The following is a 121,896-nucleotide window of genomic DNA, read 5'->3' as shown; positions in this document are numbered from 1 at the left end:
AGGTGTTTTTGAGAAATACGTTTCCAAAAATTTCCCCAAAATGTGTTCCACTAAATATTACCAAAAAAGGATTTGGTGGTGAAATCAGTGTTGGGAACAGGCTTCCTCCCCCAGGCCTTCTTTGAGACCTTAACAATGAATTTCCAGTGAGGATATGGGATGCAGGATGTGCCGAATTTATTTAACAACAGAACCCCTTTTCCACAGAGCATCTATCAAAGGGTTTCATGAAACATACTTTGGGAATTAAACCCTCCAGCTGGGCATAATGTTATATGGGGACATAAATCATAAAAAGGGAAACAAGAGTGTTTTGTTAACATTTGATCAATGGTAGGCAGCTGTTGGACATTTTGGAAAAAGGAGAAATCCATTTTTTAACCATGGCACTGAAACAGTATCACATTTTCCCTGAACCACCCTAATTCTAGCCCCTCAAGATCTACCAGCTATGCAACCTCACATTCCACAGTCACATACATTAAATCTACTTTTATTTTGTTTTCTAAAATGTGCTTTTTCTCTCTTTAATATCAGTCCAGAACCTCCACCTCCCCTTAAAAAAAAACACCACCACACACACACATACACACACCCCACCCTCCAACCAGGTGAAACTCCCCGGCGATTAGTCTATAACAAATATTGACACGAGGGGGGAAAAAAGCATGTTGAAATGTATTAGAATCAGAACCTGTACAAAAAAAAAAAAAAAAAATTAAAATATAACCTGAAACTGTTCAAGTTCAGAAAGGCTAGTCAAGTCCTTTTCTCTTGCCAGGAGAATGCCATCATCAGAGGGCTCTGGGTCACCAGCCAGGGAGGGTGGGAAGAAAGAAACAGAAGCAGCAACAGATCCTTCACCAGATAGAGGGGCCTCAACACCACCATCCCCACCACGGATGCAGCCGGGAAGAATTAAACATCTCGGGAGAACAAGTGTTGGCAGACAGCCCCAGTGGGCGGCCGGGGCCTTCACACCAAAAACCAGTCTGAGTAGTCAGAGGCAGCAGGGAGCGAGGCCAGCGGAGAACACCAAGCCGGAAGAAACTTCCGTCACCCAGCAGACCCGCAGCGACCCCTACGGGTGCTCAGATTCCAGAGGTTAACAGCCCGGTGCTCCCAACTAATGAGAGACTGGAGCTGGGCGTAAGAGGCTGAAAACCCGCAGGTTTAGTAAACATAGCCCAGCATCACATCCCTCCATGGCCTGATCTGAGCTGCCAACAAGGGATAAGGCAGGAGAGGGAAAACAAAGCATTCTGATACCTGGCTAGAGCGCCTGCACCATGGTGGGCACTGTGGCACATGGGGCTGGAGAAGGAGTGCCTCCCGTCACTCAGAGAGGGGCCTCCTTCGCAGTCATCCCTGTGGGCCAGTTAAAGCTGCTTCCAGCTTATGACCAGCCTGACAAAATGACACGAAGCAAAAGAAAAACTAGGAGGGATACAAGCCCTTAGACAGAGACAAGAACCTCCTGGAGGGAAGCTGGGCAGTGTCTGGCCCTGTTGGGATGGCATCCGTGGAGCCCCTGAGTCTGAAGGGAGCGACTGGGGAAGAGGGAGTGGGAGAGGGAAGGGAGTTAATGGTTCTTCTGGAACAGTACCAATGTGGGGGGAGGCGCTGGTGAGGGGATGGGCAGGTCTGGAACTCATGGAAGGTAGAGAGGGGAGGAAATAGGCCCTTGGTGTCCCCTCCCCACCTGACCCAGGCCTGGTGAGTGCCAGCTGCCCCAGCCGGCCCTAGTGGCGGCTGGAGACCAGACCTTTCACTTTGGACATCTTCTTAGTGGGCTGCCTCTGCTCAGCATGGGGGGGACACTCTCGTTCAGCCAACTGTTGCTCCATCTCCTGAGCTGAGGAGGACGCGGTAGCTTTGAGTGTCTTCTTGATGTTGGTAACCTGGAAGGAGACACAGAATTGGTGTGGTCAGCTTGTAAGCGCCAGAAACTCACTGCAACTTGTTCTCGCTATAAGGGGGGCCACTCAAGGGAAGAAGCCAGAATCCTCTGCAAGAAAATCTGAGATTATCTTCAGAAACTCAGATGAGGAGAAACAAGCAGGGGCTGCTCATGGAAGATACATGGAAATGAGTCAAGCAAAAAAGTGGAACTAATGCTTTCTTGGTTGAAAATGGGGAATAAGCCAAGTGGTAGTGGACCATTTGGCAAAAAGGTACAACACAGCAAGTGAAAGAAAGCACTGGTAAAAATGGCCATAGAAAAAGAAAGGGTGACACAAGATGCTATACTCAGCTCATTACTGTTCACACATGAAACCACAGATATTTTCACCAGAATTTTGGGAATACAATTCCCGAATTCCCACGAGCCCTTCTTGAATAAGCAACTAGAGGATAAACTTCAGCCAACTAAGTGACAAATGACGAAAAATGTAGTAAAAGAAAAATGTGACCACAGTACTGTTTTCAGCGTTCCTTTCTTCAATTAACAGGGGACACAGGTTTGAGCCCTGGTCTGGGAAGATCCCACATGGCGCGGAGCAACTAAGCCCGTGCGCCACAACTACTGAGCCTCCACTCTAGAGCCCGCGAGCCACAACTACTGAAGCCCACGTACCTAGAGCCCATGCTCCGCATCAAGAAGCCACTGCAATGAGAAGCCCGCGCACCGCAACGAAGAGTAGACCCAATGCAGCCAAAAATAAACAAATAAAATTTTTAAATAAATAAATAAAAGAGATTTTTGTTTCACTTCAGTGTATTTTGAAGGCCTTGGGGGAGAGATTAAGAAATGTGATTTCTTCGTTATCACTGCTTTATAAAATAACAAGGTTTGTCCAGTTTGATATGTTTTCTAAGCATTCATTCAAATGCCTATTTACCTCCTCAAGCAGCTTTTTCGTACAGAAACTATCAAGCTATTATTTCAGGTGCTCAGTGACCCTGGAAAGCCAGAAAAAGAAATGAGCTTACCCCAAGGAAAAACCTGGTTTGTTCTGCACTTCTGACCCGCCCCTCAAGACCCTGTACCTTCCTTCCCTTCCACAACATGTGCCCTCCACTAGAGCCACACTAGTCCCCGGCCTCACACCCAGAAGCAGTCATTTCTTCTGCCTTGCTGCCTTTCCTGCACCCTGTTATTCCAGCCTGGGCAAGCCTCCTCCTTCGCTAGCCACCTCTGACCCTACCTCTTCCACAAACCTGTCCTGACCACTAGCCTCCCCTCAACCTATACTGCCTGGCAGTGCCCTCTCACCCTCAGATGGTGGCCTCCTGTGTGCTGTGTCTCCTCTGTGTTTCAGGAGTTCACATCTAGCTTCCAGTAAGACTACGTACTGACGAAGTTGAATCCTCCACAGTCAGGTAAACACGCCACAGGGAAAATGAGGGCTTCTTGGGCAAGTGTCTCTTAGCCTAAGAAATGAGGCCCTTTAACTTAAACAAGGCCTCAGCCTGGATGCGGGGGATGACGTGGCTCACAGTGGGCCCTATTATGGATATGTCATGCTCCATCAGTTTGATTGTTAGCATTTTAAACACAGGGAACTCACAAAGTAGACTGCCGAGCCAATAACAGACTCTCATAGTTAAAGGGGAGTTAAGAGTCAACTAGCTTTTTGTAATAGCTGTGCAGGTCTACCTGCAGATAGCTCCTTCCGGGACCCAAGAGTGGCCACTCATGTAGGTCCACCAGTTAAGCCCATCTCAGCTTCAAGAAACAATCCTGAGAAGTCTAACTCCTCTTTCACAGAGCCGCCCTTTAAACGACGACTAATATCCCGCAGACTTGTCTTCTTTGGCCTAAATGCCCCTGATCCTTATTTTCTTCCTTGAGTAGTCTGGCTTGCAGGCCATCCCCATCCCATTACCCCAGATGACCTAGAGTTTGTCAAGCCCCTCAAATCATGGGCCTCAGGAATTTTCAGGTGGGACTGTGCCTGCTAACAAAATCACAGCCTAGTTCTACTAGAGACTTTAAATATTCAGGCAAAAGGAGAAAGAAGAGAGTCTTAGGGTAGGAAAACCTCTTTGAGCTATGGGGCAGAGCAAAGGGAGACAACAGAAGTAGAGTGCACAGTGGGGAAAGGGTTACATAGAAGCGAAGAACGGGGAGATGGAGAGAAGCACTCCCGGAAGCACCGAGAAGCACACTCTTGGCGCACCACACAGCCAACAGGCTCAAGATCTGTCACTAACTTAACTCCTGGGGCATTTTCTACATAAAGAAAAACAGAGCTTACTTTGTCCAGTTATGCTCTATTACCTACCTGACTGGAACACAGCCTATTTTGTGAATGCAGCAAGAACTACAGATTGACATTCCAGAGAATATCAGACTTATAAGCACACTGAAATATAAAGAAAAATACACTCCAAAATCAAATGTAAATGAGGAGGTGCTTTGTGGAGGTGATCATTACCTCCCCTCCAGAGTATCTGCTCAGAGGTAATGACACAGCTCATAATGTTATTGTTCTATCTCCTCCAGGTATGCTGGAATTGTAACTAATTATGCACTATTTCTGTGAAAAACTAAAAAGAGAGAATATTCTTAGGCACTTTGTGATAGGGCTGACTTCGTTAAGAGGGAAGACTCTTAAAGCTAATACTCAACAGAAGATAGCTGCTGTTATAAGATTTTGGGAGAAAAACGTCAAGTTTTCCCCTCTGGGAACAAGCAATCCAACTTAAGGACAAATAAAGAAAAGATCAACTCAGTTGAGAAAATGACTATAAAAGTTAAGTCAAGGGCTTCCCTGGTGGCACAGTGGTTGAGAGTCCGCCTGCCGATGCAGGGGACATGGGTTCGTGCCCCAGTCCGGGAAGATCCCACATGCCGCGGAGCAGCTGGGCCCGTGAGCCATGGCCGCTGAGCCTGCGCGTCTGGAGCCTGTGCTCCGCAACGGGAGAGGCCACAACAGTGAGAGGCCCGCATACCACAAAAAAAAAAAAAAAAAGTTAAGTCAAGAGTAACGGAAGCATAAATACAAGCAGAATAGGACAGAATTACAGCTGTGTTTGTAGTAGATCTGTTTTATTTTCAAGTCAACAAATATTTAGTGACCACCTTCCACGTGCCTTCAGCCGGGGGACGGTCAGCATCCTACACATCGTAGCCAGATCATGCATTTGTGAATGGAAAAACTGTCAAGGCTCTGGGCTTTGACCACGCTCCCACTCTTCTCATACTTGTCTGTTCTAGATTTCCTAGAAGATTATTAAATTAGTAAACTGTTTTAATTGGTAGTGGAGGTGACCTTGGAGGTTTCCTCAAATTTCTTTCTCTCAAACTTAATCAAATCCTTACTGCCACCTGGTGGCAGCATCAGGCTCTGCCAGCTGTGTTTTCCAGCAGTGGGCCACTGAGAGCTAATCCATGTGTGCTGGCTCTCATTTAATAACCATAATCTAGGGAGCTCACACCGCTGTCTACATATTGGTCGTGCCTCAACATTAGGCAGTGTCTTCTTTCATCAGATGCTATTTTTTCTGGAAATAAACTTGAGCCATTCAAAATTCTAAAACTAGTATCATTCAGTTTTGCAAACGACCACAGTCAAGCCCACCACCTGCCACACAATTAGCAACAGTCCAAGCACAATGGGGCAGCCAGTAGCGATCAGACTCCTCCTCCTGGGCCACCAACCAGGTTTAAGAGTGTTTCAGGCTATCCCAGGTCAGGTGGGCGTTTCACCTGCAAATCTACTGTTTCCAGGGTTTGATGTACAGGGAAGAATCAGTGAATACTGTCCTACTTTGCTCAGACATCAATCCCAGGTCAGAGAAGAGACCAAAATATTCAAGAAGGGGATCACAGAGCTTGTTAGAGAAGCTGCAGGCTTACTTTCCTAATTGCATCTGTCTTTGACTAATGCTAAATTAAATATAGTTCACACTTCTTTGGCTAGAAGTAGAGTTAAAAATTTACAGTGGATGGAACATTCACAGAGTAGGTATGCATATATATACAGGGATGTGTGTATCTGAAATAAATGCACTCTAGTTCATGAAAGCAGTGTTCAGCACTCCACTGACACTTATCGGGTGTGCCTGAAATAGAAACACTCATTTGAGCGCCTATTATGTGCTCATTAGGCATGGGACAAGGAGCTGGGCTTACAAAGACCACGTTTTATTTTCAAGGAGTACATACAACAGAGCAGGGGAAATCTTCAAATTTTACAAATCCCCCTTAGAAAGGCACAACTACTTATTTCTTATGTTCCTTAGCTGTAACTCTGGGTCCCATTCTGCTACACTCTAGGATACCTGACTTCTAAAATTCATTAAATACCATTAATGCTTCAAGCTCCATCACGCTAGAAAAGGACTTTCAGTGCTAAAATTCTGATCTTCAGGGCTCCAAACAAATTGGGAGATGGCTCCACAGGTGTCCAGGCTATAGGCAGACAAACGCCCACTAACTCAAGGGCTGGAGCCTGCGTCTCTCCCAGAGGCTAAAAATGTCCTGAACAACCAGGCGTCTAACACCACAATCACACACTTTTATCTTCACCTGCATTTCATCCACCAAATCTTTTCCCTTTTTTCCTTTTTCAAGATGAAACATATCATGCATTTTAAAAGGTTACAACATACACATACAGATTAGAGAAGAATACAAGGAACACTGTGCACCCACCACACGACTTAAGAGGCAGAGCAGCACCGGGGCCTTGAAGCCCCATGTGCCCCAGCCCAGCCGCACCCCGCCCTCTGCCCCGCCTGGTAACCACCATCCCTCCATCCATCTTTAAGACCCATCCCCAAACTCGTTTCTTTTGCTCTACAGCTGCAAAGTGCGTGTAAACTGAGGAATTACAACATTCCGCTCTCCGAGCCCGCTCACGCTCTGGTGACCAGGAATCAGAAACGAGACGGACAGCACCAAGAGGAGTGCCTGGGTCACACTCACCTCTACCCCAGCACCTCACCCAGTGCCCACAAGCGAGTGAGTGCTGTTTCATCTATGCCAAGATCACAAGACAAGGGACAAACAGGGATACCCTGGAGTGGGGACAGGCGTTCTCTTCCTCACCTCAGCCTCTACCTGCTGCTGAGTTCGGCTGTGGTTCTCCTTGTACTGGTTGGCTCTCAGAACTTGCTGCTCGATGCCCAGCAGGACTGCCTCGCAGCCATCGCACCTATATAAGAGATAACCAGCCCTGAGCCCCAGAAAAGCCTGGTAGTTGTCCTGCAGCCTCCCAAATCTCCCTCCCTGATTCCTTAGAGACTTCCTGTAACACTCCGTCTGCCAGGGCTCTTGCCCCTTCACTCCTTCCAAAAGACAGGTGTTTCTGAATACATAACATAGGGCATATGGAAACAAACATGGACGATGTGGGGTGGTTTCTTAGCATACAGCTTTAATTTCCAACCTTTGTATCCCATGGGAAGGCTTCGCGGACTGTGCAATTAAAGGAATTAGGAGGGACTTCACAGATGGCACTGATCAATCAGCTTTCTCAACAGAAAAATTTACTTTCTAAAAGCATCCTATTTTGAAGATTGCCCTTTTTCTCAGAAGTGTGTTACTTCCCAACTGCCACCCCCTCCTCATTATATCATTTTCTGCACTTTTTATTTTGAAAATTTTAATACGTTAAAAAAAAAGTTGAAGGTATAGTACAATAAATAGCCACATACCCTCCACTTTAGAGTCAACAGTTGGGAACATTCTGCGTATTTGTGGTGCCACTCTACATACCAATTTTGTTTCAAATCTAACTCCAATGCATAAAAACAAGTTGTAGGAATTCGTACTAGTAAACCTCCTGGAATGGGGGCTAGAATAGGCCCTCTGGATGCAAACACGTTGAAGCCAGACTGTGGAGGTGAAAGACGGTGTCAGTCATCTCAAAAACGGGAAAAGACAGCCAACTTTAGTGGGACTGGAAACCTAGATTTTGTATGCCAGACCATTTTCATGTTAGGGGTGTTTTCTAAGTTTATTTCCCATTTAGTCTGACTTCACCGTCTTAAAATCTTTTGAAAGTTCCTGCTTGTGTCAGATGTTGTAAAGGGAAGGGGTCTGGAGTCACACTTGGGACAGAACCTGGGGTAAACGGTGGGCAAGTACATGCCTGGGGATCCAACAGTAGCTGAAGTGAGGGAAACTTAGGGGGCTGTGGACCCCCAGAGGGTCAAAGCTGGGCTGTACATCCCTGGATACACACCCCTAGAGGCTAAGCCAGAGAGTCAGTCTGTACATCCCTGGATACACACCCCTAGAGGCTAAGCCAGAGAGTCAGTCTGTTTAAAGACAAAATGAACCCCAGCCCTCTGCACAGTCTGCCTACTCTGATTCATGGCCTCCGACGTGCCATGTGCCGCCTGGGAACACACTCTCCTCACCTCCAATTATACTCTCACCCTGGTCCTCCTTCACAACTCAGTCTTGAATCACACCATGACAAATCCGTGTAGAACGTGCAACAGCTCTTGCGAACATCAAATTCCATTAAAATGGAGTACATGCAAATGTTCCACTTCCTTTCATATACCAGAATATGGTTATCAAATATTCTGTATATGAGTCTGTGTTCCAACTTAGAATAACCCATTCCTTGTCTTTAATATCCTTCACAATGTTTTACAAACACTAGCCCAATGTTACTGATGCCGAACTTGGTTCTCTTATCCAAAGAATCTTACCAACACTAATTCCCAAGCTTGGTCAAACACTGAGGGTGAGTCTGCAAAGCACAGGATCAGTGTCACACAGCGAGGCTTCAGAGGCTCCACCTGCCAACTCTGGGCATTTTACAGCCTGCTACTAAATAGCCCCCAACTGCATAGGACAAGAACTATTTTACAACCATGGCACTAGGAAGCCTGAAGTGATTCCTACTGCCACACAGCTGTAGTCACAAATGCAGCCCCACTCCCTAGCTTGCTGTCCCAAGGCCCCAGCTCCCAGGCAGCCCCAGCTGATACCTGGAGACCACATTTCCCCAAACAGAGGCATAGAGGGCATGCTAGGTATCCCCTCCCTAAAGAGGGGGGCACCTCCTTCTTTGAGCCTCACCATTCATGCAAGGTCTTGACAATATTATTGATATCTTTCTTTCGGATGTCACGGCCAATGCAGAAATCCACTTCTAGCAGCTGGTTTCGCTGATCCAGCTTGCCCTGGATGATATCAGTGTAGACAGCCTCGATGATGAGGTCTTCCAGTTCCCGGAGATTCCGCATCTCCAGGTCCTTCAGCAGCACGGAGTAGGGGATACACTATAGATAAGGTACATGCGATGTTTACAAAAACCATTGGTAAACATTAAAGAAAATTCAAGTTATTACTCAGATAGCCAACATATGCCTCAGGGCTTTGGGAAATGCAGTCTAGTGGTAATTATTAACATCTATGGCAACAAGAGATGGATAAATGAGCTGAGACCTGTGGGATCCAAACAAGACCCACAGCATCTAGGAATGTGTTCTCCTCCAACCCCTGCCTCCTGGACTTTGCTCAGCTTCCAGCTTTCATGCTCTGAAGCACACTCTTAGAGATCCCAAAGACTCTTTCTAGAGGAAAAAGGGATATCCTCAGTATCTGGCACTCTGCTGCCTTTTGGAAGCTGGCAGAATTTGTATAAGACGCCAGATCATCAAAAAAAACTCCAAAGAATCTCAGACACTGGACACACAAACTGGCTGCTTGCCCAGCAGAGCACAATTAAAAATCTTACAGTCTAATGCATCCACCTACAGGTGGCCAGTGGATACTGCAAGCTCAAAGGTCATCCTGAAGTTTACATGTTTTCTTGGTCTCTGACAACCAATGTCAATTCCCCAACAGTAGTCCTGTAATGGACTGTACCAACATTTGGCACGACTCCAAGACAACTGGATATCTAAATACCAGTTTTCTGTAAATCCTATGACACATCACTATTAGTTTGAAAATTAACACAGCAATCAAATCTGCAGAAACAGGAGGAAGATGTATGAGGAGAAGAGGGCAAACATACCTGGGGGGTTTTCTATGACTAAAGGTCTGAAATCCAGGGTTGGTACAGGGGCTTAGAATGACAGGTTGGACAAACGATTAATCTCCAAAATATACAAGCAGCTCATGCAGCTCAATAGCAAAAAAACAAACAACCCAATCCAAAATGGGCAGAAGACCTAAATAGACATTTCTCCAAAGAAGATATACAGACTGCCAACAAACACATGAAAGGATGCTCAACATCAGTAATCATTAGAGAAATGCAAATCAAAACTACAATGAGGTATCACCTCACACCAGTCAGAATGGCCATCATCAAAAAATCTACAAACAATAAATGCTGGAGAGGGTTTGGAGAAAAGGGTACCCTCTTGCACTGCTGGTGGGAATGTAAATTGATACAGCCACTATGGAGAACAGTATGGAGGTTCCTTAAAAAAACTAAAAATAGAACTACCACACAACCCAGCAATCCCACTACTGGGCATATACCCTGAGAAAACCATAATTCAAAGAGTCATGTACCACAATGTTCACTGCAGCTCTATTTACAATAGCCAGGACGTGGAAGCAACTTAAGTGTCCAGCGACAGATGAGTGGATAAAGAAAACGTGGCACATATATACAATGGAATATTATTCAGCCATAAAAAAGAAACGAAATTGAGTTATTTGTAGTGAGGTGGATGGACCTAGAGACTGTCATACAGAGTGAAGTAAGTAAGAAAGAGAAAAACAAATACCATATGCTAACACATATGTATGGAATCTAAAAAAAAAAAAAATGGTTCTGAAGAACCTAAGGGCAGGACAGGAATAAAGATGCAGAGCTAGAGAATGGACTTGAGGACACGGGGAGGGGTAAGGGTAAGCTGGGACAAAGTGAGAAGGTGGCATGGAAATATACACACTACCAAATGTAAAACAGATAGCTAGTGGGAAGCAGCCGCATAGCAAGATCAGCTCGGTGCTTTGTGACCACCTAGAGGCATGGGATACGGAGGGTGGGAGGGAGACGCAAGAGGGAGGAGATATGGGGATATAAGTATATGTATAGCTGATTCACTTTGCTGTACAGCAGAAACTAACACAACATTGTAAAGCAATTATACTCCAATAAAGATGTTAAAAAAAAAAAAGAAAGACAGGTTGCAGAAACGAGGGAAAAAGTCGCTCCTACTCTTTGCTACACTTGAGAAGTTCATGATCAGGACAAAAAAAAAATTCAGGTCCTCATTTCCTAACAAAATAGGCCTCCCACCTGAAGTGCCCAGCTGAGAATCAGAAATTTGTGATTAGGCCAGATAAAATAATTTTATCACGTGAAACAGCAATCCAAGAACAAATATACATCTCTCCAGCTCAATCACAGGGGGGAAATGCAAAAAGCAAACTTTTTCAAAGGCACAGCCCCACAAAAACTTATAGACATTTAGGCTGGGATTGGGCAGAGAGCCACAAATCAACTATAAATTAATCAAACCTGGATCTTCTTTGTTAATGGCTATGAGCAGTTGGTTGCATGTCTTCTTCTAAAAAGAAGAACTCAGAGATATAGTGGACTGGTATCTTACAGAAGGTTAGGGTGAGAAGTTAGCATAGAAGGCAAAAATTCCAATAAGTATAATTAACCTTGAAAATCCCCAGAGGAAGGCAGCATATTAAAAAATCTATCTCTGAGTAAGTTCAACATAGCAAGTTTTTCCTCCAGCATGGGAACAGTTCACTGTGCACTGAGCAACAGCTGAAGCAGTTAACTTGCCTTGAGATGCCTTGCTGTTTGAAAAATCTGTCTCTTGAAACAGCAGTCTCCTTTAAGCATGGCAAAATGCTCACAGCACGTGGGGTACCACGGCATGCCAGAACTGAGACCTGCTGATTCACAATCACTCCTGGGCATACTTTTCCTAAATGGAATGGTGAGTAATTATCTACACTATTTTAACTGTTATGTTTTTCTCTTTTGTCCTTTGCCAGGCAAATTTTATGCATTTATGATGCAACTCTACTGTGTGTAGCTGGGAGTTCCCACCCTGATGCCAATGCGACACCTGCCTCGAGGTAAGGAGGAAGACAGGAAAGGGTTTGGACCGTACCTTCATCCTTGACGCCAAGCTCACGATGGTAAGGTGTTTCAGCTTGTTCTGCTGAGCTGTGCTCAGTTCTGGCAGGCTCTCCTTGTTGGCTGCTCAGTCCCACCCACCACAAAAATCAAGACACAAAATAAAATTAGGATTTCTTCATGGAATAAGCACACCAACTCCCCACATCAAACCTGCTATTGAATCACTGTCATGACTCTGCACTTATTCACTAGGCAAATGTTCCATAAGCACCTCCCATCTTCTCTGAAATACCATGTGCTACCAAAGAAGACAAAACTGAATCTCTACACACAAGAACCTTAGTCTCCTAAGAAGCCAGGCATGAGTGCACGAAACGACATGACAATTCTCTTACTGGAGTACTATTTTCAACATGTCTTCACTGAGCCTCTGTTATGTGCAATGCACTGTCTTAAGTGATTCAAGGGGAAGAGACGGGGCTTGTCAGGGCTACTACACTCCGCAACTCCAGGAGCACCAACTACCACCCAGAGTTGTGCAACTCGATGGCCCTGGACTTGTCCTCAGTCTTACCATCCAATGTTTCAACAGCTACAAATGCAAGAGAACTACCAGAAGAAAGATACAAACTACCAGAAGAGAACAAGAGGGTGAGGAGGTGGGGGAGAGGCAGAAAGGGAAACAGAGAGAGGGGGAGAGAAAAAAGAGAGAGTGCAAGTGAGTGCAGTCACACTGGGGAACTGGGGAGGTACAGGAGACAAAAAGAAAGAAAGGTGGACTATGAGATGATCCTTGAAGGACAGGCAAAACTTTAGCAATAACAATAATAGCAACAGCAATGGCACCAGCCAAGGCAACGTACATGGCAAGCTTTACTTAGTGTAAGTGCACACACAGATCCATTCATATACACACACATCCAGTTAGTCCTCACAACAGCCCCACAAGACAGATTCCAAATGTCTTCAATTCCTTATCCATAATGCTGGATTCCAAAAAGGTGAATCCACACTGCTTTTTCTCCCTTGAGCACGGTGCTGAAATTCATTTGGTGGCAAATCATGACCTAAATTGAGTTAGGCTTTTTATCCCACTTGTTGTGAATATTCATTTATTTTGCTGCAAAACTGTGAATGTGATTGACTACCAGTGCCACCCACATCTCTCGAGGGTGTTACATAAAAAAGTATATGCATCATATTACCTTTTTAAAGTCCCCAAAATTCTAAATTATGAAACATCTAGCCCAAGAAGTGCAGATAAGGGATTGTGGACCTTTTTATTACTCCCATTTTACAGATAAGGAGACTGAGGTACAGAAGACCATTTAATTTACCAAAGAACACACAACTATTGAAGTGGACACAGAATATAATGCAAGAATCCTAGTTCTAAAAAAAAAAAAAAGAATCCTGGTTCTAGAGTCTATAAAATGCTGCTCTTTAGTGAGGATGGAAACAAAGGATACACACACTGGAACAAAGTGAAGGTCAGAAAAAGCTGGCAAGTGGCTAACTGTCCAGTCTGGCAGCAGCACCGAGTAAGTAGAAGTGACCATGGAGAAAGAAAATGAGAAAAAAGGGGAAGTCGAGGACATAGCAGAGAAGACCCTGAGTCATACCACTAAAAAAAACTGCCAGGCCTCTGTCATTATCACTAAAATAAACTAGGGAAACCAGACAAAAATGGCTTGGGTGGAAGGTAGGTTAGTGTTTGGACATTCATGCTCCTCGCTCCTGACATTTAAGATTCTAATTTATCAATACAATGACTCAAATGATCCACAAAAGAGAATGGGGTGAGTAGATTATTCGATTATGGAACATTAAAAATGACTACAAAGACTTAAAACATGGATAAATGCCTATGAGATAAGTGAATAAAGCAAGATATAAAATGGTATACATAATCTACTTACACCTACATATCAGAAAGCACAAGCCCAAGGAAGAAAAGCCCAGCACCATAATGCTAACAGTAGTTTAATGGGAGTACACGTGACTTTCTTCCCTGTTTTCCAAACTTTCTTCAATATGCTGATAGTATTTAGATAATATTTACAACGCTTAAATACTTTACAAAGTATTCTGACATTTCACAACACTCCAAGTGTTCTACAAACACCAGTCCTCAAGAATCTCATCTGGAAAATAAACAAGCGCTATGTTTATGGATGAGCATAAACATAGTCCCCATTTACCCACTGGGAAATAAAAGGTGGGAACGAAAGTCCTCATGGGAGGTCACTTACAGAGCACAGTAAAATGAGAAACAGCCAGGTTAGGAAGATACCACCCCATGTTTTATATCCCAGACCTCAGTGACCCTCATGAAGGCAACATATCCAGACAGAGCAACAAAAATTAAGAAAAGTCTTTGGAGGATCTTAACCAACTCACCTATGTAATCTGGGTATGTTCCATAGGCAAACAGATTCAGCAACTGCAAATAAGCAGCATTACCTCCTTCTGCAAGCTGAGGAGGAAAAGAAAAAGCAGTTCACAGACCGAGCTACCAATCACTGCAGTGTTCAAGAAGAGGGCAGGTGATCACATGCCACAGTTCTGGTTTTATTGCTTGGTCCCTGAGGTCCCTCCCAACTCTTCGAGTCTTCGGGAAAAAATAAATAAGGCCCCAAGTTTAATTTTTCTCTCTCAGGAATACATGCTTTATACTGCACAGAGCATGCCCAGGAGCTACTTTTGTCACACAGACGCACACACACACAAAGCAGTAAGCACTGGGAGCAGTTCAGGATTGCTCAGGATTCCCCTGCCATCAAAACAGACTGGAGGGGGGCTTCCCTGGTGGCGCAGTGGTTGAGAGTCCGCCTGCCGATGCAGGGGACATGGGTTCGTGCCCCGGTCCGGGAAGATCCCACATGCCGCAGAGCGGCTGGTCCCGTGAGCCATGGCCGCTGAGCCTGCGCGTCCGGAGCCTGTGCTCCGCAACCGGAGAGGCCACAACAGTGAGAGGCCCGCGTACCGCAAAAAAAAAAAAAAAAAAAAAAAAAAACAGACTGGAGGGACTTCCCTGGTGGCACAGTGGTTAAGAATCCGCCTGCCAATGCAGGGGACACGGGTTCAACTCCTGGGCCGGGAAGATCCCACATACCACGGAGCACTAAGCCCGTGCGCCACAACTACTGAGCCTGCACTCTAGAACCCATGCACAACAACTACTGAGCCCGCGCGCCTAGAGCCTGTGCTCCACATCAAGAGAAGCCACTGCAATGAGAACCCCGCGCACTGCAACGAACAGTAGCCCTCGCTCTCCACAACTAGGGAAAGACCCGTGCACAGCAACAAAGACCCAACACAGCCAAAAATAAATCAAATAAATAAGTTTAAAAAAAAACAGACTGGAGCAGCCTTGTCAATATACCAGCTTGGCGGGTACAGCACAAGCCACTATCAATCCAAACTGAAAAAAGTGTAGGGTTGACTCCAAGCTTCAGGACTACATGTGGACTGTGAATGCTGGAGATTAGCACAGCATAAGGCATGACAGAACAGCCCAGCTGCGACAGGAAACCAGGATACCAGCCCCAAATAAAAGTTTTCATTAGAATTACTTATTCCTCGCTAATGCTAATGGCAAAGCGTCATCTGGAGAAGAAAAACGAAAGAGATACTGTTCTGCCAGGAACTGCTCTACTCTGCTCTGCTGCCACTTACTGTAACTGGGTGTCTCCCTTACTCACAAATATCTACCTGTTACTCTTCCAATTTACCAAACTCAATAAAGTCTAAACAGGAACCACGTGGTATTCTGTGGACACTAACAATACCACTTGATTTTAACCATCTTTTAAAAAAAGCTTCCAAAAACTACGTCTGTAATTTCTGACCACTGAAAGGCAGCTAGCTTATTCCCAGCTCACATATGGAAAAAAACAAACTATGGGAAGATAAGGGTGATTTGCTAAGCACTCCAACGAGAACTCTAGCCTCTGAATACCCCAGCCAACTGTCCCAGGTTCCCGAGAATCTCCTGAGGCCCTGAATCGTAAGTGGAAGAGACCATCAAATCTAGCCCCCACTTTTCAGACAGACGATTACAAAACTAGCCATAAAAGACTATTTTCTCTAAAGCAGACACTCCAAAATTTCTCCCACTGGCCTAAGTCAACAAGGTCTTTCTGGCTTTAATTTTCATCCTTCTCCTCTTACCCAAACTTCCATATGAAACCACCACCTGGCATATTCATTCAGGCTTTTCACAAACTTGAAGAAACACACTACCCTTTGGTCATCTCTTCTTTTGAAAAATGATGAGCTACCAAGCCATGAAAGAGCAGGGAGGAAATTGAAATGCAATATTACTAAGTGAAAGAAGCCAATCTGAAAAGGCTCCATATGTATGATTCCAACTACACAACATTCTGAAAGAAGTAAAAAGATCAGTGGCCAGGGATTAGAGGGGAGGAAGGGATGAAGAGGCAGAACAGAGGACTTTTAGGGCAGTCAAATACTCTGTATGATACTGTAATGGGACATGTCATTATACATTTGTCTAAACCCACAGACTATAAAACACCAAGTGTGATCCCTAATGTAAACTATGGTCTTTGGGTGATAATGACGTTCCAGTGTAGCTCCACACTGGTGGCGGGTATTGGTAATGGGGCAGGCTATTCATGTATAAGAGCACAAGGTATATTAGAACTCTCTGTACCTTCCTCTCAACTTTGCTGTGAATCTAAAACTGCTCTAAAGAAATAAAGCCTATTAAAAAAAACAACTCAGTTTTCTTAAATTTCCCTCACAGGATTCCTTTTCTATCTCTGGTAATTAAATTTTTACTGAAAGCCTACTGTGTGTCAGGCTACATAATAAGCTCTAAGGAAAACAATGGTGAGCACAATTGACCTTACCCTCACAGAGCTTACAGTCTAGCAAGCCAGGCTGACATTAAATAAAAATTTACAATTAAAAAATAAAACCAGGGGCTTCCCTGGTGGCGCAGTGGTTGAGAGTCCACCTGCCGATGCAGGGCACGCGGGTTCGTGCCCCGGTCCAAGAGGATCCCACATGCTGCGGAGCGGCTGGGCCCGTGAGCCATGGCCGCTGAGCATGCGCGTCCGGAGCCTGTGCTCCGCAACGGGAGAGGCCACAACAGTGAGAGGCCCGCGTACCGCAAAAAAATAAATAAATAAATAAAACTAGGTCTTCCTGTTTCCAGCTGTTGCAGGGAGAGGAAATGATGCTACATCCACACATCTGCAATGGATGATCATGGGGAACTGCTCAAGTTTACTAACCAAGAGGAATAAGCAGATGTACAGCAGCAAGTCCAGTAACGTGAAGACCCATACTCCTTCTGCTACAGCAGGCTGATTCACAGCAGGGCTACAGGCATGGAGCCGGCAGCCAATGGCAAAGGTGTCCTAGTGTCATGAAGAAAAGAACTGGCCAGCAAAAGTCAGCCACCCCATATGTGCGGACCACCGTCAACAAGAATGCCTGGGCGACGCTCAGTAGCATCGTGCACATGATCCTCAAGAACAAGTACTGCCCAGATCTGCACATGGTGGCCGTCAGCAGAGCAGGCACCACCCTGGGCAGCCAGGAAGAAGCTGTGATGGTGAAGAGGAAGCCAACGCACCCTACCAAGAGCTCCTGAGCACATCCTCCAAAGTAAAAAGATGTCACCAGATTTTTCGATCAATCAATATAAAAGTATCAATCAATAAATATAAAAATATCCAAAATGGGAAGTAGAGGTTGAAAAAGTATAGGTTGCTTTACATGTCTGTTCCACCTGGTTACTCTTCCACCAGATCTTCTCATTTTTAAGGCACAACAACCAAAGTGATACCCAAGGTTTTAATAACAACATCAAACAAGCAAACAAAGCAAAAAGGACCACTTCCCAGCTTTTCATGTCATATCTTTTTTTTTTTTTTTTTGCCAACGTTGGGGGAAGATGTGGAATCTTTTTTAATTTTTTTTATTTTTGGCTGTGTTGGGTCTTCATTTCTGTGCGAGGGCTTTCTCTAGTTGCGGCGAGCGGGGGCCACTCTTCATCGCGGTGCGTGGGCCTCTATCGCTGCCTCTCTTGCTGCAGAGCACAGGCTCCAGACGTGCAGGCTCAGTAGTTGCGGCTCACGGGCCTAGTTGCACCGCGGCATGTGGGATCTTCCCAGACCAGGGCTCGAACCCATGTTCCCTGCATTGGCAGGCAGATTCTCAACCACTGCGCCACCAGGGAAGCCCTGTCATATCTTTTTTACACACCTTCTTCAGCACAACACTGCCCTTTTCACAGGAACAATATATTCTTTTTTTTTTAATAAATTTATTTATTTTTGGCTGCTTTGGGTCTTCGTTGCTGCGCACAGGCTTTCTCTAGTTGTGGCAAGCAGGGGCTACTCTTCATTGCAGCACACAGGCTTCTTGGTGAGGTGGCTTCTCTTGTTGTGGAGCACGGACTCTAGGCATGCCAGCTTCAGTAACTGTGGCACGCGGGCTCAGTAGTTGTGGCTCGTGGGCTCTAGAGCGCAGGCTCATTAGTTGTGGCATACAGGCTTAGTTGCTGTGACATGTGGGATCTTCCTGGACCAGGGCTCGAACCCATGTCCCCTGCACTGGCAGACGGATTCTTAACCACTGCGCCTCCAGGGAAGCCCAACAATATATTCTTTATTCATGCCCATCTCATGTTCAATAACAAACGTTTTCTGCTATGTATGTACCTGACCAATTTTCAATGTCTATATTTGCACTGGAGGTTTTTTGTCCCTAAGAATGACTGTTAAACATCAGTCCATGCTTATACTCTACTTTTCTAATTCATCAGGTTCAGTTGGATTTTTTCCCCTATCTTTCAAATTACTAGCAACCCAATCAAGATTTGCCCCAAATTCAGATGAAAATATTGACCAGAAGGAGCCCAGGACATTATCCTTGCTCTCTTCCCCTGCCTCACCAATTCCTCAAAAGGATATCTCATGGGTCCACAATGCTTCAGCACAGAAATTCCTTGGAAACCTGGAGAATCACAGGAAGGCTGAGAACAAAGAAGATAGAAAAATTGTTTAGAAACTGTTCTTACCTCCTGCACATTGGCCAGCTCCAGCAGTTCTCCGAAGACATATACTCCAGGAGCCTCCAAAACTTGGCTTATGAGAGCAGTGAGGGCTGAGCCACTGGTACCTTTGGCTAGTAAGATAAACTGTTCCAGGAGGTTACTTGAGGGTTTCTGTTCACCTGCCATTCTCTGGTCTTGAGATCTGTCCAAAGAAAAGTATTTCATTCTTCCTTCTCCTTTGCAAAGTCTATGCCTATTTAATGCTGGATCAGACATCAGAATACTTTAATTTTACAGTATTCAAAAAGGAAAAAACAGCTCCTCAGTCCAGATCTCACTTTGTGAGATGGGTAGCGTTTAACTGGGAGTTAAACGGATTTTGTCCTTATTCTGAGGTTTGAAATACATTTAGTAAAAGCCACTTCATTCCATCTGGCCCTTTGCCAAAGGCAGCACCTTCTAAGCCCTTAAACCTAACCAGGACCTAAAGAAACACACAGGAGTATCTCAGTAGGTGTCTAAAAATGAGGTAGATATATCTACCTCATTTTTAGACTCTGGTTAAGAAGCAGAGAATCTTGCCAAAACACAGAGGCGGCAGATGTAAGCAAAAGCAATCAGTTACAGCTTGGGTGTGTCATTAGAATCCCACCTATAGCCAGATACAGATAAGGAAAGACAAAAAGCAGACAAGAAAGATGGCCCATTTATCAAATAAGTCATTGATCAGATAGAAAAAGAGGAAATCATCTTGAAAGATAAGCAGCAACATATTCAAACTAAGAAAATACACACATACATGCTGTGTAAGTCCATGAGGAAAATCCCTTTATTTGGCCTCCTACTGATATTTGACATTTTACCAAACACGACTTCAGAATTTGTACAAAATCTCAAGAAAACAATAAAAAGATTTGAGAAAACAATGAAGATATACTATTGCCACTCTGAAGGCATTAGGACAGGAGGGTCCCTCAACTGTATAATCTGAAGGCATTAGGACAGGAGGGTCCCTCAACTGTATAATCTACTTACTACAAGCTGGGTGTGTGAACACACACACTGCGTATCTATTCTACAGGAGTTCTCCATGAGAAAAGATTACTCCTCAAAAAATGATAATATACTGGGCAGTGTGACAAAATGAATAAGTATAGTACAGTGAAAAAGACAATAAATCAGAAAAGGTTAGCTTCGGGCAAGAGAAACTAAGTTGTCCTTTGGAGGCAGGCATCAAGAGTGCCAGCCCTTTCACAGTACTACAAAATCAAGTATGTCGCTTCATCCAGGGTTACCTAAGAAGGTCTTGTCGGAAACAGCAAAAATGAAGTGCTAGGGAATAAAGGTTGCTGAGGGAAGGGGAAACTGGGGGGAGAGGGTAGGAAGGAGATGTCGGGGGAAGGTGATGGTTAGGAGAGGAAAAACAACCTCCTTCCAAGTGGACACGTGCGAACACATTGAATGACAGGGCGTGGAGATGGAGAAGGGGTAGAAAAACGGACAGAACTTCGGTCCCTCAAAAAATCCTCGGCCTAAGGAGCAAAGCCCGCGGGGGCAAAGAGATGAGGAAGCGCCGATAATCGCTTTCTTCTGGAGTGGGAGAGCCCGAGGAGGCGGCTAGGAACTCAGGGGAAATGAATTCCCGTCCTAGGGGGAGGCGCTATTTTGATGGACGGCAGAGGGGCAAAGGAGCAGCCTTTACGGGTGGGGAAGCGAGAGCAACCGCGATGCGGATGCTGAGAGTCGCGGACTGGGGTGGACTTCAGGGTGGGTGGCGTGTTCCAAGCAGAGCCGCGGGTGCAGGGTGATGAGCCACGGGTCGCGCTCCCCGGAGCGGGGGCGGGGCGGTGTGGCCGAGGGCTTTTCCCACGGCTGGCGCTAAGCCTGACGGCCCAGACGAACCTGGCACGCCGAGCCCCACCCTCTCGCCGGCCCCTACCTGTCCTCGCCGCCTCTCCGTCCTCTCGGTCGCTGGCTTGGCCTCCCGGCGCCTGCCCGCAGGTTGTCAAGCGTCCATGATCGGCCCGGCGTCCGACGCTTTTCTGCCTCCGCCGACCCGTTGCCCTTGCGGCTCCCCCGGAAGCCTCCCGCCGCTGCATTCGAGTTCCGCCCACACTAGGTTCCCCCGCCGCGTTTGCAGCCTCAGACCTCCAGGGCGGCCCCGGCCGGGGAAAGTGGGTCCCGAGCTGGGCTGTAGCCCAGGACAGGGTGGGGGCCCTGAGGAGAGGAATATAGCCTAGGCAGTACTTGGTCCCCCAACCATCGCCATCACCATCCTGGGCCCTAAATCCATCCTCTTTGTCCGAGCTTTACCCTCAGAAGTTCCGTAGGGCGACTGTGGCTACCCTCGGGGTACAGAGACATACTAAGCCTAATAACTACCGTTTACTGAGCGTTTTTCCATGTGCCAGGTGCTGTACATTGTCTCACTGAATTCTCATAATAACTCTAGGCCTGTCATACTATTCCCATTTTTCAGGTGACATAACTAAGCCTAAAAATCCAAAAGCCAGGGACTTCCCTGGTGGCGCAGTGGTTAAGAATCTACCTGCCCATGCAGAGGACACAGGTTCAAATCCTGGTCCGGAAAGGTCCCACAGATCATGGAGTAACTAAGCCCGTGAGCCACAACTACTGAGACTGCATGCCACAACTACTGAAGGCTGTGCACCTACAGCCCGTGCTCCACAACAAGAAAAGGCACCACAATGAGAAGCCCGTGCTCCACAACAAGAAAAGGCACCACAATGAGAAGCCCGCGCACCGCAAAGAATAGCCCCTGCTCGCCACAACTAGAGAAAGCCCTCGCGCAGCAACATAGCCCCAACACAGCCATTAATTAATTAATTATTTAAAAAATCCAAAAGCTGGTAAGTATGAAAGTCTGCTTTGAGGGCTTCCCTGGTGGCGCGGTGGTTAAGAATCCACCTGCCAATTCAGGGCACACGGGTTCGAGCCCCGGTCCGGAAAGAGCCCACATGCCACAGAGCAACTAAGCCCATGTGCCACAACTACTGAGCCTGCGCTCTAGAGCCTGCCAGCCACCACGGCTGAGCCCACGTGCCACAACTACTGAAGCCCGCACACCTAGAGCCGGTGCTCCGCAACAAAAGAAGCCACCGCAATGAGAAGCCCGCGCACCACAACGAAGAACAGCCCCTGCTCGCCGCAGCTAGAGAAAATCCACGCGCAGCAACGAAGACCCAACTCAGCCAAAAATAATTAAAAAAAAAAAGTCTGCTTTGAAATCCAGGCTATCTGAAGCCAAAGACCATGCTCTTCATCTTTATTCAGAAAATATTTTAAAATAAGCAGAAGATGGGTTGAGCCAACAATGGTTCTGTGACCAAAATGACATTCGTGGCGTTGCATCTGGTACTTACCAACTCCCCTGGAAGATGGATAAGAATGCCATGTAACTGAACACTTAGGCTGGTTCCTTTAAAGTATACACCACAGACTTTCAGGTCTTGAAGATGAGGAAAAAAACCCTATTTACCTTTCGTGCATTCGAGTGCAGAAATTAGACAGATACAAAGGAGCCGAGCACCAACGCATTCATTTATTTTAAAATTTTCTTTAGCACGTATTATGTTCTAGAAGTTTATATGAAGATAAGACAAGGTTCTTGCCCTCAAAAAGCTTCAATGTGTTAAGTGCTATGAGAGAGAGATGACAATACTTCGGAAGCACAGAAGGGAATGTGTTGGGGAAGAGAAAGTGGGCATCTTATGGGCAAAAAGGGGAAGAAAAGAGGGCAGTGACCATAGTCACAGAGGCCTGCACTGTGCAGCATACACTAATGCAGAGAAGAAACCCACAGTGACTGGAACCCAGGGTTCAAGGGTAAGAAATGAGGGCTACAGAGCTGGAGTCAGGTCATCAAGGTTCTTGGAAACCACATGCACAGCCCTATACTCAGTAAAAATCTAAATACAGCAAAGTTCCTACCTGGGAGAGCTCAAGGTTCCTGGGAGATACAGGTCCATCTGGCTAGGACAGATGATGCCACAAGGAGCCTCAGGGGTACAGATAAGGCTCTCCTGGCTGTGTCCTGGAGAGAGGTGATTTAAGGAAGGCTTCTGGAGGAAATGAGGCTTGAGTTGAGCCTGGAAGAAAGAGCAAACTCTTTCAGAGTTTGTTTGTTTGTTTTACCTTAAGGGCACTGGGGAGCTATTTAGGGTTTTTAAGCTGTGGAGGGGTCTGAATAATTGCCATTTTGGACACTAGCTGCTATAGGAATGTATTGGATGTGGAGAGAACTGGAGGCTGGGAAATGCTTGAGGTGACTGATGTATTCCAGTTAAGAGATTGTGAGATCTTGAACAAAGGTAGCTGCAGCTGGGCATGAAATAGAAGGGACATTGTTGGAGACAATTAGATACCTCAGAACCTATCAGACCTGGTGACCAGTTGAATGCAGGGATAGAAAAAGAAGATACCCCCCAGGATTCTGGCTGGGGAGGCCAGAGCTGTCTGGGGGTGGTGTTAGAGGACAGGGCTGCAGAGGAGAAGGAGCAAAGTCGGTGGTGGAAGGAGAACAACTAAGTTCTGTTTAAGCTCATAAATATTCCAGCTGTGCCTCCCCAGCCTCCAGAATAATGTCCAGACTCCAAGGCTGCAGTTAAGGCCCTTCTCAGTATGCCTCCCTCCTACCTATCCAGCTTTGTCTCGCCCCACCTCATTAGAGCCCAAACTCCATGCCTTCCCGGCCTAACAGGACTCACATCTTCCCTCTCTGACACCAGGGCCTATGCTCAAACTTGCTCTCTCTTCCTTTTCGCAGTGCTCTTCCCTCATATTTGTCTGTTCAGATTCCACCAACCATGTAGGCAAAGATTTAAACAATGCAAAAAGCACTAATCATAAAAAGGAAGCATTGAACTATGGCACTTGACTAAAATTAAGAACTTCTCTTCTCAGAAGACACGAGTACAAGACTAAAGAGGCAAGCCACCGACTTGGAAAAGATATATACAAAGCATGTATCGGACAAGGAACTCCATATCCAGACTATATAAAGGACAACAAATCAGTAAGAATTAGCCCAATTAAGAAAGTGGGCAAAAGACCTGAACAGGCACTTCACAAAAGAGGACATCAAGTAGCCAACAAGCATATGACAAGGGCTCAACACCAAAGACAATGTAAATGAAAATTATAATGAGATACCACATTTAGCCAAAATGGCTAATATTTTAAAAACTGACACCACCCTCTATTGCCAAGGGTTAAGAGTCAACTAGAACTCTCTTATGTTGCTGGTGAAGGTGAAGATTGGTACAAACATTTTGGAAAACTGGCAATATCTACTATTGCTGATCGTATGCTGTCCACACAAGCCAGCAACTCCTCTCCTAGAAATAAATGCATGAGTCCACAAAAAGAAACATTGAAGAATGTTCATTGCAGCTTCGTTAATAAAAGCCAGAAACTGGTAAATGAAAACCAAAATGCCCATGAACACTAGAGAAGGTAAATGGTGCTACATACATACAATGGAACACTACTTAGCAATTAAAAAAAAAAAGATACTGCTACATACAACATGGATGAATCTCACAAAAATATTGATGAACAAAAAAGGCCAGACTCATATTGTACTTACTGTATGATTACATTTAAATGAAATTCAAGAACAGCAAAAGTGATCTATGGTAATAGAAGTCAGAAGAGTGGTTATCAGGATGGAAGGATGCAGCACTAACTGGGAAGGGGCACCCTGGGAGGGGTGCTGGAAATGTTCAATATCTGGATTCGGGGGTTGGTGACAGGTGTATACATATGCCAAAACTGTGCTCTTGCTGTATGTGTTACACTTCATTAACAAAAAAGATTTACAGATAAAACTTTTTAACAGAAAAAAGTCCTACCCATGCCACTTCCTCCATCAAGTTTTGCCAGCTGAAATATATCTTTCCATGGGGGCCTCTGTAGCCTTCTAATGTCCTTGCTTTTGTGCCATTCATCACAGTTCATCTTGAATTTCAGTGGAGTCTCTTTTTTTCCCTAACTAGATGGTTATCTTGCTTGTGGCAGTGACCATGCCTTTCACCTTCTACCAACAGAGAGTCTGGCAAATAACAAAAGCTGAAAAAGGTGTTTGTTGAATTACATGGAAGGAAAACTTGGGTGGGTGCCCAGAAAGGTGAAAGGGGTACAGGAAGAGGAAGGAAGGCCTAGGAAAAGAGATAGCAGATCTCCAAGGAAACCTTAAGCTACAATTTTACCTAGTTTCTGAAATCATATTAAATGTCGCCTTGAGTAAAAAAGAACAAATCAAAATACCAAGTCTTACCTAGACTGAGGATAAACAAACATTGCACTCCTTCACTTGCAGGAAAGCCACCAAATAAATGTTTACCTAATGTCGACTGAAGAAAAACGCACAACCTAAAAGTTGTGAGTTATGTTTTATTTGGGGACCTTACTGAGGACTATAGCCCAGGAGACAGCCTCTCAGATAGCTCTGAGGAACTGCTCCGAAGAGGTAACAGAGGAACCAGGATACAAAGGAGTTTTTGCTGAAAAGAAAATATGTAACTGAACATCAAAAGATTACTGCTAATCAACAAAAAACAGACATCTCAAATAAATGATTTTAGTGCTTTTCTATGTATGGGAAGATGCAAGTGTCTGAGCTCATTGAAATTATTCCTTAGATATGCGTCTTAATTATCTGGGGCAAGTATCCTGTTTTTCTCCATCCTGAATTCCCCTCTGGGCCCATCTTCAAGGGTGGCTTCAGTGGCTGATGGCTTGATGGTGGCCAAAATTTGTTGTTTACTGGAATGGCAGGCAACATTGTTTACTGAAAATGGCAGACAACACCTCTGGGTGTTTCAACCGTGATGGGAAGACTTCACCAAGGAGAGTAAGATCGCATAGCCATGCTGCTAAAAATATCATCACCCTAGTGTAGTGGAAAAAGCCCAGACTGCAGGAGACTTAGAACCGAATTCTAACTCTGCCCCAACTTGCTGTGATCCCTCAACAATCTCTTTGCCTCTCTGGGCCTCAGTTTCTTCATATATAAAAATAACAGGGGTTGGATTAGCAAATTCTCTTAAGTCTAACTGTACTGATATTCTGAGTATACAATCGATATCTCTCTCAGTCCAACGCAGGAGCACACCAGAAACCCCTGCAAAACACCTAAACGGCGCCCCAGGCCAACGAACAAGTACGACTTGAAGGAGTCGTTTGTTATATTATCTTTCATAATTTAATCAGTGTTTGTGTTTGTTGTTTCGTCCTTACCATGATTTGCAGGAGATTTCTGAGTTCCATGCAAATAGAAGTTACCTCTCTGTGGGCTGTCATCTTTTGAGGCTGAAGAGGATCTTCCCGCCTGGTTTCAAGTCTAGGGATTCAGAAACCACGAAACCTACAAGCAGGTTTATGAACTTGCGCGCACTGCGCGGCACACTGGAATCTAAGTTACAGAGGAATTGAGTGCAGGGAATGCTGGGATTTGTAGTCCCTGGGCTTTCTGTTGCGTGTTGGGATCTGTGGTCCCCCGGGCTCTCCCCTGGAATGCTGGGAAGTGTAGTCTCCGCCACATCTCACAGGGCAACCTGCCGTTATCTCAGAGCCCTACTGTGCCCAGCGGCAGGAGCGGCCTCGAAGCGAGCCTCTGCAGATCTGAAGCCAACCCTCCGCAGGGTCAAACTCTAGGCAACAACACCAAATGAAAATTTTGTCCTACGGGACTTCCCGGGGAGGGCCCTTCCCATTGACGCTCTCCGTCCCCCTGCGAAGCCGCTGAATGTTTCTATTGGTTGATCAAGATGCCAATCGCCGAGGTGGGCTTTCCATTGGCTTCAGAGCGGGCGCTCCGAGGCTAGAGGGAAGGAGAAGGGATCAGGAGCGGGAGCTGAGGGAAAAGAGGTCGGTCCGGGTGTGGACGCTGTCGCTGCTCGCCCGAGGTCTGCAGGCCGGGCTGCGGCTCAGTCCTCGGCTCCTGGGCACAGTCTACGAGGCTCCGCCGGGCCAGCGTGGGAGAGTCGCAGGCGGCGGCCGCCGCATCATGTCAACCAAGGACGAGCGGGCCAGGGAGATCCTGAGGGGCTTCAAACTGTATCCTCCCAGGAGCGGGGCTGGGCCGGGAGGACTTGGGAGGCGGCCGCTCACTGAGGAGACCGGCTGGGGGCCGGCCGCGCCAGGTGGGCACCCGAGGAGAGGGCGGCGGGAAGGGAAAAAAGGAACGCCGTCCCAGGCCGCCGGCGGGACCGGGCGCGGGAGGCGGGGAAAGGGGCGTCCGGAGGGAGGGAGGGGAGTTTGATGGGGGCCCCGTGGGTAGAGGCGGAGGAGCCGCGGAATTGGGCTGAGAGAGGGGCCGGGCGTCGGAGACAGGTGTCGGGAGGCGCGCTTGGGTCCGAGAAGAGAGGCCGGGAAGGGTCTGCGGCCCGCAGGGGAGGGCCGAGGGGGCGCGGTGGGCTGGCCTCGAAGCCTAGCTGCCTCTTTGGCGGGAAGCCCACCAGGGCAGCAGGGAAAAGTGACTTGGAGCGAGTGACCTTGTGTGGGACAAATGCAGGCGCTGGTGTTGAACTCTCTCGGGTTCTCCCCTCCTATTCCCGCCCCCCAACCCCGGTCTTGTTTCCACAACTTCTCTTGCTCACTTGTGGCTCTTTCCAGGGTTGGAGTGGAGGAAGGTGGGGAGTGAGAAGTCCGAGGTGGACCTCATCGTAACTCTGTCTTGGCCCTTGGAGGCACTGGACGGTCGCTGCTTCTCCCTCAGCTCCTCAGTTTTCTTTCCAGCGAAATGAGAGCCCTAAATTTGTGCGTGCGAAGCCTTGAGGAGTTATTATGGTTTTGCACTGGGACTCCTGGCAAAGGTGTCTGCTCCCTCGATTTTGTGTGGTTGACGCGTAGACATGGTGGAGCTGTCCAGCAATTATTTGATGACGTTGGGGACACGGTAGCATTTAGCAGGATATCGAAATCATTGCCTCAGGCCTGTGGTGGTGCCGCGGGTGCAACCTTCTCCCCTTCCGTAGTGAAGCTTTGTGTTTTAATGGAATGTTAATCTGTGACCATATGATGCAGATGAAAAAACGCAATCTCGTTCGTTCCAGTCTTACATTTTCCTGCTGACCTTAATCTCTTCTTACATCCTATGGCTACAATATGGAACACTCTTAAATTTGTCTCTCAGTGACGATGTAGGGTTCCTCTCCTGGAGGTTTCGTCAGGCACTCAGTTCTCTGAGCTGCCAGTGTGTTTCCACAGTGTCCATTTCACCCCTGCAAATTTTAATTGCTTTGTCATAATCAGAAACCAAGTTGGTAGTAAGTTTTAGAACACAACAGCAAAAAAGTTACAGGAAGTTTTGGATGTACAAATGAAACTTTTCAAATGGAAGCTGACCTGCTGTGTTTTTTTTTTAAGGGAAGGCCTTTACATACTGCCATTCATGATGGACTTTCAGTACTTTTATGCAGTGATGTTTAGTAACAGCCTCTTTTATAGCTCCATGTACCTTCCCGTGTTTCTCTTCATAATAGTGCCTATAAGTAGATAGGCATGGCTGAAGTAGTAGAAAAGCTATGACATGGATTTTATTTTTCCCTTAAGTAATTTATATTATTACTTAACGTTTATGCTGTAAACAGTAAACTGGAGACTATGGAGAATTGAGAGATTTCACAAGCCATGTTTTTGTCTGGAGTTAACATTGTTGCTGAAAGTAAGAGTCTTTTTAATGGCTTTTGAACACCCCAAAAAGGTAAAGTTTGAGCTTCTCACCTTCAGTCTTGTCTCTTGAACCTTGTTCAAGAGAAACTTTGGCTCTTGAGAAAGAGGCTAAGGGACAAATATGGAAAAGAATAGAAAGCAGAATCTGTGTCGTTTAGCGCATCAAGAAACAGGTTTTCAGGGAAAATTTGACCTGGGCTGATTAAATCACAAGGGAAGCAGCCACCAAAAAACAGTTAGCATGGGAGCAAAGGAATGCTCATCCTCTGGTGGCCTTTATTGACATCTGAGAATTAAGAGAGAAAAGGAAAGGAGTTCTAGGATTTGTTACTACCTTCAGGAGAAAATAAAATTAACATTTTAGTAAGAAACTACCTGACTACTGTCCACCTTTTATTGCATAAATTGTTTTTCTGAACTTTCACAGCATCTGTTTCTGAAGAGTTTTTTTTTTTTTTTTTTTTTTAAATTAATTTATTTATTTATTTTTGGCTGTGTTGGGTCTTCGTTTCTGTGTGTGGGCTTTCTCTAGTTGTGGCAAGCGGGGGCCACTCTTCACCGCGATGCACGGGCCTCTCACTGTCGCGGCCTCTCTTGTTGTGGAGCACAAGCTCCAGACGTGCAGGCTCAGTAGTTGTGGCTTACGGGCCTAGTTGCTCCGGGGCATGTGGGATCTTCCCAGACCAGGGCTTGAACCCATGTCCCCTGCATTGGCAGGCAGATTCTCAGCCACTGCGCCACCAGGGAAGCCCATTCTGAAGAGTTTTTACTACAAAAAGAAATCACCATTTTATTCTTCTACCAACAATGTTGATAATACTCATTTGCCACATTGACTATGTTGGTCTTTTTTATTTTTGTCAGTTTGAACAACAGATGACATCTTGTTTTAATTTGTATTTCCCTGATGCCTGGATCCCTGGAGAGGTCATATAGGATAGTGGTTCGGTGCTATACTGGCCTGTAGAGCTATACTCTCAGCATTGGAATTCTAGCCCTGCACTCCTGGTTGTGTGTCCCTGAGCAGCTTCTTTAACTGCTGCCACAATTTTTTCCACTGTAAAAAGGGATAAAAATAATACCTTATCTCCTAGGGTTGTTGGGAGGATTAAATGAGTTGATATTGAAAGCACGTAGCCAAGCTCCTGATGCCTAGTAAGCATTATGTATTAGCTATTATGGTTGTCGTTGTTGTTAGTAGAGAAGTCACAGAGTCTTCTGTTTGGCCATTTCTTTTTCTTCGTGAATTGCTTATTGATATTGAATTGTTTATTTTTCTTACTGTTTTGTAGGTGTTCTTTCTTGTAGTATCAATCCTTTGCCTGTATTGTACGTTGCACATCTTTTCTCTCAATGTATTGCTTGTCTGTTTTTTGTTGAACAGAAATTTTAAATTATCACTTCAAATTCATCAGTATTATTCATGTGGCTTCTGAATTTTGTGTCTCGTTTAAGAAGACCTTCCTTATCTTCAGGTTAATTAAATAGCCTCTTTTTTTCTCTTTGTAATGTTTAGCTCTTTAATCCATCTGAAATGTATTTACACAGATGGTATGTGGTAGAAATCTAACTTCCTTTGCTATTTGGATAGCCAGTTGTCCACTCTGTGTACTAAGTAGTTAGGCCATCCTTTCCCCTCTGTTTTGAAAGCTATCTTTGTCAAATACTAAGTCTCCATAAGACATGGGTTTATTTTTGGAATATTTCTGTTTCATCGGTCTGTTTATCTCTTCCCATTCCTTTCCTGTACGCATTAGTTCAATTATTATAGTTTTATAGTATGATTTAGTACAGTTTACAATAGGATTGATATGTCATGAACAGAGTTATGTGTTTGAAGTCATATTATAAGTACCTTGTAAATATTCATGCCCTTTTTATACAAATAGAAGCTTGCCCATATGCCCATAATAGATACTCAGTAAGTATGAATAACATACTTCATAAATCAGGGATAGTCTTTGTGTCTGAGAGAATTCAACATAAACTTTTATATTTGTCATAAGTCTTTTCAAAAATAAAATATTTAAATTTTTTTTTTTTTTTTTTTGGCCACACGGGCTTGTGGGATCTCAGTTCCCTGACCAGGGATCAAACCTGTGCCCCCTGCAGTGGAAGCTCGGAGCCCTAACCACTGGACCACCAGGGAATTCCCAAGATTTCTTTTTCACATCATCTCCACCCCACTGCTTTTAGCTCATACACATTAAGAATCTTACATTTCTTTCTTGTTTGTTAAAAACATAACATTTTGTAGTTATAAACTAAAGTTTATAAAGTGAATGAAATATTACTTGGGGAACAAATATGATTCTCCTGCAAAGTTTTGAATTTGAGTGTTTTAAGTAGCTGTTATGGAGATTTTGTTTGTAAATCCTGCGTTCCCCATTTCATTCATTCAACAAAGGTCTTTCGGGAGACTTCTGAACAGGCACTGTGCGCTTAAAGGACATAAAAATGAATGAGTCACAAACCCTTCTTTCCAGAAGTCTAACCATCTTTGTGTCTGTTTAGAAGGGATATCTTCAAGAGCTATGCATTTTTTAAAATAGTATTGAATTTTTCTTTTACAAATTCAAGCTACCTAGAAATGACCTTTGTTAATATTTCAATATAGCCTTCTGATGTACCTAATGTTTTTCCTTTTATTAAAATGGAATCATAAGTATTATTTTAAAGCTTTTAAACTTAATAAATTTACCACGTTCATAATTTTCAAAGATAGTTGCTTTCAGTGACGTAGATTTGTCACTAAAAGTCTTCTTATACTAGTTTTCTAGTATAGGCTGTAATGCCGTGTTCGGCCTGTTCAAATTACTTTTTCCTCAACATAAGTCCATAACTTTACTAAATTATACCAAGAAACTGACACATTGCCATAAGAAAGGATTATGCTTTTATGATTTCATTATTTTTGATCCATCTGGAATTTGCTTGGGTATAAGGTATGAAGCAGATTTAATTTTTTTAAAGATTAGCTAATTGTCTCCATTTCTTTCTTTACTTATACTCCAGATATTAATATAATATCCAGAATATAAATGACTGCCTGCAAATCAATAAGATAAATATTTAACTCAAAATGGGCAAAGGATATGAACAAATAGTTCACAGAAGAAAGATGCAAATGACCAATGAATAAATTCAGAGATGTTCAACCCTATTAAAATAACAGACTATCCCTTTTTTCCCAATTAACTGACAAAAATTTAAAAGACTGATAATATTCAGTGTTGACAACTATTGTGGAAAAGGGATGCTTCATTTGCTCTGTGTGTGTGTGTCTGTGTGTTTGTGTGTGTGTGTGTATGTGTGTGTGTGAGAGAGAGAGAGACCTTTATGGACAGTGATTGATATCTATCAGAAGTTTTCGTGTAAGCTCAGTAAAGCAGAGCTGTCACCAGTGGACTCTAGGTTCAGACTTTATTACCCGCACCACTGTGACCCGAGGCAGAGCACTCAAACTCTGAACCTCACTATCCATTTCATTTCTTTAGAGGGTTGACTGCTGTATTATTTTTTTATTAATACTTAATATTATTAACGATAATAATAGCGTTAATATTTCTGTAAAACCACTTATTTTTCTGAGGTATAACCAATGACTTCATGCTATCATTCTCTTTCTAACTGAGCAACTGTAATATCTGTTTTGCCTCTGAAGAAATTAATCAGTTGAGAAGCATTGTTGTGTACCTAGTGTTTAGCTTGTTTTCTAGCAGCTAATCACATTCCAATTTATGGCAGGTGAGCAAAAAAAGAACCAGTTTGGCTCAGAAGGTTTCTGAAAGCACCTTTCACTTGTGTTCTTGCATTTCCTCTCCATAGTTTGCTCCTGGATCTCCCACATTCTCTTTCTCACAGCACCTTGATCTTTAACTTTACCTCCAGTCAAAAATAGTTGGCTTTACATCTTCTATTCACTTAGATTTCCTTGTTAAGAATAGTAGACTGTTGAACTTTTCTTGAATGTCAGTATTGCCTAAGAGGTGCCTTGGCCAAGTGTTAAAAATGAGTCTGGGGTTTATAATTCCTAAAATACAGTTTTTATCTTATCAACTCAAATTTTGGGAAAGCAACCAAAACATACCACCCATACAGCCAATAAATACACAGAGTGTGTTGATCACAGATTGTCTAGTAATAGACTTCATGTAGATTGTGATCGATAGTTTGTTCTCCAGAATCCTCCTGCATGGGCTCCGAGAAGTTGTTATCGTTATCCTGAATGGATTAAATGACTATAACGTCCTATTGATTTTGTTATTTAGGATTTTTAAACAGGAATTGCTGCTTTTGCATTTGGGGGAGGAATTTGGAATATAATTAGATACTTATAGTCTTCTTCAGACCTTCTAAATTTCTTCCCAGGATTGTGTTTCTAGTGAAATATTATATTAACCTCTGGAAAAATGAAACAGAATATGGTAAGACTCTCATGGAAAGTTCTGGTTGTATCATCACTGTATTTGGTAAAGGACTGTCAATAGGGCTGAGGTTTGCCAGCTCTAGGTTCTTATTAGGCTTGACCTCACTTTTGCCTCACAGGCTTCACTTGTTAGCACTCTGCATCCACAAATCCCCATGTTAGAGGAGGCCTTGACTTCTTAAAGTATGGACCTGTCCCTATTCCTGAGCTTTAGCATCATAGGAAGATATTGTAAAGGGAAGGCCATCTTTCTGGTAATCTGACTGTTCCAGCCATTGCTTGAATGCTTAAAACTCAAATTATCAAGATTTTAGGAGCAACATTCTTCTTTTGCTTTTGATCTGCTGATAATTTTGAAGCTGAGAGGAAAAGCAAATATATTTTCTTATAGTCCAATATCCATAAAGATCTCAGTGGATTGGACTAAATAAGCACGCTGTTTATAGAGGAATTTGCTTAGGCTGCTGTGGGGGGGAGGGGTACAGCAAAGTGGAACTGGTCCAGAGGAGAGGCACTTGAAACATGTCGGTACAATAACTGGAGAACTGAGGAGGATTAACCTGAAGATGAGTTGGGCAAAGGATATGAGTATTCTAAAGTTTAAAAAACTGTTCTAGGGGCTTCCCTGGTGGCACAGCGGTCAAGAATCCGCTTGCCAATGCAGGGGACACGGGTTAGAGCCCTGGTCCAGGAAGATCCCACGTCGCGGAGCAACTAAGCCCGTGCACCACAACTACTGAAGCCTGTGCTCTGCAACAAGAGAAGACACCACAATGAGAAGCCTGCTCACCGCAACAAAGAGTAGCCCCCACTCGCCTCAACTAGAGAAAGCCCACGCGCAGCAATGAAGACCCAGTGCAGCCAAAAAAAAAAAATATCTGTCTAAAGAAGAAAAAGTAAATGTGTTCTGTGTGGCTCTCAGAGGATACAAGGTTAGAAGTTACAGGGGACAGAGTTTAGCCCAGTTTTAATAATTAGAGTTACCTGAAGAAAAAAATTGTTTCAGAAAATATTTTAAGCACCAGATGGATGCCTGTCCATCAGGAGTATTGCAGAAGGAAATTATGTATGCATCAGATAAGGCATTAGAGTAGATGAACTCCAGAAGGACTCAAATCCTTTCAACACTGCAATCCTTTGATTTGGTGACAACCTTTCTTAGTTAACAAGGACTCTTTTCAGCAATATTTCTATTAAGGTATGTACTACACCTAAAATAGGCAAAACATTTTTTGTGTGACTTGAAATAATTAAAACATGATATTGTTTCCTTTTTGTTTTTCAGACAACTCTTTTTAGATTAATACTACTCAGTATTAATGATGTATTTTGTTTAGTGCATTGCGGATCCACTGATTTCAAAGTTAGGGAGAGCAATTTTTGCCTCTGAATTTGGATAAAGTCTAGAGAACTAAACATAAATAGCTCTAATATAAATAACACTTTAAATATAGCCACAAGAAGAAAGGGGATAGCCTAATAATATTTGACATTCTTGTAGTCTTTTTCAGTTTTTCAAAGCACTTTCACATATTATTACAATATTACAACTCTACACATTATTATCCATACTTTATAAATGGGGGAAATAAGGATTGACAAGGTTGTCACTCAGATGAAGTCAGAACCTTAATTTAAACCTTGGTTTGTCTTTCTACAAACTACTGTTTTGTGTAGTACACCCTGATTCCTCTCTGGAGAATTTATTTTTGTTACCGTATTATCGATTTTGAGTTTAAAATTTTTCCTCAGTGTTTAAGTCACAGATTTATTTTTCACTTGAACATTATTCTCTTCCATAGCGATCACATCCCCTATATTCTTCTTTGTTTTTCCTCACCTCTCAGATACAGAGGGCAGAATTTAGCTTGGGATAAGGAAGAATTTTCTAACAATTAGCGTTAGCTGAAAAAAAGACATTTTCCAGAAACTATTGAAGCAGCATGTATTTTTCTGCTAGGACTGCCACAACAAAATACCAAAATACAGCAGACATTTATTTCTCAACAGTTCTGGAGGCTAGGAAGTCCAAAATCAAGGTACTGACTGATTTGATTCCTGGCTTACAGATGTCCGCCTTCTCCCTGTGTCCTCACATGGTAGAGAGTGGATGGGCAAATTGTAGGAGTCATAACTATTATACCATGTGTGGCACCGCTACCTGTCTGACTGTTCTACTTGGAAAGGGTGGTTCATAGATCACTGCAAGGAAAAGAAAAAAAAATTTTTAAGGGACTAAATGTGAGAATCAAGCCTGATCACTTACTTTCATGGAATAAGAAGTAAGAGATTTAAAAGCCTTTGCTTTGGGGCTTCCCTTGTGGCACAGTGGTTGGGAGTCTGCCTCCCGATGCAGGGGACGCGGGTTCGTGCCCTGGTCCGGGAGGATCCCACATGCCGCGGAGCGGCTGGGCCCGTGAGCTGTGGCCGCTGAGCCTGTGCGTCCGGAGCCTGTGCTCTGCAACGGGAGAGGCCACAGCAGTGAGAGGCCCGCGTACTGCAAAAAAAAAAAAAAAAAAAAAAAAGCCTTTGCTTTTGAGCCACCTTCTGTGAGAAGGATAAAGGCAGAGGCCTTACTGCTGCCACTTATCTGGTGGTTCATTCAGACATGTGTTTACAGGGTCTATAAGTGCCAGGTAATTTGCTAAACCCAAGAGATACGAAATGATAAGCCAGTTTCTATATCCAAAGAACTTTTATGAGGGAGGGAGGGAGAGACAGAGACAGAGATGTTAACAATCAAAATATAGTGTGATTAGTGCCTAGTAGTATGAAGTACTGTGGAACCTCAGAAGTAATGTGGGACCTGCTGCTGGAGGTGTTCTGGAAGACTTCAGAATTGTCATTTGAATCGCATCTTGGATGATGAGTAGCTGTCGAGCAGTTTAGTTTTAAGGATACTGGGGAGGACTTCCCTGGTGGCGCAGTGGTTAAGAATCCACCTGCCAACACAGGGGACATGAGTTCTGATCCCTGGCCCAGGAAGATCCCGCATGCTGCGGAGCAACTAAGCCTGTGCACCACAACTACTGAGCCTGCGCTCTAGAGCCCGCGAACCACAACTGCTGAGCCCGTGTGCCACAACTATTGAAGCCTGCACGCCTAGAGCCCATGCTCCACAACAAGAGAAGCTACCGCAATGAGAAGCCCGCGCACCGCAACGAAGAGTAGCCCCAGCTCGCCACAACTAGAGAAAGCCAGTGTGCAGGAACGAAGACCCAACACAGCCAAACATACATACATACATACATAAGTAAAAATAAAGATACTGGGGAGTAAGAGAGGAAGGAAGGTGATGGCATGAAAAATGAGGAAGGGGAGGGTTTCAGAGGGGAGTTGGAGTCAAGAATGAGGAAGAATGAGGATCAAAAACAAGTCCTTGAAATTGCTGGAAATTTCATTCACTCATTGAATATTTGAGACTACTGGAAGTCCCATAACACCTTGTAGGTCACTGGTGATCTTTTTGAGAATAGCAGATTTTGAGAATAGTAGGTGTTTGGGGAAGCAAATTAACTATCATTTGCCAAGATTAAAAAATGGATACTAGATGAGGAAATAAATTCAGCAAGAATAGATTACTCTTCCAAGAAACCTGGTGATTTGAGAAAGCAGAGATTAGAGGAGTAGGTAGATTTTACTAAAGGACGGAAGTCACTTATTTAAGCTTATCCAGCTTTGTGCAAGTTGCTTAACACCCGTAAAACAAAGATGCTTGCTCTGTCTGCCTTACAGAGGTGTTATGAAATTTGAGTGGAATAATATATGCCAACTAACTTTGAAAACTATAGCTCCATAGCTGTATTATGCTTACTATAACATTGTTAAAGTTACTTATTTATCTTTGTTTTGAAGTGCAGTGTTGCTTTCTATTTTGCAAATTTGTAGGTTTCAGGTTTCGGGGTGTTGATAAAGCCAGAGTCATAGTGATCCTTTTTTTTTTACTCCAGATTAGACATCTGAAGCCTTTTTCACAATTCTGGGAAGTAATTATGGCTGTTGGAGTGATAGCAAAATAAGCCCCCTAGGGCTTCCCTGATGGCGCAGTGGTTGAGAATCTGCCTGCCAACGCAGGGGACACGGGTTCGTGCCCCAGTCCGGGAAGATCCCACATGCCACGGAGCGGCTAGGCCTGTGAGCCATGGCTGCTGAGCCTGCGCGTCTGTAGCCTGTGCTCCACAATGGGAGAGGCCACAACAGTGAGAGGCCAGTGTACCGCAAAAAAAAAAAAAAAAAAAAAAAGCCCCCTACATGACACGTATGTCCCATTTGAAAGCCAAAATCATCTTTGGCTTTGCTTTTTTTTTTTTTTAAAGATGGCTGTAATTTGAGGAAGTTGATTTCTCAGTACTGTAGCATTTTTAAAGCTAGGTAAAATTCAGGATCTCCGAATGTGGATTTCGATAGGATTTAAGGTAATATCCCCATTCCTCTGAATAATGTATAAGAAACAGTTGCTGATCCTTTTGGGAATGCACCTCAGGAAAGTGCCTTCTGTTATCTCTTCTTCGATCAGGTGGTTCTGGGAAGCAAATAAAAATGCAAAGGGAGTCTCTATGAATCTCTTTGGTTATGTCTATTCTAGTTCGTTTCTGAGCAGTTTCAGGCACATAACTGCACATATATCAGTAGAATAATAGACCTACTAGAAAAAGAAAGGTTTGTTTCACTGTTTCACTTTGCTAGTGAGAGGACTGTGTTACGTTTCAAATAGCGATCTTTTTCTCATTACTAAATTTCTTGCCTCCACTGGTTCCCAGACCAGTTTGAATTTTGATTGTATGCTTTCCAAGCATAGTACCTCTGCCAGGGCCAGAGTATCATTTCACAGGCATATCACCACTGACTGCAGTGCTGCATATTATGTGTCAAGGATACTGAAACCAGGTTTCTCAGGGATCCGTTTATATTTTCTCACCTTGTCCCCATAAATAGGAAAAGTACCACAGGGAAAAATCACTGGGAACTTATTGGTCAAAGAAAGATGTTTAACTGCCCATCAATTAGAACCGGTTCTTAAAATATACTAAAAAATAGGCTGCTCTGTATAACCAATGCTAGTGCAGGAGGAGCCTAAGAGGAGGGCTTTGATATTTAAGAATTAATGAAAGCGGGAGTAGGAGAAGGAAGTGAGTTCAGAGAGTGAACAAGGAAGAGAGAGTTTGAGAGGGGAGAGATCATAAAGGCAGAGTGTTAAAGGACAGAGAACAAGAGCAAAAAGAAAAAAACACAACCAAAAACTAGGTAAGCGGAGCCAAGGAAGGCATTCCTATGATGAAAATGTTCGGGATACCACTAAACAGAAACTCCCTTTGTTTCCTGCTGGTCATTGCAGCTGCTTCCACCCCAGAGGAATGAGAGGGGGAAGTTTTTCTTCATGCCTGTGACCTTGGTATTGGAGCTTTGCCTCCTATTACTCAGGTCTGCCATAGTAGACATTAGCATATGTCATTTGTGCTTAGTCAGCCATTCTGCCTGAAAATCCTAGCCACCTTGAAACTCCTCAGACTACAGGTAATGAGCCACATGCCCATGTATAATTTACAGGTACTCTGCCAAGTCGTGAATCCAACTTCAGAATGGGCTTTTAAACTCGAATGTGTTTTTACCTGCAATTTAGCTTCCTGACTTAACTGTTCTCCTTAAGGAGAATGGGGGTTTTTTGGTTTGTTGCTTTTTGGTTTTCGCTGAGCTCCATCTCTAATCTGGCCTTTCCATAGTCTGCTGAACCCTGAATGAGCAGCTCTCCTTGTTTGGCTTCTAGACACTCTTCAGTGAGCCTTGATTTCTGGTTGCTCAGCCTGAATGAGAATTCTAATCAGCCCCTCTGACTCGCTCTCTGATGCTCAGTGTGGTTCAACACATATTTGAGAGGCAATTATGTGCTGAGCACTGAGAAGAGAAGGATAAATAATATAGTACCAATGGAATTTGACTTGCAGACTTATATGCATGGTACGTTCTGATGAGTACTGTGACGCAAGTATAAACAAGTGTACAGGTGCACTGAGGAGGAATCAAAACTTTGCCTCAGGGTGTACCAGGGAACGTAATCAGAGAGGTTGACATAGCACTGGGTCCTTAAGGAGAGTACTGGAGGGTGGGATGCCCATTCTGGTGGGAGCGGAGCAGCGGTCTGCTAAATACTCAAGCAAAAGAAGATATTGTCTTTGGGAAGTAGAGCAATTAGGGATGGCTGGAGGATAGGCTGTGCCTAGGAGCTAGGGTAGGAGGTGACTGGAGAATGCAAAGGATGGCAGAGACTAGACTTGGTGTCTTCCTCCCTCCAGTAAGCCTTGAGTTACCCTCTTAACTTCTTCACTCCAGACTTAGAGCAGTTCATTATACCTGCTACCCTCCTGGTTGCCTGTTGATTTCCTGTTCTTTATTAAATTGTCCTTTCTATTTGACCTACCTTCCTATCTCACCCTTCTCCATTCTTCTTTTAACATATTATTAACTTACAACCTTTTTTAAAAATCAGTATTCCCAAACCTATTTACAAAGCCTGAACTTATATGTTCCTCAGAAATGTGTGTGTCTGAGGATGGAAGGATTTTTTTTTTTTTTTTGGACAGTCACATAGGATTAACCGTGCCCATGTCAAGCAAGAGTAGAGGTCTTTCTGTCCTCTAGAACAATGCTTCTTAAACTATTACTGGTAGCAAACCAGGTTTTTACTTCTAATCCTTTACAGACTGATATTTTATTTTTACAGACTGATTATTTTTATAAAATAACTACAATGAATTATTAGAAAAATGACATAGAAAATAAAAGTCAAAAATTTTATTTATTTATTATTAGAATCAACATTCAAATTACTCTGCTAAATTGCTATTAAAATTTTTAAATACTTGTCACATATATGCACTACCAAATGTAAAATAGATAGCTAGTGGGAAGCAGCCTCATAGCACAGGGAGATCAGCTCAGTGCTTTGTGACCACCTAGAGGGGTGGGAGGGAAACGCAAGAAGGAGGGGTTATGGGGATATATGTATACGTATAGCTGACTCACTTTGTTATACAGCAGAAACTAACACACCATTGTAAAGCAATTATACTCCAATAAAGATGTTAAAAAATGAAATTTAATTTAAAATAAATAAATAAATAGTTGTTGCAAACTGGTAACCAATGCCTTCACAAACCAGCACCAGTCTGTGGACCATATTTTGAGTAACACATCTGTAGAATCCCCAGTACAACGTGTGCCTGATACACAGTAGAATTCAGTGCATGTTTGGGGAATAAATATGTGGATGAGATGGTTAGCGTGATTATAGTATAGGAGGGGAAAAATGATAGTGGCAGCTCTCTTTGGAGAGTTGAAGGGAAATGATTTAGTGAGAAAGTAAAGAGTACTCTAGAAATGTTATCCTCCATGTAAAATAAACTTTTTGTCATCACTCTCAGAGCATTGTTCCTTTGGCTCTCTAGTGAGGCAAATATGTACTAGTAAATCACCTGTGTGAATTTATGAGAAATATTAGTTTTGATCTTGCCAAAAAATATAAAAGTTACTCTGAATGTTTGCAGAAAAAATGTCAACCTGCTTATCTGAACTAGGTTTTAGGAGCAATTCTACAGTTGGCAAGGATTGATTTCAAATACTAACCCCTGCTCTTTAAATGAAAGTATTTCTCTGTGTTATAATGTGAACCATACTGCCAGATGCTTTCCCTGCCTGAGATTTTCTCATTTCCTTTTGCATGTTCTCAGAAGATTAGCTGAATAGGATAAGAAGTCTTTATATCAAAAACTTTGTAATAAACAAGACTTCTATGTCAATTAAGGTAATTTCAGATTGCCTATAACACTGCAAATTTTCAGTACTTAAAAGCAAATTGTAAGGTCTTGAATCCCTTTCAAATAAGGAATTCATGGCATCATTCAGGGAATAGAAAAGCAAGAGGTGTACTTTTTAGTATTTGAACACATGGCTGCATTTCAAGGAGATCATTAATTTGAAATATTTAATTAATTAAATGCAACTTATAACAGGGAAGTTTTATTATCATAAACAGAGTTTTGTTTCCATTGTGGATCAGTAAAGTCAGCCCTCCGTATTCGTGGGTTCCACATCCTGGGGTTCAACTGCATATCAAAAATATTCAGGAAAAAAAATTCCAGAAAGTTCCAAAAAGCAAAACTTGAATTTGCCATGCCAGTAACTATTTACATAGCGTTTACATTGTATTAGGTATTATAAATATTCTAGAGATGATTTAAAGTATGCGGGAGGATGTGCATAGGTTGTATGCAAATACTATGCCATTTTATAAATAAGGGTCTTGAGCATCCACAGATTATAGTATGACAGGGGTCCTAGAACCAACCCCCCGCAGATACTGAGGGACAACTGTACAGCATCAGTAACTCAATACATAGTCCTTATTCTCTACTAACCATATCCCAAGAGAACATTGTTAGGAGGGGCAAAAGGACAATTTCTGTGGAATATTTGGGGATCTGCCTGCCTTTCTCATCCTCTCATCAGTTTCCTCAGCTCTTCTAGCACTGGAGGCCTGTCCTCACAAAGGTACCCAGCACCTTGCAGCTGCCTGAAGCCACTTCTTTCCAAGAGTATGTAGTGTGGACAGGCCTCTGCCTGAATGCGAGCTATGTTTACTAGCTGTGAGTTCCTGAGAAAGGTGTTTAACTTCTGAGAGCAGTAGTGTTTCATGTGAGTGTCATTATTAAGTGAGAGAAGATTGAAAAATAGAAAAGAGAGGGGCTCTAAGGGCAGTGCTTAGCATGTGCATTGAATGTGGGTACTCAGATATTAATTCTTTTACCCTGCCTCCTCTTTCTTTGAAAGACCAGCTTTAAGCAATTAATGTAGCCAGATGCCAGATAAGGCTGGAAATACTATTCACCTTTTCCCTGGCCTTGTGTCTGCAGTTATCAAGTTGAACAAGACTGCTAGGAAGCTAGCTCTGAGAAAGGCAAGAGTTAGGACTTTCTTTATCTGTCTGCACTGGTAATGAATCATAGATTAAGAATTATTTGACCTTTACAGCATTGTTAGGCTACTATAATCAGTGGGGTTTCCCTTAGCCTTTGGAGATTTTATAGAAACTCAGAAGAGAGACAAGAACCTCAATCTGAAACTGATTTCCCCCAATCCTGACTGGACTGGATTGTCCAGCAATACCCCTTATCATTTGAATGTAGAAGGGACCAACCCCTCAACTAGTACTAGATCTGTTATCTGGACATTCTTGTGCCTTTATTGATTTTATATAGTTAGAGTGGTTCAGTAATTTCTGGAAAGCTTGCCTAAGCTAAAAAAAAACTGTGTCTCTAGGCACAGAGCCTATCCTCTGTAAATATGTCATCTATCCATCAAGGATATGTAAAAGATCGAGAATCAGGGACCCCCAAAAGTAAATGAGTTCTGACCTGTGGAATACACTAACAGCATTATCTGAGCTGGCGTTCCACACCAGAAGGCATCCTGTATTCTGCAGTGTTTGAAGTGCCTTTCTAGCCTTGGGTCCTGGAAGAACTGCTTGTCCTGTACCACAAGCTTAGGGATCATGACTTACTCTTCTTCTGTCCCCCAGTCTTGAGTGTAGTTTCTCCCTGGTACAGACTGGGCATGCAGGAGGCCTGTTTATGTCATATAAATGTTAAGAGAATGGTGGTTGAAATCAGGTACTCAAAAACCAACTTTATGACTTATTGGCTTTGTGACCTTTAAGCATGGTACTTGCCATCCCTAAACCACAGATACCTCATCCATACAAGGGCTATAATAATAATACCTATTTCATAGGGTTGTGAGGATTAATTTAGATGTGGATAAAGCAGTTAGCCGGTATCTGGCACTCAACACATGTTAACTATCACCATTATACAGTAAATAAGTGCTGAATATAAGGATCAGTGGGACTATTATGGTTGTGCGTGATTCTGCCAAAGATTCTTACATCCAAGAGATGTGTAACGTGAATCATCTGGCATCAGAATTCTTGCATTTCTTGGTAAAGTCTTCCCCTTTAGTTTCTTCTGTTTATTTAAATAGAGGTTTTCTCAGATACGGCCCATTTGATAATGTCTGATAAAGTGTACCAGCTGATTCATATAATGCCCCAGATAATTTTATATGAAAGTTTTCCTATTTTATTGGTTTTAGAAATTATTTTGAAGGAATAACAGTCTGATGGTGACTTATGAATACTTTTATATTAAATACTTTGTCATTCTAAAAAATATGCTAAACATTTCTAATTTCCATGGGAAAGCCCTCAGGGAAAAAAAAAATCCCTCCGCCGCCTTTTTGTTACATCTCTAGTGAAGTTTAGAAATTCGAAGAAGAGTATTGCCAAGAAGCTGCAAAGAGACCGCATGTTTGAGCTTCCCATGTTCTTTCTGCACACAAAGAGCAGCATTTGGGCAAATAGTCCACTGTTTGTTGTTGGTTCCTAAAGCACTGCCAGGGGAGACTTATGCTCCTGGGGTCTCTTATGTCCCAGGAGGGAGATGATGGAGGATGATTATTAATCTACACCAACTTCAGTTTATTAGCTGTACTGGTTCCCAAACATGTTTTTGACAATGAAATATTCTGCAAGTCCTCTTGTGGTGTTTCTCTATCCATTTCCAGCACGGCAGCCAAAGATTTTATTTTTTCCATAACAATTTTTTACACATTTGATTTTTTTTTCTCATACTGCCCACCTCTCTTGTCTTCTAAGCTTGCTTGCCCTCCTTTGTGCACACAAACTATATAAGCTCCAACGACTGTTTTCCCCTGAAAAATGTAGTTATTCCAAACTTTCTTTCAGTCCCCTAAAATCTTATTTCCTAGAAACATCTTTTTCTCCTCATATCAATTCTTTGTTCATCCGCTGTAGATTACTCCTCCCTGTCTGGTGGCATAGAATATGGGCTTCAGTGGCTATAATTTTTTCTTTCCATTCTTTAAAAGCGTTTTCTTTCCCAGAACCCTACAGCTACTCAGAGTATGGTCCCTGAGCCAGTGCAGAATCTCAGGTCCTATCCTGAACCAGAATCTATATTTTGACAAGATCCCCACATGATTTGTATGCACATGAAAGTTTAAGAAAGCACTGCTGTAAATCATATTTTACTCAGAAGGGGGAAAGCTGGCAAGTAGTGGTTCTCAACCCTGACTGTTCAGTGGAATCACCTGGGGAACTTTGAAAAATACTGATGCCTAGGTACCATCTTCAAAGATGCTAGTTTAATTGGTCTGGGGGGTGGTCCAGAAATTGGGAATTTTAAACATTCCCCAGGCAATTCTAATACACAGCCATGGTTAAGAACCACTCTAGTGCATGAATCTTAAAATTTGCCCTAGTTTCCTAGAATAGCATTATATGTAAATCAGTGCAAAACTAATGACTAAGTAAAAGACTATGTTTTTTACATTTATTGGGAGGACATATATATACACATAGAAAAAAATGGAAATATAAACACTAAAATACTAAATGGTAACCTCTGGTTTATAGGATCACAGCTATTGTTTTTTTGTCCTCTATTTTCCAGACTTTCTATAATAGCCATGAATTCTTTTGGTAAAAAATCCTCATATGTGTATATATACTTTTTAACAAATGTGATCACATTATATGTATTTTGTAAACCTCATTTTAAAAAAATGTTTATCCTTTTTCACACATCAGTATATTACAAATATTTTCTCATAGCATTAAATATCATTTACATAGGCTTTTATATTGTTTAAAGTGAATCTTGACCCAGGATGACTGGATTTTTACTTAAAAGATACGTTTATATACTGACTAGAGTCTTTTGAGAGACTGACTGTTTAACTCTTGGAAACCTTTAGTGCTTGGAAGCTTTCCTTGTCCACAGAAGGGAAGATGTTTAAATGGAGATGTCAGAACTGCGGTGAGGTCAGATCAGACCTTCCCAGAGGCTTTTGCAACTGTCATCAATTGAGTACCAGCATTTTTCTGAGCACTTAAACCTAACACATAGAACTTGACTTTACCATCCCAGAAGATGCTGTACCCTAGGGAATCCTTAATGATGTTTGTCTCGCAACCTATGTGTCCTATTGGAGGGCATTATATTTCTGAACTTCCTCTTCAAATCGTTTTTGGTTTAGTTGGAATTGTGCTTCAAGACAATTAATATCTATTACAGTTTGAGTTTCCTCTGCATTAATGTGTACATTTTGCTATGAAGAGCTGGAATATCCTTTGAGCAACATCTTGAAAACATCAGTGGTGTATAGTTGGCCAGGCTATGTTGTAATTAAAGAAAGTCAAGTACCTCTTTTTTCCTGAACTTGGGAATAAATACCAGTCCTCCAGCTTCAAAAAAAAATGATCTGCCTTTTCCTCTTGGCTGTTCTATTCCTGACCCAGTCCAGTTGCATTGTATGGGAAAGGAATAATTTTGCTAGTGGTCTCTTTACAATCAGAAGAAAGGAGATACATTCTACAGTTGGGGAACCTTTTAAAAGATGCACAGTAGCTGACTCTGCAGGGGAAGAGTTCTGCTTGTCATCTTTTTTACTTCATTTAACCTTTTCTCTACCAGAATCTATACATAAAAGGTTCAGAAATGTACAGTTTTTAATTTCAGAGAAATAGGCTTAATGTTTTATTCACAGGTTTGTAGTTCTGACTAACAGGCTTTTAAACTTAGCAGTTCTTCTGAGGAGAAAGATTCCACAACACTTCACAACCTAAAGATTTCAGGAGCTGTACCTACTGACTAAGGTCATGAGGGGATGTGTGTTCCTTTGAGCAGTGTTTGATCTGAGTTTGTGCCTAACCTGAGACAGGAGTGCTATCGACCTTGGCTATCTTGCCTGGTTATGCAAATCAGGAAGAGAGGCGACACCTGGGTATGGCACAGTATTGAAAGATGATACAAGTTAGTGAGTGGATATTCAGCTTTGGAGGCATGTTTTAGACACTGATACTTATCTTATCTCACAAGACCTGATCACAAGCAAGCCATAGACGATACTTTGTACAAGCCTCCATTATAGATAGTACTTCTCACATTGCATTGTAATTATTCTTTTACCTGGTGGTTTTCCCTACCTGGAGGAGAACTCCAGAGAGCATGTACAGAGTCATGTCTTATTAATCATAGTATATCCTAGCCCTGAGCCTAACACTCATAAATGTTCAGTAAATGTTAGGCAAATGAAATGTCCAGTCAGCCATGTTATAATCCAAAACCCTTTGGTCATTCAAATGTGGATTAACATTTTTTTTTTTTTTTTTACCAATTGTAAGTTGATCATTACTTCACACCAGTAACTGTTTAACAACTGTATAGTAGATGACTATTCTGGACATTCTGGAGGGAAAATAAAGAGGAAATAATTAGGAAAACTTCTATCTAAAATTACATCAAAATTTGGGGATTCGATTTTTAGACCACATTTATTTATGTTCAGAATGGCATTGTGTTTTGGAGGATGTGCATATACTGCACTATGTGTCATTATAGTACCTTAACTCTTAAATAAGATATGAAAACACAAATTAAGAAAAGAATATTTCCCTGGCCACTGATGTTAGTATATAAGATAAATTAAATAGATGAGACACATGTTTGATGTTTGGATGCCTAGCAAAATTATTGCACAAAAGCATTATTTTGACTTCTTAGCTATTAGTCAGAAACACTGTAGTAGTCAGCTTAGAATTTGTTCATCCTGAGTAATTGTTCTTTTTGGGTTTTTTGGTCATGCCATGAGGCTTATAGGATCTTAGTTCCCCAACCAGGGTTGAACCTGGGGCCAAGGCAGTGAAAGCACTGAGTCCTAACCACTGGACCGCCAGGGAACTTCCCGAGTAATTGTTTTTTTATTTTTTAAAAACGAAATATATGATTGAGATTAGTGTAGAATAAATATATGTTATACTACATATTAAACTATGTTTCAATATGTACCAAATTGCTATTTCAAATTAGTTCCTAACACTATAAGAGAAAATTCAACAAGAAAAAAAGTGTATTTACTAAAGGAATATTACTAAAGGAATATTCTATACAAAAGAGCAATTTTTAAAAAATTTTTTTTTAATTTTTGCGGTACGCTGGCCTTTCACTGTTGTGGCCTCTCCCGTTGCAGAGCACAGGCTCTGGACGCGCAGGCTCAGCGGCCATGGCTCACGGGCCCAGCCGCTCCACGGCATGTGGGATCTTCCCGGACCGGGGCACGAACCCGTGTCCCCTGCATCGGCAGGTGGACTCTCAACCACTGCACCACCAGGGAAGCCCAGAGCAATTTCTTTATAAACTTAGAAGGTGGCTTAGTAGAGCAAGACCTGGGTTCTAATCTGTCTATACTTCTCACTAGCTGTAAGGCTTTAAGTGCCTGTTAATGTCTCTGAGGCTGTTTCTTCATCTTTAAAATGGGTGTGATACTTGCTTCAAGAGGGTCAGCTGAGATAATAGGTATAAAACTGATTTATGAACTTTAAGGTACTATGCAAATGAATGATGGATTTCATTGATGGCCTTAGTAGATTTGATAGCCTAATTCTGTATTTTTTTATTATTATTAAAGTAATGGTTCAGAAAACATTAGGGTGGAAGGTGGATTTGGCATGAGAAATTACTACTAAGCTTTTCCTATATCTAAAGAGTTCATGTGCAAACCAACCCCTTTTTGTCATTTATAAAATAAAACTTCAAAAAAAAGGTAGAACAGGTTGTGTTAGACTCTCCCGCTCGTGTTTTTTAAATTTTTTTCTAAGTTTATTGAGATAGAATTGATATATAATATGTTTTGGTGTTTTTATTGAAGTATAGTTGATTTACAAAGTTGTGTTAGTTTCAGGTGTACAGCAAAGTTATATATATATATATATATATATATATATATTCTTTTTCAGATTCTTTTCTATTATAGGTTATTACAAGATGTTGAATATAGTTCCCTGTGCTATACAATAGGTCCTTGTTGTTTATCTCTTTTATATATAGTAGTGTGTATATGTTAATCCCAAACTCCCAATTTATCCCTCCCGCCATGTGTTTTTTTGTTTTTCAGAATAGATCCAGACCAAGAATATTTTAACTTTCTGCTAGATCCTTTCTAGTCCTACAGATTCCTTTTCCACATACTTACCAAGTGTCTGATTCTTTTCTGGATTTTTGCTTTTTGAAACATTTTATGACCCTTTCATTAATTTTGAAGGCTTTTTCTGATATCTCTATAGTTCTTTTTAAAGTACGTATTTAATAGCTTTATTAAGATACAATTCATGCATTTAAAATGTACAATTCAGTGGTTTTTAGTGTATTCACAGTGTTGTGCAACCATCAACACAATCACTTTTGGAGCATTTCATCACCCTGAAAGAAACCCCTGTACCCATTAGCAGGCATCCCCCGTTTCCTCTACCCTCCCACCCCAGCTCTAGGAAACCATTAGTCTACCTTCTGTCTCTATAGATTTGACTATTCTGGATATTTCATGTAAATGGGACCAAAGAATATTTAGTCTTTTGTGACTAGCTTCTTTCACTTAAGGTATTGTTTTCAAGGTTCATCCATGTTGTAGCATGTATCAGTACTTAATTCCATTTTAATTCCAAATAGTAGTCCGTTGTGTGGATATACCACATTTTGTTTATCCATTCATCAGTTGATGAACATTTGGGTTGTCTTCACTTTTTTTGGTTATTATGAGTAATGCTGCTATGAACATTCATGTACAAGTTGTTGTGTGAACATATGTTTTCATTTCTCTTAGGCATATACCTAGGAGTGGAATAGCTGGGCCGTATGGTAACTCTGTTTACTTCTGAGAAACTGCCAGACTCTTCCAAAGTGGCTGCACCATTTTACATTTCCAACAGCAGTATATGAGGGTTCCAACTTCTCTACATCATCATCCACGCTATGTCTTCCTGAGAATACTTTCCTAGAGGGTATAAAGTAGTATCTCGTTGTGGTTTTAATATGCATTTCCCTGATGACTAATGATGTTGAACATCTTTTCATGTGCTTTTGGCTATTTGTATATTTTCTTTTTTTTTTTTGAATTTCTTTTTTTAATAAATTTTTTTTGTTGTTATTTATTTTTGGCTGCGTTGGGTCTTCGTTGCTGCGCGCGGGCTTTCTCTGCTTGCGGCGCATGGGGGCTACCCTTCATTGCGGTGTGCGGGCTTCTCGTTGCGGTGGCTTCTCTTGTTGTGGAGCACAGGCTCTAGGCGTGCAGGCTTCAGTAGTTGTGGCTCGCAGGCTCTAGAGCACAGGCTCAGTAGTTGTGGCACACGGGCTTAGTTGCTCCATGGCATGTGGAATCTTCCCGGACCAGGGATCGGACCCGTGTCCCCTGCATTGTCAGGCGGATTCTCAACCACTGCACCACCAGGGAAGCCCCTTTTTTTAAAATTTTATTTTGTTTATTTTTTCATACAGCAGGTTCATATTATCTATTTTATACATATTAGTGTATATATGTCAATTGCAACCTCCCAATTCATCCCACCACCCCCACCCCGCCACTTTCCCCCCGTGGTGTCTATACGTTTGTTCTCTACATCTGTATCTCTATTTCTGCCCTGCAAACCAGTTCATCTGCACCATTTTTCTAGGTTCCACATATATGTGTTAATATACGATATTTGTTTTTCTCCTTCTGACTTACTTTACTCTGTACGACAGTCTCTAGATTCATCCACGTCTCTACAAATGACCCAATTTCGTTCCCTTTTATGGCTGAGTAATATTCCATTGTACATATGTACCACATCTTCTTTATCCATTTGTCTGTCGATGGGCATTTAGGTTGCTTCTATGACCTGGCTATTGTAAATAGTGCTGCAGTGAACATTTGGGGTTCATGTGTCTTTTTGAATTATGGTTTTCTCTGGGTATATACCCAGTAGTGGGATTGCTGGGTCATATGGTAGTTCTATTTTTAGTTTTTTTAAGGAACCTCCATACTGTTCTCCATAGTGGCTGTATCAATTTACATTCCCACCAACAGTGCAAGAGGGTTCCCTTTTCTCCATATTTGTATATTTTCTTTGGAGAAATGTCTGTTCCGATTCTTGTCCATTTTTTAATTGGGTTATTTGTCTTATTATTGAGTTGTAAGAGTTCTTTATAAATTCTGGATACAATTCCCTTATGAGATTTATGATTTGCAAATATTTTCTCCCATTCTTTGGGTTGTTTTTCCATTTTCTTTTTTTAAAAATATTTATTAATTATTTATTTGTTTTTAGTTTTGGCTGCGACGGATCTTAGTTGCAGCACACGGGATCTTTGTTGAGGCATGCAGGATCTTTCCTTGTGGCATGTGGGCTCTTCGTTGGGGCCCGTGGGCTTCTCTCTAATTGTGGCCCATGGGTTCCAGAGCGCATGGGCTCTGTAGTTTGCAGCATGCAGGCTCTCTAGTTGAGAGGCACGAGCTCAGTAGTTGTGGCACACGGGCTTAGTTGCCCTGCAGCACGTGGGATCTTAGTTCCCTGACAGGGGATCAAACCCATGTCCCCTGCATTGGAAGGTGGATTCTTTGCCACTGGACCACCAGGGAAGTCCTTTGTTTTTGCATTTTCTTAATGGTTTCCTTTGAAGCATAAGAGTTTTTAACTTTGTTGAAGTTCAGTTTATTTTTTCTTTTGTCACTTGTGTTTTTCTAGTCTGTCATATCTAAGAAGGCTTTAACTAGCCCAAGGTCACAAAGAGTTACTCCTATATTTTTTCTAAGAGTTTTATAATTTTAACTCTTACATTTGGACCTATGATCCACTTTGAGTTAATTTTTATGTATGGTGTGAGAGTTGGGGGTCCAACTTTATTTGTTTTTTTGCATGTAGATAGCCCATTATCCCAGCACCATCTGTTGAAAAGACTATTCTTTCTCCCATTGAATTGTCTTGGCACCCTTGTTGAGAATCATTTGACCATAAATGTGAGGTTTATTTATGGACTCTCAGTTCTAGTCCATTGATATATATGTCTATCCTTATGCCAGTACCACACCATCTTGATTACTGTAGCTTTGTAGCAAGTTTTGAAATCAGGAGGTGTGATTTGTCCAACTATGTTTTCTTTCTCAAGATTGTTTGGCTACTCTGAGTCCCTTGATGTCCATATGAACTTTAGAATCAGTCTTTCGATTTCTGCAAAAAAAGCCAGCTGGGATTTTGATAGTGATCAAGTTGAATTTGGGAAATATTGCCATCTTAATGATATTTGAACAGTCCTCATAATTCTCTTTTGACCTACAGGAGAGAATAACAAAAAGCATTGTAGAGAAAGAAGTTCTTTGCCCTCCTTCCACAAGCAAAGAGCCTCTGAGCAGAATTTGGCAAGTGGATGAATGAAGGGCGAAACCTCAGAACCCCTGTTGGTCGTCCATCAATCCCAGTCTCCCAACTCAGGGAGTTAACATACACTGAGCCTTAGCTCAGTGTGTTAACTCTCCGAGACATGAGAAGTCTGCTTTTTGTTGTTGTTGTTTTGTTGTATGGCTGTTGGTTTCTTTTGTCTGGTTGTTTTAGAGGAGTTCTTTAACCTTTATCAGCCAAAACAGTTTTATCTTTAGTTAGGGAGATAAAATTTGCAGGTTTCATTCAGAGGAAATGCTTTTTCACAGTCTGGAAACTATAGGCTCCTAAAGAGGCCTAATGTGTAATGATTCCACTGGAAATCAGTTTGTAAACATAATTATAGTATCAGTTAATATAATGGTTCATTTTTGTCTTTCTTCAATTCTTACCAAAAAAGAAAAAAGAAATTCTAATTGCATGTACTGGCACTGTCATCGGAGTGAAGAATAAATTAATAGTGAGGTCTGTCCTTCCCTTGCCCTTTAGGGTTTTGTCTTTCTGACTCTTAAGACTCACACTCTTTTAAACGTTACCTTTGGGAAAAGTTGGCCTCTTCTGTACTCAGAAGGCAGAAGGCTTGGCTCTTTCTATTAAGAGCCTCTCTTCTTTTCTCCTCAGAAAGGATGCTTTTTGCTGATGGAAACCTGGTTTTTGTTCTTGATGCCTTATGGCATGATTTCTGACTCTGGAAATGATCTTCCTTTCTTCTTGTAACAAAACATGGGGCTTCAAGTATGCTTTCTTTCTGAAAGTCAAAGGGTCATGGTGGTCCCTGGAGGAAAGCCCAGGCTCTGGCTGTTTGGAGAGTGATGCTGAAGCCGGATCTAGTGACAGTGCTCAGTTCTCCCTGGGAGAAATCTCTAGGTGAGGGAAGACCAGACCTGACTCATTAGGACTGCCCAGCCATCATTCATGAAAATCCTAGGCAATTTTCAATCTTAAAAATAGACCAATCAAAGAATCACCTGCATCTTCCTTCTACTCTTTACTAGCTGTTTAATATTAGGTAAGGGTTTTTTGTGGTTTTTTTTGCGGTACGCGGGCCTCTCACTGTTGCGGCCTGTCCCGTTGCAGAGCACAGGCTCCGGACGCGCAGGCTCAGCGGCCATGGCTCACGGGCCTAGCCGCTCCGCGGCATGTGGGATCTTCCCGGACCAGGGCACCAACCCGTGTCCCCTGCATTGGCAGGCAGATTCTTAACCACTGCGCCACCAGGGAAGCCCTAGGTAAGGTTTTTAATATCTCCAAACTTAGTTTTCCCATCCAGAAAGTGAAGTGATAGAGCGGTACCTAACTCATGTGGTTTTGTGTTTGTAAAGCACCTAACACAGGGCTTGGCACATTGAGCATTAAGAAGTATAAAAAGTTTAAATATAAGAGAGAAAACAGCAGTGCTCACAAGCTATTACCAGCTAGTAAGAAAAACTTTACACTCAGAGAAAAGAGGGTGTTTGGACAATAATAATGAATACTAATCTAGTGAGTTTCCAGGCACTACTACTAATCTACTCTGTTCCAGGCACTGTATTAGATTTACGTACGTCAGTTCTTACTGAATCTTCACAAAAGTCGTAAAAGTATGTATTACATTTTGGAGTTGAGGCGAACTAAGCCTTAAGAAACTAAGCCCAAGGTCACAAAACCATTAAATGACAGAGCCATGATTATAATCAGAGCTGTGAGTTTCCACGCCTGTGCTTTAACCACATTGTATACTGATGAGGGAATGAAACTGAACGTGAAAGGTTGCTAGACTATGGAGAAGTAAAAAGGAAAGGGTGTTTGAGTGTGAAGTCAGCTTAGGAAAAGCACAAAAAAGGTTTTGGGGGTGGTGTCACATATAGGGACAGGTCTGTGATTGAACCACTTTGGCTGGAGCAGGTGTTTTTGAAGTGAACCGGAGACACCTCAGGGTGGCGGGTGAGTGTGTGTGTCTATACTTGATCCAGTGACAGTAGAAAGCACTGAAAGGTTTTTGAGCAGGGAGGAGACATGATCCAAGTGATACTTTAGAAACAACAGTCTGGCAGTAGTATGCAGATTGGATAGGGGGGAAAAAATATGAAACTGCATTTTAATGGAAGAAAATAGCAGGACTTGGTGACTGACTGGAAAGGAAGGTCAAAAAGGTCAATGCCCAAAGAAACAAAGCCCTTGGGCAACTTTGGCACCAAAATAATTTTGTAAAGTCGGAAACCTTGAGAATAGGCTATAAATGACTCAGTGACTCCATAAACTTCCTGTACCCTCCCAAAATGCAGGCTCCTCCAGGCACCAGTCCTTTCTGGTAGTCTCATCCCCTTGCCTTACACTCCACCCAGTCCTCCCCAACACCACCCTGTCAGAAAACCCTTTTCCATCCTAAAAACAGTCTCTTCCCTCCAGGAGCTCTTCCTGGAGCCCCCGCTCCCGCCTGCTTGCCTCTCTGAAACCTGATCCTCCCCTAGGGAGGCACCTCCCTTGGAAACCCCGGGGAGACAGCTCCTTCTCCCTCACCTTCTCTGAGGGCCAGGCTCAGGGGGCCCGTTTGACAGGTGAAAACTTGCATTTCCCCCATGTTTTGCCTAGTGTTCTTTTGAGCCATTTTGTCTTTTTCTTACATAAGTGCTCCTTGTATAGTAAAGACCTTGTCCCTTTGCTTGTCATATTATAATTTTCTAGTTTTCCATTTGACTTAACTTTGTTTATGATGATTTTGAGGTAGCAGGTGTTCTATGGTTTTACTTTCTGAGATACTTTTTAAATTAAATTAACTCAAGTAATAAACAAATATATTCTTCTTGTAAAAACTTAAAACAGTTTGAATAAACTAGTCTGCTTTAATCTCTGTCCCCAACCCTAGTACTCTCCCTCTCTGGCTGAAACCACTCGGGTCTTGAACTATTTTTTTTCAAATTGTACACTCTTTACTCCTTTTATGATTTTTTTTCTTTTGCATGTCTGTTTAGAGGGCTTTTTCATCCTTAGGTCACATAAATATTCACCTATATTTTCTTTATATCTAATTCTTGAGGCCAGTTGTAGTGTGTTATAGTAAAGAATGTGAGATAATTAGTCATTTTTCTTCAGTGATTTGGAATATAGCGTATAGTATAGAAGTTTTAATATACGCTGGGGTCACAGCTATGTTTTCTAGTATATCGGTCTGCCTATTTTTATGCTAGTTCCATAACTAATTATTGTAGCTTGAAGTATTCGTTAGTGTACTTCCCACTGCTACCACCACCTACATGTTCTACATGCTTTTTCATCCTTGAGGTTTTTGAGGGGCCTCCGTGTTGCAGCCTCCTTTGCCATACCGTTACCAACTCTTTCCCCTCCTCTCGAAAATAAAATTCTTTTTTCTCTTAAATTTTTTTATAAGGTACCATTACTTTTCTAGTTACCTGGGTCCAACCACCACCAGCTGTTTAACTCAGCAGCTGGTTAACTGGTTAACTCTTCTGCATCTTTCCCCCACCCCGAAACCTATAATTCTCAGCATGAGAGAGAAACCACAAAGGAGGACAAGAAATCTCCTCCTTGTGACCCTTTCTGCAGTTTCTCTCTAACTTCATTTGGAAATAAGGCCTCTGTTTGCCTTATTTCCCTATTGAAATCTTTGTTATATTACTGAATATCATTTACTTTGTTATCACTAAGGAAGAAAACTAAGTGATAAAGTTTAAACATAAGTAAAGTAAAACAACAATGGGATATTGAAGGCCATAAAGAAAAGCACAGCCTTAGAGTCTTAAATGCTGTCTTAGAAACTAGTAGTGTGGATGTACACATGGGTGTCTGTTTTTTTATCTTTAAACTTCGTTTTGAAATAATTTGAGCTCACAAGAAGTTGTGAAAATAGATCAGTGAGTTTCCTTGTACCCTTCACCCAGTGACCCTCAATGATAACAGCTTACATAGCCACAGTATATTATCAAAACCAGGAAATGGACGTTGGTACAGTACCATGAACTGTTGTTTTCCCTGGGTAACATACGTTCTGGGATTACCCTGAGAGTCCATTTGCTGAATAGCCATGCAAGACAGTTGTGGAACCAGCTGCTTTTCAGCTCTCGTGTTTACAGTCAGACTCAGCAATGTGTATTAAAAGAAGTGAGAAGTGGAGCAGAGAAACATAGAGGGTAACAAGGAAGCTAGTGGACCTTCTTGTCAAAGCCAGCTCTACAGAATTTCCTTATTTTCCTTCCTCTGACAGACATTTCCATGTTCCCCAAGTGGCCAACCAAAAGTTTCATGGAATAGCAGATTGCTCGTCCTGTTTGGTATGTTCTGTCCCCAGTTTTACCCTGTTTCCAGGAGAGGAGCCAGTAGTCAAGTTAGGCAGGGGAGGGAATCCATAATCTCTGCTGTTGTTTCAAGTGAAAAGCAAACCCTGTAGCCTCCCCTGTGGCTTCTGTCTGAGACAAAGGAAAATAATGTGACAGGAGCAAAGTGACAGCAGCCTCCTCTGCCAGCGAATGCTAATATAGCAGAGAATTTCAGGTTCTCTTGGTTGTATAAAGTTAGTGCTGCCCTGGAAGTTGTTTCCCATATAGATAATTTGGTCTTGGCCCTTGCTTGAGGCCATAATGAAAGTGTATGCTAATTATAAGGTGTCATTGATGTGACAGTGATGCACTCCAGGTTCTTTGGCTTAAAAACACGAAAAAAATGTAACTTTATGAAGACATCAAAGGAATTCTTTTTTTAAGAGAGAGGTCTTGTGTGGTAGGGAAAGATATATTACAGTGGTGTGACAAATTAAGTTCTAGCTTTTAGGTGGTTCAGATCTGAAATATGATTGTATCTAAGTGGGGTATAATCTTCAGAAGTTGTTAGCCAATATGACTGACATTCTTTCCTATCACAGTGAAGACTTACCATAGATGTGCCCTGCCTGAAGAAATCACAGTAAACAGAAATTCACTTATAACTCTCAAATTAGGGCTTTAAACATTAATATTACAGAAAATTTACAAGGTAACTTATTTGGTACCTTTAAAACAGTAAATTCCTGCAGAGCGTTTTAAACCACTTAATTTTTTTTAATTAAAAAAAAACCCTTTGTTTTCACACAACTGTTTTAAATTGCTAACATTAAATTCAGCTGTATGAAAAAGCAGGCTCACTCTCTGTTTTTCTCTTTTTCTCTCCGCCTCTCCCCCTCCCCCTTCTCTCTCTCTCTCTCTCCCCCCCTTCTCTCTCTTTCTCTCTCTCTTCTTTCTCTCTTCTCTCTCTCTCCCTCTCTCCCTCTCTCCCCATCCCTCTCCACCTCTCCTCTCTCTCTCTCCCTCTCTTCTCTCTCTCCTCTCTCCCTTTCAATCTCTCTCTCCTCTTATATTAAGGAATCTCACAGGATCTTAGATGTGGTACCTTTTTCTAGTTAAATGTGTGCATTCAAATGACCAGCAAACAGATATTTATCTTTACAAACTATCCAATCTCTAAAAATAGTATGAAAATATAAAGAAGACTGTGCTATTTATTTATAATAAAAATTGCCCATTTAAAAATGATTCCTGGGCTTCCCTGGTGGCGCAGTGGTTGAGAGTCTGCCTGCCGATGCAGGGAACACGGGTTCGTGCCCCGGTCCGGGAGGATCCCACATGCCGCGGAGTGGCTGGGCCTGTGAGCCATGGCCGCTGAGCCTGCGCGTCCAGAGCCTGTGCGCCACAACGGGAGAGGCCACAGCAGTGAGAGGCCCGTGTACCTCAAAAAAAAAAAAAAAAGAAAAATGATTCCTTATTGTAAAGCAATTATACTCCAATAAAGATGTAAAAAAAAAGTTATTCCTTTGTACTCGATCACATTTCAAGCTAATAGAGCTAATGGTCTTTGTTGTTTTCTCTGGCATAGTTTAGGAATGTGCCCCTGTTTTGACTTTGGTAGCATCTTTAAGAGATTACATTTTCCAAAGTTTATAATTCTAAATTGTTACTACAATGGCAGGAAAAGATTATTTCTAGAATTTGATTATTTTTTAAGGAAGACTGAAAACGATAACCAAGTTCTAAGTGAATAAGAACAGTACAGTAGGGACCCTCCTGGCCGTCCAGTGGTTAAAACTCCGCACTTCCACTGCAGGGAGTGGTAACTAAGATCCCGCATGCCACAAGGCACGGCAAAAACAAACAAATAAAAAAACCCCAACTGTACAGTAACTCTAAGATACCTGTCAATAAGTGCCATGAAAAAGAGATAAATTGTACTTTACAAAGTAGAATAAAAATAAAATGCTAATTAAGAAATTAATCCCTTTTTTGCCTTAATTCAAGCATAATCCTAAAATAAAAATTCTTCCTAAGAAACTGTACCCTATAAAAAACGAATATTGACTACCATTATGTAGAGTACCCTAGACCTAATAATTTGTAAGCGATTTCTTCATTGTTCATCCTTCTTAGCCCTATTACCCCCCCCTCCAAAATAAAATTTTTGCTAATTACTTTTGGCACACTGGAAAGGTACTGATTGATGTGACACAAAAGCCAGGAACTCACAGCCAAAGATTTCCCTGTTTTTGCTATAAACTCAATGAGTGGGGACACTTCTGCCCTCAAGAAACCCATAATCAAATTAGGGAAACAGTAACTAGTACACAAAACACCTGCTAAAAGCCTATGAGAGTTCAGAATAAAGGGAAGTGTAATGGGGAGCAAGTACTAGAAAATCAGACAGAGGAAGACAAAAATAGGCATTGAGGAGGGCCGTTTGGCAAGTAGAAGCTCATTTTTAAATCTTGATTCGTTCGGAGATGTCTGGTTATAGTGTCTGTTGTAGCCAGGAGGTACAAACATGTGGCCTGGTAATTCTGCCCCTCTGTTTAAAGAAGCCGCACACAGTGCCTTTAGTGAAGTGAAACTAGTGACACCAGCGTTGACATGGCAGAAGCTGCTGCAAAGATTAATCTGATCAAATTCAACAGGTCCTACTGGAATTCTCTCCTTCTGCAGAAGTTACTATATATTAGAGTAGTGAGGAACCCAGGTCCAAATCATCACTAAAGAGAAAAGCTTCCAAAGAAAGAAAGAAATTCAAATGACCTAGGGCATGAAAAATTAGGCCTGTCCTTTGGTTAATAATTAGGAAGTGATTTTTACCAAAGTTATTTGTGCTTTTATTTTTAAGTAATATACAGATTAAAATTTTTTCAAACAGTATAAAAGGTTATATAGTGAAAACTAAAACTTTCTTGCAGTTTAAAAGCTGGACTGTTTTTTTTTTTAAATCAAGTGGAGGAATAAATTATATATGAAATAGGGAGCCTCTACAGGCTTTAAGTGGGAGGAATAAAGCAATGACAGAGGAAGTGAAGATTTCTGGCAGTTTGCAGGTTTGGTCAGAGAAGGAAGAGAATTCCTATAAAGCCTTCTGGATTTTTCATCATATTAGACCTTTCCCACTCCTAGATTATAAAAAAGATTCCCACATTTCCCTCTGTATTTTTCCCCTTCCTTCCTTCCTTTTTTAACTCTGATCTATCTGAAATACATTTTAATGGAAGGAGTGAGTTAGAGATTTAATTTTTCTGTATGGCCACCCTTTTGTCCTAACACTATTTATTCACTAGTCCATCTTTTTTGCCGCTGATTTTAAATGTCTCTATTAATATATACTAAATTCCGTATGGTTTTTTCTATTCTCTTCCATTGGTCAATTTTCTGTTCTCTTACATTGACCTGCCTAGTCACGTTCAGCTCTACACACTATTTTAATTACTATAGCTTTATAAGTTTTAATATCTGGAAGGATGTATTTCTTGTTACCCTTTTCTTGTTACTTTTCAGGATTTTCCTGATGATTCTCATACTGTCCATATGAATTTTAAAATCAGTTTACCTGGTTTTTTAAAAATCCTATAGTTACACTTGTTTGGATTGCATTAAATTTACAGATTAATCTTTATGACATTAATTTTGCCATCCAAAATTAGGGCCTTTCCATTTATTTAATATTTCTTTTGTGCCTCTCAGTTGCATTTAGAGGTTTTTTTTTCTTGCAGAGCTTACAACTTTCTTGATATGTTTCTTCCTAAGTATTTAACTTTTTTGTTCCTTTTGCTTGTGAGATTTTTCATTCCATTATATTTTCTGCTATTTGTTAATATAGTATTAATTTGGGGCCAAGCATCCTTATTTGTTTATTATTTACAGTAGGTTTTCTTTTGATTCTTTTGGGTTTTCCAGATATATAATCATATCACTTGCAAATAATGATAATTTTATTTTCTCTTTTCCAATTTTTATATTTCATATTCTTTTCTCTTATAATTGTATTGTCTAGTACCTCCAGAATAAAGTAAATAATAGTGGTGCTAGAAGGTATCTCTGTCCTACTTCTGACTTCAAAGGGAATGCTTCTGGTGTTTCCCCATGGCTTACTTTATACTAGCATTTTTATTTCTCCTTACTCAACACTTCTTGACCCATTCTCTTCCTTGAAAACAAAATATTTCTTTTCATCCATTGTTAAAAATGTATATTCCGGGCTTCCCTGGTGGCGCAGTGGTTGAGAGTCCGCCTGCCGAGGCAGGGGACACGGGTTCATGCCCCAGTCCGGGAAGATCCCACATGCCGCAGAGCGGCTGGGCCCGTGAGCCATGGCCGCTGAGCCTGCGCGTCCGGAGCCTGTGCTCCGCTAATGGGAGAGGCCACAACAGTGAGGGGCCCGCATACCGAAAAAAAAAAAAAAAAAAAAAAAAAAAATGTATATTCCTCTTCCATAGCCTAATAGTCACCCTCAACTCTGCATCATCCAAAGACTGCAAACTCAGGATACAGGAGAATGAGCAAACTAAGGGAGACCTGAACTACTAATGGTTGAAAGAATTAAAAGCTGTATTTTACCTGTGAATCACTTCATGAGCAGTCAGCTTCACCTAGAATAGGAGCCAGTGACTGAAACCAGAATTGCCATTGGCTTGAGCAGTTTGGTGTTTCTAGAAGTGCTGAAGACTTAAGAGTTTTTCTGAGTCTTTTTACAAATATGTTGTTTTTCATTTCATTAAGAAAAAAACATGGTAATTTTTAAAGTTGTAATAGAAACAAGGGTGAATTTTAATCTTTGGAGGAAAGGGTAAGAAGGAGCACGAAGACTAAGACAGTTGTTTTATTGTTGCTTTGTTCCCTTTCATGGGGAGGCAGCGGGAACAGTGGAAGAAGAAGCTTCAGCTTCAGAGTCTGACCATCTTTCCAAATCCTGGGCTGCTGCCTCTCCACTGTGTAATGTTGGTTACGGTACTGAACAGCTCTGCTTTGTTGCCTTTCTCTTAGTCCCATCACACGATGAGAAGCTGCCATTTTTGGGAACAAGTTTTGCTCTACAACATTTACGGCATTATATGAAAAGGACAAAGGGTGTTTCCTTCTCTCGATGGAAGTAAAGACTGGTCACACTTGATGTATTTTAGAGAGATTTTCTTGAGGTGATATGGGTGCCTTTGCTCTGCAATTGGTACATCTGGGGCAATTATAGCCAGCTTCTGCCAATGATAATTATTGTGTCTTTGTTACTCCCATTTTCCTCCGTCATGGTTACCTCCACAGGGGTCCTCTAAGCTAAAGAAAGGTTTCTTCCCACCTCCTTTTATCAGCTTGTCTGATGTGGCCTTGTGGTGATCATAACACTTGATTAGGTCCCCAAAAGGCCACTCAACTCTCTTGATCTCTCTGGTTCTTCTCCTGAGAGACTTCAAACAAGTGCCCAAGCTGACCAGAGAGCATAGAGTTGCATGGGGCATAGTATATTCACTGTGCCTAGATGAGAATGGGGTACAGGAAGGGATAGGAAGGGCTGTGAAGCAGAAAGGGAGACTAGAGAGATGTTTGTGCCACAATGTAAAGAATTTTAAATGCCAAGCTAAGAAGTTAGGAAGTTTTCTCTGAAGTGAGTCTTTTGAAGGTTTATGAAGAGGAAGTAATGATATGATCCAGCTTGTACTTTAGGAATGTAACTCTAGTCACAGTGTATTAGATTGTAAAGGCTAGACAAGTGGAACTTCAACTTCATTGCACATAGAATTGCTTTTTTTTTTTTTTTATTTATTTTTGGCTGCATTGAGTCTTCCTTGCTGCGCGCAGGCTTTCTCTAGTTGCGGTGAACAGGGGCTACTCTTAGTTGCGGTGCACAGGCTTCTCATTGAAGTGGCTTGTCTTTGTTGGGGAACACAGTCTCTAGGCACCCAGGCTTCAGTAGTTGTAGCACGTGGGCTCAGTAGTTGTGGCTCGCGGGCTCTAGAGCGCAGGCTCAGCAGTTGTGGTGAACAGGCTTAGTTGCTCTGCGGCATGTGGGATCTTCCTGGACCAGGGCTCGAACCTGTGTCCCCTGTATTGGCAGGCAAATTCTTAACCAGTGTGCCACCAGGGAAGTCCAGAATTGCTTTTTAAAATGAGCATCCCCTGGGACTTCCCTGAAGAACAAAAAAACCCCAAAGTTAGCAGAAGGAAAGAAATCATAAAAATCAGATCAGAAATAAATGAAAAAGAAATGAAGGAAACAATAGCAAAGATCAATAAAACTAAAAGCTCGTTCTTTGAGAAGATAAAATTGATAAACCATTAGCCAGACTCATCAAGAAAAATAGGGAGAAGATTCAAATCAATAGAATTAGAAATGAAAAAGGAGAAGTAACAACTGACACTGCAGAAATACAAAAGATCATGAGAGATTACTACAAGCAACTCTATGCCAATAAAATGGACAACCTGGAAGAAATGGACAAATTCTTAGAAAGGCACAACCTGCCAAGACTGAATCAGGAAGAAATAGAAAATATGAACAGACCCATCACAAGCACTAAAATTGAAACTGTGATTAAAAATCTTCCAACAAACAAAAGCCCAGGACCAGATGGCTTCACAGGCGAATTCTATCAAACATTTAGAGAAGAGCTAACACCTATCCTTCTCAAACTCTTCCAAAATATAGCAGAGGGAGGAACACTCCCAAACTCGTTCTACGAGGCCACCATCACCCTGATACCAAAACCAGACAAGGATGTCACGAAGAAAGAAAACTACAGGCCAATATCACTGATGAATATAGATGCAAAAATCCTCAACAAAATACTAGCAAACAGAATCCAACAGCACATTAAACGGATCATACACCATGATCAAGTGGGGTTTATTCCGGGAATGCAAGGATTCTTCAATATACGCAAATCAATCATCATGATACACCATATTAACAAACTGAAGGAGAAAAACCATATGATCATCTCAATAGATGCAGAGAAAGCTTTCGACAAAATTCAACACCCATTTATGATAGAAACCCTGCAGAAAGTAGGCATAGAGGGAACTTTCCTCAACATAATAAAGGCCATATATGACAAACCCACAGCCAACATCGTCCTCAATGGTGAAAAACTGAAAGCATTTCCACTAAGATCAGGAACAAGACAAGACTGCCCACTCTCACCACTCTTATTCAACATAGTTTTGGAAGTTTTAGCCACAGCAATCAGAAGAAAAGGAAATAGAAGGAATCCAAATCGGAAAAGAAGAAGTAAAGCTGCCACTGTTTGCAGATGACATGATACTATACATAGAGAATCCTAAAGATGCTATCAGAAAACTACTAGAGCTAATCAATGAATTTGGTAAAGTAGCAGGATACAAAATTAATGCACAGAAATCTCTGGCATTCCTATACACTAATGATGAAAAATCTGAAAGTGAAATCAAGAAAATACTCCCATTTACCATTGCAACAAAAAGAATAAAATATCTAGGAATAAACCTACCTAAGGAGACAAAAGACCTGTATGCAGAAAATTATAAGACACTGATGAAAGTAATTAAAGATGATACAGGTAGATGGAGAGATATACCATGTTCTTGGATTGGAAGAATCAACATTGTGAAAATGACTCTACTACCCAAAGCAATCTACAGATTCAATGCAATCCCTATCAAACTACCACTGGCATTTTTCATAGAACTAGAACAAAAAATTTTACAATTTGTATGGTAACACAAAAGACCCCAAATAGCCAAAGCAATCTTGAGAACAAAAAACGGAGCTCTAGGAATCAGGCTCCCTGACTTCAGACTATACTACAAAGCTACAGTAATCAAGACAGTATGATACTGGCACAAAAACAGAAAGATAGATCAATGGAACAGGATAGAAAGCCCAGAGATAAACCCACGCACATATGGTCACCTTATCTTTGATAAAGGAGGCAGGAATGTACAGTGGAGAAAGGACAGCCTCTTCAATAAGTGGTGCTGGGAAAACTGGACAGGTACATGTAAAAGTATGAGATTAGATCACTCCCTAACACCATACACAAAAATAAGCTCAAAATGGATTAAAGACCTAAGTGTAAGGCCAGAAACTATCAAACTCTTAGAGGAAAACATAGGCAGAACACTCTATGACATAAATCACAGCAAGATCCTTTTTGACCCACCTCCTAGAGAAATGGAAATAAAAACAAAAATAAACAAATGGGACCTAATGAAACTTCAGAGCTTTTGCACAGCAAAGGAAACCATAAACAAGACCAAAGGACAACCCTCAGAATGGGAGAAAATATTTGCACATGAAGCAACTGACAAAGGATTAATCTCCAAACTTTATAAGCAGCTCATGCAGCTCAATAACAAAAAAACAAACAACCCAATACAAAAATGAGCAGAAGACCTAAATAGACATTTCTCCAAAGAAGATATACAGATTGCCAACAAATACATGAAAGGATGGTCAACATCATTAATCATTAGAGAAATTCAAATCAAAACTACAATGAGATATCATCTCACACCAGTCAGAATGGCCATCATCAAAAAATCTAGAAACAATAAATGCTGGAGAAGGTGTGGAGAAAAGGGAACCCTCTTGCACTGTTGGTGGGAATGTAAATTGATACAGCCACTGTGGAGAACAGTATGGAGGTTCCTTAAAAAACTACAAATAGAACTACCATATGACTCAGCAATCCCACTACTGGGTATATACCCTGAGGAACCATAATTCAAAAAGAGTCATGTACCAGAATGTTCATTGCAGCTCTATTTACAATAGCCAGGACATGGAAGCAACCTAAGTGTCCATCATCGGATGAATGGATAAAGAAGATGTGGCACATATATACAATGGAATATTACTCAGCCATAAAAAGAAACGAAATTGAGCTCTTTGTAATGAGGTGGATAGACCTAGAGTCTGTCATACAGAGTGAAGTAAGTCAGAAAGAGAAAGACAAATACCGTATGCTAACACATATGTATGGAATTTAAGAAAAAAATAATGTCATGAAGAACCTAGGGGTAAGACAGGAATAAAGACATGGACCTACTAGAGAATGGACTTGAGGATATGGGGAGGGGGGAGGGTAAGCAGTGACAAAGTGAGAGAGAGGCATGGACATATATACACTGCCAAACGTAAGGTAAATAGCTAGTGGGAAGCAGCCGCATAGCACAGGGAGATCAGCTCAGTGCTTTGTGACCGCCTGGAGGGGTGGGATAGGGAGGGTGGGAGGGAGACGCAAGAGGGAAGAGACATGGGAACATATGTATATGTATAACTGATTCACTTTGATATAAAACAGAAACTAACACACCATTGTAAAGCAATTATACTCCAATAAAGATGAAAAAAAAAATCTACCTAACTCTTATTTAATACATATCAGTGTAAAATGTGAGTGAAGTAGAAAACCAGAAGGAATTGAAGTTAGGTTTTATTTGAAATGCTAAAACTAAGGGAGCCATCCCTGCCTTTATTTTTTCTAGGTTAAGCTACTCAAACCCCTAAATACAATTTCTGCTCTCTGTATATCTGATATTTAGTATATACATATTTGTAAGTATAAAGTAGAATTAGATCTTACCTGTTCTCTTAAACAGATGAAGATGGGAAAAGAAATGCTGTTTAATATATGAGCAACAAAAAGCACTGCAACAGATATTCTAGGAATTCTAAGGTTTTGAGTGAGTAAAACCAAAATCAAACATTAACTAGGGCTTCCCTGGTGGCGCAGTGGTTGAGTGACCACCTGCCGATGCAGGGGACGCGGGTTCGTGCCCCGGTCTGGGAAGATCCCACATGCCGCGGAGCGGCTGAGCCCGTGAGCCATTGGCCGCTGAGCCTGCGCGTCCGGAGCCTGTGCTCTGCAATGGGTGAGGCCACAACAGTAAGAGGCCCGCGTACCGCAAAAAAACCCACAAAAACTATTAACTAATACCACTAACTTTTAATTTTTCCCTATTGGATATTATACAGCGTTTAAGATAATGTGCTTTTATTAGAGAATTTGAAATAGCTCAGAAGAACTTCCTTTTTTTTTTTTTTGCTTTTTCCAATCCTGAATAATTATGATATAATAATGTCCTACATTTGTATCATGTTTAACAGTTTATAAACCATTTTTGTAGGCATTTCATATAATCCTGCAATAACCTTAAGGCTTTGGTATTATCGGTAGTTGACAAACTAAAACTCAGGCAGGATAAATGACTTATCTAAGATCACACAGCTATTATGTGGTAGAATTGAACCCTAATCCAGGTGTTCTGCTCCAAACCAATTTTGTTTTCTTCTCTGTCAGCTTTTCCTTGTGACTATATACTAATATACATTGTGGTCTCTATCTTCCCCCCACAATCCAAATGAATCCCTGAGACTTATAGGTGAACACCTTAAATAAATATTTTTAAATAGATCACTTAGTGTTGAAACACTTTCATGTTGCAGATAAAAATTTAGGTATCAGAGCACAGTCATTTGATAATAAAACCAACTGGACTGATATAAATAAATAATTGGATTTTAAAATAAATGGGAGAAAAGACCAATCTCCACTGCATAATTCCAAATAATTTATATAGTTATTCTTACCATGGGGAGGTGGAGTATAACTCCCACCCCTTAATTTAGGCTGTGTACAGCAACTACCTTCTAAGAGTAAAATATGGAAAGAAGGGGAAAAGACTGTTTACAATGGAGAAGACTGACAAGCACTGCCTCAGCCAAGCGATTGAGGTCAACAACAGTGATGTCATGTTGATAGTATGTGCCCTTGACACGATGTGATGAAAATGGCACTTTACATCAGTGATCTTCCTCCCCAAAACCCACAATCATGAGAAAAAACATCAGACAAACCCCAACTGAGAGACTCTCAGGAAATACCTGACAAATGCTCCTCAACAAGGTCATCAAAAACAAGGGAAGTCTGAGAAATTCTCACAGCCAAGAAGAGCTTCAGGAGACATGACAACTAAATGTAATGTGGGATCCTAGGACAGAAAAAGGACATTACATTAAAACCAAGGAAATCTGAACAAACTGTAGATTTTAATTAATGATAATGTATCAGTGTCGGTTCATCAGTTGTGACAAACGTAAATGTTTATAATAAGGGGAACTGGTGTGGGCTACATGAGAACTCTACTATTTTACAGCTGTTCTGTAAATCTAAAGCTATTCTAAAATTAAAAGTTTATTCAGGGACTTCCCTGGTGGCGCAGTGGTTAAGAATCTGCCTGCCAATGCAGGGGACACGGGTTCAATCCCTGGTACGGGAACATCCCACATGACACGGAGCAACTAAGCCCGTATGCCACAACTACTGAGCCTGCGTTCTAGAGCCTGCGAGCCACAACTACTGAGCCCGCGTGCCTAGAACCCGTGCTCTGCAACAAGAGAAGCCACCACAGTGAGAAGCCCGCGCACCGCAACGAAGAGTAGCCCCTGCTCTCCACAACTAGAGAAAGCCCACACGCAGCAACAGAACCAATGCAGCCATAAATAAATAAATAAAGTTTATTTTTTAAAAAAAGACTAGAATAGAATAATACTTGGTAAACCAATTCCCTTCTTGGTGAATTGCTATGAATCAAAATGTTATATCTCTTCCATCCTTAGATTGGTGTCAGAATGGGAGTTAATATCATTAGAGAATTATCTCAATATCATTGCAAATTATCCAGCTTGAGTATGAATTATCTTGAAGGAAATGAATAAAGTTCTTTGGTTTTAAGTAAAGAAAACCCACAAAATTATCAGAATAATGCCCAAATATAAGGTGATCCTGAGTATAAGGCAATTTCTTATCTTTCCAATGAAAAAATATTTTTACATACATATTTAAGATCATAATTTTAATAATATATGAATTTAGAAATATTATTTCCCTCCACTTGTCCCTTTTTATGAAACAATGTTGCCTAAATTTTTTTATGCAACTTTGATGTCAATATTTGGCACCTAGTAGGTTGTCAGTAAGCATTTATTGAGTGAATGATAGTTTGAGATCATTGAGATATATGGAGAGCCCTGGATCACTCTGAGGATCCACTGAAGGTTTTTGACCAGGAAGCTAATACACAAAGGTGGAGTGGTATTTAGCCTTTTCTCAGGGGAAGTGGAGATATCACAAATCTGCTTAAGGGAGGCCAAGGTGTGGCCAGGTGTTGGCCTAGGGGCACAGACGGAGCCCTGACTTAGGAGTCAGGCAGATTTGGATTTAGAAACTGCTGGAAGCTGAGTGGTCCCAAGAGTCTCTCTGAGGAGGTGCCACTGAAGCCAGGACCTGAGGGTGTAAAGAGTAAGGGCAGAAGCTCTCGGACGGGCATCACCCAGGCAGAAGAGATTCTACTGTCTCGGAGACAGAGGAAGGAGCCCACTGTGGCCAGAGGATAGTGACTGGAGACCTTGGAAACCATGGAAAGGACTCCATTTTTTTTTTAATTGGAAAGGAAAAAATGGGATTGACATCTAATTTGCAGTCCTAAAAAACCACTTCCTTCTGTGAGGAGAATGGGTTGGAGGAGGAATCAAGAATGGAAGCAAGGAGGCCAGATTGGAGATGATAATTAATAATAATAATAATAATAATAGCTAACACACTGCTTACTAAATGCCCAGGGACCGTTCTAAGCACTTTACATGAACCAACTCATTTAAGTGTGCTTCCCAGTTAGCACCCTCTTTCATTCTCGAAAGTACCACAGATTTTTTTGAAGTCTAGTTGCTGTACAATATTATATAAGTTACAGGCATACAATAAGTATAGTGATTCACAATTTTTAAAGGTTATACTCCATTTATAGTTATTATAAAATATTGGCTATATTCACCATGTTGTTCAATATATCCTTGTAGCTTATTTTATACCTAATAGCTTGTACCTCTTACCTCCCCTACCCCTATATTGCCCCTCCCTATTCCCTCTCCCCACTGGTAACCACAGTTTGTATGATAAATTCCAGGAAACTATGAATCAGCCAATTAACGTTTTCAGAGGGGCTGATAGTTGGAGTGTTCAGTCTCCTCTACCCATCATTTTCAAACCATCCTATGAAAGCCACTAACCAAGACAACTCTACAGTACAATATGAAGGTAGGAAAAGCTGTGGAATCTCATCTCTAAACTTCCTGAGGCCCTTCCTTTTTGTTCCCTTCTGTCTTAACCCTGTCTCTTGGTTCTGAGTTTATGTGGGCATTTCTATTTGTCTCTTTTTCTCAGTGTCTTTTTTTTTTTTCCTTTAACTTTCTCCCTTGAGTCTCTTTCCCTGTTTGTGTGTGTTCTGTGTTTCTTTCCTCTTTACTCTCTTTGCCTTCCCCATTCCCTCTCTCTATTCTCTTCCCTTCCCCTAATCTCATTCATTCTTTCTTCCTCCCTCAACTGGCGGGTGAGGTACTGGCATGTACAGTGAATGTGTTCTGCTTGATATATAAAAATTGATATTGACAATTTCCGTTTAAAACTAATTAAGGCTCCCAAGAGCCAGTGTACTCCTTCCAAAATGCTTCTATAGATGATTGTTACAAAGTATTTTAAATCTTTTTATCCCAGTTCCTGCATTCACATCTCTGGAGGAAATTTACCGAGTACCTCACTCATCTAACTGATTTCTTCCAATCCCCACACCTTCCCTTCTTACTCCACCACCACCTCCTGACTGCCTTCTCTACCTCAGGTCTGTCCCCAGCTCCTGCTCTGGACTGTACCTAAATCATACCAGACCACATGTTGAGCCAAGTGTCTTTCATCCTTCCATAATGTTTGTCTTGGTTTCTTTCCTTTGTTACCTTTCTGAGGCTTGATACTTTACAAACTATTGCTTTTGCTCTGAAGCTTATTTTTAAGCTGCTCTTACTTTTACGGACGAGTGCTTCCTTTGCCTGCCTAGTTCCGAATAGCGGCTACCAGGGACAGCTCTCTTCCAAGCAGAGGCTCCCTTAGTAACGAGCATTCCTTTGTGCTCATCCTGCATATAAATCACCAGGGAGCTTTTAAATGAGAAAAGACCGGGCTGACCCAGAAGGTGGTATTTATAAATAGTCCTCCAGCCTCCCCTCTTTAAAGCTTGTCCACCTAATCCTCTCCTCTCTCAAGATTGGAAGTGACTTGACCTTTGAGTCTTAAAACTCAGGCTCTTTTTCTTGTAAAAATCTGGTTGGCAAAAAGCTGTTAAAACAAAAATGTTCTCGGCAGGATGATGAGCAGTCATCAGAGCTTGCCTTTCATTTCCGACATTTTCAGCCAAATATGCTTCCTCTTCTGTGGACCAGTTTTTCACATTGTTATTATTTTAAGACACTTACCTCAATAATTTATTTCTTCTTACTGATAGGCTATCATGGATTTGTATTTTTATGATTTAGAAAGCTGTTCCCAAATGACTGCATCTCTATCATGAACTAAGAGCCTTCCTTTTCACTCCTAAAATCACAGAACTTGGAGGGGCTCTAAGTAGCCTCAATCCCAGCATCACTGGATAGAGCTCTGTTATATTTCCCTAATGTTGTATTATTTACTGAAGCTAAAATCTCATAGGTTTTTGTTAGGATTATGAAATGAAGCACATGTTATAGACACTAATAGATAGTGTCTATTTACCTAGTACCCCACTCATCTAACTGTTTTTTTCCAATCCCCACGCCTTCCCTTCTCACTCCACCACCACCTGCCAACTGCCTTCTCTACCTGAGGTCTGTCCCCAGCTCCTGCACTGGACTTCACCTAAATCATACCAGACCACATATCTGATTAGGGTACATGCAGGAACTGCCTAATTGTTGAATTGGCCAAAGATTTTTTTTTTTTTTACTATATTTCCCAAAAAGATAATTAAGTCCTTAATCTGATTATTTATAAAGAGAAAAGATGCTTATATTAGACAAACCATGTGTTTTTAGCAGCCTCTCTCCCTTGTTATAAAATGGAGGAAACTTAAATTCACTATCCACTAACTATCAGAGAGAATACTCTAATTTAAGGCTGTTTTCTTTTCATCCCCTAACAGATGGAAGAGTAAGTCCTGGTCCCAGGCTTTTCTTTGCTTACTTGGGCCAGGGATAGTAATTCTTTTTCTAGAAGCTACTAGGTCTGATCCATCTGTTACTTTGTGGGGAGAACCCCTTCCCCAAGGCTTTTCTTGCAGTAGTTTTGCTGGAATGTCCTACTTGCATGTGAGCCTGGAACTTTAGAAGTAATTTTAGTTCTGTTATTTAATTTAAGAAAGTTTGGTGTCCAGTGTGGCTGTATTTGTACATAAGAGACTATCTGTAGAAAAAGGATAAAAAACGTGTACACAGCAGGTTGAATAAGTACTGTGTCTTCTGAAAACCTTGGGCTTAAGTGTCTAAGGCAGTTCTGTTTAGATCAGCTCTCAGCGTGGACTTGCTAGAGCGTAGTATCTGTTGTTTTATTTCTCCAGTTGGGGAAGCTGTCTCTTAATATATGGACACTCTAGAATGGGTAAGAATATGTGTAAAACAAAAAAAAGAATATGTGTAGTAATTAGAATTGTAGGACATGGCCTAAGCAAGTATGGATACTTTTGACTTGCCTTTGGATTTAGTTGTTAAAAAAAAGTGGAGTGTAGAAATATGAAACAGAGGAGAGAAAACCACGTAGGTACAGCAGAGCAGCAGTATTCAGCAATACGGTGAGCATACAAGGAGGGTTTATTAGGATTATACACACGGAGAGGAGAGCAGCACAACCAACACAACTTCAAAGCAATGGTGGGTTCATGTCGGGGGACAGTGCACAAGCAGACCAAGGGCATAGGAAGCTTAGGGTACCCATCACATTCAAGGCACACTACTAGATAACCCTTGGTTCTCTTTTGTGACTTTTTTTTATATAGCAGCAAAACTTAGAAAGAATCTCTCCAGAGGGTTAAATGTAGTACCATTAAGTACGTAATGATGCTAATCAACTGTGTTGTTCAGGGTTCTTCACTGCAAGCTACCAAACAGTGGGAAAGGCCCTCAAAGGCTCTCTGGCGCTTTCAGAACTGACTGCAGTTGGAGGAACAGGGGAAACACTGCAGAAAAGGTGGGGTTGGCACTACCTGCTGCCCCACCCTGAAGAAATGCTGACTTTTCCTCAAATCCTTGTGTGACTACAGCTTCAGGGCCCCAGGTGCCCAAGCCTAGGTCACGTGCTTGCCCCCAGCTGCACCATGACCAGGAGAGAAGGATCTGGATCTTCTGGTTGCTGTAGTGCAAAGCAGTCACTGCCTCCCATGGGGGAAAGGAGGCTGCAGGGTGCTGGTTGGGAAGAAGGTTTGGTTGCTAGACAGCAAAAAAAAAATAAGGCATGTAAACTGTATCTATCTGAAGCTCAGTGTCTTCACAGATATTAACCATCTTTCTCAGGCTCAGCCAGCATGCATGGAGAATATTAATTTCATTTTCCTTTAATGATTTGTTCATTGTTTTTAAAAACAAAGACAAAATAACTTGGGACTATCTTTTTAAATTCAGTCTTTATCAAAGTTGTATGTGTACATCATTTAGAGTCATAGTTCTACCCAGTTTCTAATGAAGAACAGCATTCCATGTGCTCCCATTCCTATTTTCTACTCCCCAGAGAAAACTATTTTCAATTCTTTCTGGCTGATTTATTTGGTATTAATCTTGATATTTCTAAATAGCGCACTGTGGTTATGTCTTAATGTTTCCGTTTTGGGCATTATTTATCAACTTCCCACGATGGAAATGAGTTTTGTTCTTTCTCAACACTTTATGCTTAATCACACATACACTCTCTTCTCCTTCCCCCATCCTCCCAGGATAATTGTATTGGATCCATAGCCTGTGTTTTTATTATCATTACATCAACACTCTTTGCAATGAAGCCATGTAGTATAATGTAACTACTACTTTCTCCCAGTACCACCTTTGATTTTTCCCTGATGTTAATAATTGTCTTGGTTTTTTAATTCATTTGCTTCAATTTTCTATACTTCTCACTGATGTGACCCCCAAATCTCCCCTAACTGAATAAATCCTCTTTCCATATAAACACATTAGATATTCTATGAATTTCATCTTTTTTTTTAAATTTCATCTTTTAATTTTTTTGGGTTTTTTGGCTGCACTGGGTCTTCGTTGCTGCGCGCGGGCTTTCTCTAGTTGCGGCGAGTGGGGGCTACTCTTCATTGCAGTGCGCGGCTTCTCATTGCAGTGGCTTCTCTTGTTGCGGAGCACGGGCTCTAGGCGTGCAGGCTTCAGTAGTTGCAGCAACGCGGGCTCAGTAGTTGTGGCTTGCGGGCTCTAGAGTGCAGGCTCAGTAGTTGTGGCGCACGGACTTAGTTGCTTTGTGGCATGTGTATCTTCCCGGACCAGGGATCGAACCCATGTCCCCTGCATTGGCAGGCGGATTCTTAACCACTGTGCCACCGGGAAGTCCAAATTTCATCTTCTTAAAAAGAAATCTCTTCCTAAGTGTTCTGACTTGCTCCTGTCTGGACCCTGGACCAGTCACCCTCCAAGCCTGCTAAGGAGCTATTGTCTTGGGGTCTCCTTCAACATCACTCTAAGGACCCCTTTACCTGTCTCTTGTTTTAGATCCCTTCCTTCCTCGATTCAGTGTCATCCTCTTCCTTGGTCTTCCCTGTCATTTTGAAGGAGCATGTTACCATTCGTTTCTTTTTTTTTTTTTTTTTTTTTTAATTAATTATTTATTTATTTTGGGGCTGCTTTGGGTCTTTGTTGCTGCTTGCGGTCTTTCTCTAGTTGCAGAGAGCAGGGGCTACTCTTCGTTGTGGTATGCAGGCTTGTCACTGCGGTGGCTTCTCTTGTTGCGGAGCATGGGCTCTAGTTGCGTGGGCTCTAGTAGTTGTGGCCCACGGGCTTAGTTACTCCACAGCATGTGGGATCTTCCTGGACCAGGGATCGAACCTGTGTCCCCTGCATTGGCAGGCAGATTCTTAACCACTGTACCATCAGGGAAGCCCACCATTCGTTTCTTGCGAAAGTAAAGGTCTTTTTAGTTTTAGGAATCATTTCCTTGAGAATTTTAAAGGCACTGCTCCATTTTTTTCTGTACTCCAGAGTCCCTGTTGAAAAGTCTCATTCATTCTGATTTTGACCCTTTGCGTAACAACTTATTTTCCCTCTGGAAGCTTCCCTTTAACCTTGATGTTCTGCAAGTTCACAATGATGTGAGTTGGGCCCTCGCTGGACCTTTTCTTGAATTCATTTGTTTGATGACTTCCTCTCCTTGGTGTTTTCTTTCTCAAATTCCTGCTAGTTAGATGTTGAACCTCTTGTACTGATGTCCAGTTTTTGCATCTTTACTCTCCTGTTTTTTATCCTTGTAGTCTTTTTCTTTTTCTTTCTGAACTAATCTCTCAACTTTGTCTTCCAATGTTGTTTGTGGAGTTGTTTGGTTCTGCCATCAAAATGTATATTTCCGAGAGTTTTTTTTGTCCTCTGAACATACTTTTTTTATTTAATTGGTATTGTTGATGCATTTATTGTATGATGAGCAATACAGAAACAAGAAAATATAAATATGTAAGTTAGAAGGCATTTTCTGACTGAAAGAGATTATCAGTTGACCAGTCTCAAAAGTTGTAACCTTGAGCCAAAGAAAAATCACCTAAAATACACAAAATTCAATGGTATACAATTTTTAGTACAGTATTTATAAGGATTATGTTTTTTTTAAGTTTGTTTTTTTTGTTGTTTTTTTTTTTTGGCTGCTTCGGGTCTTAGTTGCGGCACATGGGATCTTCGTTGAGGCATGTGGGATATTTTGTTGCGGTGCACGGGATTCTCTCTAGTTGTGGTGCATGGGCTCTGTAGTTATGGCGCGTGGGTTCCAGGGCACGTGGGCTCTGTAGTTTGTGGCACTCGGGCTGTGTAGTTTGTGACACTCGGGCTCTCTAGTTGAGGTGCATGAGCTCAGTAGTTGTGGTGCACTGGCTTAGTTGCCCCGCAGCATGTGGAATGTTAGTTCCCTGACCAGGGATCGAACCCATGTCCCCTGCATTGTAAGGTGGATTCTTTACCACCGGACCAGCAGGGAAGTCCCTGTAAGGATTATGTTTTGCTGGTTGTTTTTGTGTTTTTTAATGCTCATTTTTAAAAGTTTATATCTTCCTCTGTAGTCTTTTTTTTCCTCTAAGTTGCTTTTCTTCCTCTTTGTTTTGGTCTGTCTTTCATAGTAAATGCTTTCTTGAGTTTCTAGCGATCCTTGGTTATCTTCTCATATTTAAGAGCAGGCCACTAAAAAGCTACTTGAGAGGTCTGAACTTGTGAGTAAAGCTTATGGACTGTGATCTTCACTGTAGGGCAATCTGCCTGAGTCATTTACTGGAATTTCTCTCATATCTGTTTCTTTAGGTCTTTTATCTTGGCTGGTCATATTCTGTTGGAAAATTTTAAATTTTGCACTGTTCATTTTCTACCTCTTTCTTGCAATTTCTAGATGTATACAGTCTGAGTTCTCATGTTGTAGACAAAAATATCTCCCCTGGGTCTCTGCTTTTTCCTTTAAATGCCTTTTGTACTCTCCTAAACATTCTTTTTTTTTTTAAATAAACATTCTTTTTTTTTTAAATAAATATTTTAAATAAATATTTATTTGGCTGTGCCAGGTCTTAGCTGCGGCATGCAGAATCTTCATTGCCGCATGCGGGATCAAACCCGGGCCCCCTGCATTGGGAACATGAAGACTTAACCACTGAACCACCAGGGAAGTCCCTCTCCTACACATTCTTATTTGCTTTCTTGGCACTTAGCAGTCAGGCCCACTTGCTAAAAAATAAACAAGAGTTGATAGGAGCAAATCTGAAACACCTAGAGTACAAAGGAGGAGTCACTTCAGTGCCTTGTTTTTCCTTAATATATTGATCAGAAATTGGATGAACCTTCGGGATGCTGAGACAGGGAAGATACTCTGGCAAGGAACAGAAGACCTGTCAGTCCCTGGAGTGGAGCATGAAGGTACTTTCCACCCTTTGTCTGCACAGGGCTGATGACGCAGAGCAGGCCTAGGTATCAGGGAACTGAGTTAATGGAGACCCACCAGGGGACGGGCCTCTGCAGGCATAGCACGTCAGTCCACGTGGTGCTGAGATGTCTAGTTTCTTTCTTATGTTTCTTTCTCCTACTTCCCAAAACCCACCTCGTGCTGAAATTTTAGCATTAGAACATACCCAAAGATACAAAGATCTCAACTTTTTTCTGAAAGAAACTTTGTGTTTTTATCTCCCTGAAATAAAAGAAAAACCAAGGGAACAGAATAGAAAGAAGGTTCCCATTCAGCCCCTTTCCTGATAAGAGGAGCTGGGTAAGGCCTTTAGATGCACTAAATCTATTGTTCCTTGAAGATCTTTCAGTCAAATGCACTGGACCAGTTTGGGACCTCTGCCTTTAATTAAAGTGTAATTCTGTTACCAAGGCATTTTATGAAATTTAACATAGATAATATACGCTCTAAATCATCTCTAAGAAGCTCCCAGAAATGCTTTCAATATTTCTTTTTCTTTACCAGCCCGTGTTCCCAAGAAAATCCTCAAGTGCAAGGCAGTGTCTCGAGAATTGAACTTCTCTTCAGCAGAGCAAATGGAAAAATTCCGCCTGGAACAAAAAGTTTACTTCAAAGGGCAATGCCTAGAAGGTATTCTGCTGCCAACATGCCTGAAATCTGGGCTTAGGGACAAAATCTGGACAGGGACAGAAGTCAAGACCCAGTGAACTAAAGCACTGCTTTGATAACATTTATTTTGCAACTCAGTTTGTGATAGGGTTCCTACACGCTGGCAGACTGGGGAGCCCTGGCGAAAAGAAGCAAAAACAAAGCTGGCAACTACAAGGGGCTCTGAGCCCAACAAAAGGGTTACTGACCCTGGAGGGCCTGAAGGTGGTGCCTGCTTTGTCACTGGCGTGGTATTATAACATGGTCACAAGGAAGCTGCTGGTTAGGGCCTGGTACAGTGCTCTCCATACAGTCTTGTACAGATTTGACTGGCAAGGCCACTCTGCATTGAGTTTTTACCGTGAAGTCTAAGAGTGTACATATGTGTCTTAGAGCTGAAATTCCAAGTGAAAAGGCCTGTTCTGTACTTCCATACTTCCTGGATGTATATAATTTACATCCAGCCTACTGCTAAGAAAATATTGCTGGCCCTAGTGCTTTAGATCCCAGAGCATAGGGAGCAGGCCTCTAGTGTGGTTCAGGGAACACAGCCTGAAGGGGGCTTCCATGTCCTTTCTTATGCCTCTGGCCTGGGAAGTTTCTGATGGCTTCAGTGGTGCTTCCTGGGGTAGGAAGAGGCTTGCCCTAAAGGATGGGGACATGGAGCCCTGAGACTCTGCCCAGGGTGCCAGCTCACCTGCTTTTCCTTCTTCCTTCAGAATGGTTCTTCGAGTTTGGCTTTGTGATCCCTAACTCCACAAACACCTGGCAGTCCCTGATAGAGGCAGCGCCCGAGTCCCAGATGATGCCAGCCAGCGTGCTAACGTGAGTGAGCGGGCCGCAGGAACTGTGGAGGTGTCTAGAAGCAGGAATTCCAGGCACGTGGGACTCGTGGTCCCGTTCAACAGGCAGGCAATCTAGGTTGAGAACAAGGGTAAAAGAGTATCCAGTGGTATCCGAAGTTACAGCTTACTGACTTTTGTCATGTGAAAAAGACAGTGTGATAGAATGGAAAGAATTAGAAACTTCAGATTAAACCTTTAGACTAAATTCCTGATTAACCATGACTAGCTGTGTAATCTTGGACAATGTGCTTTACCTAGGGGGGCCTTATTCTCCTCCTCTCTAAATCTAGAATTAATAATTATCTCTTACAGAGGTATAGTGAGGATAAAATGAGATGATATGGAAGGAAACTGGCATATAATATATATTAAGTCTATGCTAATTGGCTCCCTTTCCTTACTATCAAACTTCTGCTACTCCGTACTTTGTTTGAATGGCCTTCAGTGGAATCTGGCAAAGTCCTAATTCTGTTTTAGAGGATAATATTTGGTTATAGTTTTTCAGAGACTAGCTTACAATTTTAATAGATATGCTTCCAGCTCAAAGAATAATTAGTTTGTCCTTTGTCCCCAAAAGTCAGTCAATAACTGCCTACCTACCATTTTTCTCTTGGGAAAAAATTTTAGTCTTTTAAAAGTTTTAGCAATATTGCCTAGTAACAAATTATTCACACAGATAATTGTGCAATATTGGATCATCTCTTTAAACAGGTCCTCTATGAAAGCCACATTGAATTTGTAAATAGAGGTTATTTATTTTATAAGTCTTGAATAGATTTTTAATTTGTATAATAGTAGGTATTTTTATATTCCATCAACCAGTCAGATCTTGAGTTCCTTATTTACCTATTTTATAATTAATTACTAGCAAGAAGATATCTGCTGGATATTAATTACCCTGGGAAAGTACAGTGTCATATGTAGAAGGGCATTTTTTTAGATTTGATTAACCATTATTTGACTTATTCTTGTCCAGGCCTGATTTCTTTCAGGTATTAACACCACTAAGTCTGTGATAACATATTTAGTTTATTTAAGTTATGTCTTACTTTTTAGAACCCCAGAGTAGTACCACTGTTGCCTTTAACTTAGTACAAGAGTAGTTTGATTTGGAAACACTGAGATAACCACCAAGAAAAATGAAATTGCACACTGTATACAATACAGGTGTATTGTTTGGGGTTCTTAAGCCATAAGCCATAGAAACTGACTCTGGCTTACAGGACAGCGTTGAAAGGGTAGGGCTGAGACCTGAGAAACTCGAAAGATGCAGGTGGCAGGAACTGTGGATGGTTTCCTCAAGGAGCAGCTGTGGGAAGGATCTTGCTCAGGGGAGAGAGTCTGATTGGCCCAAATTACATCCTGTGCCCACCCCTTTGCCAGGCAAGGGGGGAGCCACTTGGTTGACCCATGGACTGGAGATAGGGTGGTTCCCCAAGAGAAGAACAGAGTGCTGTTACTCAAAGTGAGGAGAATAGATGCAGGACAGGCCAACCCACAGCTGTCCACCAGAGTAAGTTTTATAGGAAAAGATATGTCCGCAGGTTTCCATGTGAATCAGAAAGTCAGTCATATTTATAGGCACTGCTGTGTGCAAAGCACTCTAAGGGCCTTAGGTATACTGTGGATTAACACATGCTCCCTCTTATGATTTCTGAACTTGAAGAAGACCTACCTAGTCACATAGGTTAAATGTCATGTTAGACATCTAACCCCATATGGACACAGATTTCTCCCCAAGCCAAGGTTATAGGTGAGTGCATGTCCACAGGCCCAGCAGACCCAGATTGAAACCACTTTGTGGAAATGAGATCTGTTGTCTAACGCGCTCACTCTTTCGCCCTCTCTTCTTACTTATAGTGGAAATGTTATCATAGAGACAAAGTTTTTTGACGACGATCTTCTTGTAAGCACATCCAGAGTGAGACTTTTCTACGTTTGAGAGAAGAATATGTGTGCATTTCAAGAATTCATTTTTTTAGGGGGAAGGAGGAAACTGTTTACTTTTTTCCTCTATACATTTGATTTTTGACACTTCCACCCCTAATTCCCTCTACGGCAAAACCCACCTGCGGCCACCAGGGGACCAGCTCTGTGTAGGTAACTAGATGGCTTTTTTCTCTCAAGCCACCATCTTCAACTGACCAGATTAAACTCCCAATCCCAGACCAGGGCAGAGGGCATGCCTCAACTCCTTTTTGGAGTAGACACGGGGACAAACACATACCACAAGCTGTTCCTGTCACCCTCCCTGCCTCCTTCTTGGGCCCTGCAGGCAACACATCTTCCTTTGGCCCCTGGTTTTGGAAAAATTCAAGTTCCTGACCCACATTTAGTTTTTTCCTACCATTTCTATTTCATACATTCTCATACATTTAACTTGTAAAATAGACTGTGATATTATTGTTACATAGTGAATTAAAACATACGAATTAAAATATTCCTATGTCTTTAGCATGGCATTGCTTTCATCTCTCCTTTTTTTGGAATGTGAACCTGGCTCCATGATGGGAAGAAAGACATTTAACAGACCAGACAGTAGGATCACAGCTATATTTTACTCCAGAGATCAACTGATAGATCTTGTGGTTCCTGAGTGCTTCAGTTGCTGCTTTCCAAGAAGGTACAACATACCTGAACAAGACCCATGACCTTGACATTTGTCTTTTAGATGTGATATTTCGTGGTTCTCTTCCACAACATACATGCACCCTCTGCTTGTTTGTACTGTTTTTAACTTTTTCCCTTCTTTTATAATGTGCATTTGTTCAAGAAGTTTCCAGAAAGGTTAGAAGTTCTAAGTTGGTAAAGTAAGGACTCTTATTCCTAAATGAGAAACTAGAAGTTACAAAATGAAGAAAAGATCTCCCTAAACTCAACTGGAGAACAATGGGAAGGCATCCAGGATGGGGTGGGATGCTGAGAGGCCTTAAAACCAGTGATCAGAGGAAGCCCATGTGACAGAGAAGTAGTTATATCTGCAGTGCTTCCAAGTCTGACAATAGAGAGAAAACTAAAAAGGGCTCTCTTTCAGGAACTTACCTCTGAGCTACCAGTAGCCTTCACTGTCCTTTATAAAATACCAACAATTAAAAGTTTTCTGGTTCCTCCTGTAGTAAGGTCTGAGGCCAGAGGAGGGAAAATACACCGAGAGGTGGGCTCTCCTTGGTGTAGCCCCTGCTTCTAGATTCCTGCTCTCCTTCCATCTGTTACCTCAAAGGGCCTGTTTGCATATGTGGGTGGGGAGGAGAAGCAGTACATTTTTAGTATACTATCGCCATCTTTCAGTGATGACTCCATTCTTCACATTAGATCTGTTATCTTCAAAAGCTAATTTTTAAATACCAAAGGTTGGATTAAAAAAAAAAAAAAAACAAGGTAAAAGTGAATCAAGCTTTTCTTTTGCTTTCCAAAACTGCCATGTCTTTTCTCAGAGTGAACCTGTCTCCTTCCCTTTTCCTGGACTATATCTTCTCCCCAGAGTCCCATCAGGGAAGGCTGTCAGGGGCCTGGACACATTCTGATGGAGAAAGGACTTCCCAGGGAAGGCTTCTCCACCCGCTTAGACCACCTTCACTGCCATTCTCCACTCACTCACCCAGCCAACAGTCAGGGACACACTTCTTTGCTAGCCGCTCTGAGAAAAACAAAAAGAATCATAGTCCAGTCGTTCTTAGAAGCTTGCCATCTCTCCAGGTACATGTACTCAGGCAAAATTTCTCATTTTATCATGAAACAAGCAAGACAAAAGAAGCGTGTGCTTCAGGCACAATACTGATCAAGGGGTTCCAAGCGTGGGTGGGATTTGAACTGATGGGGAGGATCGCTGAATGCTATGGTGGGAGGAGAAGGGAAGTGGTACAGGCCAGGGAAGAAGTCAGGCAAAAGGAGAGGGAGGACACGGGAGCTGCAGGGACCAGGGCCCTAGGTAGGTTAAGGTCAGCCCTTGTAGGGTGGGTGCTGGTCCAAATGCCTAAAAATCTGGAGGGTTTGTGGATATATTAAAGGCCACAAAATGTTATTGGAAGGAGAAGCGTACAGATCAGGCCTGGCACAGTGTACAGCCACTGGTTCTCAAACATCTATGGCACCTGCCCACACCCAGAGATTCTGACTCAGTATGTGTGGGTCCCAGAAATCTGCCTATGGAAGCACCCCAGGTGATTCTGCTACAGGTGTTCTGTGGACCGTATTTTGAAATACTGGTAGAGGCATTTAGTGAATATTAGAGACATACCCGTGTACACTGGTGGCCATAAGATAAACTGAGATCTCCAAGCATGCTTAAGGAACAAAGGGTGGTCCCAGTTCTGCCCTGTGCCAGTGAGGGGAAGCTTTCAGATGCTCAGGGCAATCAAGAGGAACTTTAGAGTCTTCAGAGGAGAGGACAGAAGAATCCCAGGCAGCATGGCCTTTGAGAAAGACTTGGGAGAACTTAGAGGATCTGTCAAACATAGATTTCTATTTAGAGAGTTTTGGTTAAGGTTTCCTGTGTGATGTGAATAAACAGTCTCGTCCATCTTCCCATCTGTGTTACTGGCCAGTGTGCTGAGTGACTTCTGTGGTGGAGCACATGGGGAAGCACTGAGTCTAGCCCTGGTTGGGCATGAGGGGGTGGAGGAATCACAGTCTACTGAAGAGGATCTAGCCACATTCAGGCCACACTTACAGGCCTGTTATGTGTATCAGTAAGATGTCGTGTGAGGCACAGCCCTGCCTTTCCTGAGCTTTGTCCCTGGTTGAGCAATTGTAAGTGCCTGCCATAAGAGAAGGACAAGGTGGGCATTTAAAGGAAGAAGAGATTACATGCAGTTCAGAAAAATCAGGAAAGCCCTCTCTTCTCTGGATCCTTCAACTCTCAGCCTACAAAATACGTTCAAGTTGCCCTAAAAAAAAAATAAGCTTTTATAAATAAGGCTTTCCTTCAATCCCACATGGCCTTCAGCTCCCGCTCCCTCCTTTTCTTTCTCTACAGATTCAAACCTCTCGGAATTGTCTCCACTCACTCTCTGCACCCCCTACCTCTCATTGACTCCTCAACCCACGGCTTTCTGGCTCTGGCCTGTGGCTTCCTCTCCTTCGAGGCATCAGTGAACTCCACTGAGCCACTGTCCCCATCCAGTCCTTCTTGCTTTATCTGCTGGGACTCTGGGAGCCCCTTTGCTGAGTGTCTGCTCCTTGCCCCTTTGCAGGCTCTTCATTTTCCTCCAGCTGCCTTGTCCCTAAAATGTTTGTTGGTGGATTTGGGATTTTTTTTTTTTAGCTATTATATATTGAGAAAATGCTTGTACAAATTCTTCTCTTTTTTTTTTGGCCGCACCTCGCAGCATGCAGGATCTTAGTTCCCCAACCAGGGATCAAAGCCATGCCCCCTACAGTGGTAGCTCGGAGTCCCAACCACTGGACCACCAGGGAATTCCCACTTGTGCAAATTCCTTAAACATTATACATTCACTGCATGCATATTTATTGAACAATTTTTATGTTCCAGACACTTGTTGGACAAGATGAGTGAAGTCCCTACCATTAGATTCTAATGAGAGGAGACAGAAAGCAGATAATTTCAGATAGTAGTCAGTGCTCTGAAGAAAACAGGACAGTGCAAGGACAGCATGTCTGAAATGAGGAGGTGAAGAAACGGAAAGAAGTCAGCATTCAGCTTTTGACCCCAAAACAGGATTGACGAGTCCCCAGCAAGTCAACAGTCTGGAAAGCCAGGATTTACTCAGAGGAAAAGATTTTTTAAATCCCTTAACCTATCATCAACAAAGTAAGAACCAGATGTGCCACACTTGATACTACAAAGGACTCAGGGTATGACAGGGAAGGCCCTGCCTTGTGGGAGGAGTGACAGCCTCCCCTTCCACCCTGCAAAGGATGGAGAGGAGGAAGCAGGGCAAAGAGGCCCAGTGCTGATGTCCTCACTTTCCTCCACCCCTCAGGCCTGGGTGGAAAGGCTGGATAGAAACATCTGCCCAGGTGTGGGGGAAAGATGAGAACTTCCTAGAGGTTAGTGGGGAGGGTCGGCTGCCCAGCAATCCAGTAGACGGAGGCCTATTCACTTAGCTTCATAACCATCTCCCCTATAATGTTCTCCATCCCTACCACCCCGGCCGCAGTTCCTATATCCATCTGGGGCCAGTCTAGCTGATGGCATGGCCTCCCCTTGTGATTTATCCTTCACATCACAACCAGAGAGCCCCAGGACGTGCATCTGCTCACCAATTCCTGGGTATTGTCGAGTTTATTTTTAGAATTTCTTGCCAGTGACCTGGTAATTGTTTTGCAGCATTCAAAATGCACTGTTAAAATGGTCCTCAAAGTGAAAACATTAAATGGCTTAGCAGTTCTTTTTGGTGCTTTTATTTGGTCTGAAACTGAGCAGCTTCAACTATAGCTTTGAGTAAACTGAGGGATGCAATGCAGTGGACTGAGAAGCAGAAATCTGGTAAATATACTTGGTTCCCAAACCATATACACTGAGGCACCCCGGGCACTGCAGCAAGTTCACAGGGCTGCCGTAGGATCGTTTAGTTTTTTAAGGACATGCAGTGATACGGGACATCTGCCATATATTGCTCAAAATCAACGTGAACAGGAAATGAGGGGAGTGGTGTCCAATCTGATTCCAGGTTTGAGAAGCTGTGCAATGCCCAACAGGCACACACACTCCATTAGCAAGTCACTGTGATGATAAATGAAATAAAAATATTTTTTTCTCTCAATCTATGTGGCTTTTCTTTTTCCAAAATAATACAACAGCTACTAAGTTAGGACATAAATACTTAATAAGTTGTTTGGACCTAACTACTTAAGTAGAATTGTTAGTTATTTGTTTTGACCTCGTTGCACCGTGAAAAAAATTGCTGAGACACAAAGATTACTGTAAACAGAGAGCGTTCGGGGATCTCTGATAAAGCCCTTAGTTTAAAATTATGCCTTTCAGAGGATTAGAAACACACATGCAGGGACTTCTCTGATTTCCCAGTGGTTTTCTGTGCTCCCAACCTCGGGGGCCTGGGTTCAATCCCTGGTCAGGGAACTAGATCCTGCATGTGGCAATGAAGATCACACATGCCGCAACTAAGACCCAGCACATCCAAATGAATTAAATAAATAAATAAATTTTTTTAAAAAGAAAAGAAACCACACGCACACAAACATCGCTGGCAGCAGTAGCATCAAATGCATATTGACCACCCAGCTCTGAACTCAGACAGCCTTTGGTTCCATGGAATGCTTTTTTTAAAATTTATTTTGGCTACTTGGTGTGGCATGCGGGATCTTAGTTCCCAACCAGGGATTGAACCCAGGCCCCCTGCACTGGGAGCGCAGAGTCTTAACCACTGGACCACCAGGGAAGTCCCCCATGGAATGCTTTTATTTTTTTAAATTAATTTATTTATTTTTGGCTGTGTCAGGTCTTCGTTGCTGCGCACAGGCTTTCTCTAGCTGTGGCGTGCAGAGGCTACTCTTCCTTGTGGTGCGCGTGCTTCTCATTGTGGTGGCTTCTCTTGTTGTGGAGCTCGGGCTCTAGGCACACAGGCTTCAGTTGTTGTGGTGCATGGGCTTAGTTGCTCCACGGCATGTGGGATCTTCCTGGACCGGAGATCAAACCCGTGTCCCCTTCATTGGCAGGCAGATTCTTAACCACTGCGCCACCAGGGAAGTCCCCCACCATGGAAGTTCCCCACCATGGAATGCTTTTAAATTGTTGCACTTATTGAAGGAAATGTATTCAAAGTTAAAAAAAAAAAAAAGGCATTTACTCAAATTTCTTAGAATGACTTCATAAGTGACTTGGTTTATTCAAATCATCCCCCAAATAACTCCTCTCAATTACAAGAGGATAAGCAAGATTATTGTCACTTGAATGTTTCATATATATTATAATGATTGCTTTTGTGTTGGGCTAAAGTGTGTATTTTGAGCTATACAGTACGCTCTCTGAATGGTGCACAGGACACCCCTGTATAATCAAGCCGTACATGATTGGTCTACCTATTTACAGAACTGGAATTTCATTTCACTGTTTTGTGTTATTACAGAAGCTGATAATAGTCATTGGTTTTCTTTCATGGTACATTGTTGGTCATACGTATTGGTTACTTGGGGCCCAACCCTTGGCCAGAATTGTAATCCACATTATCTCTTCTGGCAGATTGTCTACTGATTATTACTCTTTTAATTGGCTTGTATTCAGCAACGATCTATAATGCATCTGGTAGAATTAGGCTAAGGTTTTTCTTGGAGGGTTCACATTTACTTAAAAGTAGACGTTTTATGATACTGAAATGATTTTATGACCAAAGTGATCCTCAAGCGTTTCCAGGCTCAAATGATATCATTATGGCACAGAATTCTGGGAGCTTAGTTGTGGATTTGGTGGCGTTTTGAAGGAGGCACACAGTCATTTGCAGAGGAAAACCTTGCCTCTGTCCACAAACACCTTCTCTGCCTCCCAGGCAGTCAAGTAGCCACTGGGAGTGCCCACTGAAAAATGTCATTGCATAACAAGAGACTGCCATTCAGAAGTCAAGGGACTTCCCTGGTGGCGCAGTGGTTAAGAATCCTCCTGCCAACGCAGGGGACATGGATTCGATCCCTGGTCCAGGAAGATCCCACATGCCGCAGAGCAACTAAGCCCGTGCGCCACAACTACTGAGTCTGCGCTCTAGAGCCCACGAGCCACAACTGCTAAAGCCCACGTGCCACAACTACTGAAGCCCGCTCACTCTAAGGCCCGTGCTCTGCAACAAGAGAAGCCACTGCGTGGGCTTCCCTGGTGGCGCAGTGATTGAGAGTCCGCCTGCCGATGCAGGGGACGCGGGTTCGTGCCCCGGTCCGGGAAGATCCTACATGCCGCGGAGCGGCTAGGCCCGTGAGCCATGGCTGCTGAGCCTGCGCATCCGGAGCCTGTGCTCCGCAATGGGAGAGGCCACAACAGTGAGAGGCCCGTGAACCGCAAAAAAAAAAAAAAAAAAAGCCACCGCAATGAGAAGCCTGCGCACCACAACGAAGAGTAGCCCCTGCACGCCGCAACTAGAGAAAGCCCACGACTAGAGAAAGCCCACGCGGAGTGAGGAAGACACAAGACAGACAAAAAAAAAGTCAAGTCACTGTTGGTGATTTTGGCAGGCTCCCCGAGCAGAGCAGGAAAATAACAGAAAGCCCACCCACCTAATACTGGGACATATTTGGTGCCAAGATCAGTTAATATTCTTTCTTTAAAATAGATTCAGGGGGCTTCCCTGGTGGCGCAGTGGTTGAGAGTCCGCCTGCCGATGCAGGGGACACGGGTTCGTGCCCTGGTCCGGGAAGATCCCACATGCCGCGGAACGGCTGGGCCCGTGAGCCATGGCCACTGAACCTGCGCGTCCGGAGCCTGTGCTCCACAACAGGCGAGGCCACAACAGTGAGAGGCCCACGTACCGCAAAGAAAAAAAAAAAAAAAAAATGGATTCAGACCACACTGTCTCCAAGGAAAGGAATGAGCTCCTGGGGAGACATGCTCACCGCGAGGCTGACTAGTAGAGCAGCCAGAGGGGTCAGAATTGTAGAAACCACTGTCACTTCCTCCTGCGACTGGAACCCACCCTTCCTCAGCCCCTTCAAGGCTAGGTGACTGCCCAGCATCGCTATCCAGCAGGTCACGGCCCCGGGCTCCAGTGGAAACCACAAGAGTCAGACTTGGGACACTGGAGGGAAACTGGCAAAAAGGACCCAGAGAATAACTATGTGAGAAGGGGTAGAAGTTTTCCTAGGATACAGAATGGCATTGAAGCTGAATTTCTATGTCAGAAAAGTACGTACATATTTTGTGAATCTTGATATATAGGGTCAAATGTTTCTAGAAAGGTTTGTATCAGTTTCCACCCTTTGCTGTCCCTCAACCTACTGATACCAGTCACCTCCTGGGCTGTGTTGACAAAGGGCACTGCCATGAGCACAGGCCCTCCAACCACCTGACCACCTGCAGCCGAGGGAGCCTCATGCAGGCCTCTAAGAGCCAGGCTGTGGAACCGCTTCCCAAGAATCCTTTCCCAAAGTCTGCTTAGTTCAGCAAATATTCCCTGAGCCCTGGTGATGGTCCTTGTGCAAGATCAGCTTTTTCTAGACATGACTGTCCTTCAATATGTTAATAGGCTTTCTGTGAAAAACTTCCAGGTCAAAAAAACTTGGGATGAGCTGCATGCTAAACCTTATTCTTGGCAACTCCTTGGTATATTAAAAACCCAGTGAGTTCCGTGGAAAGAAGACACTTTTTAACACTGTTTAGCCCAGCACTTTTCCAAACAGGGGATCTCACCTCTCAGGCACAACTTGGGGCAGAGAGACAGTTGGGAGGCACCAGGCTGCATAAAGATGACGGGTCTCACCTCTTATCCAGGAGCCTCCCAGAGCAATTGAGTTAGTTCAATGAGACTGTTTGGCTATGAGGCACAGCTGGGAACACTGGAAGTTCAATGAGTCCCTGGGAGATCAGAGGACCAGAGAGTACTGGGGTTAGAGATGAGGGAAGGGGGCGCTCCAGGCTGGTGATGCAAGAGGGGCAGCTCAGATGACCCTGGGCCCTCCCTTCCCCCCTGGCTGGGAATGCGTGGAGCAGTACTCTGCAGTCCTGCTGAGAGATGGACAGCTAGCATCATAGCCTCTTCTGAGGCTGATTCACCTCCCTCTGTTCCCTCTCAACCTGGAAACCACACCAGAGAAGCGATCCCCCACACATATGTGCTCCTCCCTCTTCAAGCTGTCTTTGTTCATGGAGGCCTGTTTGGCCTTGGAGACTGGAACCTGGAGCCCTGTATTCTCCCGTTTCCTGGTATGACTCAGAGACCACAGAAAACCCACCCTGAACCAGCCCAAGCTGGGAAGAAATTTACTGACTTGTATAATTAAAAAGTCCAGAGATTGTTCTAGCTTCAGGCATTGCTGGACTCGGGCTCAAGCAATGTCATCAGAACTCAGGGTTCCTCTTCCTCTTGGCTCAATTCTGCTCCTGTGTGTGTGGGCTGCAGCCTCAGCTTCTCACTCAGCTGCCTAAGTTCAAGGCTCAGGCCCGAGTTTTTTCCCTTCCCAGCAACTCAATCAAGGATCTCAGGGCTCACTCTGATTGGATCAACTTGGGTCGTGTGCCAGCTCTGAGCCAATCAGTAGGCATTGGGGGGTGGGAAGGCTTCAGGTATTGATTGGCCAGGACTGAGTCACATCCTGCCTGTGGGGCATGATTATGATTGGGGGAGAGGAAATTCTCCAGGAGGCAAACTGGACAGTTTCAGGAAATTATTGCCAAGAGAAGGGTGAAGGCTGCTGGTGGCAAAAACAACAGATGTCCCGGGTACCTTCTGGAATTCTCACCAGCATCTGCTTCCTGCAAGGGATCTGCTCCCTGCCAAGAGCCTCACAGCTGGGCCCCAGCATGGGTGCCTGTGAAATGAGCTTGTCTCAAATGACCACCTGGCACTTCTTGTTGCCATGGGCAGCAGGCTTGATGGAGAGCTCATGAGGGCATACACCCTTCCAAGCTGGGTTCTTGGCTAGGCCCAGGACTTCATGGAATCCACACCAGCCACTGGCTGCTAGGCCCTCTCCATAAATAATGCACACATCATTCACCCAGTATATAAGGTCAATGTCCCAGGCAGCCGCATTTCGTAATTTGAGCTTTCATCATCTCTCTGAGCTCAGATCAGACCCAGGCTGAGGTCTCTGGAGAGGAGGTACCTGAGGACAGCCCTGCCCTTGCCTTAAAAGGCTTGAGGTTGGGAGGGACAAGCAGCCACACTGCAGAACTGGACTGCCCTAAGTAAAGCTGTTACCGGGCTTTTCATCCTCCTGAAGCAGCTTCCACCAGGAGGGAACCACAGGGTGGCCAGGGGCCTGAGGCAGGGCAGGGCTGGCCTGCATCCGGGACACAGGAAGCCACAGCGGAGGCTGGACATCAGGGCCCTGGTAGGACTGGGTCTAGGAGGGCTTTGGGCCCCTGGGCCAGCAGTGGAGCTGTGGAGAGGTGACCCCAGATGCTGACACTCAGGTCTGGGGCAGACTGGCAGGCAGCTCAGAGTTCCAGGGAGTGCAGCTGGGAAGCCCCGACCCCCACCCCCAATTCCAAGCAGCTGAAGGCCCTAAGGCTGCACTCAGGGCAGCAGCCACTGTGAGCCGTCCTACCATAGGGCCCAGAGACAGCCAAGAGCTGGGCCTGCCCAAGGCGGGTGTTCTGCACACGAAGCCTTTGAACAGAACTAAACAAGAGGGAGCCCAGGGGTCCAGAACCCAGGGAAGGTCCATGGCTCCACAGGAGCCAACCCTGGCCTCAGCTCTGGCTCTGTCTGGGGAGGCCTGGGGTCTCCCCTCCAGGAAAAGAAGGACCAGGCCCCTGAGATGGGCCATCAGATGCCCAGAGGGAAGGCTTCGGAAATGAGCACTGACTTTCATGTCTGACTGAGGTGCCAGCAACAGAGAGGGAGGAAGATCATGTCGCTGGGGGCTGGGAGTTGCTGTGGCTGCGTTTCCTAGGTCCAGGGGCCACTGAAGGGCTCTTTCCTGGACTGAGCAGAACGCAGGGGAGCCGCATGCAGTTCCCTATGCCCACCAGAGGGCGCCCGTTCCTCACAAATCTTCCAACTTGGGCTCCTTGGGCGCCCTGTCTTTGCCCTTGGAGGGGACGTTAGGAGTAGGATCAAGGTGACCCTGGGCCCTGAGGGTCCCAGGTAGTGATAAATTGTGTACTAAGCTCCGGACTAGAGAAAAGTGGGTTCTGCTGAAGGCAACAAGGGCTGTTCCAGACCAAACCTTTGGAGGTATGAGGCAGTGCAGATGGGAAAGGGGAGCCTTCCCGGGAGCTCAGCGCAGACGTGAGACCCTCAGAAAGGCATCTCTGGGCCATGGCACATGCCTCATGCTATTATTCCCTTCCTGCAGAGGAGGAGATAGAGGCCCAACAGAGTTCAGTTGCTTGCTCCATACGAACATGGCTGCATGTCTGTGTCTGGACAGGGCTAACTAAGCTTCTGTCCTCCTTTCTGGGGGGTTTGGGGGTTATAGTTCCAAACTGGGTTACACCTGATTCCAGCTCCATATGTCGTCTGTTATGTGGTCTTCCTAGACCCCTTCCCCTGCCTTGGAGACCACCTCTAGGCCCCCTCTAGGGCCTGGGGAACATCCTCAGGACGAGCCGCCCTGGGCAGCAGGACAAGGAACATCTGGTCTTGCCTCGAGGGGCCAGCAGCCCAGCCTGGCAGGGCACGTGGGATGGGCACACAGGGTCAGAGGGTCCCTGGTACCAAAGCCTTGGTCTGGCCTTGACTCAGCAGTTAGGGGATAGCTCAAGGGGACACAGGCAGCCTGGGGCCTCCACACTGCATCCTCACTCCACACTCCACAGGCTCCAGCTCCTGTGAAGGGCGAGGCCCTCCCAGAACACGGGTGCCTGGCAGAAACCACAAGTGTGGGAGAGACGAGGTGTGGAATGCCATCCCACCACCAGGAGGTGTCCTGCTCTGGCTTTCCTGCTCCTCTCCGCATCTCTGGAGCCTAGAACAGTGCCTGGCACAGACAGAGCATTTGGTAAATAAGCGAGTGGAGGGATGAATGAACAAGTGAATGGAATGGACAGAATACTTACCATGTGCAGGAAAACTTGGTGAGTAAGAAGTGGCCCCTGACCTCAGTGGCGGACAGCCAAAAAGCACACAAACAGGTAAATATACAAGCTCACATTGCTTGTATGAGAATTGCTGTGCGGCCAAGGGAGAACTGGGGACTAGGGAAGGCCTCTCTGGGGAAATAACGTTAGTACTGAGGCCTAACACGGAGCAAGTAGTGAGAAGTCTGGGAGCAGGCATTCCTGGGGCGGAAAGAGCAAGTGCAAAGGCCCTGAGGGAGGACCAAGCTTGCCACGGGCACAAGGAGGCTGATGTGGCTGGTGAGTAAGGGAGGCCGGGCACCGGGCAGAGGGAGAGGTGGCCCTGGTGTCGGAGCTGTCACTTACTGGGAGGGACTGTGCCCAGTTTGGTGGGCTCCCTGGTGTGACTAGGCTTGTCTCTCCTGGCTATACCCTCGCCCTGGCCCACTGTGTTCACACCTCAGCCTTGGTTACTCTGGCCTGCCCAGGCCTCTCTCCCGCCCTCCAGACCTGTGCACACAACAGCCTCAAACACAGTGAGGCCACCACATGGCACCAGACCTTCAGTTCCTGCCCCTTTCAGGTGTGCCAGAGGGCTCAGGCCTGAGCCTGGGATCCTTGGTGGGAACTGCGTCCAACGTCCAATTATGTCATCCCTGAGTCTAGACGCTTTACCCCACCTGATGACCCGGTTCTCTCCCTCCCAGCACCTTCCCTTAATCCAGTCCCCTCCCCAACACTACCTCCGCAGATGTCACTTCAGTGCTTCCCAGGGAGTTTTCCTATTTAAAATCTCCATGCTTCCCCAAATCCTACCTCCAAGTACCTGGCTCAGATTGCCCATCCCTGCCTCTCCCTTTTGCCCATGTGCCCTCTGTGGCCTCCTGAATCAGGGCTGCCCACGCACTGCTCCTCCCCCACAAAAAACCACCCCCACACGCATCTTTTTTTCATCCTCCTGACCCTTCCAGTCTCAGCGTCAATGCCACCTCCCCCGGGAAGCCCTCCCTGCTGTCAGTTCCTCCTGTCCTTGTGCTCAGAGCACCCGTATCAATAGCCCATCTTAAGGAGTTGTAAATGGATACCTGGTTATTAACATTTGCTCCCCCCCCATTCACACACCCTCACCAACTTGTCTTGAAGACAGATGACTCCTTAATGCAAATGGTGGGGGCCTGAGAGGGAGGGAGGGAGGGAGAAGGGTGTAGATGAAATACCCCACAATGTCTCCTTCCATCAGGAGGCGCTGGGGTCCCAAGGCTATGCAAGGAACGCCACGTGGCCAGTGTCAGAGGGCAGGGGTGAGGAGGGAGACTGCGCAGCTTCTGGGTCCCTACCCCATCCTCTGCCCACAGTCAGCCCCCCTGCAGGACAGACTCGGGTACTCCAGGCTGAGGAAAGTACATTCAGGAGGGACAAGAGGCAGCCAGTGTCATCCAGCCGGCAGAGGTGGGTAATGCAGCCTCTCCACCTTAAAATCAAAGCAAATTCCAGGCTCCCCCAACCCTGGGGTTTCAACCCTCCCTGACCCCTAGAGAAGGCATACCACACACCATGGGTGCTTGCAGGGAGCTTCAGCCCATGAAGCTCATCTGTGGACCCCAGAAGTTTCTTAGAGTGCTCTCAACAGTCACCTCTCTCCCTGAGGGCCTGAGTTTGAGGTCACACTTCGTTTGCTCTGACTCACTGCTTACCTATCAAAACAGCTCACCTACCACCCCTGTATTTAAGAGGTAGGGTGCTGCCCCCTGCCTGCCCCACCCCACCAGACACCAAGGTATTTGTTTCTCCTGGAGGACAGTTTGGAAAACGAGAGCAAGGCTGCATTATTGCCCTTGGAACTATATCCTAAGGGACCAGAAGGTACCACAAGGTACCACATGTCACCACCAGGGGGAGCCATTCTGTGGCCAGGAAAATCCAGTAAGGCCTTTGAGGTGAAGGAAGGGCCAGCTACCATCTGCCCACACTGGAAGGTGGCATCTCTGGGATCTTTGGCCCTGGGCTCACACACACCCCATCCCACCCCCTGGTTCCACAGAGGGCAGCCCCACTCGTAGCCCGTTCCCCCAGAGTGCCTGGAGATGTATACACCTCCTGCCAGGGCAACCGGGTTAACGTGGCAGCACCCAATGACAGGGTCCTGAGAAGAGGCTCCCAGTACAAATCGGTAGGAAGGGACTAACCTGGTAAGTGGCTCCCCCTCCAGCCCAAAGCCCCAGCGCTCCCACATCCCACCAGCCAACTGCAGCTCAGTCTTAGACTAGCATGGCCACCCACCAGACCCTGCTGCCCAAGGGGCACATCTCCCCGCCCCCCCGACTGGTGTCTTCAAATCCACTGTCCCCAGGAAGGACAGCTGGGCCAGAGAGCTCAAGATCCTCCCCTCTTCTCCTTGCCCCTGAAACCAAAAGAAGAAAAACAGAAACCAGAAGAAACCAAAACAGAAAAACCAGGCTTGAGACAGCTTTGTTAGAACAACTCAGCAAAATAAAATTCCGGTTTATTGTTGGACAACATTGTTTCACACATACATCAAACAGGCCAAAAAAAATAAACAGCAACTTCATAGACAAAAAAAGGAAAAAAAAGAAACCTTTTATCTTTGGCCTTTTTAACCATCTCATACAAACCAACTACTTATAGTACAGCTAAGTACATACACAAAAAAAGTTACTGGAATGCTCGGAATAAGATTGTTTTTTTGTTGTTGTTTTTGCTTTTTTTACAAGGTTTTTTTTCTCCTTTGAGATTATAATGAACATGGTCACACCACAAGTAAAGTCAGAAGTAGGACAGAGAACGCTCCGAAGGCTGGTTTGGTCATCCGAGATCATTAAAAATGGCTGACCCCCTAACAATATGTACAAAAATATAAAATGTAAATAAAAAATACAAACAAATTTTCCTTTTTAAAGTACTTTAAGAAAAAAAGCAGGGCCTTGGAAGTTTTGGTTCTTTTTCCCTCCCCTGTTGCAAATTCGCGTTGTGGTTTTGGTTGGGTGGTGGAGAGCGCGTGTCATCTGCGGTGGCACTGCCCGCAGTGGGCGGGCGGGCAGGCGGGACTCTCTACTCGAAGGTGACCACGTTTAGATTCTGAGACGGGAAGTGGAGGGTGAATAGGTCACGGTGGCCTTTTAAGTTTAACTTTTCCTTTTTTGCTGTCTAGTCATCCTCATCGGTCTTCTGCTTCTTGGTGTCAACATCGTCATCCTGGGAAGGGAAAGATGGTCAAGGTCCCTTTTCAACCCACCAGGCCCACCCACCAACTGCCTCAGCTCCTGCTGGCAGAGCCAAGACAGGCACAAGCAGCCCCAGAGGCCTCCGGGAGGCTGGGCCCATGTTGCTTCCTGTTCCTGCTCAAGATGAGAAGGGAAACCACTCGGGACCACCCACCACACCAACTACAACTACTCAAGTCCCATCAGCCCCTCCAGTTTTAGTGCCTCAGATCCCAACCCTCTCACCGTATCAAGCCAGACCAGACCCACCTCATCATCTTCAGCTGCCCGTTTGCCTGTAGCGGCCTCAGCCTCCTCATCTTCATCTCCATCCTCTTCCTCACCTGGAGAGAATAAAGCCCAGGTAAAGCACTCTGCCTTCCTTAGCCAACCAGGGAGGGTCTTGGTGCTCTCCCACGCAGTGGCAGCCAGAAACAGGGAGGGGGACAGCAAAACTACAGCTCCTTGGGCAACCTCCCAGTAACAGTCTTGGCAGGATGGGGTGCCCCTGATCCGTCTCTGCTGCCTGACACACTGGGCCGTCAGGGTACCCACACTGCCCATCGCAGACATCTTGTCTCCAGAGAAATGAAGGCGCAAGCAAAAGCCAGAGAAGCCGACCAACCGATCAGTGTGTGGACGGCACTCTCCAGTGGGAGTGTGACCGTGGTGTTTGGGGCATAGCTCCACACCACTAACCTAAAGCAAGGGAAAAGATGCCAGCTCTGCGGGTGCAAGCCCCGTCGTAGGTGGTCCATTCGATCTGCCCCCCTGCGGGGAGCCCCCAATCCCTCCCCATTTGCTAGAGAACAGAAAAACGTACCCCCCAAAAAAGAGACGAAGCTACTCACCATCACCTTCCTCCTCCTCCTCCTCTTCCTCTCCACCTTCCTCCTCTTCTTCATCTACCTCATTGTCGGCCTCCTGCTCCCCATTTTCCTCGTTCTCCTCGACAGAAAACAGACCAGCTTACAGATGAGGACAGAACATCACTCTGCCCCATCCCTTCTTCCAGACCCTGCCCAATGCTTCTACAGACCAGACCACCTAAGACACGCCCCCTGAAGCTCCACCAAGAGTTCCTGACCCGTACCTGTCCAAGGCCTCAGCCCCCTCCCCCCACCCCGGATTAAGCCCAAAGTCTAAGTAAGAAATCTTAGCCAGGAGCTGCTACGGGGTCATGTCCAAGGTAGACACTCACAGCATTTCCGTTAGCAGGTGCCTCTCTCCCATTCTCCGCCTCCTCCACAACTTCCTTCTTCTCTTTTAAGTCCTTCAAAACGGAAAAGGAAGCCAGTCAGTCTTTTGGGCAACCCAGGGCTGCCAAAGAAGCCCAGGCCTTCAAGTACGAGGGATGCGGTGCTGATCTGGATGGCCAAAGCTAAAACCTGAATGTTACAAGTTTACGGATCACAGGATACCGAGTGTCTATGGTCAGGATTTCGTCCTACTTCTCAACCCTTAAAAACAAACACACTTTAAAGAAAGGGCCCACCACGGCTGTTCCCCCTGCGGCTTTACTCATGCTTCTTAGGAAAGGAGCCATGTGGCACCACAGCCCGAAACCTGTCTGGCCGGGCGGACGAGCCTGGGAACACTTCACTCACACACTCATCACGTACTTGTTTCCAACCAGAGGGAGCTCCGCCTCTCACAAATCCTTCTTGGAAGACACCAGGTATGTGCCGTAAATAAATAAGGCAATGGGGGGGGAGGGCCCTGACACTGCGGGAGGACTCCCGTGGGTGGACTAGCCTGGGAAGGGGATGGGAGGGAGCTAACCGGCAAAACCGGGGCAGCAGCCTCACCAGCCAGAAGCCCCGCAGCCGAGCTCGAGCTCCAAGCCCTCGGCAGCGCAGGACCTGGCAAGCGCACGGGTTTTTTTTTTTTATCTGAAGGAACCGGAATCCCACCAATCCCTCCATACCCAACAGCTGTCCCAGGAGGTGGCAGACCGATGCCTGGAAATGGGCGCGGTCTCAGGGGACGCTCTCCTGGGCCTGAGAGAGGCCTTTTGGCACTCAGAGGCGCGCCGCCCGCAGCGCCCTATTTCCGTCCCTGCCTCTCTCGCCCGTCCGCGGGTCAGCTCTGTGTCCGTCGGACCGCGCCTCGCAAGGCGGCCACGGCCCGGGTTCCAAAGGGCAGCGCCGCCACGGACACTCCGAAACCCCTTAACTTTTTCAGTGCGGCAGACTCCGCCGCCATCACAAACAAACGTCGAACGGCGCGGGAGCGGAAGGCGGTCAGCCGCCGTCCTGCGAACAGCCCCCGGGCACCTGCCGGCCCCGTCCTTCAGCTTCTCCCCGTGCAGTCCACAGCGGACCCCAGCGCCGCCCGCTCCCGCCCCCTGGTGGCCGGAGCCCCGGGGAGCTGTGGGGGCGGGGAGGTCGCGGCGCGCAGGCGCGCACCCCCGCCCGGCGGGCTTTGCGCGCGGGCCTCTGCACGCACCGCGCGCGCGGAGCACGTGGCCTGGAGCCGCCGAGTGCGCCCCTGACCCCGGAGACCTGGAGCCCGCGGGAGGCACTGGCACCGCCGAGCGCGCGCCAGTTGCTCTCCTGTCTTTCCCGGCCTCTGGACGCCCCCGTCGCCTCCCCCGCGCAGGCCTAGATGCGCGGTATCTAAGTCTCTGCATTTGGCGGGCAAAGTCCCGCGGGAGGCTGCCCCGAAGTCCGCGGGGCCTTTTCAGTCCCACAGCCCGAGGCCGTCGGAGACGCACTCCACAGGGCTGTATTGCTCTTAAGGGGAAATCACCTTAGAGGAAAGCGAAAGCCCGCGTTGGTAGGGCTGACCCTCCCCTCCGAACTAGTTCCCCGGCTGGGCCCAGTGAGGGCCGGAGGGAGCCCCTGCGGAGATCCGGGTCCCAATCTCCGCTCCTTCGGGGGAGTCGCTCCTGGGAAAGAACCAGAGGTGACGCCAGGGGTACAGGGGTTAAGGAGACGCCAAGGTGACTCGCGCCCGTCCCTGCAGGGGCACGAGAGGCGCGGACAAGGGCCGAAGGATAAAAAAGCGATCCCTCCTGAAAGTACCGTGGTTCCGCTGAGGGCGGAGACACTCCCCGGGGCAGGCAGCGGGACCAATGCGGCGCGCAGGAGCGGAGCTGCGCCAAACGCGCAGGGCCTCAAAACCGAGGGCAGTGAACCCGCAGCACCGGGCCCCAACAGCCTCTGGTGCCCGGTTCGACTCCGCAACAAGCCAGTCGTGGCCGCAGCTTTTGTTCGCCCGCGTAGCCTCCGGAGCAGCCGCAAATACGGTGCCCCCGGGCAGCCGCGGGGGGCGCCCATCATCGCCCCGGCGCGCCGCTCCTTCACTTTCCGTTTCCTCCCCTCCGGCGCGTGGGCTCGCCTCCTCCTCAGTCAAGCCCGGTATTGCCGGAGAATTACTGAAGCTGGGGGGCTGCTCCCGGCACACTGCCCCCAACCCCGGGCGCCCACCCCCACCTCCCCGAGGGCACCCAGGGCGGAGAAGACCTTCACACCTCCGCGGAGACAACCGACGTCGCGGCCCGCCGGCCCGCCGCCCCACTCCGTCTTATCAGAGCTTAGCCCAGATAAGCCTCCTCGGACCCACTACAAGGCGCGAAACGCGGCGGTCCGGCGCCGAACAAAGAGCAGCGCCGCCGGCGGGCGCTCGCCGCGGAGCCGCCACTTCCCGCAGCCGGTCTGCGCCCGCACACGCGCCCCCCCCAGCACTTCCGATTCCAAACGCGCCGGAGTTTCAAAGTTATTTCCGTGCGCCCCGCGGGCCGACGACCCCCAACCCGGCCCCTATCCTCCCGCCGCCACTCAGACGAGTCACAAACAAGTTTCGAGAGCCATGGAGCAGCCTCCCCTCGAGCCTCTCAGCCTCCGGGCCAGCCCCTCCGGGTCCCTGAGGGCCCCCGGCCCACTCCCCGACGGGCATCACGTTTGCCCGCGGTGCTTCCCGCCCCCTCCCCCGCAAGCACAAAGAGTGGGCTGCCTGGGGGCCTAGGCTGGGGGCGGGCGGGCTCCTCGCAGAAGGAAGCAATAGCAGGCTCGGGGTACCCAGGTGCCGCGCGCCAAACACCGCTCCGGTGGTGGCGGCGCGCGAACCCCAAAGGGGCGGGCGGCGTCTAACCTCACCTTGGTGGTGATTTCGGAGCTGGTGTCCACGGCCGCGTCTGACATGATGGGGCACGCCGGTGATCCGATGCACGGATTGAAAAGAAAGCGGGAATTCGACGACCCTGGCGATAAAGCTGCCGGAGTCCGCGGCGGCGGAGGAGGCGCGCGGCGGAGGTGGCTGCGGCGAGCGCGGAGCCGGACACAGGAACAATGCAAAGATGGCTTTTCAGAGCAGCCAGTGGAGAACTCACGCGGCGCCAGAACCTTTAATATAGATTAGTGGGCGGCGCTCGGCCTCCCTTGCCCGAATGCTATTGGCTTGCAGCAGGGAGCGGGCGCTCACTCATTGGCTCGATTCCGAACAATGGGCAAGCATGCTTAAAGCGGCAGTGCCTTCGTGCGTCCCGCGCTGCGCAGTCGCCGACCGTACTGTCATTCAAGGCCTGAGTTTGCTGGGTCTCATCGGCACCAACGCCGTGGGGGAGGGGCGCGCGCTCGCGCTCGGGGCACGCGCTCCCGCCGCTGTTTTGCTTGGGGCTGCTGACGCAGAAAGCCAAAGCGCGGCAAAGCTGCGCGCCCAGCCCCCGGTCCTCACCCCTCCCCACGCTTGCTCGGAAGAAGGGTGGGAGGAAAGAGGAGGAGGCTGCCGGCCCACACGACGGCTGCCAGCGAGGGGGAGGGGAAGGCCGGGTGCTGGGCTGTGCTCGCCCCGGGCGGTGCCCTGCGCATTGCCCGTATGCCCACCCCCCGCGCCTTGGCACATCCCACCATGAGCTGTCCCAGCGCAAGTCGGCGGAAGCCCCACGACGAGCAATGAGGGCGTGAGGCTAAGACCCGCGTACTTGGGGCGCCCCGTCTTCTACCACGTCCACCCCCTCTGCCCAGCTCCCGGCGCCCGGAGTCTGGGGAGGTGTGACCCCCGTCGTCCACTCCCAGCCCCGGCGTCTGCCGCCTAAGCCAGCCTACGCGTGTGTTCCGTGCCAAGCACGCACACTCGGGGATTCGTGCATCGAGGGGACTCGAGGGCCTGTGTAGGCTCTACCCTCGAACAGGACAGCCCGCGGGCGTCGCACCACACAACGGTCCCGCACTTTAGATTTCTGGTTTGCGCCTGCCCCGAGCGGTCACTGCCGTCGCGACAGCTACTGGGATCCTTCCAGGGCCCGGCCTTCGAGGCTATCGCTCTCCCACCCCGCTTAAGACTCTGCCAAGGGCACATGAACTTATTCTTTGCGGGGTTATTCGAGGGAAAATAATCGTCCCTTAGACCAGTTGATCTAGTCCTTGGGGGCTCCGTGAAGTTTGGGGCGCCATTTAGGGAACACGCGGAGCCCAAAGAAGGGAACCATTAAGACGCCACACTCAAGATGGCGTTGGACTCGGTAAGCCTGGCGTGACGTGGCGACCAAACCCACTCAGACTATCTGAAAACCGTCGGCGACACCCTCCTTATCACCGTCGCATTTGGCTGTCGAACTAAGAAACCAGCTGTGTGGGAGGAAAGGTTAGAATAACTGGAAAAACGTCCCAGGAAAATACCTGTGCCACACACAAGATGGCGACAGATAGGGTTCATCCCCGTGTTGCCAGAAGGGGGCGCCCGACACGGAAGGCGGGACTCGGGAGAAGCGAGTGCACACTGGCTGAGAGTGGCGGGCGAACACAAAGTTGACGCTTTGCGTCCTGCCATTGGCAGGTTCCGCTGTCTGTCTCTTGGGGCCGCCGATTTGGGAATGGAGAAAACCCGGAGTCTGGGATTATGGAGGAGGGACGGATGCCAAGTCCTGCAGTGCTTGAAGTCGGGGGCGAGAGGAGAGGCTGAGTGGGTCGCCCTTCTTGGTTTTCTTAGCTCAGGGGCCAACTGGCCCCATTCCCACCGCGAGACCCCGTTAACTGAGCTCACCCCGCACTCTCCCGGCTGCCTCCCCAGGCCCCGGACTCGGCTGCCCAGCCGCGAGCAGGCGCGTAGGGCCACCCGGATCTGGGCCCCCTCCCACTCCCCCTGTCCCTCGCGCCTCAGGCCCGCATCCCCTTTACATCTGCCAGTCTGGCCGCTGGCCTGTGGGGGCTTTCCCAAGCGAATTGTCCTTTAGGGAGAGAGAAGCCCGGGCTCCCTGTCCTTTGGCGGGGAGAAACGTGGGGCAGGTGCTGGTCAGGGCAGGGGCACGGCGCCACCTCCCGCTGCCTGGCGGTCGCCATCCCGTCCCGGTTACGCAGCGGCGGAGGGGGCGCCCTCCGGGTCCCCTCCCTGCCCTAGGGCGCCCCAATGGCTATAGGTGGGATTTTCCCCAGCGTGGGCGCGCCCCAATCCAAGGGACTCGCAATGGTGAGGACCACGAGTCCAAACCTTTTGTTCGGTCCACTCCCGCCCGCCATCAGTTGCCTTCATTGCGACGCGGACCTGAGGCCGCCCTTCGCCCCAGAGGAGGAAGGTTCTCCTTGGCTGCTGCAGCCGCGACCCTTCCTTTGTGTCACATTATCCGAGAGGTGGAGGGATTGTGCGGTGTCATAAATGGGGTAGAAGAGCGCCTTTTACCTGCGGCGCAACCATTAAACTCTGGTTACCCTGGAGGGGATTGTTTGGTCCACAAAACCCAGATGCATTGAGAGCTTGTTCTGTGCTGCATTTAAGCGATTGAGCCTTCTTCCCTGTCTGGATAGTGGCATCGGGCAGTCTTCTCTGTGTCCACGGCTGAAGACTGGACGTGACTCTTCTGGATTCTGGCCATTATGGGGGGGCCAGGGGTGGGGGTGGATCCAACTGGATGAATGTGAATTTCCCTCGAAAAACTGCTTTGCCTGGCCCTGTGCCTATGCAGCTGACTTTGCTAGAAGTGGATAAGGAAGGCTCATGTCCACCTGGTTCTGGAGCCAGCATTTACCTTCACTGAGCACTGACTGCCTGGTGTGTTCATGGCAGTGAGCCTTTGGCTCATGCTTCAAGCATTTTCATTTATTCTCCACACCTTCCAAAGTAGGTAGGACAATTATAGGGTTGAATTATATGAAATTGATGTTTTTTATAGGTCAAAACCAGTTGAAAATCGGCAAATTTATAGGTTCAGCCTCTAATATTATATCACTCTCCTTTTAACAAGTCAAGAAAGCCGACCAAGAGGGTACTTCCCTGGCAGTCCAGTGGTTAAGACTCTGCACTTCCACTGCAGGGGGCACGGGTTCGATCCCTGGTCAGAGAAGTAAGATGCCTCATGCCAGGCGACTGGCCAAAAAACAAAAAAAAAAAAGGAAAGCAGACCAAGGGACCTGGAGTAACCAAGTGAATCAGTGACTAAGTTGAGGCTAAAATCCTAGAATGGAGGAACCTGCGTTGTTAGATGAGCGATGGATCAGAAGTGGCCTTGGAGGACTTCCCTGGTGGTGCAGTGGTTTAGAATCCACCTGCCAATGCCGGGGACACAGGTTCGATCCCTGTCCCGGGAAGATCCCACATGCCGCGGAGCAACTAAGCCCATGCGCCACAACTACTGAGCGTGCGCTCTAGAGCCCACAAACCGTAACTACTGAGTCCGTGTGCCACAACTACTGAAGCCCGCGCGCCTCGAGCGTGCTCCGCAACAAGAGAAGCCACTGCTATGAGAAGCCTGCGCACCGCAACGAAGAGTAGCCCCCCCGCTCGCAACTAGAGAAAGCCCACGCACAGCAATGAAGACCCAACGCAGCCAAAAAAAAAAAAAGTGGACTTGGACCTCCATCTTGCCATAGAAGTGTGGTATTTGACAGCTCATAAGTGAAGGGGTTATTTAGGCTAATCAAGAGCCTCATTCCTCCAGTGACACGCAACCCCTCCCCTCCTTTGCTGTTTCTGAACGGGGTGTTCTTCCTATCCCCTATCACTTTCACTTACTGGATGCATCTCTGCCCTTTGCTGCTTCTGTAGCCTTTCAAACTCCCCCCCACCCAAAGACAAACTGGTATGCCCTGGTAGCCCACATTTCCTGTCCCTGGTCTGTTTACAGCCTGAGGTGCACTGGGCTTAGGTTAGAGCTGCTCTAAGCCAGGGGACCCAAATGGCCTCCAGGCAAGTTTTGTTTTTAGGGAATTTGCATTAGGGACACCTCTGGATTGGTTGCCTATACACTCTCAGTTGGACAACAGGCCTCTCTCTGCAGGCCTGAGGCACACATTTATTTCACTTGCCTGACCCTGTAGGCACATATGTTTGCAATTCTTGCTCCTAAGCCATTTCCAACATATTCCTAATTGTTCATCTCACAATTTTGATTCCCAAGAGACCAGAAAGAATATAAATGCTGTTAAAGCTGCCTGGGTTCAAATCCCAGCCCTGCCACATGCTAGCTGTGTGAATTTGGGAGAGTTACCTCCTCACCTCTAAAAAAATGAAGATGACAAAAATAGTACCTACCTTCCACAGTCATGGTGGGAACTGAACAAGTTAATATTCAGAAAGTGCTTAAAATAGGGTCTGGCACATCCAGGAAAACTGTCAGTGTTCTCAGGATTCCATCTTCCAGCTGCCATCTGTACCTAAGTGGGCTGGTTTCACAGTTTTTGCAGGACTCTGGACAAAGGAACAATGTCTTCAGAAAATTCTTCCCATACTCAGTGGGAAATGAGGGCACCAGCCTAGCTGAGTTTCTGGAAGCCTATGATTCGGTGCCCAACATGTTGGCAGCCCCTCTGGCCTCAGAGGAATGACAGAGTCTGAGAGGCACCCTGAATGGAACAGGCCTCGAAAAAATCCCGCCTTTAGAAACCCAGGACTTTCAGGCTGTGGTTTCCTTGCCCAGGCATCAGGGCCTGGGGAGCTTCCAGGGGCCTTTCAACTCTCCCGCCCTGCTGAGCCCAGATGGGATTGTGTAAGAGCACCCCGCACATGCCTGCTCTCTTGTGCAGCACGCCTGGGCCTGCCCGTTCTCCTGGGGAGCTCGGCCAGAAGGCCCTGGTACCCACACAGGTCTGGCCACCCAAAGGCTCCTTCCTGGCAGGGAGAGGGTGGAACATCTCTTGAAGTTCAGGGCCTGCTCCCAAACTGATGGCAAACTGGAGTCCTGGTTGGAGGCGTGCTAAGGACGCAGGGGGAGGTGTGCGTGCTCTGTATAGTGCCACTGCCGCCCCCTGAGCACACTCATGCCATGGTGTCTCCAGGAATCTTCTGCTGGCCTGTGCCATTTCCCGGTCCCTCTTCCCTGCATCTATCGAGCGTGTGTGGGCCTATCTGCATAGCTCGAGTGGGTGTTTTGCTTAAGCTCTGGGTACCGTTTGTGAGTGCGTGGGCCCAGCATCACGGTGGCAGGTGAAGGTACCAGCTGGGGGAGCACGTGTGTGGGCGCACGCCCTGTAGCCCTGCCTGGGAATGCCTGTGAGAGCAGTGCACCTGAAGGGAGGTTAAACACGTACGAGGAGGCAACCCTGTGCGGCAACACTCAGTGTGACCACGAGGAGGCATTTTACGAGGCGTCTCCACACCTGTCCCTTCCTGCCACCCAGCCCTGCATGGAAACCCAGCAAGACAGGAGCCAAGAGTGGGCCCCAGCTGAGGGTCTAGGTGCTCTAGGCCAGGCCAGAAATCCCAGTCCAGTTAAGCTTGAAGTTGGGAGAGGCAGGCTCTTTGACATCTTGAAACTTCCTCTTTCCTCTTCTCTGTTAAACTCAAATGGGGGTCTTCCCTGGTTGCGCAGTGGTTAAGAATCCACCTGCCTGTGCAGGCGACACGGGTTCGAGCCCTGGTCCGGGAAGATCCCACCTGCCGCAGAGCAACTAAGGCCGTGCGCCACAACTACTGAGCCTGTGTTCTAGAGCCCATGAGTCACAACTACTGAGCCCACGTGCTACAACTACTGAAGCCTGCGTGCCTCGAGCCCGTGCTCCATAACAAGAGAAGCCACCGCAATGAGAAGCCCACGCACGACAACGAAAAGTAGCCCCCGCTCGCCACAACTAGAGAAAGCCTGCGTGTAGCAACGAAGACCCAACGAAGCCGAAAAAAAAAAAAAAACCAAAAAAACTCAAATGGGTCATTTCCACCTTTCCTTCACCCCTGACGGAGGAGCCCCCCCAGTCTTCTTTGGGAGGAGAAGGTATGAGGGATGGAGGACCGACCACCAGCCAGGAGTGGCTCACTGTCTTACACCAAAGGGGGGTACAGACAGGGTGACCAGCTCTCCAGGAGGCAGAACTCTCAGTGCTACAACTAGGAAACTCCTGGATGCACCACCGGACACACTGATTACCCTGGTCGGGTCCTTATTCACACACTGGTAAGTATGGCATTTCTCAAGAAACCTATGACGCACCGTCAGGAAGAAGGGTCCTGTAGCCCTCAATCCCAAAACAGCTTCCCGCTTGGATTCTGCTTCTCTACCGTGGAGAAGCCAGGGTGGCGCTGGGAGCGTTTGGTTTGCACATGGTAGAGCAGAAGGACTGAGGGGCTTAGGGAAGACCACAGAGCAAGCTGGTGACGCTGGGACCAGGACTTCCCGCACCCTCCCAGGAGGGCTTGCAGGTGCCACGTGCAGTGATGGTCGCGAGCATAGGAATCTGTTGGTTTCCAGATCCAGGTGGGAGCAAGGGTCTCTAGAACTGGGGGAGGAGATTTCAGTCTCCTTTAAAAAAATGTTCTCTCCTCCAAGAGGTTTTCTGAGAATTTCACAGGGGACAAAAAGTGAGGCTCGGGCTTCCCTGGCGGCGCAGTGGTTGAGAGTCCGCCTGCCGATGCAGGGGACACGGGTTCGTGCCCCAGTCTGGGAAGATCCCACATGCCGCGGAGCGGCTGGGCCCGTGAGCCATGGCCGCTGAGCCTGCGCGTCCGGAGCCTGTGCTCCACAATGGGAGAGGCCACAGCAGTGAGAGGCCCGCGTAACGAAAAAAAAAAAAAAAGTGAGGCTCTCACTTGGACAATGCTATAGGAAAATCTCAAAACAGGACGAACCATTACCCCAGAACTCAAACCTCCCCAGGGAAGGGAAAGAAAGTTGGCAGCACCTTTTCTAGGGAAGTGCCAGCCCCACGTGCATTTAAAGCCTGAGAGGAAAGCCAGAGCTCACGCACCTGAACTGAGAGCTCCCCAGGCCTCCTCAGCTGCAGTGTGTTCTCACCACGCTGCATCGTGGCCAGGCCTGGAACTGTACCGTTTACTGGCTCTTAGCAGCTCTCTCCAGGGCAGGCCACTCTCTCTCGCCACTTAGGTGCTTGAAGAGTGTTGCCTCAGAAGCATAGGCCAGACATCTCTGCATCCACCTGGCTGCTGGCAAGGCCTCCGTTTTCCCACTTGCTAAGTGGAGGGAAAATTATGACGCAGGTCCCAGGGAGGCAACAGCGTGGCTGTTGGTCCCCACCCCGTCCTGGCTTGTTCACAGGGCCACAATGCTCTGAGGTGCAAAGTCCTTGGCCAACACATGGTTTTGAGACCCCCTGAAGTATTTATCACCTTGGTAGTAATCAGTCTCCTCTTGGGCCAAATGTGATAGGTTGGAGGCTTCCTCAATTAAGATTTTCGGGATGATAAAATGTATTCCAGAATGTTCTTCAGAAGCCACCAGTACTATTAAACAAGGAGCATTCCATGATGGAAGTAAAATGTGTTCTGAATACCTGTAGAAACAGATAAAAGGGAAATTAGAAATTAATGATTAATGTTAATAAGTGAGCCTGCATGAAATGAAACAGCTCTAAAGCAGAGCAGGACAAGCCTTAAGAAATAAGCTTAGCTGAGAACCCCAGCTTCTGGTTACTTAAAGCTTTCAGCTTCGTGGAGGGCCGTCACCTGGCAGTGGTGGGGATTCTCCATGATTCCTCTCCTCAGTCCTACCTTTCTTCCTCACGGGGCTACCAGTAGGAGTGGGGCGCACCAGGGGCTGGAGGATCTATTCCTAGGCTTGATGGACACTCGTTCTAAGCAAGCCCCTTTACCCTTCCCACCTTGTTCACGTCATCTGGGCTGAAACGAGAGGGGATTTCTGGGCGTATTGTGTAAGCATTCCCCTCCCTGCAGGCTGGGGGTGACAGGGGCAGGTCTGGTTGTGTCCTCGCTCGACATGGCCCTGTGCATTATACATCTGTCTATACTTCAAGAAATGACCGTTCAGTTGCTCTGAATCAAATGGAACTATGCCCGACGATCCACTGAGCCAGCCCCGATCCTGGGCGTTAATGCCTGCCCTGTGCCAGAGGAGAAGAGAAGAATTGAACCCGCTTCAAACAGTTATGGCAAACACCCCTGCAGATGGAAAGGATGGGAAAGAGCCTCGTTTTATAGATGGAGACCCTGGGACCCAGAATAGGAGCCCGATTTGCCACCAGCGTGGCCCCTGGCCAGGACTAGAGCCCCCTCGGCCCTGGCTGTCAGGGCTCCAGGCCACCCACCCTCCTTCTCGATGAATGACGGGCCCTGGCTGACACCAGCTCTAAAAACCCAAAGGCCGGGGCAGACCAGAGGGGTCAGGGGTGCTTCCTCGAGCAAGTAGGGCTTGGCAGGAGCCTGAAGTCGGGGTAAAAGGTGAGGGAGAGAGCCCGGGCGAGACAGTCTGGGCAGCTCCAACATGGAAACAAGCCAGACAGGCACACGAACAAGAACGTGGGGCAGGAGGGTCAGGGGGAAGAGGGTACTTCTGAAATCTGCCTTGCTTCAACCAAGCAGAGACATTCCAGATGTGCCCTTCCACCTTAAGGCATGGCTACTGGGCTAGAACCCTGAAGACCTGCCACACCGGGACTGAGCAAGTGACAGCTGCAACCCTGGCACACTGAGGTGTAAGTGGTAGAGAGGCCACGTGAGAAAGGCAGCTCCTGTTTACTAAACAGTCTGGGTCAGACATTGTTCTGAATTCTAGACCCACAGTAACTCATTCAATCCTATCTGGCTTGTAATCCCCACCTCACAAAAGAGGAAGCTGAGGCACAAAGTGGGTGGGTGTTGCCCAAAGTACATGGCAGAGCTGGGCTTTAAAACCAGGTGCATATATGGGAAAAGAATTTTTAAAAGAGTGGATACATGTATATGTATAACTGATTCACCTTGCTGTACAGCACAACACTGTAAATCAACTAGACTCCAATAAAAATTTTAAAAATAAAGAATACAAGTGCCCTCTCTCTCTTTCTCTCTGTCTCTGTCTCTCTCTGTCTCTCTCTCTCTGTCTTTGTCTGTCTGTCTGTCTCTCTCTCTCTATTACATATATATATATATATATATATATATATATATATATATATGTAAACAGGTGCAGCCCCAGCTTTCAAAGGGAAAAGTCACTGGTCACAGGCAATCCTATCCTTATCAGCCTGTGCCCACCCCGCCATCCTCGAACCGTGGACAGGATCCTGGGCTTTCCTCTGCCGATGGGTAAGAAGTTTATTTTCACCAGCTGAGGTGCTCGCTTATATCCCCCAGCAGATGCCTCTCAGGTTGCAGAAGGAGCAGAGAAGCCTCTGCTTTCTGGTTGAGGCAAGATTCTTTCTGGTGGGATATGATAACCCGGCGGGGGGGGGGAACCGCGTTTTGCAACTGTTTGCTGCTGAGGGCTCACCAGAAAGTTAGCCTGCTGAAAACTAAGTACTCCCAGGCTGCTTCATTGAGCTTTTTCGTGACATCAGTAGACAATTGGCAACAATGCCTTAAACATTTCTCCAGGCTGCCGTTGACCAAGGCCTTGCTCTGGGCTGTGGAAGCACAACATTGCACAATGTTCCTTTTACAGGAACCCACGGGACAAATTCCTCTCAGGCCTCAGCAGGGCAGTGTAGCCCGATGGTTAGAAGCACAAACGCCAGGTCCCCCCCGCTGTCCTCTTGTGGGGGGCAGGAGCCCATCAGACCAGGGTTCCTCCTCTCCTGCCTCTGTGGCTTAGCATGAGTTCTTGGACACGATTTAACCTCCGTGAGCTTCAGTTTTCTCACCAGTAAAATAGGAATCAATTACACCCTCCTAAGGCTTCTCCTGGGGAATTCCCTGGTGGTCCAATGGTTAGGACTCCTTGCATTCATTTTCGAGGGCACGGCCAAAAAAAAAGACTTCTCCCGAATAACCTGCTTCAGTTTTTCTTTATAGATCCTCTGTGTCTTACAACTAAGCACATTTCCTTCTCTGTCTGGGCTGCCAGAAGCCCAGCACCCACCTTGAGGGCACTTCTGGGTCCCACCCCGAGGTTGATGGGACTAACTAACCCTACCCGCTCTTACTCTTACCCTATTTTCCCTTAGCCCAAATTCTTCAGTGATTTTTTTTTTTCCTGTTGGCCTTTAGGTATTTTTATGAACTTTAGAACCAAGGCCTAAATTAATTAACATGATAATTAAACAAGCTGGAGCCCTTTATACCAAAGCACTTTCTCTCAGGTTATGCCTTTTAAGCCTCACACCATCCTCACACCAATCCGGGTAGGTGCCCCATTATACAGAAAAGGAAATGGAGGCCCCCGGAGGGAGCTGGTGGGGTAGAGGCAGGTCATTCCACGTCACCCCAGCCGCCCAGCGCCGGCCTCCCTTGGCCCCTGCCCTGGCCCCTGAAGAGGCTGCCCCCAACTCTTCCAGCCCTTCCCAGCATCCCCTACCTGCCCCGACGTGGCTGGGTGATTCTGCCCCTCCCTCACACTTCCCTTCCATCCCACTCCATTTCCCTGTTATCATTCTTTTGTCTTTTGGGGGACTTTCCAAGAAATGGCAAAATTCATTGCATTATTTAAGGATGAGTGAAAAATCAGCCACCCCTCTCCATGGCCCCCTCTATGGCACTTACACCACATAATTCAGATTTGGCTCTCTCGTGACGGGAATGTTCCGAATGCTGGCATGCTATTCAGCCCAAAGAAGTGTGGTCCAACCCTGCCAGGAACAAGCCGCAGGAGCCCAGAACAGGAGCCACCCACAGCCTCCTGCCCCTTTCCTGGGACTTTCAACGTGGATGCTCCCTGGCTGAGCCTGGGCTGGTCCCTCAGAGAACCCAAAGGCAGGCTGGGAAGACCCACCGCCCCACCTGGCTCCCCCTCACTCCCTGAACTGGCTTCCTGGGGAAGGCCCAGGACCCCAAGGGGCTCACAAATTCTCAGTGAAATGCAGAGGGGACACTCTTCAAATTCAATTCCCAGCTGCCGTCTGAGGCTCAGAACCTTGAGTCCAGTTGAGCATGTGAAGCCCTGGATGTGCCCACGTGGGCCTGGAGCTGAGTTGGGGTCAGATGGAGAGAGTGGAATTGCTCGCAGAATATGGGGAGGGGGATTTGAGCTCTTCCAGGACACTGGGCAGTGGTCATTTTGTTCACATCTCAGTAAGAAAGCAACCCATGCACTTCCCTGGTGGTGCAGTGGTTAAGAATCCACCTGTCAATGCAGGGGACACGGGTTCGAGCCCTGGTTCAGGAAGATCCCACATGCCGCAGAGCAACGAAGCCCGTGCGCCACAACTGCTGAGCCTGTGCTCTAGAGCCCACGAGCCACAACTACTGAGCCCGTGTGCCACAACTACTGAAGTCCGCGCGCCTAGAGCCTGTGCTCCACAACAAGAGAAGCCACCACAATGAGAAGCCCTTGCACCACAAAGAAGAGTAGCCCCCGCTCGCCGCAACTAGAGAAAGCCCGCGCACAGCAGCGAAGACCCAATACAGCCAAAAATAAATTAATTTAAAAAAAAAAAAGAAAGAAAGCAACCCACAACTTAGAGCTTGTTGGTAACTTTTATTATTATTACTTGGTGGTAATTTCTGTTCTCAGCTTACACAGCTCATGATTGTTGCCTTTCAAGAAACTGTGGCCATGAGGTTGATGGTGTTAGCCCCAAGGTCACCCAGCTCTGCCCTGAAGGCTCTGATCCCTGCCCTGGGGTCCCGCTCCCAGGGGACCGCAGTTCTTATCTGTCCACGGTGGCTGCAACCGTGTGTAAGTCACCAGGAGCCAGGGCTGCCTGCTGCCTCCAGGCTGCTGGAGGGGATAGGAGGCAAAGGGGCCAACAGGAGAGGCCAGGAAGTGTCACAGCCTGAAACTCCAGAAATAGGGTCAGGGAGCCCCAAACCTGGTGCCTTACTCATGGGCTCCCGGTGATGGGGGAGCCTGTCTCGCCTAACAAGACAGAGGCACGGGGTGAGAATGGCAGCCGGGGGCAGGCCTGGTGCTGGCCTGGAAACCCTCTGCAGACAGGCACACCCCTGGCCTTGGCCCAGCTTCTCTCTTCTCCGGTCCAGGCCCCGTTCCAGTCCTTCTACCTCCTGATTACGGGTGTGCACGTGCCTTTATGTGCAACCGTGAACACGTAGCCATGTCTGGTGACATGTTTCGTGAGTGTGAGCCAGACGTGTGTGTTCACGCATGTGCAGACATAAGTGTGTGCTTACAATGTTTGTAGTCATGCAAGCATCCCTCCCATCTAGGGGCTGGAGCACAAAGCCAGTCTCTGCAGGTACACAGGTGTTGGCTTTATTTTCCTTTGTACTTTTCTGTATTTTTCAACCTTCCCGATTGTTAGCATTCACACACACACACACTCCCTGCCCTGGTCACCACCCAGTGAGGGAGGCAGGCACAGAAGGGGAGGTACACACTGTGTGTGACGAAGGCCACAGCAGCGAGAACCTAGGGGAGAGAGCAGACAAGCTCTTCCTGAGCAGTTAGGGAGGGCTTCCCAGAGGAGGCATCTTCTGAGCTGGGACTCAGAGATGAGGAGGCTGCTCCGGGTGGGTTGGGGGCCTTCCCCGCTGATCACTCCTCCCTGCCCCACCCCCTTTCCTCCAGCAGAACCCTCCTTCCTGTGGCCCCTTGCTTGGCTGTCTCCATCTCCCATTCTCATTCACTGTGCCTCTGGGACAAGTCCACGTACCTCCCTTGTGCCTTGGTTTTCTGACCAAAACGACAACAGCAAACAAGCAAATCAAACAAACAGCTAATAATGCAGCGTATCTGGGTGAGAATGGATCCTCAGCTCCAGTGGCAGCATTTCATTTGGCCCAGTCTTTTTCTAGAAGGTGCCGACTCACCTAAACCTAAGAACAGAAAGGGACTGTGGAACTAACCTAGTTCCACATCTCACCCTGGGAAGCATGATCCCTAAATAAGCCCCCTTTGGGGGTCACCTGGTCTCAGCCTGAATGCCTACCTGCACACACAGGTGAGCACACAATCCTGCACGGATGCCCTTGCACCTAGTGAAATGCCCACCTCCCCACCGGCCATCAGATCCCAGGCAGCCTCCTTGCCTCCTGCCAAGCTCCCTCCCGGTGCCTCCCTCCCCTGCCCGGAACTGAGGACAGAGTGGCCTGGGGACCAGTCGGCCCTATAGCCTGGGGAGGGGTGAGCTAGGCCGCCTCCTCACAATTAACTTCTCTGAGCCTCGGTTTCTCGTTGTAAAGGTGGGAAGGGGATGAGGGAAGGTTACAGTTTGCCACTGGAAGCTGCTCTGATGATGCTATTTATTACAATTAGACCATTTGAGAGCGATTACAGAGCAACCATCAACGATTATAGAACAATAGAGGGGAAATGCACACATATGTGCTAGAGAGGCCCCCCAGGAAGAGCACTTTGAGCGAGTCCTCTGTGGCTGCCTTTGGGTGGTATCTCTTGCACTGCACTCCCTGCACAAGATAAAACGCCTCTAATCCTCACAGCCGACCTGGAGACGGACCAGCCCCACGTGACGACGGGGACCTGTTGGCTCAGAGGAGAGATCAGCTAGCGCATGGACAAGAGGCCGGCCCCGGAATGCAGGTTTCTGGCCACGAAATGTGGGTGCTTTCCACTCTGTAGCTGCAGTAGGACAGTTTTCAAGCCAGAGAGATTTGACAAGATATGAGTCACATGCGTTGATGAAGAGAAGTGGCATTTGTGGTGAGGGAGGGCAGTCATTCATTCAGCAACACCTGCTTCTGAACATCTATCTCCTGTTGAGTAAATGACAGCGAGGAGGGGGGCCGTCAGAGGATGCGTGTGGGCTCCTAAGGGCTTCTGTGGCAGAGACCAAGCTTGTGCCTTCCCCGCCCGCCTGAGCTCTAAGCAGGGCCCCGGCCCGAGGCTGGCAGGGACTGGCCCCAGGCAGTTACCAGGAGCCTCCTATACATGGGCAGAGCCTCTGGTTTTCATCAAGACCAGTTAAGTGGATCCCAGGGCTTCGGTTGAGGGGGGCAGGAAGGCACAGAGGGAGGAGGAAAAAGGATGAGGGGGCCTCCCTTGGGTCACTCAAGGTGCCCGGGGGACAAAGGGAGTGGGATACAGAGCCTGGTGGGGTGGGCCAGGTTGGCGGAAGCAGGGCCGGGCACAGGTCCAGGGCCACCAGGCCTGCGTGTGGGAGGGGCCCGCTGATGGATGCAAGCACCACCCAAGGGAGTGGGGAGCAGCCTGATTAATAGGATGGTGGGGCAGACGGATGGGCAGCCTGGGCTGCTCTGGGCACCAGCCTCCTGCCCCCCAGTCTCCGGTCTGGCCGGTGGGCTGGGGGGCAGGGACTCTGCTGGCCTCTGGCAGGGGTGAGGCTGTGGTGAATGAATCACTGGCCAGTGCCAGGAGTCTGCAGGCCTCAGCGCGCACTCCCCGAGGACCAGCTAATTCACTTGGAGCGAGGCCGGCCGCTAATGCTCGGAGCAGCCTGCCTGGGCCCTGCCGAGCCCCACGCACGGCTGACTGCTGAGCAAGGGGCCAGGCAGCAGGGGACAGGAGGGCCCACCCCTGCCGCAGGCTTGGCCAGGGCTCCCCACCTGCCTGCAGAAGGGGCAGCACTGCCCTTGAGGGAGAGGAGACCCCTTCTCTGGGCGAGCCGGAGTCTGGGAGTGGAGGGGAGGCACGGACATCCTCTCCTGAGCTGCAAAGAGCCTAATTATGGTGGACAACTGGGAAGGGAGTGGGGAGGAGCGGATGGGGAGGCCCAGCGTCGCCCTCCCCTCCTGGAGAAGAAGGAGGAAGAACCAGGTTGAGAGCTCAGCCGCACCAGGAATAGACGTTCACATCCCCGAGAAACCAACGGCTTGAAACACATGGCCTGGCGTCTCGCCAGCCTCTCCCTGACATGTGCTGTTTGCTGATGGCACAGGTGCCGCATCCTCAGGCTGCCCCCATCCTGTTCACGTCCCAGGGTTTAGTGAGCACATACTGCGTGGCCCTTTGCTGGGCATCCTAACGCTGCCCCAAAGGCTCGGCCAGAAGATGGGTCAGCACACAGTGATCACAGCAGGGAGCCAACTTCTACACACTGTGTGCTGGGCCCCAAACCAGGGCTCTGCTGCCTTTTTTGTGCTCACATCCACCTGCAAGGAGGTGTGAACTGTTAAGGATGCCCATTTTACAGATGAGAAAATCGAGGCTCAGAAGGGTAGAGCACTCACCCAAGGCCCTTAACTTGTAAGCAGCAGAGGCAGGCCCTGAATGACTCCCGTGTGTAAAATCTACTTAGCCCAACTCCAGGATTCTGGGTGGGAGGTGAGGGAGACCTCAGGCGTCTGTCCTTAGGAGGTCAAAGGCCTTACCGGTGGCTCGATGGCACTGGCAAAGGGGGATGTTGTACGGCTTGCCTTTGGGATTCTTGCTCCCATTTCAGTGTTCCTGGGCAGTCCCCCTCCAGTGGAGAACACTTAAACACGCAGGGAGACAGTGGGGCAGGAGGAAGGGCTGCAGGCCTGTGAGGGGTGTGGGCTTGCCGGGCCCTGGGGGCTGCATGGTCCTGCCTGCACAGGCAGTGGGTGATGGGCTGGCTCTCCCTCCTTGTGGTCACTGCTGTTCCCGTGCCCGGCACTGGCCTTGAGCCTCGGTCCTCCCACTGCCCGGTGGCCCCCCAGGCTCATCTTCGGGGCCGAGATGAGTGCGAACGATCAGGGCCCGGAGGACTCTGTGGCTGGGTGCTCCCCAGGCACATTGGCCTCCTTCCAGGTGGGGGAACAAAGGGGACCTAACTTGGGAGGGTGGGTGGCAACCGCGCACTCTCCCTCCTGCCAGGGCTGGGTCTGGAGGGAAGAGCCCTCGGGCGCCCTCTGCCGGCCTGGGGGCTCTGGGAGGAAGGAGGTGGCAGCTGCGGCCCTAGATCAGCAGTCCCTCCTCCTGCCCTGAGGCCTGGCTGTGTGTGCACTGGTGAGTCCCAGTGTGTGCACGTGTGTTCTGTGTGTGCAAGTATGTACATGTCTGTGAGGGTCTTGTGCACGTGTCTGCAGATGTGTCTGTGTGCATATGTGTGTAGGTGTGTATATCTGTGTCTGCATAAGAATGTGTCAGTGTGTGCACACCTGTGCTTGTATTTGTTTGTGTGTGCAGGTGTGTTTGAGTGCCCGAGTCCATGCCTGAGTGGGCCTGTGTCTCTATGTCTGGTGGGTGCCTGTCTGTGTGAGGGTGTGTGTCAGAGCACACATCTGTCCCCCTGGGCTCGGGTATGGGTGAAAGGAGCCTGGCTTGCCTTGAAGCAGTTGCCTGTTCTGAAAGCACTCTGGCTAGGTGGTCCCTGGAGTGGACAGCTCATGTGGGCTTCAGTGGAAGGCTGGGAGGGGCAGAGTTGACCACTGGCCACTCTAATGTTTATTCGGTGCTTACAAGGAGAAAGAGAGGAAGATACTTGAGCCCTCTGTCCCTAAGGAGCTTTGCATGTGAGCAATTATAATCTAGCATAATAATTAAGATGATAAGGACACTGGAGGTGCCTGCAAAATGCAGGGAGAGCCCAGAAGGGCCTAAACCGGCCTGGAGCAATCCCAGAAGGCTCCATGGGGAGGGCAAGCCTGAGCTGAGGTTTGAGGGGGAGGTAAAGCCTGAGAATTGAACAGGCAGGCAAGGTGGATGAGGCTGTGAGGGCCCAATGGGCTCAGGGCACAGAGAGCAGAGAGTCAGAGAGGGAGGCGGGGGGCGTGCCGGGGAGGCGGAAGCTCTTCTGGGAGTCCAGTGGGAAAAGCAAGACCTGAGAGGTGGGCCGGGCACAGGTGCCCTGATTCTGCCTGGTGGTGGAGGGTCACTGAAGGAGTCTAGGCAAGGTTGAGACTGTCCGTTATGCGTGTAGACGGGGGCCCTCTGCCTCCCGGCAGCACCTGGAAGGAAGGTCCAAGGGTTCCCCTTCCGGGGTGTGTGGGCCCGGAGTCAGGCACCCCTGCCTGCCACATGGAAGCATCTCAGGATGAGGGTGCTTGGGGCACACACACTGACCACAAATGCTCAGACTTGGGCCCCGAAGTCTGATGGAGGTTGAGTGCTGCGGGGATCATCCTTCTCCCCCTCCAAGGCCCAGCGGTACCCACGTTGCACCAGCTGCAGAGGCCTCCGGGTGCCTCTTTTGCCATCAATGCCTCCTCTGTGGCCTGGGCCTGGGAGGGTGGGCCGGGTAAGGGCTTGGGCCGCAGCCAGCCTGGTCCCCTCTCGGGGTGGCACTGGGCCGGCCTTCTCAGCACTGGCCTCGGGGTCTTGTGGGCATTCTCCATCCTTAGGGCTCGGTGCCCCTGAAGCCCCCTGCCAAGGCTGGTCCTGTGCTCACTTGTGAAATCCCTGAACACACACTCATTCAGGCTCAACAAAACGGGCACCTGTGCACACACTTGAGATGGGAGAAGAACAGCTTTATTTCTCTGCCCTCTAACAGCCTTTGACGTCAAGCCCCGCTCACCATCTAGAACATGGTGGGGTGCTGCCTTCGTGATCCCACCCCACCTTTTCCCTGTGGCACCCAGGCCTTGCACGGGGGCCCTGGAGCAGCTGGAAGCCATTTGCTCTGCAGGCCGCCACCCCAACACCCCTTGTTCTTACTCAGCCACGCCCCTGCTCAGGCTGAGCTTGGGCTCAAGGACACATCCTGAACTTCTGGACTGCCCCCCGCCTGCCCACAGCCCATCAGCGTTCTCACTGTGTGCGCCACCTCTCCCCACCCCCAGGAAGGGCAGTAAGCAACGGCGTGCTCCTCTGACCACGCGGAGGCCGCCTTGTAACTCAGGAGCCTGAGCCCCCATCCAAGCCACCCTTCCCTCCCACTAGTGACAAGGGTTCGCTTTTGGGAGAGCTCCCGCGTGCGTTACATCATCCAACCCTCCCAACTAACCTGCCAGGGAGGCCTCATCGTGCCCCCAAATTACAGCTGAGGGAGCTGAGGCCCAGAGAGGCTCAAGGTGTGGATTGGAACACAGGCCTGTGTGACACCCAGGACCCCTGCTGTTACCCCTACACCAGGCCCACCGCCCCCGCACATCCAGAGCCACCTTCCCTCCTCTCACTGGGCTGTGGTCACGGTCTCCCCACTGCCCTGTCCATCTCATTGCTCCTTGCTCAGCATCCTCTGTGGTTCTCACGGACTCCAGGATAAACAAACGCCTCATTCACCTTGGCATTCAAGGCCCCTCTGTCGCCTGGGCCCAAGCCTCTTGCTGGCTGTGCTCCTGGGCCCCTTCCAGTCCCATTGCCAAGCCTTTGCACTGCTATCCCGCCTCCCTGGACCTCCCTCTCTTCCCTTCCACCGCATCCATTCCCATTCCAGCCTTGAGAGGAGAGTGAACCGCTGAGAAGGAAACAGGGGAACAGTCCTCTCCCCAGCTGTGTTCTGGCCACAGGGTGGACGTTTCCTCGAGGCTGCTGCCCGCGAAGCTTGGCCCCCGGCTCCTTAGGGACGGGCCCGCAGAAGCCCAAGGCCCCAAGGCGTGCAGTCTGCCAGATCCTGCCTCTGTCTTTGGAGCCTGGCGCCAGGCTGACCCTCTTTTGGAGCAGGTGTCGACAGGGAGCTCAAGCATCAGGGGACAGAGGAGTGGTGAGTGAAGGCGAGTGCATGGGAGCTGCCATCCCCTCCTGGCGCTGCCTTTCCCAGCCCCTGGGAGCTGTTGCTACGCTGGCACACACTCCTGCACAGGCACAGCATGCCAGCTGCACCCACAGCCCGCATAGCACGAGCTGGCTGTGGGGAGAGGCCAACAGGCCAGCCAGACCCTGGGTGCCGATGGAGCAGGGACCTTCCGTGACCCTTCAGGCGTGCGTCACCGGTAGGCGTTCCCACTCCTGACACCCAGGGTCCCAGCTGGTCTTCCTCGGGCCTTGTTTATCTGCACCCTGTCTGATGGGCCACCCAGGGGCCCTCCTGGCATTACTGGGGGCCAAGGAGCTGCCAGGAGCCTCCCAGCCTCCCCCCCAGCCCTGGTCTACCATTTGCCCCTGTGGGGAGGCCCCAGGGCCAGAGAACTCTTCCAGGCCTCACGGCTGGGAGCCTCCTCTCCTCTCCAAGCTCCAGGCTCTCAGAGCTCCTCTAAGGGCCTTCATTCTGACCAGGAGCTCAGAGACTGGGGGTCTGGGCCCGCTCTGAGTCCTTGGGCACCTTTGGGCTCCCCTGAGCTCCAGCCCTTCCTGTGGACTTCCCCAGGGCTGCTCTCAGGATGTGTGTGGCCTGACGGGGAGGGTTTGAGCCTTGGGCTGAGGGGCCCAGATCACCCACATTGGGCCCTTCCTCCCTCCCCTGCTGCAGTCCTAGGAGCAGATGTACAGCTGGGTGCGAGGAGCGAGGGCCCAGAGTGGGGGGCGGTGGAGGGAGGGGCACGAAGATGCAGGGCAGACTCCTCAGCTGGCAGAGGCTCCTGCCAAGACATTTCCCCGCCCCTCCCCGCCCCTCCCCCGCCCCTCCCCTCATTATCAACTTGGGGTTTGTGTGCAAACAGCAGCTGGTCTCTTTTGTCAGCCTCCCCTCCCCCCCTCTCTCTCCCCTGCCCCTTTGCTCCTCCCCCAGGCCTCCCGACTGGCTCTGCCCTCCTAGGCCCTGCCCAGCCCCCAGGTGATTTAGAAGCTTAGGCTCTGAGGAGTACCTGGGAGGCGAGGCAGCCTCTGCCCATCCTTGGCCCTGGGTCCTAAGTTCTCCTCTAGCCCTTCAAAGACACGATATTAAACCCATCTGGGACATGAGAGCCAGAGAAGGTAACAAAGCCAAAGTCACAGAGTGGGCAAGTGCAGAGCCAGAACCCAGACCCAGGTGTGCCTGTTTGCAGAGCCTGTTTGCAGAGCCTGTTTGCTGAGCCAGTCTACTCCCCAGCCTTAGCTGTTCCTCTGGTCGCCCCAGTGCCTGGCATCACTCCTTTTAGGGGCCCTGGCAAGGTGGACCCGCTCCCAGCCTCCTGGCTGTGTCAAGGGCTTCAACTGAAGTACTTCTGTGTGCCTGGGGCTGTCGCAGGAAGGCAGGGCCCCGTCAGTTACACCCAGGATTTGAGACTGGATGCTGAGGGCAATGGGAGGAGGAATCTTGCAAGCAGTGGGCCCTGCAGGCTGTGGAGGCAGAGAGCAAGAGGCCAGTTAGGAGAAACAGCAAAAGGAGAAGAGCGTGGGCCAAGGCACTGGCCCTGAGAGAGTGGGGCAGCCAGACCTGGGGCCACAGACGTGGTCACAGTGGATGGTGAGCAAGGGGGTGGGGTGGGGATGGCACCTGGGTCTCTGGGCTGGGCAATGGCAAGGATGTGAGTCCTTTATAGATATAAGGGCAGGTGTGGCGGGATGAGGACCTTGGGTTTGCGACAAACTGGGTTCGAGCTGCTTGAGTGATGTCCAGGTGGAGGTCTCCAGGGGACCCAGGAGACAGGTGCGGGCAGGGCAGGTGGAGTTCTGGGAGTGGATGAGCTCACGGAAGGTGGAGGAAATGAGGGGCGAAGGGGACTGAGGGTGGAGTTCACGGGAGGGGACTGAAAGGAGGGGGAGGAAGAGCAAGAGGAATGTCCACTGTTTGGGAATTCGGAAGTGGCAGGGACTCCGGGAGGACAAGTCCATGGCATGGCTGGGGCTGCAGCCTGTGGGCGACCAGGCTGTTCTGCACAGATTTTAGCTCTTTTAATCCTTACAGCGGACCCGGGGTAACAAGCCTCAGCCTCAGGTGGAACCAAGATTAGGCCTGAAGGTGCTGTGTGACCCCCAAGTATCTGGGATGAGGGCTTGTTGCTGCCGAGTCTGGGATGAGGGCTTGTTGCTGCCGAGTCTAAGTCCCTCAGTGGTTGATGCAGATGCCACAGACCCAGACTAGAGGGGACACGTGATGGGTGAGTGAGGGGGACACGGGAGGGAGGCATGTGCCACCCCACAGGCGTCACAGAGGATGCAACCGCCAAGGTAGGTCTGGAAGGAAGGCTCTGAGTTCATTAGGTGCAGGGATCTGAAAGGCAGCAGTCAAGGAAGCAGCCTGAGCGAAGGCAAGGAAGCGGGAGAGAGCGAGGAAAACCGCGGCCCAGGAAGGAAAGGTGGGGCCTGAGCTGGACCACTGCCCAGTCCTGGTGCTCACTCGTAGCCCTCAGCCCATGATCAAACTCCAGCCTCTCCAAGGTGCTTTTCTGGGGCTTTGACCAGGCCAACTAGGGGCAGCTGTGGGCACACGAGTGTGCAAGGCCTGCGCTTGGCGGCCGGGCCCCGAACGCTCCTGGGGCAGGCAGGGCAGACCCGGCACACACGCGCATGCACACACCGCATACACGGACACTTGCATGCAGCCCGGTCCGAGCTGGGCGGAAGTCTCAGGGATGAAGGCCGCAGGGGCCGCGCCGGGGCGCCGGGGCTAGCGGGAACAAAGGACGCCGTGGGGTGGGGGGTGGGGGGGGTGGGGGCGGCCGGGCCGGGCCGTGATTGGCTGCTGGGGTCGTGGGGGGGCCGGGTCGGGCGGTGATTGGCCGCGGCCTCAGCGGGCCCCTCGTGGCCAAAACCCCGAGCACCGAACTGTGGCCCGGGACAGCTTGTACCCCTCCATCTGCGCCGGGGGTGGGGCGCAGGCGGGGGTCGGGTTCCTGCCCAACCCCCCCCCCGGCTGGCCCTTCTCAGAGCCTCGCAACCTGTGCACGCAACCCCACCCTCACCCCACCTCGCGCCCAGCTGCGCGCGGGGTCTCTCGGGACCCAGGCCGGGAGGCCCTGGGCCACCGCCCCGCGGGGACGCCCGAAGGGCAGGGTCCCCAGCACCGGAGGGCCGGGGTGCCCAAGTGGAAAGGGGCTAGGGCCCAGGAAGCTGCCCCTTACGAGAGGCTGGACTGGGAGAGGGGTCAGAAGAGAGAACACTCAGAGAGGACGAGCTGGGGTTAAAACGAGTAGAGGCGGCCGTGAGCTGAAGGAGGCTCAGAGGAGGGTGTTTGGATGACCTGAGGCCCGGGCACCGAAGCCTGGCAGCTTGGGGAGTCGCTGGGGCTGATAGCGCCGCCCCAACGCCAGGTAGAGTCCCGGCAGGGCTCGGAGCACGGGAGGGAGTTAACTGAGCTCACTGCCAGCCAGTCCACCGCTTGGTGCTTAAGGATTTAGGATGAGAGGACTTCTCTACTCCAGCCCTCTTTCCCAGCTGCCTGGGAGGTGAGAGAGAAGGGGTGGAGCGAGGGAACCAGGCCACCAATCACAGCCTCGGCTCCTCTTTGAATCTGGCCTGGCGGGCTCGGGCTGCCGGGCGCCAGGTGTGCTGCCGCCCTCTGTGTCCCCGCTTGCCTGCCCAGGCATGTCCCACTCCACCCCCCACCCTTTGGGAGGCCCTGTGCCCCACCCATCTGGTTCCCCTATCTGGGACTGAAGCTGGACCCTGCTTCTGTCCAAGGACCTGAGTGACTCCAAACCATGCCCCTCTCCCAGCCCCATTCTCAGCTCTGCACAGAGTCTTAAGCTACAGGGCACAGCTGCCTCCATCTCCCCAAGATGGCCACCAAGGGTCCAATGGTGCCGGGAGTGGAGAGGGTCAAACCCCATGATTTGCAGCAAGAGTTCTGGCAGAGGGCTGGTTCAGGCACAAGCTGTGGGACCCAGGGCAGGCCCCTTACCTCCAAGGTGGCTCCTTCAGCCACCAAGATAATAAGGGCCTGATTCCAGGTTGTTGTGAGGATTAAATGAGAGCCTGTGAAGGAGGGGGCTTTGTGAGCCGGAAGCCTCAACATCTAGGAGGGGAAAGGGATGTTAGCACTCTGTCCCGGTGCTGGGGAACAAGTAGCCAGACAGGGTGGGTGGGACTCCTGGGTCCTGCCCTGTGGGCAAGGGCCAGGGTGCCAGATAGCATGGGAGAGACCAGTGCAGTGTCATCCCCGTGGAGCCCAGAGCCCCAATGGGCCCTAACCAGAGAGGGAGCCAGAGTTGAGGGTTCCTGGCCCCCACACCATTCCCAGGCTCTCTGGGAAAGATGGGGCAGAAGGATCTGGGGTCTGCTTTTCCTTTACCTTCAGCCCCAAGGGTATGGCGCCCTCTCCTAGGTCAAGGCCAGCAGGCAGGTGGGGGACCCACACGCCCCTATCCTCTCCCCACTCTGCTTCCCCATCCACTGCTTTCTGCCTCCTCCTTCCCCCAACTCGGGCATGAAATTGGGCACCAAGACCCTCCAGGCTGCTTCCTTAACGTCTCTCAAAATCTGTCTTCTCCTTTCTCCCCTCCACTGCCATCCTAGTCATATCTGGGACCTTGCTAACAACCTCCACCTGACCAGTCCCCCTCCCACCAGGCTGCCCACCCTATGGCCAGCATGAAATGCAAATTAGGTCTTGTCCCTTCCCTGCTAAAATTCTCTCTCCCCAGGAACCCCTGATTGGACCTACCAGGGAGTTCTGGTAACTGGGTAAGTCCACACTCTGGAACCAGCCTGCTTACGATTGCCTCCTTGTTAACTGGGCCTTATTTTCCCCATCTGTAAAATGGATACGATGATATGAACAACTGGGCAGCGTTCCAAGTGCTTTGCACATAATCATATCGATCCATTTACTCCTTATAGCAACTTTATGAAGTAAGTAACTATCATTATGCCTGCTTTACAGCACCCACAATAAAAGTAGAATAACGTAGTACCTATTTCATACAGTTATGGATTAAATGAGTTAATGCATATCAGAATTTCCAAGACCTCGGAACACAGCTGGTGCTCAGTACAGTCTAGCTGTTATTCTTGACCCAGCCTCTTCTGCCAACA

General features: G+C 46.6%; 3 protein-coding genes and 1 pseudogene across 6 annotated transcripts; 2 read left to right on the top strand and 2 right to left on the bottom strand.

The window, feature by feature from the left end:
• Positions 1-658: 658 nt before the first annotated feature.
• Positions 659-21,110, bottom strand: COPS7B (COP9 signalosome subunit 7B). Of its 3 annotated transcripts, none has more exons than XM_065880308.1 (7): positions 20,951-21,043; positions 19,036-19,213; positions 14,379-14,454; positions 12,010-12,098; positions 8,990-9,192; positions 7,001-7,106; positions 659-1,901 (listed from the first exon to the last, which is right to left on the bottom strand). In XM_065880308.1, the coding sequence occupies exons 2-7, from the start codon at positions 19,195-19,197 to the stop codon at positions 1,743-1,745; spliced, it is 795 nt and encodes a 264-aa protein (XP_065736380.1). In that variant the 5' UTR covers positions 19,198-19,213; positions 20,951-21,043; the 3' UTR covers positions 659-1,742. The 3 variants fall into 3 exon arrangements, with proteins under 3 accessions (XP_065736380.1, XP_065736379.1, XP_065736381.1); XM_065880307.1 differs by having other exon boundaries at positions 1,743-1,901; positions 20,941-21,110; XM_065880309.1 differs by lacking the exons at positions 12,010-12,098; positions 14,379-14,454; positions 20,951-21,043 and having other exon boundaries at positions 1,743-1,901; positions 19,036-19,197.
• On the top strand, positions 16,560-17,604 carry LOC136125892 (large ribosomal subunit protein eL28 pseudogene; annotated as a pseudogene).
• A 5,755-nt stretch (positions 21,111-26,865) lies between the features above and the next one.
• On the top strand, positions 26,866-79,624 carry PDE6D (phosphodiesterase 6D). The gene is made up of 5 exons (XM_065880884.1): positions 26,866-27,090; positions 75,559-75,647; positions 76,198-76,323; positions 77,061-77,166; positions 79,047-79,624. Exons 1-5 carry the CDS (start codon positions 27,041-27,043, stop codon positions 79,126-79,128), a joined length of 453 nt encoding a protein of 150 aa, XP_065736956.1. The 5' UTR covers positions 26,866-27,040; the 3' UTR covers positions 79,129-79,624.
• Positions 79,625-93,278: 13,654 nt separating this feature from the next.
• Positions 93,279-98,352, bottom strand: PTMA (prothymosin alpha). Of its 2 annotated transcripts, none has more exons than XM_065880738.1 (5): positions 98,132-98,352; positions 95,233-95,304; positions 94,883-94,976; positions 94,302-94,375; positions 93,279-94,023 (listed from the first exon to the last, which is right to left on the bottom strand). In XM_065880738.1, exons 1-5 carry the CDS (start codon positions 98,174-98,176, stop codon positions 93,976-93,978), a joined length of 333 nt encoding a protein of 110 aa, XP_065736810.1. In that variant the 5' UTR covers positions 98,177-98,352; the 3' UTR covers positions 93,279-93,975. The 2 variants fall into 2 exon arrangements, with proteins under 2 accessions (XP_065736810.1, XP_065736809.1); XM_065880737.1 differs by having other exon boundaries at positions 94,883-94,979; positions 98,132-98,176.
• Positions 98,353-121,896: the final 23,544 nt, after the last annotated feature.

Source organism: Phocoena phocoena, chromosome 7 (assembly GCF_963924675.1).
Source record: "Phocoena phocoena chromosome 7, mPhoPho1.1, whole genome shotgun sequence".
Taxonomy (NCBI): domain Eukaryota; kingdom Metazoa; phylum Chordata; class Mammalia; order Artiodactyla; family Phocoenidae; genus Phocoena; species Phocoena phocoena.
The sequence above is the reverse complement of the archived record's forward strand: the minus strand, read 5'-3'. Positions and strand labels throughout refer to the sequence as shown.

Bases quoted from the DNA above. Each gene is read 5' to 3' on its own strand.
- COPS7B (XM_065880307.1), bottom strand. From the start codon at position 21,110: ATGCAGCGGCGGGAGGCTTCCGGGGGAGCCGCAAGGGCAACGGGTCGG. The intron at 14,455-19,035 runs GTAAGAACAGTT...TTTCCTCCTCAG, and splicing joins AGCTGGCCAATGTGCAGGAG to CTTGCAGAAGGAGGTAATGC. The intron at 9,193-12,009 runs GTACGGTCCAAA...CCTTATCTATAG, and splicing joins GCTTGGCGTCAAGGATGAAG to TGTATCCCCTACTCCGTGCT.
- PTMA (XM_065880737.1), bottom strand. From the start codon at position 98,176: ATGTCAGACGCGGCCGTGGACACCAGCTCCGAAATCACCACCAAG. The intron at 94,980-95,232 runs GTGAGTGTCTAC...TTTTCTGTCGAG, and splicing joins CACCTGCTAACGGAAATGCT to GAGAACGAGGAAAATGGGGA. The intron at 94,024-94,301 runs GTGGGTCTGGTC...TTCCCTTCCCAG, and splicing joins GGGCAGCTGAAGATGATGAG to GATGACGATGTTGACACCAA.
- PDE6D (XM_065880884.1), top strand. From the start codon at position 27,041: ATGTCAACCAAGGACGAGCGGGCCAGGGAGATCCTGAGGGGCTTCAAA. The intron at 27,091-75,558 runs GTATCCTCCCAG...TATATTGATCAG, and splicing joins ATCCTGAGGGGCTTCAAACT to AAATTGGATGAACCTTCGGG. The intron at 75,648-76,197 runs GTACTTTCCACC...TTTCTTTACCAG, and splicing joins CCCTGGAGTGGAGCATGAAG to CCCGTGTTCCCAAGAAAATC.